Here is a 136300-nt window from a genome sequence, read left to right as displayed (position 1 = left end):
GCATGTGGGCGTCACGCAGCAGCGTCCACATCTTGCAGGGATCGTCCCTGTGCGAAGAAACATGGATCTTCTGACTGTCCTCCAGCATAAGCCAGATCCAGCCAGCAGCCTTGTCTGCCTTGGTCTCCCAGGCCTCTACCGCGTCTGGGGACGGTGTAATGTCCCCAACACGGGGCAGGGCGAAGGGAGGTGCCATTGACAATTCTCCAGAGCGCAAGGGCCCGGAACCAGGCCTCCATGTCACCAGCCCAGAGACTGTAGTTCGTTGGGCCGAGCTTGGCGAAGGTCGGAGTCGACGTTGACATCGTGAGCGATGGTGGACGGAGACGTAGGGGCGTGCGCGAAAAAACGAGGGAAACGGCGGTGAAACCGAGGGGGTAGAGTCGAAATGAGTCTGGATGCGTAGCTCACAGTGAGCGGACAGCGGATTCGAACGGTAGATAGCGGGTGAACGAACAGCGAGGGGCGTTCGTTGTTGAGGGAAGAGGTAGCGCGCACGTACGAGGGGACGTGGCAGAAAAACGAGGATGACGTGGCCTTTGGTTGCGCAGAAAATTGCGAAACAACTGCTGGGAGGGTCGAGTTGGCTGTTCAGGAGGTGGCTAGAGGGAGCCGGGGCTCATAACCTGTTAAAATAGCGAACTGGAGTCCAGCGACTTTCACGACAACACCGCGACAGCCCCGCGCAGCTTCCGTGCGCCATGGCCGCCCCCGTCCCACTGCTTCCGGGGGCGTAGCTCCGCAACCCGCGGGTCTCCAGGAGTTCCTCACCAAGGCTGGCAAGTTCATGACGTTTATTGGCGATTTTGCGGAGAGGGTCGACTCCCGCGATGCGGCGCTCTTGGAGGAGATGCGGGCAACGTGCGTCACTGGAGCGCCAACAACTTGCGCCGCCTGGTGGAGATGGAGGCGCAGCAGGTGCCTGGCCGCTACGACTGGGCCCTCCTGCTTCGGAGGCGAGCACTAGCGACTATTTCGGGAGAGGAAGGGGAAGGAAGAGCAGGAGCGGAGGTCGGAAGGGTTCGGAGGAATCATCAATCATCGGGTAGGGGGTTCTGAATGCGGGGGGGTTCACAATCTTCATCGTGTCGGCCCTTAGGGGCAATTTCTTTCTGCATGTACGATCCTGTGGCCCCTTGGGGCAAAAAGAATTATATATGTTTCTAAACTACTCCTGGAGTTTACCTTTTCCTTTGCAACGGCTAGCGAGATGCCCTGTCTTGTGGCAAAGGTTGCAAGTCGGAATTCCGATTTGTCGAAGGCGGGAGATGAAGTCGCGAACCCAAATTGGGTTTAGTTCGGAACCTAAAGGTTGGTTCCATGGCTGGGTGGGGTCGTTGACGTTGATGATCTCCTTTTGGGGAGCAGATGGGGGAGTTGGTGTCGGAGGGTATTGGAGAGGAGGGAGATCATTGGGGTCGAATGAGAATGAAGTATCCCGTAGAGTCGCCCGATATATGATATTGGAGGATGGTCCGGGAGTTGGCATACAAGGTTGAGGTGGTTGTTGCATAATAGGCGAGGGAATATTGTCAGGAATGGGCATAGGAGGTGGGGGAGATTGTTGGGGAATGTGGTGATAGAGTTGGGGGCCTGGAGCTTCAGGTTGGGGGTTTCGAAGCTCCAGTACGAGATCGGTGATTTCAGGACGGTGTACAAGATGCTCGTGAATCCCAAAGACGAACTGGTGGAGGGTGTTGACTATGCCCATAAGTTGGGCAATGATGAGGGCAATCATATGCCCGATAGAGACGATGCAAGCGACGGGCTCCGCACGAGGGGTCTCGAGAAGTCTATTCTCGAGTCGGATGGCATACTGGGCGTTGGTGACCATGAAAAGGGATTCCTCCTCGTTGAGAGGGGGAAACGGGCATGGCAGGGGCAAAGTAGTTGTATTGGGGAGCAGACTAGTATACGGGCCAATGCATATGCATGGCAGTGACTCGGCTTAAATAAGGCTCCTCTGGAAACACCTTCACTCAAACGTTTCAGAGAATGTCAGACTTTGCATAGATACATACAATCAATGATTTTCTTCCAGCTTTTTGAAGTACTTTGAGATTAAAGTCAGTCGTTATGTCACCTTCATAGTAGCCTTCTTCTTCCTCCCAAAACAGAAAACCCGCCAGTGGATATCTCCCAAACGACAGCGACGTACATTGTTGTTTTGGGCACGTCAATACTCTCAGACGTCAGCTTTAAAACGCGCCCAAGATTGCAAAAGATGCACCAGATCTCGCCCAGGTAGCCATGACCTCCTCCTCCCTCTTCCAAACCCTGGGGATTGATCGTCCGGATTGAGCAAACGAAAGCCACAGCCCTTTGGAGGGATACATACTCATGGCAATGCTGGTAGATGATTGATTTGTCGGTCCTCGCGTAGTATTTGTTCAGCATCTTGAGGCCCCGCAAGGCAGCATGGCGGACAGGGAGCATGAGCGACTCATCACCAATGTACTCGTCGAACAACGATGTCAACGAGTCGATGAGAGGAATGACATCCTGTACCAAAGGTACACGGCTCTGAGAGACAACCTTCGTAACGTATAGCATGCCCTAAGAACCGATGATAAGTGAGTGGCCAAGAGTTAGGAAAGTAAGGTACACATACATCTAGGAGAGGTGCTAACTCATTCACCACCTTCCACTCATCACTCGACAACCTAAAGCGCTGCAAGCGTGCACCACGGGCTCGGTTGTGCTCTGGCATGTTGGTGAGACGGTCAAGGGCAGCGCAGAGCTCCAAGGCACGCTGGAGCAACTCGGCGGTGCTGTTCCAACGGGTGGCTACGTCCTTGATCATCTTTTTTGCGGGGAGGTTGGTTTGTTCGCAGCATGACTTGAGGTCTTTGGATATTGTAGGACTATTACATATTCTAATAGCAAGCTTGCGCAACTATCACTACCTCATCAGATAAATTGAAAGGATGGTAACACGACAATATCCGAACCTTTGTGATAGAGTCACGCGCCAGTCGAGAGTCGGCAGAGCTCATGCGAGCCAACCTCTCATCTAAGTCGGCTTCGTCAGCAATCTCTTGAACCTGGGTCGCATCACTCTCCTCCAGCCCAGGAGGGACCTCATAGTCATCAGCCACAGCGTTGTCGCCGTCGTCGTTGTCACTGACTGACTCAACGTCTGAGTCGTCGTCGTCATCGAGGTCGTCGTTGAGGTCGCCGAGGGAGGTGGCTTCCGTGGTCTTGAGTGTCTTGGCAAAGGCAGAAAGGACAGCCTACAACGCCAACAGTGAGTAAGCAGTGCTAATGATAATAAAAATCCGAACGCACCTTGACAATGAGATTGAGGACATGTGCAAAGCACCGCACCTGAACCTTCTCACCACGGAACCCAGGGATGAGGAGCTTGAGTTCCTCCAACATCGTGTCGTTGTTCGACACATTGTCGCCTGTGAAAGCCAAGATCTAGACATACGGTCAAAATAATGTTCATATCAAAGAGAGCCTTACTTACCTTGTCTGTGATTCCGTATTCGTTGAGGCAGCTCGCTAGCTTGGATGCAAGGTATTGCCCAGTGTGAGCTTCCTTCAATCTGGAAAGGGTAAAGTCATCAATAAAGCGAGGCGAAAGTAAACACAGAACATACTTGATGAAGTCGAGGATGTTTGATACGATTGAGGAGTCATCGCCGAGGTAGTGAATGGTAGCACCAATGAACGAGATGACATTCGGGGAAGTCCAGCCATCCGCAGCAATGTGGAGCATGCCTGGATAGGCCTAACAACAACAAGTATACTGAGGGCTAGTCTATGAGGAATTATGAAGTGGATTTACCTGCAGCTTCGCCTTGACAGAGTCCCGTGTGATCTTGAAGATCTGTTGGATGTCGCGGGATACCATCCTGCGAGTTGGGTTCTCAACAGCCGAGTTCAGGTCTTTCATGATTTGATTCAGGTCGGGGTCTTCAATGATGGAGAAGGGGCGGCGGGACTTGGCAATCCAAATGGCAATCTGGACGCGATGCCGAAGCTTGTTGTATACAGAGCCATGGGCGAAGGCAGAGATGGCCCGGGACTCGGCGTTGTCAACAGGGGTGCAACCTTTGACGTGGCAAACGAGGTTACCCGTGCTCTCATCCGTCCGACAGCGCCGAACGACGATGCTAGGATGGCTTGGTCCAGGGTAAGTCTAAGTAAATACCATAGGGATAAAGGGACAAACCTCTTGCAGGCGAATTGATACCACACGACACCTCCCTCCTCCTTGATAGTGGGTGCCTTGAAATGGTCGTAACACGACGACGTCCAGGTAGCCCTCTGCGCCGCTGAAGATAAGGCTCATTTCAGAACAGAGTGTGACAAATCCAAGGGGAGATGCGTACCTAGAACTTCCTCATTGGTCTTGTTGTAGATATCAAAACGAGTAGCAAAGTGAGAGCACTGAACAGTTGCGTTGGCGTCCTCTTCAGTGGCGGGCGGTGTCGAGGAGACTGGCTGGGAGCTGTTGGCCACCTCTTGAATAGAGGCGTCGGAGTCTTCGGCGTTAGATGGATGGTGGTGGTGGTCGTCGCTGTAGTCACCCCGAGCCTCTTGAAGGCGCTTACTCGGGACATGGGCACGGCCGGAGCGGCGAAGGTTGCTGTTCGGCGTCGAAGTTGACGACGCAGTGGTCATTGTGTTCTCGAAGTCGCCACACAGTCGACAGTTGGAGAGGCGTGGTGGAAGAGCCAATGTTTAAATAGGGCGGGTTCGGCCGTCGTTGCACCTGAAAAAACATGTGAGTGCATGGCCAAGGGTACTAGCCAGCCAACCACGGACCTTGGATAATGAATGAGGCCTCTCGAGCTACTCCTAACCCGCCCATACCGGCTACAAGTCCCCAATTTCCCCTCCAAATCGTCAGCAAAAACACGTTGCACGATCTCGACAATGTCTGGGCATCGTCAGTGGCGGCGACCCATCGGAGAGAGAGGAGGGAGCGAGAATGAGGGAAGGAAGGGATCTGGGAAAGGCAAAGTCGAGTGTGGGGGGTTTAAAAGTGAAGGAGAAAGAATGACATGTCACAAAAGTCAAACCAGACTTTTGTGGGCGTGTCCTGAGACTTTCCGTTACGTTTGGGCGCTGTTTTACGACACAGCGCTCAAACGAAATGAAACTCTTGGCGTTCCCAAAATAGACGCATCTGCGGGTGGCAGACGGCAAGCACGGCCAACCGTCTCTGGGGTAAACCATACAACTTAGGGGGTTCAACAAGGTATATCTCTCAATTTAAGCGCTCTTTGTACACTGAAAGACTGATCTTCACCAGGGATCCCCATCAACGAGCCCATGAAAGCCATGCCATCAACATCAAGAAGCGCTTCCAACCTGCCGACCAGGAGAAGGCAGCTGAAGCCCAAGATCTTTCCCCGCACCGGTCTATCCCAGAAGGATGGTATGGCACGTTTTTGTCGCAAACTCAGTTCCAACGATCACCTCATGCTGGATCTCATCGCAATCACCAAACCCGGACAATGCCAAGCCCAAGATCCCTCCAGGACTACTGTGATATTGTCAATCAGAACGACTTCACGTTCCACGGAAGCAGCACCTCTTTCTTGAACCCGACCACCTCGTCTCACTCTACCCCAGCCCGTGACCCCTACGCTATGGACATTGACGCAACCCGTGTCAGACCCAGTGGCCGCTCCCGCGAGGACTTCCTCCAAGCGATGCGTGGACGATAAGGCTGAGCACAAGTACGAGTATACCTGTCGCACTCGCAGGTTTATCCGTGGGAAAACCTGCGAAAACCCGTATCCGTGAGTACAGGTACCCGTGGGAAATTAAACCCGCGGATACAGGTATGGATTTTCTCATATTTTTCTGCAGGTACTCATGATTTTTCGCACAAAACCCGCAGGTTACCTGCAAAAAACCCGTACCCGCAGGTACAGGTACCCGTGGGAAAGTAAAACCCGTGGATACGGGTTTGCCTTTTTGAGTAGCAGGTACCCGCAGTCACGAGTATGGGTATATCCGCGGATGGACTCGTGCTCAGCCTGCGTGGACGATGCTTTGGTTGCGGATCACCTCCACCCACATCAAGAAGGACGGCAATCACAGCTCGCTTTGTTGCAACCACTGCCAACGCCTCGGCCACTCCGCTAACGTCTGCCAAGACAAGTTCATGCGCTACCCACCCGGTCGAGGACTCACCCAACGTCGTCATGTTGCTGCCACCCAGGAAGCTCCCTTTTCTCTCTTCAACGATTCGTCCACTACCACCATCGCTTCCACGTCCGCTGCCCCCGCTCTGCCCAACTTCTCCATTGCCGACCTCCTGGCCGTCCAGCAGAAGCAACAGGAGACTTTGGCTCGCCTCAAACAATTCCAGAAGCAGGATTTCGGCGAAGGGTGTCTGTAAAAGCTGCGACACATTCACCCTTCAACCCATACCCGATTTCCGAATACGACTCTATGCGATCATGTACTATTAGCGCCATCCGCAAAATATACCCTGGTTCATCACATTTTCGCGTGAACGTGAGGCTTAGAGGCAGAAATCGGAGTACGGAATCCGGAGCAATGGTCAACAGTGGTGAAACTGGTTGATTCCTGGACAAACCTTTTGTGGAGAAACATTCGGATCACAGCTTTTCCCCTTCGACACCCCATTCAGCTTCTCAACATTGACGGATCACCCAATCAGGCTGGCAGTGTGACACACTTCGCCCGACAGGAACTCACGGTTGATGGACACACGGAATGGACCGACTTCCTTATCGCCGATCTCGGGGGAGAGGACATCATCCTGAGGACTTCCCTGGCTTCGCAAGCTCAATCCCACCATCAACTGGCGCAAAGGCACCCTACACATTCCCAAACCCAAGGTCGCCAGCGTTACCATTGAGGAGGTGCCAGACGATGATGCCCGACCCCCGTTCCGCGGCGCTCCTTCCGGCGATGCCATATTGGAGCAGATCGACACCATACCTGAACCACCAGCTCCTGATCCCCTCCCCAAACTGGTCCCCTCCCCAGCCCCCAAACCCAAACCCGAAGATGACAAACCAGCCCTCTGTCGCATCCGAGCCAATCGGACCACTCGTTGGAAGTGGCTTCGTGCAGGATTGATCAAGGAAACAGGAGATGAACTCTGGTGCGCCACCGGCTTCACTTATTCCCAACGGATAGCCGAAGAACCCAGAAGGCCAAACCACAGAAGTCATTCGAAGAGATGGTCCCCGCTCCACGCCTCCGTCTTTTCTGAATCCGAATCCCATCGCCTCCCTGAGCATAAACCCTGGGAACATGCCATCGACCTCACCCCTGGAGCACTGGCCACCATGCGGACCAAGGTCTACCCCATGTCCAAAAACGAACAAGAGGAACTCAACGATTCCTCGACGAAAATCTCAAGAAGGGGTACATCCAGCCATCAAAATTGCCCCTCTCGTCCCCCGTCTTCTTCGTTAAGAAGAAGGACGGCAGACTCCGTTTCATTTAGGACTACTGGAAACTCAACGAGATCACCGTGAAGAATCGCTATCCCCTCCCCCTAGTCTCCGATATCATCAACCGCCTTCTTAAGCGCCGCCCCCAAGTTTGCGGTGTTGGGCAATGAAAGTGAAAGCATTTATTAAGAATGACTTGATCCGTCGTGCCGTTAAGAATACCGCATTTGTGCACAACAACGGTACTTGAGAGTGGACGTGCTTTGAAGGGTGTTCTCTATCCTAGAATGGTTTTTCCTCTTGTGTATTTCAAGTACATACGACCGCAAGAAACAGCAATGAATTTGAAAAGTCATCTCGAAGCCAAGCATATGGACAACATATTTGGACCTTAAAGTCATAGTCCATTTGGTTGGGTGGCATCAATTAGAGATCAATGCCCAAATCCTGCCCTTCAGGAAGCTGCTGCAACATTGTATCCTGCAGAAATAGGTGAGCGGAAATGCATCCTGTCGTTGGCTAAGTAACAGGCAGCATTATTTTTGGGTGAGCGGACCACACTGCTATAGAACTAGCAGTCGCAAACACTGGCAAGGATAGAGAATATCAAGAGATGTTGATTGAGGTGCGGGTCTGGTTTCAACGATGGCCAACAATTTACAGGGTAATAAGGCACGAATGGGATTTACACCGCGGAATGAATCAAGGACCACATCCATCATATCGGTACCTTGTTGGATGAGGTCAAAAGTGTAAGACGAGTAGCCGACGCACATAGCCGAAGTTAGCCGCTACACCAAAAGGCAGTGTGACTGAAGAGCTTATCTCTTCAGCCACCGCTGGGTATATGAGCGTTATGGGAACCGCTGTAAGCCACCGGTCTTACACCCTTCCACCCCCCGAAAAACTTCCCCTCCCGGCCTCGTCCCAATCCGTCAATCCCGGGAGGTAAATCGTCAGACAGTCATCGTCATTGTCAAGGGGAGCCATGAGGTGGAGGGCCATACATGGCCACCTGAAAGGTGCGACCCTTTCCAACTGGTACATCACCGGTGGACGACACTCCAACTCCCGCCAAGCCACTTTTGTCAGGAACCTTTCAAATATCCTGTTGACTTGGGGGATTGAACTCCCAGCCGAAGCTCTTCAGTCAATGTACTTTTTCAAGGGCTTCGGGACACTGTGTTAGGGTCTCAAAACATCCCAACCCACATCTACCCACAACCCACCAGCCTTGACCCATGCTCCCCGCACAGTCTCACATGATCCCGCATGATCCCGCACATTCCCACACTTGCCATCACCTCTCCGCATCCCACATCCCCATATCTCCGCAACCCTTCCCTCCGCACTCCCACATGCTCCGCAGTCAATCCGCATGCGGAGTTTACAGGCGCTAGACACTCCGCTCCGCATTTATGCAGAGCGCCGCCCATACGACACCGCCCGCAACTGAGGGCCGGTGCGGACCGTGCGGAGAAACTTTGTAACTGCCCTCTAGGCGCTCAGACTCTGCATGTGACCCCTTATGCTTCCTTATGACTTCATCCTTGCTTTGCTATTGTTCTTTAGAATCGACTTACTCATCCTTTTCGTATTCCGCAGTATTCCGCATTTCTTATGACTCAGTTTTATCTCTTGTCCCAGACTTGTCCCAGAGTATATCCAGAGTATCTACAGATATATAAGCTGGCTAGATTTCTGTAGTAGATACTCATCCGGAATCTCGAATCAGACTTATACAGAACTTCTCCTCTGTTCAGTCTTGAGCCTTTAGGCTTACTAGATCTTTCCGCATACTCCGCATATCTGCACAGTGCTCCTGATTCCCGCTCCGCAAAGGCTCTCTCCTCTCTCTCCTCGTCTTCCGCTGCAAGGCGCGTCTCTCTCTTCCTCACCTCCCCTCTCCTTTCGGGTTGGACCATATACCACCAGCGTGGGCACAACGCAATACGTTGAGGCCAAGGTCCCTTCGACTCCGCAGACTCCGCAGTTCTGTAGAGTCTAACAGTAGATTCCGTATCCGCACTCTGTGGTTCGACTCCTCACGGGCCTCACGCGGACCAATCGCCGCCTCGCGCGGACCATGGAGGCCGCACTGACAAGGCTGCACGAGGGCCCCAAGGCACGACCCCTGAGCCCTTCGATGGGGAGGACCCAGACAAACTCGACAACTTCATCACCCAGCTCACCCTCTACTTCAGGAGGTACCAGGACAGTTTCCGCGACAATGCGGACCACGTCGCATTGAATATTTGCCTCGATACTTTGGTAGATAATCAACCTGTAGTCATCGGTATGCTTGGCTTTCGGGCACGGACATTTTCTCTTCAATTTACTAAGTATTTCTCTTACTTGTTTTCTTACTCATTCACTCGGTCAGAAGTCTTGAGTATTACTCAGTATTTATTTCGTTGAGTAGTATATAAGTTGTACTGAATGCTACTACGAATATCATCACTCCATTCCAACATTGAGACCTCCGCAACTTCCAGCATCCCTCCGCCTCTCTCCACACTGGAGCCTAGTGCTCCGCCCATTTCCCCTTCTTGCGCGTTCACCGGCAATCCAGTTCCGATTTCCTTTGTCAATACAGCCGCGCATCCGTGATGCGTGGCTCACACAGCTTTTCCCTTTCCCTTTCCCAGAGCGACAATGTGGTGCGGGCATGCGCCGCAGCAGTTGATCGGAACCCGTCGACCTCTCCTCTGTTCCAGAGGAATACCACAAGTTTGCCGACATGTTCAGCAATGCTAAGGCCTACACCTTGCCTCCGCATCAATCTTACGATCTCAAGATCGAGCTTGACGCTGCCGCTCCGCTTCCACCCAGTCGTCTCTACTCCCTGTCTCCTGCGGAGACCTCCGCACTCCGAGAGTTCCTCGAAGAGAACTTGCGGGCTGGTTTCAAACTCAGCTCCAAGTGCTGTTACCCGGCGTCTCGACGGGCGCTTAATCATAGACGAAGGATGACTGGGGAAGATTCTCATTCCTTCGCCGCTAAGCTCGCTTAGGAATTCAATGTGAGGTAGAGTAACGTCAAATGTTACAATTACATGTGGTAACAGTCAATACACTGGAGGAGAAAAGGACAGAATAAAGCCTATGTACAACATAACACTAGACCGGACTCTGTGCGTTCGTTGCATCATAGTCACCGGTGGCCACTACGGGCCCAGCGCTACATTTACTGAACGGTGACGATCAAGTGGCCGTTGCCATACGCAGCTTCAGTGCCTGAAAAAGAAACGTCACGACGTGCACTCTCAGTACATTGAGAACAAGCGGTGGAGAGGTTCTAAATACGTACCACCGAATTGGATTCTGTAAGGGAATGCAACATGTTCGCAACGTGTTACGAATTCCACCCCTATCTTTTCTCTTCGCGTCCTTTCTCTATCACATGACTCATTTTCTTGTTCACATGATCTCTTTCTTTATCTCGTGACTGTTTTATCAGTTAATTCTTCTTACTGCTGCGGCGCAGCCTTCTTTGACTCTTTATGACTTCTTCTTGCTGCGGCGCAGCCACTCTCTATTGTTCTCTAATTTATCTCTGCTGCGCTCCGCAGTAACCTGTGCTCGCGCAGCCTTCTTCTCTGACTTCTTTTGACTCATATTCACGTAGCTAGACAGGTATATAAGCTCTGTAGATACTCTCTCTTGTTCCTTAGCTAGTTCTCATGAATCATACCCTCTTCTACTCTTCCCTCGAACTCGCTCTAGTCGTCTTAAGACAATACCTCTTGTGAGGCACTCTTAGACGCCTATCTCCTCGAACTCGCCTCAGAACCACAACTCTACGGTCGACGTGCATGCTCACTTGAGTTCGCGTCCCTTGACCGTAACAGAAGAACTAGCTCCAACACATCGTCACTCGTACTTACGGGTGACGACCCCATCGACCACACAGAATTCCCACATACTCGGCATCTGATCCCCCGGAACGACTCCCTACACCACCGCCATTTGTCGACCCAGTAGCCACCCTAATTGCCTCAACACCCGGATCCCAGTCAACCACACCCAGAGGACGTCTCCGAGGGCTTACCCCAAGCTCAACCAGACCATCAACACCATCTTTACTAGCGGTTAACCAATCGCTCCCTGAAGAAGAAACCGAAGAAGAACAAGAGAGACTCGGAAGACAAGACCGACAACACCGACTGCAGCAACTTCGTACACCAGTTTAACTGTGAACACTACGACACCAACGAAGAAGACTGGTTTAACTGCGCCCAACAACCTTGCCCCAACTACCCGGAAGACCCAAGACATCGACCAAGCAAACAAGAACCCTCAGAAGTTTCTTTTGAAGAAGAGCCTTCTGCAGAATTCCAAGACGCCCAAGAAGAACCCAGCACTGAGCCACAGCATCAAGAGGAAGGACCCTTGATTCCAGAACGTGAAGGAGGAAGAACCCTTTACGCCAATCACCCTAGAACAACCAGTCACCATGGTCAGCCCAGCCAACCCAGACAACGGAACCCGAGACGTCGTAATGAGCGACGAAACCAACCAGAAGATCCCCGAAAGGCGAATCAATCCGCCATCCCCTTTCACCGGCAAAAAGGAAGACCTCAACACCTTCCTCAAAGATGTGAAACTTTACTTGAAGGTCAACAAGCACATCTACACCGATGACGACAGCAAAATCACCTATCTCCTTTCATTCCTCAAAGGAGACGAAGCCTCCGCTTGGAAAGAAGCATGGCTACGATCCAAAGAGACCGAGTCCGATATGTGAATTGGGCACCTGGAAGGACTTTGTCGCCATCTTCAAACAGGCATTCACCCCAATCAACGAAAAAGAAGACGCCTTACAGCGCTTGAAGACGATGACCCAAGGAAAGAAGACGGCTGAAGAACATGTAGCCGACTTTCAAGATTGTCTCTATCGAAAACCAACCTTCTCTCCAAAGATCACGCCAACAAAACCGATCAAAGAGTTGCAGACGCTGGAGACACTGTAGCCCGAGACTACTTCCAAGCCAGTCTGAACGATCCGCTTCGAAATAAGCTCTTCGACCTTGAGAAACCACCTCGGACCTTCAAGGAGTGGACAGAGAAGGCCATCGAAAAGGACAACAACTACCGTCGCTACTTTGCCCTCACCAACAAGGCTCCTGCCAAAACCTCGACCTCTACCCGACAGTGGAACTTCAGTCGCCCCACTCCCGCCAAAGACCCTATGGCTATGGATATCGATGCCATCATCTCCAAAGTCAAGGGCTTAGACCAGTCTGCAGGGACCGCTTTAGAGCAACACATCAGGGCAATCGGTCTTGGGAAGCTCTCTCCCCAAGAAATGGCTGACCTGATCAAGAGAGGAGGATGCTTCCGTTGCCGAAAAGACGGACATCGCTCCTGGGAATGCCCCAATAACTCCACCAACAATCGCTCTGCAGGGACCAGCAACCAGAACACCAGTAACCGTCAAAACTGGTCTTTCCGCCCAAAGAATGGCAAGGATCTTTACACCAACATCCGAGCCGCGATCCAAGAAGCAGGAGAGGAAGTCGTTGAAGAATTTTACAAGGAACTCGAAACCAACCAGGGTTTTTAGAATGGAGACCTGCATCGACGTCAGTGTCTCCCTATTTATCGATTCATTCTGCCTTAGTAGCCCGAAAAGAACAATAAATGCTTATTTATTCCAATGCATCTTGAGGGCGAAACGGAGAGTGGAAAGATAATCGTCGACACCGAAGGAATGATAGATTCTGGAGCTGGAGGGAAATTCATCGACCAAAACTTTGCCCGAAACAAGAAACTCCCACTCCAACTCCTTCCAACCCCTCTGAAAGTCTACAACGTAGATGGAACCCTGAACAAACAAGGAACCATCCGATACTCAACCACCATAAACGTCACTATCCACGGACACACACGACCCATTACCTTCTACATCACCGGCCTTGGAAAACAGAAAGTCATCATGGGTTTTCCCTGGCTTGAGGAAGCCAACCCCATCATCGACTGGAGGAAGGGTACCTGGAGGAAGGGTACCCTTGAGTGGCGACAGAACCCTTCGTCAACACCACCGATCAGACCCACCAAGCCTTACACCCAGATCTTCAAGACCACCATCGAAGAAATCCCGGATACTGAACCTCAGAACCTCGACCCACTACCTGATTGGTACCCGACCACCTCTCCTATGATACCCAAGGATCACTTCAACACCTTCGAAACCTACGTCAACAAGCTTATGGAAGGGAACTTCCATTGGGATAATGACGAGGGATCTCTCTTGACTGACGACCTGGTGATCTCATTCATCAATGGAGAACTTTCCGACGAAACGGAGGACATCTGGATCAACACCACCCTCACTCACTCACAGGCCTTCGAGCTCAAGTACAACCAGCGAGAAGAAATCAAGGACATCAGGCAACATGTACCGCCGGAATATCACGAATACCTCTCTGTCTTCGATGAGAAAGCGGCCTCCTGATTCCCCGAGTCTCGACCTTGGGACCACAGGATAGATCTGAAACCAGGATTCGAACCGAGGTCGTCCAAGGTTTACCCGCTCACACCAGAAGAAGAGAAACTCGTCAAGGAATTCATCGATGACAATCTGGCCAAAGGATACATTCGACCGTCAGACTCCCCACAAGCATCCGGATTCTTCTTCGTCCCCAAGAAAGACGGAAAGAAACGCCCATGTCAAGACTATCGCTACCTGAACGAATGGACCGTCAAGAATGCTTATCCCCTTCCCCTGGTTACGGACCTCATGGACAAACTGAAAGGAGCCAAATACTTCACCAAGCTCGATGTCTTGAAGGGTTACAACAATATCCGTATACGCGACGGAGACCAGTGGAAAGCGGCATTCAAAACAAAATTCGGCTTACCACGAACCTACGGTCATGTTCTTCGGCATGTGCAACTCCCCAGCAACCTTTCAAGCAATGATGGACCACATATTCTCCTTGCAGATCGAAGGGAACTTTGTCATCATCTACATGGATGACATCCTCATCTCTCTCCAAGACTAAGGAAGAACACGAGCGACACACCAAGGAAGTCCTTCGGATCCTTCGCGATAACGATCTCTACGTCAAACCCGAGAAGTGCGAATTCACCAAGGAAAAGATTGCTTACCTCGGGTTCATCATTGAACAAGACCGAATCTCCATGGACCCAGCAAAGGTTAAAGGGCTCCAAGACTGGCCCGCACTCACAAACCATCAAACAAGTCAGATCTTTCCTTGGCTTTGGAAACTTCTACAGGAAGTTCATATGGAAATACTCCGACATTGCTCGACCCCTCAACGAACTCCTCAAGAAGAACCAAGCATTCAAATGGACCGAGGAATGTCAAGAGGCCTTTGACACCCTGAAGAAACGCTTCTGTGAAGAACCTGTTCTCATGATGCCCGACATGTCCAGACCATTCCAGATCGAATCCGACGCCTCCAAATACGCCTCCGGAGCAGTCTTGACACAGATGGACTCCAATGGTAACCGCCACCCAGTCGCCTTCTTGTCTAAGTCCTTCTCCCCCGCTGAACGGAATTACGAGATCTACGACAGAGAACTCCTTGGAATTATTCGAGCACTTGACGAGTGGCGCCACTACATCCAAGGAAGCCCCCACGAAACTCTGGTCTATTCCGATCACCCTCAACCTCACATACTTCCGATCTCCACAAAAGCTCAAACCCCGACAAGCACGTTGGCAATTGAAACTGACAGAGAGCGCCATCAAGTTGTCGCATTTACCTGGACACAAGATGATCCTATCGGATGCCTGTCCCGAAGATGCCTTGTCCCGACGCCCCGACCTGTGCCCGGAAGAAGACCACGATAATTCAGATATCACTCTACTACCGGAAGAACTGTTTGTCAACCTCTTCGACTTGAAAACCCTCACTGTAGGACTCATCGACATTGCTCTACAAGAAGAGATCGCCAAATGCCAGGATTTCGACACGGAAGCCACCGAAGCCCTGAAGATCATTCTAGCCGATGGACCAAAAACCATGAAGGACGACTTACAAGATGTGGACAGTAGAAGAACGAGACGGATTCCGACTCCTATTCTACAAAGGGAGAAACTATATTCCTCAGGACCTAGACCTTCGACGCAAGATCCTACTTCGATACCACGATTCCCTAACGGCAGGACACCCCGGAGAACTGGAAACCTTCAACAACGTCAGCCAACACTATTGGTGGCCAGGAATCAGAACATTCGTTAAGAACTACGTCAAAGGATGTGGTGTATGTCAGCAATTCAAGATCAACCGTAACCCATCAAAACCCGCTCTCATGCCCATCCCACCGGCCAAATCACTCCGACCATTCTCCCAGATCTCAGCCGACTTCATTACCGACCTCCCTGAATCTAACGGATACAACTCTATCTTGTCCGTGGTGGACCACGGGTTTACAAAGGGGGTAATTTTGATCCCATGCACCAAAGAGATCACGGCAGAGCAGACCGCACAACTCCTTGTCGACAACCTCTTCAAACGCTTTGGTCTCCCCAGAGAAGATGATCTCCGACCGCGGCCCCCAGTTTGCTGCTCAGGTTTTCCGACACTTCCTCCCAACTTCTCGAGATCGAATCCGCACTGTCCACCGCTCACCATCCCCAAACTGATGGCACCACGGAACGTTTCAATCAAGAAATCGAGACCTGGTTGTACAATCTATTGTCTCGCCTTCCCACAAGACTGGTCCGAACGACCTTGGCATCCTAGAATTTACCCACAACAATCGAAGACACTCCGATCGGCCATATACCCCATTTGAACTCATGATGGGAATAGCACCCAAAGCGATCCCAACCTCCTTCGAATACACTCAATTCCCATCGGCAGAACAACGCATCAAAGCTCTCGACCGAATCAGACATGAAGCCCTTGCCGCACACACATTGGCCCAGCAAAGGATGGCTCAAAGGATCAAGTCCACCTTCAAACCCTTCAAGAAAGGCGAAAAGGTGTGGTTAGAATCCAAAAACCTCAACCTGGGATACCACAAGAAGATCAAAGCCAAACGAGAAGGACCCTTCGAGATCTTAGATGTGTTAGGACCGACCACCTATCGGCTCAATATCCCCGATCACTGGAAACGAGTCCGAGTTCACGACGTGTTCCACGCCACCCTCCTCACGCCATACGTCGAGAACGAAGTCCACGGCCCTAACTTTCCCAGACCACCTCCGGAAGTGGACGACATTTACGAAATCGAGCGCATTCTGAAACACCGCAAAACCCGAAGCGGACTAGAATACCTTGTGCTTTGGAAAGGTTACTCCGAAGAAGAAGCAACGTGGGAAGATGAAGACAACCTCTTGACCGGAGCAAGCAAGATCCTGACACAATACAAGACGACTCATCTGAAAGAAAAACCAAAGAACCGCAAACAACTTCGGAAATAAAAGGACGAACCAGTCAGACTCACTCCCCCAGCAAACCACCCATCTGCTACTTCACCTCACAAATCCACTTGCCCCTCTTCGCTACTCTCACACCTTCTCCCCTTCCGAAATGACCAACATGATCATCGACTCCGGTGCCGCCTTCACCTTCGAATTCCCCGTCCCCTCCACCGAATCCGTCACTGAAACCACCGCCGTCGAAACATCAACCACTGAAAACCCCCCTGCCAACGAACCCACTGACCCCTACAAAGGGGGTAACTCCACTTTCATGACCTGCGCGCCTGCCGAACTCATCCACCTGCTCGCCGACCCCCGCGATTGGACTAACCTCAAGAGATGTGCAGGATATGCGCATCACATTGTCCTAGACCGCCTCCGAGATCTCGACCGCCACATGGTCGAGATTCACAGAGCCATTCTTCGCATTCCCCCTCAAGACCGGCGCGTAGGTTCCCAAACCCGAGTCACCCTCATCAACCTCCGCCTTTTCCTTTGGGAAGAGTTCCAAGAGAAATGCGAGGGATTTGTCTACAAAGCCCTTCACAAAGCCATCGTCCCCGCCCTCATCGACCTTCGTGATCTCTCGGCGCGCAACGACTGGACAGGCAGAGAAGAATACGCCTGGATCACCTACACTCCCCCTTACGAGAATTCCCCCTACCACTCGCCCTGCCAGCCGCCTCAAGACCTGTTACAACTGCAAGCGTGACGGGCACGTCATCCGCGAGTGCGGGTTTGAGAAGGAACGACGAAGGGCCCATCATCGCAACCGCTACCAACGATCGAAAGCCGCCCACGATTATGCAAGGACGACTCAAGAAGCCATCTCTAGGAGGTCCGCCGGGATCAAGATCCCCCTCAAGTTCCGACAAGCCGATCGAGGAAAGAAGGTCCGCTTTGACGAAACCCCCGCTGGAAACAACAGTTGGGACGACAGTCTGATCCCAGATTGGTCCACCCCTGGCCCCGACGCTAGTAGTTGGGATTGAAGGGACTTCAATCATACAAAGGGGGTAATGTTACGAATTCCACCCCTATCTTTTCTCTTCGCGTCTTTTCTCTATCACATGACTCACTTCTTCTTGTGCACATGATCTCTTTCTTTATCTCGTGACTGTTTTATCAGTTAATTCTTCTTACTGCTGCGGCGCAGCCTTCTTTGACTCTTTGTGACTCCTTCTTGCTGCGGCGCAGCCACTCTCTATTGTTCTCTAATTTATCTCTGCTGCGCTCCGCAGTAACCTGTGCTCGCGCAGCCTTCTTCTCTGACTTCTTTTGACTCATATTCACGTAGCTAGACAGGTATATAAGCTCTGTAGATACCTCTCTTGTTCCTTAGCTAGTTCTCATGAATCATACCCTCTTCTACTCTTCCCTCGAACTCGCTCTAGTCGTCTTAAGACAATACCTCTTGTGAGGCACTCTTAGACGCCTATCTCCTCGAACTCGCCTCAGAACCACGACTCTACGGTCGACGTGCATGCTCACTTGAGTTCGCGTCCCTTGACTGTAACACCTGCAAGTAGGGAAGAGTTGGATGGGGGAACTCTCACTTGCAGTCACTACCTATATACGTCTGGAGACAAAGGGATGTCTATATACGGTAGAACAATAAGATGTCCGAATTGGGAACAAGGGATACAAGAGAACAATAGAACTACTTAATATATCCGAGATCAGAGAACAATAGAATGTCCGTATAAGGATACATGAAACGCTCGTACATAATTGGGTATCCTTGTACCCGTAAATGGAATAGATGTGACATGTGCATTGTATTCCAACACACCCCCTCAATGTAATGTCACTAGAGAACTACATGAGTCCCAGTGCAGTTCGATGACATTCAACATCTTCTCGGTGGAGTGGTCTTTTGTTGGGCAGAAGTGGATCTCGATTTCCTTGCGCTTGATCTCTTGCCTAATCCAGTGCATCTTGATGTCAATGTGCTTCATTTTGCTATGATGCTCTGGGTTTCGAAGGACTTTAATTGCTGACTGGTTGTCTACCATCATTGGTGAAGGTTTATCGAGTGAGAACCCAATTTCCCTCAGCAAGTTCCGTAGCCATATAATTTCTCATCCCGCTGATGATGCAGAAACATATTCCGCTTCAGTTGAAGAGTTGGCCACAGTTGCTTGCTTTTTGGCAGACCAGCTGATGGCTCCTGTTCCCATCTTGATGACGAATCCACTTGTTGATCGTCTCGTGTTGAGGCATCCTGCATAGTCGGCATCACTGAATGTGTGGAAGAGTTCAGAGGCGAGTTGGGGGTTGTTGTCCATGCGATATGTGAGTTTGAGATCCATGGTGCCCTTGAGGTAGCGGAAGACGTGTTTGACGGCTGTCCAATGTGTCATTCCGGGATTTGAATTGAATTGTGCCAGCTTTGCCACAGCGAAAGCAATGTCAGGTCGAGTGCCGATTGCGAGATACATGAGTGCTCCCACAGTGTTCATGTAGGGAATGTTCCACATCTCTTCTTGTTCCTCTTCTGTCTTGGGACACTGATCTTTGCTTAGGCGGACGCTTGGGTTCATGGGTGTTTTGACCGTGTTCGCCGCATCGAGGCGGAAACGGACGAGCATGTCCTGGATGTACTGCTTCTGTGATAGTTGCAGTGTCCGCTTCTCTCGATTGTAATCAACCTTAATTCCCAGAAGGTAGGATGTTGGTCCAAGGTCTTTCAGTTTGAACACCTTTGCCAAGGCGTCCTTGACCCATTGTATCTTCTTCTGGTCTTTCGAGATGATTGTGATATCGTCGACGAAGACGGGCAGGGTGACTCGGATGCCATCTAATTCCCAAATGTAGACACTGGGATCAGACTTCAGTTGTTTGAATCCGAGCCGTTTGAGTTCCTCTGCCAGTTTCTCGTACCAGAGTCGACCACTCTGCTTCAGTCCATACAGTCCCTTCTTGAGGCGGCAAACCCATCCTCCCCCATTTTGGTTGGGACTTTGAATCCCTCTGGCTGGACCATGTATACTTCGTATTCATCTTCAATTTCTCCATTGAGGTATGCATTGGAGATATCGATGGATTCGATGAATTCACCGTTCATGGCAGCTTGTGCGAGGATTGCTCTGATGGTGGCAAGGCGGGAGGTTGGGGCGAAGACTTGGTCATAGTCGATTCCTGGTACTTGGGCAAATCCTTTAGCAACGAGGTGTGCTTTGTACCGGTCAATGGTGCCATCAGACTTTCGCTTGATCAGGAAGACCCAGCGTGATCCAATTGCTTTGCGTCCTTGTGGGAGTTGGACGAGTTCCCAGGTGCTGTTGGCAATGAGGGCATCAATTTCCGCTCTAGCAGCACTGATCCACTTGTCTCTGTCTGGTCGGGCCATTGCTTCCTTCCAGTTGCGTGGCGAGTCCTCTGGTCGTGTGGCTGCTCCGAGTGCTTTTTCCTTCACCTTGTCAAGAACCATTTCGAGTGCCATTTCACATGCTTCAGCCATCGTGAGGTACTCTCCACTCATCCCGTAGACGTGCAGGATGGAGTCGAGGACTGGTGTTGCTTTGAAAGCTGAGTGGAAGTCGGGTTCGTCCTCCTCATTAATGTTGTCGGCTGTGATAGGTGGTAGATTATCCCCTCTTGCACCCCCTTGATCTACTACCTGATCACCCCCTCGGTCCTGGTTCGGTGGATGACCATTTTCCTCTGCTGTTCGTCTTGGGGCAGGTGCAGTGCCCCTGCGTGAGTGTCCAGCTAAGGTGTAGTAATCCATGACTCTTGCCGTGGAACGTATCAGACGAGGGTTTTGGGATGGCTGTGGAGGTGGTTTTGGCTTGGTTGCTCTTCCCTGTCCAAAGTTTGGTGCAGGGAGTGGAGCGGGATTCTCTACCAGTGGTTCTGGTGACGATGGTGGGACAGGTGGTTGCAATCGGCCTTGTGGCGTGGGTGAGGCTTCCTCTTCTCGATGGTAAGGTGCGTGGCGTGTGACTGGAGGTTTTGCCATTGGGGTAGAAGGAGTTACTAATTCCTCTTTCACTTGTGGAGTGTCTGTTCCAGAGTGTTCCTTCCTGACCCGAGGTTTTGGCATGTATGGAGGAGTGTCGCCATCATCGGAATCAGAGTCTGACTTGTGTGTGGTTGTGCTCAGAGTGTCCCCCGTACTCCTAAAGCCTGCTGGGGGAGCTGGAGGATCAGGTGGTGCTCCCAGACCATGCAGTGCTGTATCCCATTCATCGTCATCATCATATGGCCAGATGTCTCGGATGCCGACTGGTTTGACCGTAACCGTGGTTGATTTTGTGGATAGGCCAGGGAAAGGATCTCATCGAAGACAATATCTCGAGAGATGATAAATTTCTTTGATTGTGGGTCAAAGCATTTCCATCCTTTGTATCCTGGTTCAAAACCGACAAAGATGCAACGGGTTGTATGGGAGTCAAGGTTCTGTCTATCCTTTTGCTGGATATTGACATATGCTCTACATCCGTTGGAGACCGATGCCGATGGAGTCATATTGAGGATGTCGACATAGTAGAGAAGGGCGAGTGACCAGAATGATGATGGGAGATTTGCCTGGCAAAGCATGGCTACCACTCCTTCAGCTGCGGTTCGGTTGAATCGTTCACTGACACCGTTCTGTTGTGGTGTGCCTTTTACAGTGTGTTGGCAAGTGATTCCAAGTTTTTCGCACCATGCATTGAATTCCTTTCCAATGTATTCACCCCCTTGTTGTCTCGGAGTTCCTTGACCTTTCGTCTCGTGTTTCCTCTCAACTTCAGCCACAAATATCTTGAACTTCTCGAAGGCTTCGTCTTTGCTCTTCAAGAGGTACACTCGTTTATAGTCATCAATAAATGTAATCCAGTACTTGTGTCCAGCAGTTGTGCGGGTGAGAGGGCCATGGAGGTCACTGTGGATGTGTCCGAGTAGTTCAGGGGAACAGTTATTGGAGTGAGTTGGGAAGGGATCCCGATGTTGTTTCCCGTCCTGACAGTGCTCGCACACGTTATGGACTTCGATGTTTGGTTTGACGAGAATGCCTGTAGCCAGCTCTTTGTTGATGAGAGTGTCAAGTCTCCCTTTGTCTATGTGTCCAAGTCGACAGTGCAGGGTGTGCTTATCGACTCGTGTGATGTATGCCTGCTCGTTATATGCCAAAGTTGTGCCATTTAATGTGCCAATAGTGCCCTTGATGCTCGCTGTGAATAAGACCTTGTTGTCTCTTGAAAACTCGAGACTGTTTCCCTCAATAACCACTCGCATTCGACTCTTTGTGACAACGGTTAGGATAGAGAAGAGGTTATTTTGCAATGCTGGTACATAAAGGACATTTTGGAATATAGCAGACTCAGCAGGTTTGCCATCTACAACCGGGGAGAATACAACACTTCCCTTCCCGACTGCCCACACTACGTGTTTGATTGGCAAGCTCGACAGGAATTCTGCATGGGACCATATTTTGGATCCACCTGTGGTGTGGTGTCATATGAGAGGTAGCTCCTGAGTCTGTGTTCCAAGATTCATCAGTATTGGTGTTAAGCGAGCGGATACAAGGGGGACTTGCGAGGTGTGTGACTTGGGCCATCTGGGCCTTGACAATAGCGGGAGGTGTTTCGTCATCCTCTCCTGCAATTTGAGCCTTCTGCTGCTGAGCCCTGCAGTCCTTGTCGTTATGGGACTTGTTGGGGCCATGGACCGAGCAGTTGAACTTGGCCTTTGGTTTCTTGGCCGCCTTCTTAGAAGCCGCGAGGGCAGATGCAGCTGAAGCTTCTGCAAGGGCTGCATTCTTGTTGAGAGTGTCTGCTCGGCAAAGGTGCTCGAGGATGTCGTTGGCCGTAGTGCTCTTGAGGTGGGCAAGTGTGTGACGAAGAACCTTGTCCTCTTCAGCTATGAGGCCAATCATCATCATGGCAGCAGCAAAGTTGTTAACAAGGTCAACGGCACTGTATCCCTTGTCGAAGGTGGAACCGGTGACCACGGTCTCCGCTGTCACTGGTGTTGCGCCGGTTGCTTGTGACGTGAAGAAGGAGCCGGATGCTGTGGTTTCCTTGACGTAATTGGGACCAGAAGGGAGGCGATTGATGAGCTGTTGTCCAGCAGAGACACTGCACCATAATCTGCGTACGTCTCGTCTTCCTGCTTTCAGAGCGTCATGACTCATGAGTTCTTGGATCGCGGAAGTCCTTGATCCAGAATCCTTGGGCTCGTATGCAGCAAGGAGAGTGGTCCAAATTGTTGGTACATCTAGGATGTCGACATCACCAAGGAGGGTCTCCGTCTGCGCATGATCGAGGGTGGAGCGGAGGTAGCCGGCCATCTTGGAACGTCGCTCCTGATAGTGCTGGCGGGCCTTCATCTGCCCGCTGCCAGTTGGCGCTGTTTCTTCACCTGTGAGGATATCATAGGCGGCAAACTCGAGGGCTTTGTTGATGCAGACCCGCTTCCATTATGAAATGGTCGCGGACGACAGTGGGTTGTTGGTAGTGACAGTGGTGGATGACATAGCAGAGTGTGGAGGTACGGGTATGCGTCAATTGGTTGAACTGGGAGCTCCCAAGTCAGCAACGACGACTCACGAGGCACGAGGGTGGCGAGTGGGCTTAACGAGTCCTGGGAGCTCCCAAGACTGGTTGTAGGCACAGGGAAGGGGGAAGACATGAGGCAGGGGTTGGTCTCAAGGTCAAGTGGTACACTTGGACGATGAGAGAGCAAAGGGGGAGCCGTAGGCGAGGTGATCGAACAGATCGTCGTGAGTTGTCAGGCGGCGCGAGCAGTAATACTGATAAATCAGTTATGCCTAGGGCTCATAACCTATTAAACACGTAAGACAATGTACCACCGCAAGTGGGGAAGAGTTCAATGATATTAGTACAGATATAAATAAGTACGATGAGGACATACCTGCAAGTGGGGAAGAGTTGGATGGGGGAACTCTCACTTGCAGTCACTACCTATATACATCTGGAGACAAAGCGGATGTCTATATACGGTAGAACAATAAGATGTCCGAATTGGGAACAAGGGATACAAGAGAATGTTGTGGAATATCGTTCGGACCCATACCTTTACGATCACATGACTACACACACATATTAATTACTCGATAGACACGCTCATTACAGAATAAGACCTCTACCACTATCTGACCCTGTCCCTGTCTGGTTCACTCTAGCCTGCACCGCAACAGGTTATGAGCCCCGGTTTGCTCCAAACCGGCTGAAATCTTACCCGCCTTGTCGAATCTCGTTCTCGCCCTGAGCTTCTATCCCCAAAATGAACATGTCTGAGCCTCCTGGTGACCAGGGAGGTAATCCCAATCAAAACGCCCAAAGCGTTCACGAGCATCAGGCTTCTGCCAACAATGATGCCACCAACCCCGCCACGACGTCTGTGCCTGGACAACCATCTCAACAAACTGTCAACAGCGGGAACGCGCAATGCCAACAACCACTCCCTAACCATGGGTCAAGCCGGACTCAACTCCATCTCTCACGTCCCAAATCGCCGAAAGGACCTCGCCCTGCACCAACAGCTCTTCGCTGGCAGTCTCACAGGAATTGCCTGCTCAGTGTCACTTGAGACATCGTTATTTCCAACCTCGCCAGATCTGGGGGTGCTGGAAACTCGGGTCACTTGTCGGGTGGTGAAGACGTGGGGGTGAACGCATGGGTGGCAGAGAATGCGAAGAAGCGGGACAACGAAGGGAAGATCAGATACACCACGACACGGAGCGATATGACTGCATTGGACGAAGTCTTCGACAGTATCCACCTCGACATTACAAATAATACAACCATCATTCGCGTTTACTCTGGAGTTACTGGTGCTGCTATCACGATTCCGGTCGAATTGGGCGACAATGGTCCGCCGCCTGGACCATCTAAATCTCCGCCAACGCCAAACACTCTCAAAGATATCGACGCGACAGTTAAAAACCTCATTCGTTCGGCCACTGGATTCTCGGATGCTGATTGGGCTTCCGACAAGGAGACCAGGGCCTATGGATGTGCCTCTTCCTCATCATTAACAATTTCCCTGTCCCTCAACCATTTCTCTTCATCTGCGACGACAAATTGACCCTTCACCAAGTCAATTCCCCGGCCATCACTTCTAAATCCAAGCATATTCACATCGGCGAGCTCTTTGCCAAACAATACTTCAGCGACGGTACTCAGCAAGGGCGGCGGAACCAGCAATAATGGCGTTGTATTGCTTCATAGCGTCACGGAAGGCCTGGGGATCAAGTCCAAAACTGGACAGAAGCTTGCAGAAACGATGAAGAATCTCATCAGAGGCAAGATTTCCTACGCACGCTTTGACAGTTTGGAGGTCTTGTGCGTTAAGCTCAGTTAGAATTTCATACTGCAGTTCCATGGGAAGTGAAGGAAAAGGGACTGTTATTTATGTTAGTGTTATTTAGGGAAAGCCATCATGCGCATACTTACAGTGTGAGGGCATGTTTGTTACGTTGTCGTTGCGGAAGAACAAGGAGAGACAGGTTGAGAGCACCTTTAAAGTGAAAGGAAGTGATCATAAAGTAAGAAATAAAGTGGTAAAGGCAGGGTGCTATCAACATCGTCATGATCGTCAATAAATTCATGAAAAGAAGAAGCATTGCCATTACAGCGGAACACTTCGTTGGAGTACAATTTCGATTTTTCATTGATTGGAGCGTCACTGCTCACAGGTTCATGGATTCAGCGGCATGTAGAAGTAGAAAAATTGACGATAGTGGTTGAGGGATGTTTTTTTCATGATGTGATGAACATGGTTATCTGATAAACCGGACGGGTGATGATGGTATTGATTCCCTACTACGAGCGGCAATCATGTTGAAATAACTATAAAGGGACAAGGACTGTCAGACAGTGAAGGCACGTAACAGTAAGCTCGAGGACGGCACAATCACGACCAGATGGCGTTAACGCAACACAATACAAAGAAGAACATGATGTGTCAGTATCCCATTTCTGTTGATCAGGTGTGATTTTCTTGTCTAACAGGAATAGATCAGCTCCGTGGAGGCAACTTCCCTATGATTTGAAAATGGAAACTACACGGCATATGAACATTGTCCAGCTGCAGTCTTTCGCCAGTTGCAATGCTAAGGTGGAAGAACCTTTGCAGGAAATGAAACGAAGAGTATTTGTGTTACTGCAGCAGTTTGGGTTGTACCCGGAAGAAGTCCTCACTGCAATGAAGGATAGGTGTGCCATCATTTCGGGATCAGCAGCACTTTCCGTCGTCACCCCGGTCAGTTCGTTCCTCAAGACACAGACATTTATGATGGACATTTATGTCCATATGAGGGATCGCGAAGCACTCATCCAGGATCTCACAACAAGATGTGGTGATTATATTCAGGATGAGCAAGATGAACAACCGACTGATCAAGAGGGATGAAAGGACGACTCCTAACAGACTCGTAAATCCTTTGTCTGAATTCCTAAGTCTAACTTAACTCTCTCAACGTCTTCGACCATCGAGCCTTTAGCTCCAGTCGTCTCTCCACGTTGCGCTCTCGCCGCAAGGTGTCCGTCCAGTCCGTCGGCCTAGCCAGCCATAGGAACCTTGACGAAGGGTACACATTCTTATAACGTGAGACCAAGGCTAACCTCCGACCCCGAAGTCTCCCCTCCATCTCAGACTTTGCCTCACTTCACTTCACACGCCCACCCTGACATATACCTATTCTACAATCTACATGGCCACAATGAGTTGAGATGACGAATAGATGGTACAATGGCGAAGAACAATAGGAAAGGTCACGAGGCTGCGCAAAGGACAAGGATGAAACAATAATGAGGTGTCACGAGGCAGTGCGAGGAAGAAAGAACAATAAGGAATAGGGCAAAGGGCATAATGAGGCAGTGTTCCATGAGAGAAAGAGTCCCTGTTGAGAATATCAATAAAGACAGAAACCAGAATGGAGAAAAGGCAATAGGAAAGATAAAAGCAATAAGATAAGATAAGAAAAAATAGGGGCTCATACCTGCTATTCATGACAGAGGGGTCCTCCTACCTCTCTAATTAGAGGGGTTACTTGGGATTGATAGGTGATAAAAGTTGTAACTTGATTTCTATCATATTGTTAAATAATTTATGAGAAAATTCAACATTTCTGGGTGTGAGCATGAGTTCAATCATTACACCTTCCATAGATGGACTTGTAACCTGCCAGGAGTGCGCTAATTGGCCCACAGGTTACTACAATTCTTGGTGTACATCGTTGGTGGTATAAGGCCTGGTCAAGTCCTGCTCTAGGCTCGAAACCAGCCGTTACAGAATTTTCGCAAATGGAATTTGCTACTGTAACGGCTGGACAAACTGTGAGAGACGCGAGTACACTGCCAGAGGTTGAGTTTGATCGGGGGACGTCCAGAAGTGGGATGTCCCCAGGACGCGGTCACGATCATCCTGCCGGTGCACTACAATCGTCTTGATCGCGCATCGAGTCACTTCAATGTATATATGTCTTCAAAGTTCAACCTGAGTGTATATATCTTGAAAATGACCTGAGTGCATCCATGAAAGCATCCTAAACTCATACCACATCCCATCTTCAGACTGCGAGGGACTCGGGCCTTGTGAACTCGTGAACGTGACGTAATGGCACCGGCGACTGTTGACGAGCAAGGTGTGTTTGTTCTTTTCTCACTCGACATCGCTCACATTCAGCGCCAGTTTGGACCTCCATCATCGGCAAGGGGGGGAAAGCCAGAGCGCGATGTGTTATTTGCAACGACAGCACCAAAGAATATAAATTCGGAACGGAGCAAATCCGTCATCAAGAGACGACAATTCACAAAAACGCCCTTCGTGCACGGGCTCAAAATGCGCAGAAGCGATTGGAGGAAGAGGCGCAACGTCGTCTACCAGAAACCCGCCCACAAGGCGACCGTTTCGAGGCCGACATCTCCCGAAACGCGCTCAACCACCTTCTCTACGCAGTCTGACACCCAGGAGGCCTTGGACCGACTATCGAGGACCCACTCCCAGACCCTCCACCGCCCCCTCTTCCTGGTGACTACAATCTCTATCCCGAAGACCTCGACTATCCGATTCAGGCGACCGAAGAGCAACAAACAGCGGCGTTGATGGCGGAGGCGCTCATGGACTTCGTCAATGCGCCAGACCTCTGTGATTCGGACACCGAAGACGACGGAGACCGGTCGGAGGAGGACATTGAGGAAGAGAACCTGTTCGAGCCGGTTACTGGAGGTAAGTCGAGTTCTTGTCTTACCGTTTGCTGTTGACCAAGGTGTGATATGTGTATAGATGACCCCGAACCATCAGATACAGGATCCAAACGCGCTCGGACGCGCAATGTGCTAGGAGATTCTCCTGATTGGTATCCCTGGCCAGACAAAATTGTATGTGGTTCGGCATTATCTGTTCATGTCTCAATTCACGTAACTGACTTTACTCCAGGCTTGTACTTTAGATATTCTAATGCACCTACCTCGTTCTGTGTTTTCCCAGCGGCAAATGGACTTGATCTTGTGGTTGCTCAGGATCAACGGCGTCCCCAACGTTCCCTCGACATCGAGCATGGCGACGATCTTTGCAAAGCTGCAGGATTTAATGGGAGTGCAGTCCTTCCGATATGATGGGGCCCTTGGACATCGCTACTACGTCAACGACCTTTCCCAAATTATAGCACAGGTAGGGCAGGGCGCCTTCAATCAAGAGGCCCAGTTGGAATTGACATTCACTATAGGAATTTGCAAATCCACGGATCCGCCCAGACCTCCACTTCTACCCTCGTTCTACTGGGTCGCGACTCTCCGAGTCATTTGAAGCATCTCGATGGCTCGACGAGCTTGATCCCTCATTGGGAACTCCCATGGCAAGGATTGGTGGGGAGGATTATTTCGTCTTCGAACCAGCCATGCTCAAGGATGGCAGCGTGTGCGTTCCCGAACGCTGGTTCTTCCTTCGGTCGCAGCAGGAATACGAGCTTCATGCTCGCTGTTGGTCAGCCTGTCCTGACGGGAATGGCACGGGGTGGTTGGTTTCAAAGGCTAATACGTTCGTGGTGCCGATCTCAAAGTTCTTCAAAAGCTTTCCGGTATTGTGTCAAGACATCGCCAACGGGTATTACAATGCACCTCCACCCACATCCATAACTGGTACGCCCATTTGTTCAGTGATATCTAATGTTTATCGACCATTTGGAAACAGGCATTTTTAACCCGGTGTCACGCCAATGGGAGGCGTGGACCCTTACAGACCCCACGATTGGCAACCGATGGCGTCGTCTTGCAAAGGGGTACCGTGTAATGGCATTCCCCCTTTGGATGTATTGCGACGACACATCCGGAAACTCGTCGAAGAAATGGAATGCACACAACAGCTTCTTGTTCACACCAGCTGGTCTTCCTCGTTCGGAGTGCCAAAAAGAGTACAATATCCATTTCCTGTGCACATCTAACATTGCTCCGCCACTGGAAATGATGGACGGTGTTGTCTCACAACTTGAGTGAGTGGAGATTTCTATCAATCGACTTTAGTGGACTGACTTTAGTCTAGCATCTGTCAGGAGCACGGCATATGGGCTTGGGACTGTGTTTACCAGGAACCAGTTCTCACTTTCCCAATCATTCTTGCCCTTCTTGGTGATAACCCTATGCAAAGCGAGTTTGCGTGCCATATCGGCCTTCGCGGACGTCTATTCTGTCGTGCATGTTGGGTAGAGGGGTTCAAAGGGAACAAGAAAGACTCGGCGGGGGACATCAGTGATGATAGCGAGGGTGAGAGTGATGACGGAGATGATGACGATGCAAACTCAGATGCATCGTCTATCGCTTCTGGGATATCACGAGTTTCACAGGCTGCCTCCCAGGCTGGGGCTGCGGTTGTCGACGTTGTCACTCGTACGTTTGACCGATTGAAATCATTCATTAAGGTACGCCTACAGCTTTGATTTCTCGTTGATTCCTCTCATCAAGGATTGCAGCCCAACTGAGGTTGGCGACTATGTTTGGCTTAACGCGAAGGACATCCAGATCAAGGTTCCGTCCCGCAAACTCGGCGACCTCCAACTCGGCCCGTACAAGATTACCGAACGCATCGGCGACCTCGACTACCGCCTCGAACTTCCCCCGTCCCTCTCCCGCATTCATCCTGTGTTCCACGTCGACAAGCTCTCCCCCTGGAAAGGCAATGATGTCAATGGCATTTTGCCACCTCCGCCTGAGCCTGTCGAACTGGAGGGGGAGCTTGAATACGAGGTTCACGACATCTTGGACAGCCGTTGGAGAGGTCGAGGGAAGAATCGCAAACTGGAGTACTTGGTTAGTTGGAAAGGTTACGGGTCGACGGACGACAGTTGGGAACCGGAGGAGAACCTGGAGCATGCGCCGGAGATCGTAAAGGAGTTCCATCAACGACACCCTTCCGCACCACGCCGGATTTCCGCCGCCATCTTCAGCTCCCTGCCCTGGCGTCCACTCGAGAACTTCACCGACGCTCCGCCTACCGACTTCGATTGGGAACTTGGACGCCGCCTACCGTTGATCATCGAGGACGATGAGGCTTAGAAGGGGGGTAATGTCGTGAACAGCAAGTACGAGCCCCTATTTTCCCTTATCTTATCTTATCATTTTCATCGCCCTTATCACCTTTTCTCTTATTCTCATTTTTGCTCTTACTCCTCGACACGGACACTTTCTCCCATGGAACACTGCCTCGTTTATGCCCTTTGCCCTACGTCTTATTGTTCTCTCCATTCTTGCACTGCCTTGTTACTCTGTTATTGTCTTCTTTATTCTTCGCGCAGCCTTCGCGCAGCCTTTGCGCAGCCTTGTGACTCTCCTTATTGTTTCTTTGCATTTCACCATCTGTTCGTCATCTTGACTCATCGCGGCTATGTAGACTGTAGAATAGGTATATAAGCTAGGTAGATCCCTCTGTATTTCCTCAGCTTGACCTCTTCGTCAATACATCGCTTCAGCCTTCATCTGCATTCGTCGCTCATCGCTCTTATCTTACTCGCCGCTCTTATCTGCTCCGCATCACTGGTCTTTGGTTTGGTTTAGTGTTCGCTCTTCGCGACATTAGGTCAAGCTACCCCCGTGCACTGGCAACGCCGATCGTTGTCCCTGCATTCCGGATCCCCTGGCACTCTGGTTGACCTGCCGATCAGGTCTTACTCTGGCAACTCTGGTTTTCCGACACCGTCAAGATTAGCTGCGCAGGATACCCACACTTCTTCGCCTCTAGTAAAGACCTCAACCCTGACAAGTGGTTTGGCATCGACTGCCACCTCGATAGCAAGGAAGAGGTTGTAGAGTGTGACAGTTCCCCCTGCCCCTACCGCCTCAGTCTCCGGCCCACCTTTCACCAGTTACGACGCCTCCAGACAGCCAGCTTCTACGCTGCTGTTTGCACCTCCGACAACGCCGTAAAAGCCCGCGAATATTGCCGAATCCAGGAAAGAAGAATCGAAGAAGAAATCCCCACCAGTAACTCCGCCGCCAACTGTCACACAGCTCTTACCAGAAGATTCTCCCCAGTCTTTCCATTCCGCCGACTCTACCCCTGCCCCAGTAACAGCAACCACCAGTACCGCACCGAAGTCCTTTCGCCCTCCGTCAACATCATTTGAAGAAGACAGTGAGGAAGAGGACGACAACGACAAGGAAGACGAATCCGAAGAAGAAGACTCCGAAACACCCGTCCCCTTTCACGTTACCTACGCCGCGTTAGCAGAAGCCCTTCCCGCAGTAACAAGTCTCCGCCGCTCCGGACACTCCACCCCCACCACAGCCCTTACCCTCACTCCTCGCCGCGCCCTCACACCACTTCCCATCCCCAGGGAGTCGGAGGACACGTCTGTTGCCCAACGCTCAGATAACGAACCTCCCACTTCCACCTTATCACCATCTTTATTATCCCCACCCACTTCTCTGCCGCTCGTCCAACAAGACCCCGTTACCAAACCCGCAAAGCCTATCCCCGATCTCAGTATGTCCGACACCACTCTTCTCAAGTTGCTTGCCGAGCAACAAGAGACTACCAGGCGTATCCAGCAATCCCTGGATAAGCTCACGGCTGCTAAGACCGCTTCCACTAGAAGCCCCGTCAAAGCACCTGAGCCCTTCAAGGGTGACTCTGGTGATACCCAGCGATTCCTCCGCTATTTCACCAACTGGGCCTCCGCCGAGTCCGAACTCAAAGGAGATGACAAGAAGTGGATCTCAGCTGCCCTCTCGTACCTTCAGGGTGCTGCTGCCTCCTGGGCTGTCCAATACCTGGATCAGATTGCCGCCCACGAGGCTGCTGCCGACGCTGCTCAGAAGGCCGCCCACCCCTGGCCCTTCAGTGGCGATTGGTCCACTTTTGTGGCTGCCTTCAAGAAACGCTTCCAACCCGCCGACCAGGAGAAAGCAGCTGAAGCCCAGCTCGAGGCCCTTACCCAGGGTAAACAATCTGCTTCCCAGTTCGCAGCCAAGTTCATGGAGATATTTCCCCGCACCGGTCTATCCCAGAAGGATGGTATGGCACGTTTTCGTCGCAAACTCAGTTCCAACGATCACCTCATGCTGGATCTTATCGCCATCACCAAACCGGACGATGCCAAGCCCAAGACCCTTCAAGACTACTGCGACATCGTCAACCAGAACGATTTTACGTTTCACGGAAGCAGCGCCTCCTTCTTGACCCCGACTGCCTCGTCTCGCTCTGCCCCGGCCCGTGACCCCTATGCGATGGACATCGACGCGACCCGTGTTGGACCTAGCGGCCGTTCCCGTGAGGACTTCCTCCAAGCAATGCGTGGACGATGCTTTGGTTGCGGATCCTCCGCCCACATCAAGAAGGACGGCAACCACGGCTCACTTCGTTGCAACCACTGCCAGCGTCTCGGCCACTCCGCTAACGTCTGCCAAGACAAGTTCATGGGCTATCCGCCAGGCCCGAGGACTCGCCCCACGACGTCGCATTGCTGCTACCCAAGAAGCTCCCTTCTCGCTCTTTGACGACTCTCCCACGCCCACCGCTACCGTTGCTGCCACGCCTGCTCCACCTGCTGCCACCTCGTCTAACGTCTCCCTCGCCGATCTCCTGGTCGCTCAGAAGAACCAGCAGGACATCCTGGAGCGCCTCGAGAACATCCAACAGAAGGGTTTTTGAAACGGGTGCTTGTTCGTGCTGCAAAGCATGCACCCTTTTCACCGTCGTACGCCGTCTCTGAATATGACTCAATTTATTCGTGTACTATTAGCTCTGTTCGCGAAATACATCCCGGTTCTTCGCATTTTCGCATTCGCATCAGACTCAGAGGCAGAAACCGTACGGCGGACCCCGCAGCAATGATCGACTGTGGCGCTACCGGCAAATTCCTGGACAAACCTTTTGTGGAGAAACACCGGATCACCGCTTACCCCCTCCGACACCCCATTCGACTTCTTAACATCGATGGAACTCCGAATCAGGCTGGTCACATCACTCACTTCGCTCGCTTAGAACTCACAGTCGACGGTTACTCCGAATGGACAGACTTCCTCATCACCGATCTCGGAGGGGAGGATGTCATTCTAGGTCTCCCCTGGCTTCGCAAGATCAACCCTCAGATCGACTGGCGCAAGGGCACCTTGGAGATTCCCCCACCTCGTATCTCCAGCGTCACCATCGAAGAAGTCCCTGACGAGGATGCTCAACCCCCCCGGAAGGAACCACCATCGGGAGATGCCATCATCGAACAAATTGATCCCGCCCCGGATTCCCCTCCTCCCACTGTCTCTGACGACACTCCCCAGCCCACTCCTGGATCTCGATGCAAGCGAACCGCCCCTTTGCCGCATTCGCGCTAACCGAGTGACCCGGCGGAAGTGGGTTCGCAAGGGGTTGATCGAGGATACAGGAGACGAACTTTGGTGCGCTGCAGGTTTCACGTATTCCCAGCAGATTGCCGAGAAATCCCAGAAGGATAAACCCCAGAAAACGTTCGAAGAGATGGTTCCACCCCAGTATCGACAGTACGCTTCCGTCTTTTCCGAATCCGAGTCTCATCGTCTCCCTGAACATAAGCCTTGGGACCATGCCATCGATCTCGTTGCGGGAGCACCGGCCACCATGCGCACCAAGGTCTACCCCATGTCACAGAACGAGCAGGAGGAGTTGAACCGATTCCTTGAGGAGAACCTCAAGAAAGGCTACATCCGTCCGTCCAAATCACCCCTCGCTTCCCCGGTCTTCTTCGTCAAGAAGAAGGATGGTAAGCTCCGTTTTGTCCAGGACTATCGAAAGCTCAACAAGATCACGGTGAAGAATCGGTACCCCCTTCCCCTTGTCTCCGACATCGTCAACCGACTCCGCGGTGCCAAGTACTTCACCAAGTTCGACATCAGATGGGGCTACAACAACATCCGCATCAAAGAAGGAGATGAATGGAAGGCCGCCGTTCGCCACCAACCAAGGACTCTTTGAACCCCTGGTCATGTTTTTCGGCCTCACCAATTCCCCAGCAACGTTCCAGGCCCTCATGAACTCAATATTCTCGGACCTCATCGCTTCAGGAAAGGTCGCTGTTTACCTGGACGACATTCTCATCTTCACGGCCACCCTTGACGAACACCGCCAAGTCGTGCACGAGGTCCTCCATCGGCTCAAGAAACACGACCTTTACCTTCGTCCGGAGAAATGCGAGTTTGAGCGGGAGGAGATCGAGTACCTCGGTCTGGTCATTAGGGAGGGAGAAGTCCGTATGGACCCTGCCAAGGTAGAAGCTGTTCGCAACTGGCCTGTTCCCCGCAACCTTCGCGCCGTCCGTGGATTTTTGGGTTTCGCCAACTTCTACCGCCGTTTTATCAAGGACTTTGCTACCATCGCCCGGGCCTCTCAACGACCTCACCAAGAAGGACATCCCTTGGCAGTGGAACGAACCGCAACAACAAGCCTTCGACACCCTCCGAAACGCGTTCACCTCCGCTCCAATACTGACACTATGGGACCCTGACCGACCGACCCGCGTTGAAGTAGACGCCTCTGGCTTTGCTACTGGAGGAGCCCTCCTTCAAAAGCTCGACGATGGACTCTGGCATCCTGTCGCCTTCCGTTCCGCCTCCATGCAACCAGCCGAACGTAACTACGAAATCTACGACCGAGAAAATGCTGGCTATCATCGAAGCACTCAAGGACTGGCGACATTTCCTGGAAGGACTCCCCAAACCGTTCGAGATCGTCACCGATCATTCCAACCTGGAATACTGGCGCACAGCACAAGACCTCAGTCGACGACAGGCCCGGTGGTCCCTCTATCTTTCCCGTTTCAACTTTACGCTCACCCATCGTCCCGGAAAGGCCAACACCCAAGCCGACCCCCTGTCCCGCCTTGACATTCATCAGGTCGCAGACGCAGAGGATAACAGGCAACAAGTCGTTCTCAAACCAGAGTTGTTCGCCAAGCTCGCAGCCGTTCACACCACCCTTGCCAACCCCCTCGAAGACCGACTGCGTCGAGCCAGCGCCCGTGAATCTCAGGTCTTGGATGGACTCGCCCAGCTCCGCAAGTCAGGACCTCGCCGTCTCACATCTGGACTTCCCGAATGGGAAGGAGGACAACGGCCTTGTGTACTACAAGGGCCGTGTGTACGTACCCCCGGACGACGAACTTAGGCGCGATGTCCTCAAGCAGTGTCATGACGACCCCACGTCCGGACACCCTGGAGTGCACGGAACCCTCGAGCGAGTTGAACGACAGTACTGGTGGCCCACGATGCGGGCCTTCGTCAAGAAGTACGTCGACGGCTGCGATGTCTGTGCCCGGAGAAAGCATACCCAGCACCCGCGAGCCACCACCCAGCCTCTGGACGTTCCCGAAGGGCCTTGGGAGACAGTAGGAGTCGATCTCATCACCCAGTTACCGGAAGCCCATGGACACGACGCGATCATCGTCTTCACCGATCACTACAGCAAGGTTCTTCATGCTCTCCCCTGTACATCCGACATCACCACCGAAGGCGTTGCAGACATCTATTACCGTGAAGTATTCCGTCTCCATGGTCTCCCACTTCGGTTCATCAGTGATCGAGGCCCTCAGTTCGCTTCTAAGGTCATGCGCACCCTCCTCAAGCGCCTCGGAATCGAGTCCAACCTCACCACCGCCTATCACCCTCAAGCCAATGGACAAACCGAACGGGCCAACCAGGAAATCGAGAAGTATCTTCGCCTTTACGTCTCTCGCCGACAGGATGACTGGGACAAGCACCTACCGATGGCTGAATTCGTGATCAACTCCCGCGTCCACTCCGCCCATGATTCGTTCACCCTTCGAAGTTCTCTATGGATATATTCCCCACTTCAACATCCCCATTGGCAAACGTACCGACCTTCGCCCCGTTGATGAACGTATTCAGCAGCTACAAGAAGCCCGCAAGGACGTGGAAGCTGCCCTACGTCTTGAAAAGGCCCAGCAGAAGGATGCGTACGAGTCCGGCAAGCGAGCGGCTCATCAATTCAAGGTTGGCGACTATGTTTGGCTTAACGCGAAGGACATCCAGATCAAGGTTCCGTCCCGCAAACTCGGCGACCTCCAACTCGGCCCGTACAAGATTACCGAACGCATCGGCGACCTCGACTACCGCCTCGAACTTCCCCCGTCCCTCTCCCGCATTCATCCTGTGTTCCACGTCGACAAGCTCTCCCCCTGGAAAGGCAATGATGTCAATGGCATTTTGCCACCTCCGCCTGAGCCTGTCGAACTGGAGGGGGAGCTTGAATACGAGGTTCACGACATCTTGGACAGCCGTTGGAGAGGTCGAGGGAAGAATCGCAAACTGGAGTACTTGGTTAGTTGGAAAGGTTACGGGTCGACGGACGACAGTTGGGAACCGGAGGAGAACCTGGAGCATGCGCCGGAGATCGTAAAGGAGTTCCATCAACGACACCTCTTCCGCACCACGCCGGATTTCCGCCGCCATCTTCAGCTCCCTGCCCTGGCGTCCACTCGAGAACTTCACCGACGCTCCGCCTACCGACTTCGATTGGGAACTTGGACGCCGCCTACCGTTGATCATCGAGGACGATGAGGCTTAGAAGGGGGGTAATGTCGTGAACAGCAAGTACGAGCCCCTATTTTCCCTTATCTTATCTTATCATTTTCATCGCCCTTATCACCTTTTCTTTATTCTCATTTTTGCTCTTACTCTCGACACGGACACTTTCTCCCATGGAACACTGCCTCGTTATGCCCTTTGCCCTACGTCTTATTGTTCTCTCCATTCTTGCACTGCCTTGTTACTCTGTTATTGTCTTCTTTATTCTTCGCGCAGCCTTTGCGCAGCCTTGTGACTCTCCTTATTGTTTCTTTGCATTTCACCATCTGTTCGTCATCTTGACTCATCGCGGCTATGTAGACTGTAGAATAGGTATATAAGCTAGGTAGATCCCTCTGTATTTCCTCAGCTTGACCTCTTCGTCAATACATCGCTTCAGCCTTCATCTGCATTCGTCGCTCATCGCTCTTATCTTACTCGCCGCTCTTATCTGCTCCGCATCACTGGTCTTTGGTTTGGTTTAGTGTTCGCTCTTCGCGACACCAACCGTGCCAGAAACCGTTCGGAAACGATCGCCCCAACTCAAGTCGTTCTACACGGATGCATGCATCGTCGGCAACAATACCAACCTTAAGAAGAAGCGCACGAAAACCGGGATCAAAGACACCTTCCAGTTACATTTCCTTGAACAGATGTTCCAGTCCCTACAAGGCCAAACGAAGCGCTCACACAAAGCAAGAAACTCTGGACGCGTTTGTTGCTACTCTGCCCGGTGACATCAGACATCTATAAAATGATTAGCCCTGTTTGGCGAATCAAAGGTGAGCTCTAGACGGTTTCCAAGCTTGATTTGCCCTTACCGCAAAAACCTAGGACTGGACCCTCATTGCGATACCCCTGTTGAGATCCTTCATGTGGTGCTCCTGGGATTCGTCAAATATTTTTGGAAGGATGTCATTCAGAATCAACTCAAGAACAAGAAGGCCAAGAAAGATATACTGGCAGCCCGCCTCTCGTCACTCGATGTCTCTGGACTAGGCCTTTCACGCCTGGCAGGCCATACACTTGTCCAGTACGCCGGTTCTTTGGTGGGCCGAGATTTTCGAGCGATCGCACAGGTGGCACCGTTTGTGTTGCACCTGGTGTCCCCGGAGTGCTACAACACCTGGGTGAGCCTATCAAAGCCGGTTCCTCTTGTCTGGCAGCCAGAGATAGAGGACATTGATGCGCATGTGGTATGTGCTCTCCTACCTTCACGGCCAGCTACATCTGATCTCATGTTTGATAGAAACTACTCGAGAGGGAGATTGAGACGTTTCTCCTGACCACGGCCAAGTGGACGCACCGGTGGTTCAATAAACCGAAGTTCCATATTCTGGTCCATCTCCCTGAACACATTCGATGCTTTGGCCCAGCTATACTGTTCGCCACCGAGGGCTTCGAATCATTCAACGCCATCATCCGAGCAAAAAGCATACACTCAAACCGTCAAGCCCCATCTCGTGATATCGCCCGAGCATTTGCGCAAGGGAATCGGATCAGACACCTTGTCAGTGGAGGGTGGTTTCAACGCTCTCGGACAACACCAGTCGACACTGATCTGGCGAAGCGCGAGTTCTCGTTCGATCGTCAACAGTGGGTCACGGCTGGGCACGAACCTCGGGATATGGTCGGGACGGAAACCACGGTTTCTAGCTACCTTGGATTAAACAGCAAGCTCTCTGTTTACAATGGTGAGCCAGGTCTTTCTCGTGTTGTCCACAGGTTGAATATTGAATTCTATTGTGTAGCCAAATGTCACTTTGCGAAGAAGGGCCCCTGCAAATTCTCCGACCTGATCACGGCCTCACGCCTGCCATCAGTGCACCCAAAAAATGATTCACAGCTGTTCAAGACCTGCACCCATTTTGATCTCAAGAACGGTGACCATTGTGAGATTGGATCATGTGTCGTTGTTGACGCCCTCAACTCTGTTCGCTCACTGGCTGTTGTGGAAGAGATCATCGCTGCACAGGATGCTATGTCTCATATGCCACCTCGCCATGTCCTTGTCCGACTGGCTTCTGCTGAGCGCGTGGCCGAGCCTTATGGCATGCCGTACATGGACCTTCAAGCTGAATGGCAGCTGCTCAAAGCTTCGGTAAGCTGCACTGAAGTTGTCGTAGACATTAGTGCTAATCCCTTCCTTCGGTTTTCCAGTCCATTCTCTGTACAGTCAACACCCAGCATCCATGTGCACAGGCCAACTGCAAGCCGTCAGGTCAGGTATCAGTTTACGAAGAACGCGAGAAGACACATCGCACAAAGGCTGTCATTGAACACAGAAACCACCCCGACGAACGAGTGGTCAATACCGCCCAGATGCGCGATGCCATGCACCTCCAACGTTTCCGTATTCCCTCCCAGCCTCTCCCTGTCGACTCGACCCTTCGCTCAAGTGCCGAGGCCACCATTGCTGCAAAGAAAGCTTTGCGAAAAGCAGCCTCAACCTCAAACGTTGCATCTGCCCCGACTGTCACTTCACGTCCCACGAATTATCGTCTTGCGGCACTTCGAAACTCTGAAGTGATTTAGAATATTGTGTTCGTGTCTGTTTACTATACATCCTCTGCTTTTACTTTATACAGTTACGCCGTGGTTTTCACATGCCATTTCCAACTCCATAACCCTCAAATACAAGATTTCTCGATCACTTTCAATGCGTTGTAAGTTTTGCTCGAGTTCCGTTACCCGATTCATCCAAGCCTTTTCGTCAGCCTCGCGTTGGCGGCGCCAGAGCCGTATGACATGTTCTTCGTGCGCCGAAAGTTGAAGAGTGCGGGCGTGCACTGGGTTGGGTGGTTCCTGTGGAGCAGTCGATGGTCCTGCTTCACGAAGCCGGTTTTCAAGTTCTGAAACCTCTTGCTTTGCTTCATGCAGCTTGTCCTCGAGTCTTTCTGATATGAAGGTAAGTAATTTGGATTCAGACAATTCTGGATTGAGCACTTAACCGATGTCTTTTTGTGATTCAAACCCAGGTGATGATGGTATCTCCAAGGGCTGAGACTGCGAGTCTCCAGAGTTGTCCGAGTTGGAAGGGCTCCCGGCATAGACCAGAGCATTGACGTATTGTGAATCGGTAACTTGGCTATCGATAGCACCACTTGCAAGAATCCTATAAAAAGACGAGTCAAAAATCTCAGTATGGGTTCCTTGGCCATAGACTTACCTCTGTGTGCGTTGTTGCTGATCAACAGCAGCCCGGCGACGAGGGTTATAGCTTGAGGGCGGTACGTCTAGTACTTCCTGCTTCACGGCCTCGCGTTTAACTGGAAAATCCATGGCAGAAGAACCAGAAGGGAACGAGAAGGCGGCACAGAGAGGGAGAGGGATGAAAAAGAGTGCTGGGCACGTGACACTGAGGAATGGTAATTAAAAACCCTGTCGCGCTCAGGTCGCGTCTTTTTTTCTTCCTCACTCTTCAGCAGCATGAGTTTTGGGGACAGAGGTGTCCCTGAGTACGACACAGGCTTTGATCACAGCCCTGGACACGACAATAGGGCAATGAATGTCTTCAACCCCGACGGCCAGACCAACAGTTTCACACAGATAAACCAGCACCCTCCGCGTGAGCTCCCAAGTCAGCAAAGTCTCCTGCACCATGGGCACCAGCCTCAACACACTCCGTCTCTGGGTCAGCACCCTCACCGTATCCAAGAGCATGGCCTTCAGACTCCGGTTCGACCTCTGGGAGCCCCCACTCCCAGCAATCAGGTCCGCGGCCATTTTGAAACATCACACGGGGGCGGGACATCCAGCGGGTATCGTGACTGTACGTGAATAGTGGACACTCCAAAATTGTTGTAACCAATCTCCTAATCGACTTACACAGATTCTGGCAGTGGTCTAGCGATGGCCACCCCAATGTCCAGCTCTCCGTTGTCGCCTGAAGGCCCACCGGACCTGTTTCATAAACCAAGCATCCTGACCACCAAAGAAGACTCGCTTCACTTTGCGGACAGAGTGAGCCGGGAATATAAACTTCCCAACAGTCTCCGGTCCCGTCTTGTCAACTATATCTCGGTGAGGAATGCCTGGTTTAGTCGAGAATGGGGGACGGGAATGTGAGCTGGGATGGGTGGTGTGCTGCCAGGCCCACAATAGACAGGTTATCATGTATTCAACCTTTGCTTTATGTATTGATATTAGACATGAATACATTTCATTTTTGATCATCTAGATGGTTTTCGTGTCGGGTGCTACAGGAAGTGGTAGGGCAGGAGCGGCATCAAGGGAGGGAATCCGAACATCACCCAAATCCTGAGTACCATGGACGGCTGCCACCAAAATCCTGGGGATATGCCCAGGGCATACTGAGGACAGACTAATGGGACATGCTTCATGCAAAGTGGTGATATACGTCCTGAGGAACTGCGGTGCACAGATTGCCATCAGGACGCGGGTGGGTTCGAACTCAGGACAGATGGCCTCAGGGCATCACGGGGACGTTCTGAGGGCCCGGCAGTGTAGATGAGAATTCAAACTCAGCAACTTGCCCAAAAGAAGTAACCGTGCCCCCTATCCCAAAACGGAAGTCGCGCTCCATCGCGTCGCGTCACAGCGGTCTCGATAATTTAGGAACCTTTGAAACAGTGTTTTAGACAGCCCTGGATGTTGAAGCGGTCGAGTTTGAAAGAAAAGTTGTTAATCCATCGTTGCATGCGGTATGACGAGCACACAAGTCCCCTCTACTATCCAATCTACACTTCCAAAGCCAAGTGCTGCCCGGAGGTACAAGAAAGATGAAGTGAATCTTCAACAGCTCTCAGCATTGGCGGAACGAAAACTCGAAAGGAAGCCATTTGAATGACAACTACAGGCGGCTAGAGAGATACTGTGTGGAGAAGATGTTATTCTGGATGTTGGAACTGGGTGTGGAAAGACTTTAGTCTTCCAACTACCCCGAGCTTCGTGCGCGATCCTTTGATGAGAAAACGCCTTTTATAAATGAATAGAACAAGTTAAATCCTAGAGGTTACGGGTGAGTAGGAAGGAACCATGATGCGAGTTACAAGGATTAACTCACCAGCTTCCTTCAACCTTTCCATGCCTTCCTCCACCTGATCCTGCAGCCTCTTCTCCCCAGCATTCTTCATTTCCTCCTGTAGACGTATATATTCCGCCTTCGCCGCCTCCTTTGCTTGTGGTGTGATCTCCTGGAGAGGAACCCGCGGTTTCTTGAAGCTGGTAGAGGCAGGAGTGTAGTTTTGGAATTGGAACTCGATGGGACCTTCGTTTTCTTTGTTCCTTTTGCGCTTTCGGGCAGGCGTAACATACTGAAATGTCATAGTGAAGCCAGGCTATAGGGCGGGGAGAGTGAATGCTCGAAAACGCAGGTAAAACAGAGCTTCGTCAAAGCTTCGTAGCCTTCGTTGAGTGTCGGCGCGACGCGGTGATGGCTTCCCCGTGACTTTGGCTAGGGGCTGCCTTACCGGTTTGGGGCAACCAGCTGAGTTTGAATTCTCATGTGCTCGCGTCTCTTACAGTTCTTCCAGTCTCCCTTGGTAGTATTAGTTTCTTCCCTTCCCTATTTTTTCCTCTTCCTCGTTTTTTCACTTGTTTTACCTATCTACTACACACTCGGAGTTACTACCAAGGAGACTGGCATCGAGTCTAGTCCTGCTCTGGGTGGCCTACTCCGGAACCGACCTGTGGAGGTTGGTCCGGCTGCTGGCCCCGGCGCCGGAAAATATTTTGATGGGGAATGATCCGGCAAGTAAGCGGGGCCTGTCATTGGCCGCGGCGAAATTGAAGCCAAGTGTTTGTGCGTGACCTGCTTATTCAAAACTTGCAAATGCGATTTGGAGTGCATATCTTGCGTTCGTTCTCTCACTACAGACAAAGATCGAATCCGCTTTTTCGACGATACTATTCGGAAATGGCTTCGACCGTCAACAAAACCGCACATTCCTTCGATAAAACGAGGTTTGAAGCGTTACTCAACCGTCGCTTTTTCTACGCACCAGCATTCGAAATCTATGGAGGTGAGTCATATTCTAATCTCTCCCTTGAATCGCGCTTGCTGAACGTAGCCTTTGATTAGGTGTTGCTGGTCTCTACGACTACGGTCCACCAGGCTCAGCATTGCAGGCCAACATCATCTCAGAATGGAGAAAACACTTCATCATCGAGGAGGGAATGCTCGAAGTCGATACCACGATCATGACTCCCTCTGCCGTCTTCGAGACTTCTGGTCACGTCGCTCGATTTGCCGACTGGATGGTGAAGGATGTCAAGACTGGAGACGTCCTCCGTGGCGACCACCTCGTAAAAAACGTCCTTGAAGCCCGCCTCGCTGGCGATAGAGAAGCTCGCGGTCTAGAAGCTGCTCCAGTCGCTGAGGACCCCAAGAAGAAGAAGAAAAAGGCTGCAAAGGCAACTGCAGTGAAGCTGGATGACGCTGTCGTGCAGGAATACGAAACCATCCTCGCCCAAGTACGTCAAACGCTGTCATATTGTTTCCTTCGCTAACACTGGTCCAAGCTCGACAACTACGGCGGCCCCGAACTCGGTGAACTGTGCAGGAAACACGATATCCGCAACCCCGATACCGACAACGAAGTCGGCGAACCTCAGCAGTTCAACCTCATGTTCCAAAGCAGCATCGGTCCCACCGGCCAGCACAAGGGCTACCTCCGCCCCGAAACCGCTCAAGGTCACTTCCTCAACTTCAACCGTCTCCTCGAATACAACAACGGTCGCGTCCCCTTCGCTTCTGCTCAAGTCGGCCGCTCCTTCCGCAATGAAATCTCTCCTCGAGCCGGCCTCCTCCGCGTCCGCGAGTTCACCATGGCCGAAGTCGAGCACTACGTCGACCCAGACGATAAGAGCCACCCTTCCTTCAAGGACGTCCGACACGTCGAAATCGTGGCCCTTGACAAGCACACCCAAGAAGCAGGCAGCTCCGAAACCAAAAAGATCACCGTCGGCGAAGCCGTCGACAAGGGTATCATCGCCAACGAGACCCTCGGCTACTTCATCGCACGGATATACCAATACCTCATCAACATCGGTATCGACCCTGCCCGCCTGCGATTCCGCCAGCACATGGGCAACGAGATGGCTCACTACGCAACGGACTGCTGGGACGCCGAAATCCAGAACAGCTATGGTTGGACCGAGTGTGTTGGGTGTGCTGATCGTGCTGCATACGACTTGTCCGTCCACAGCAACAAGACTGGCACTCCTTTGATTGTCAGACAGGCTTTGAAGGAGCCTATCGTTACCGAGAAGGAGGTTCCCGAGTGGAACAAGAAGGTCATGGGCAAGACCTTCAAGGGCGACGCCGGTATCCTCCAAAAGCACATCGACTCGTTGGATGAAGCTGCATTGATCAAACTGAAGGGTGAACTCGCTCAAGGGTACGCCGCCAACCCGCGCTCCTAGTATCCATACTCACCTCATAATCAGCTCTGCCGTTGTTAAGACCGAGGAGGGCAAAGAATTCACCCTGACCCCCGAAGTCCTCACCATCGAGCGCAAGACCTTTAAGCAATCTAGTGCGCCAAGACTCCACATTTATCCAATTACCACCTAACCTCTCCCGCAGTCCGTGAATTCGTCCCCAACGTCATTGAGCCCTCGTTCGGCTTGGGCCGCATCCTCTATTGCTTGCTCGAGCACAGCTTCTGGGCCCGTGAGCAAGACATTGAGCGCGGTGTACGTGACATCACCTCCTTTACCATCCGCAATACCTTACACCTATCTATCTAGGTTCTCTCCCTCCCACCACTCGTTGCACCAACCAAGGTGCTCATCGTCCCTCTGAGCGCACGCGAAGAGTTCGATCCTCTAGTCCAGGAAATCAGTACGTCATTCGTCGTCCCGCCCTCTTCCCTCTACAGTTCCATTGACAACTCCATCCTCCCTTCCAACAGCCGCTAAACTGCGCAAAGCCGGTGTCTTCTCCCGCGTCGACGACTCCAACACCTCCATCGGCAAGCGATACGCACGAAACGACGAGTTGGGCACACCATACGGTCTTACGATCGACTTTGCTTGTACGTCCCCTCTTTCAAAGCTCCATCCCCTTCATCTCTGACGCCGTCATTCCCACTACCAGCCGTCCAAAACCGCACCGTCACCATTCGGTAAGCATCTCACTATCCTTTGCATCCACTTGTCTAACTCTACCATTTCCTTCTTTCAGTGAACGAGATACCATGGACCAACGCATCGGCAAGATCGATGAGGTCGTCGCAACCGTTACGGACCTCGTCAACGGCAACATCGACTGGGCACAGGCTTGCGAACGTCTGCCCAAGTACGATGGTGTGCAAGCTGTTGAGTAGACATTGGACGCGAGATAGAAAGATAAAAGAAGGAAAAGGCAGGCAGAATCGTAGTATACACTTGGAGTATGGCAGATATCTTATACCGTGGTACATTAGAATTGGATTTTTGGATTCCTGCATACACATTCGACTCTGAGGATGCTAACGGAAAGCTGGACCGACATGTAGTTCGTGTTCGTGGGGCAATTGCATCAGCAGCCAGTTCGCGCTTACCCTGAATGGTTCGACCCTGGTACGGAATGCACAATGCACTAGTGTACACCTGCCATCCTACCCGAGGGTTCCGCTGTTCCGCGATGTCAAGATGCCTTTTCACCCACGATCGGAGCAATCGAGAGTCCATTTGTTGCATATTACTACAGATAATCAATTCCACTTTGCTTAATCCTTGGTCGTGAATTACTTGGAAAGCATCATCTAATCGAGTCATTAACCCAGACCGCTCATCCCAGAACCCATCGAAGCATACCTTGACGAACTCTGAAAGCACGAACCACGTGAATCCAATGTCCGCGCCAATAACACAATTATGAACGCACCCTCGTAGTTGATTTGGCCGTCTCCATCAACATCAGCCTCCCTGATCATCTCATCGACTTCAGAGTCGGACAACTTCTCGCCTACAAACCCCAATTGAGCTCCTACCATCCCAAATCCCAATTTAATCACGAAATCATACCAAGGTTGGTCATAACATGGCGCAACTCAGCCGCGCTGATATAACCGTTCCCATCCTTGTCGAAGACCTTGAACGCCTCCTTGATCTCCTCCTCACTATCGGTGTCGCGCATCTTGCGGGCCATCATGGTAAGGAACTCGGGGAAGTCAATCGTGCCGTTTCCATCCGCATCGACCTCGTTGATCATGTCCTGCAATTCAGCCTCGGTGGGGTTCTGGCCCAACGAGCGCATAACGGTTCCGAGCTCCTTGGTGGTAATCGTGCCATCGCCATCTGAATAAACCAGCATCATTCATTAGAAAACACCGTCGGCGGTAGCAAGGATAAAACACGCACCCTTGTCGAAAAGGGAGAACGCCTCCTTGAACTCTGCATGCAACCCGTTAGCACGATCCCAACCCCCCTGAACGCGCTCCAACGAGGAGATCGCGTCCGATAAACCAAGCACATACCAGAAATTTGCTCTAAAATCCATCACGAGAAAAATAACAACGACATTAGCCTCTCACATCCCCGTCCACATCTTCATTCAAACAACCGTACCTTCAGACTGCGGAACAGCGATGAAAGAAGATAGGATTAGATTAAAGTCCACGATGCTGAATCAGAAACCCAAAATGACTTACCAGTTGGTCGGCCATTATGCTATACGGGAGGTACTAGCTTTGGTTGTTAAAAGACAAAGAAGACAAAGGAAAGATGGGCTTGGAAGTTGGAAAGAAAGCGATTGGGGCGACACAGGAGGCAGTAGCCGGTGCCGACTCGGCAAGTTTGGAGGTATTTGGCCGTTGATTCGCACGCTTCCTTAGTGCACAAGCGATGTTTTGTTTCATTTCCATGAACTACGCTTGGCTCAACCGAGATATTATTAGTCTCTATACATACTTCCAAAGGGCTGTGGTCCCAATTTAAAAATGTGCTAAGATGGGAAGTGTCTACCGCGTACTGAGCACACTGCGTATACTCGAGGTCCGCCACGAGCCATGATGTTTCGAACGCTTTTTGCACGAATATAACGGGATAATTCAATGATGGACAAGTATTTCCTCTCCTTGAAGGCTTCAGTTCATATTTCCTCAGGGAGGCCTAGAGTATGTAGGTCGAACTGATTGGTTCAATGAGGAATAGACGGTGCGAATGGTCGACCCTCGTCGTCCGTTGTCTTCTTAGTAAAGGATTTACTAGATGCGTCGGTTGTGGACAAGTGAGAAACATCAAGGCTGAACAGACGAGAACGAGAGATATTGTCTTTGCCCGGACTGCAGTCTATACTTAGAGAAGGTGGAGTGTAATAAGTGGGAAAGAAGCTCGCCGAAGAGTGGAGAATCTAAGAATATAACACTTACATGAGTTGTCGGATAATGGACAGGACACATCGAAGGCATGGGAAAGCAGGGGGTTTGTGAAGCAGAAGCTAGATAGTCTTTTCCTCGCCTGCAAAGTACACTCAACTCCTACATAGCCTTCAGGGGTGACCAGTGACGATGAGGACAGGGCCGAGTCGGAACCCAGTTTGTCGGTATTTGGCTCCATTCTCACGCGTCGCGCGATGATGGCCGTCAGAACTTGGGAATGGTTTCGTTGATTCAGTTTCGTTTTCTTTCTTAACGCTGCACATGTGGTTATGCCATCGTATCACGGTCACAGATACTCAGAATCCGTCAACCAAAACCGAAAAGCGCAACTAGCCAATGCCTACAATGAGCTGGGGAAGGAGTTGGCTTCGTCAAAGATTCGAGTTGTAGGAAACTATACTCTGGGCAAAGTTATAGGGGAAGGTGCGTTGTCGACCTGACCCAGCCGAGTTCTTCTTTGACAGTCGACAGGCGCTTATGGCAAGGTTCGCTTGGGGACACACCGTCTCACTTCCACCCGAGTGGCAATCAAGCAAATCCCGAAAGCAATGTCAGCGACATTGACAAGGGAAATCCACCACCACCGGCAACTGCATCACCCCCATATCACCCAGATGTACGAAGTTATTGCCACAGAGTCCCACATTTGGATAGTCACAGAGCTCTGCTGTGGTGGAGAGCTGTTTGACTACCTCGTCGAGAAGGGCCGTCTTTCGGAGGAGGAAACCAAGATCATTTTCGGTCAACTGTGCCTGGCAGTTGCCTACCTTCACGAAACGGGAATTGTCCACCGCGATCTCAAGCTGGAGAACGTCCTGCTGGACGAACGATGTCGGGTTAAACTGGGCGACTTTGGTTTCACCCGAGAGTACGAAAGAGGCTCACTCATGGAGACTTTCTGCGGTACGACGGGGTATGCAGCTCCTGAGATGTTGCAGGGAAAGAAGTATCAAGGGCCAGGTGAGTTACCATCCTGCTAGGGCTCATATTAACCTAATTCTGCCTCCAGAGGTTGACGTTTGGTCACTCGGCGTAATTCTATACTGTCTCTTGACGGGGACACTACCTTTCGACGATGATAACGAAGATGTAATGAGACAAATGATTATTAAAGGGGAATTCGAGGATCCAGCGTGGCTATCATTAGGTATGTTCCCTCTTATTGCGCTCTGCGCTCTCTGACGCCTTCCAGAATCCCGGGACCTCATCAAGAACATCCTGGTAAAGGACCCAATGAAGCGCTTTACAATCCCACAAATCCTCGCCCACCCGTGGTTCACCACCAAAGACCTCACATACGAACCCGAATCTCCCCTCTCAGTTGACACCAGCCTCCTAACCATCCCACAACCTGACGAAGAAAACCCTGACGAACTCACGATCGACACGAACTTTATCAACGGTGCATCTACATCACCTCCACGTACACCCGACAACGACCCAGACGGGGACCCATTTAACAGCACCCCCAATTCTATCACTCATAGAGCAAGTAGCTCAACCCTTCGAAGAGAAGACGATGCAGTCGAGTCCAAATCTCTCAAACTCCGACCCATCTCATGGTCCAACTCCTCTGGGTCCAAGATTCCCCCACCATCCAAGATTCGTACGCCTGCGCGTACCAAACGACGCTCGGTGTCGTCTGTGCTCTCCCTCTCCGTCGACAACGCCAAATCGGGCGAAGGTGACGCAGAACCAACCCCCCTCACCCCACTCCCACCACCGACTTCGCACAGCCTAGACTTTGCTTCCTTGCTTACCACACCAACACCAATCATCTTCTCCACTCCCCTCGAACGAGAGCTACTCAACTCTCTTAGCGCCCTGGGAATGGACACTGCCCAGATCGTCCATTCCGTCCTCTCTGACGCATGCGATTCGGCTGGTGCAATCTGGTGGATGCTCAAGAAGAAGGCAGAGAAGCGAGCCCTGGAGGAACCCACCGACGTTGTGTCGCCCACAACAGCCACAGAGCCTCATGGTCGGACTAACGGCGCGGAATCCGAGCTCAAATCGTCAAGGAAGGTGCGCAAAGTGCAAGCTGGAGTACAAACCGAATCGTTGGTGCCTTCCCCGACGTACCTCTCCAAACCAGCCCCGCAGCTGGCTTTCGTTCCCCCAACGCCAACATTCGCGAAACCGAGCACCCCTCCTAGGGCTGTATCACCCACGCGCTCACCGATGCTTTCTCCTTCGTCATCGACAACCCATGAGCTCCCCCGATCGCATCCTTCAACACCAGGAAGCAGCATGAAAGAAAGCAAAGGTAGAAAGAACCGATCCGGTAGTGTCAGCATCATGCAGCGTGCGACAACCGCACTGGAAGCTGCCGGACTTGTGCGAAAGAAGTCGACCGAAGGTGTACGCGAGCAGCGGGAAAAATCCAAGGACAAGGACAACGATAACGAGAAGCGCAACACGAGTGGGGAAGAGTCTCGCTCATCCCATTCTCATGACCCACGAGGATCGAAGCTTACCAAGTCGCCTCCATTGAAGGCTCAGAGGGATTACAACGTCCCTGCCACACCACCCCCAAGTGAAACCCATGATTCGACTCAGATCGGGTCTCCCTGGGTTCTGGCAGATGCGAAGAATGGTGCAGGGCCATCACATGCCCCTTTGCGTGGGGAGATGCCCCATTCACACAGTGCACCCAATCTCGACACGGCAACGATCAAGGCGCCTACCCAACATCGAAACAAGGCGAACATCCTGACTTCGTTGCGTCTCTGGTTCAACGAGGACAGGAAGGGCAAGCGTAAAGATTCCACTGATAGTAATCCCCGCGTGCCATCTACACCGCAGCAAACCTATACGCGGACAGCAGGAGGTGGAGGAACGGCCAAGCGTCGAGGTAGCAATGCGAGCGCTAAGGTCATGCGTAACAGCACCGGACACCGCGCTAAACGTCCCTCGATGTCGTCTCGTCGGTCCAGCAGCGTCAACTCGCGACGATCCTCCATCACCTCAATGCAAATCCCAGTCCTCGACTCTCCTCAGCAACTCAGCAACATCCGTGCCATGGGCAGCCACACCCCCAACTCTGAGCGAGGTGATCACTCTTCCCGGCCTTCATCCATCCACAGCATTTCCTCCCGCCAAAAGCCGCGCCACCGCAAATCTCCCTCCGCCAGTTCCTCAGGCTCTCTCCATCTCCGAACTGCTTCTCCAATGCAGAAGTATCACCGCCGCGCAGGTTCAGGCTCATCTACGCGCGTCATCCGCCAAAGCCTCGCACGTCCCCCACACGCACGGTCCAATTCCGCCACCTCCTCGCTCTATTCACCTCCTTCATCTCGACCCACCTCATTCTACGAACAGTCAGAAACCGAAACCGGCAACGTCATCGGAAATACATCGTCATCCTCCTCCGCACCTCGCAACTCCTCACCCTATCGCAGCCGGAAGTATTCCGATTCAGATAGTATCGGCGGCTCACGCCCACCCACGTCCTTCCTCGCTTCCAAACGCTCCAACCCCTTCTCGAGCCCAGCCCTAGGCGGGGGTACCCTCTCCAAATCCAGCTGGAAGAAATCCTGGGGGATCGAGCCACCGGGATGGCAAAACCGGACAACACACCTCCCGGTCGAAGTCCTCGTCATCTCCTCTTCCAACGAACCCGCGACACTTCGTGACGTCTTTAGCGGGCGTCATTCGTTCAGTACCACTACCGGCGCGGGTGATGACAGCGATTGGGTCGATGAGGATGACGATATCCCGGCGTTTGCTGGTGGGCTGGGTCAGATGGGTGCTTCGATTTCTTCGTCCTCGTCTTCGAGTGCGCCCATCAACCCTGAGCCTATTGTGACATTGTCACCAGCGCCGAGGCACAGGAACACCAAGAGGAACGGTGGTGGGAAGCAATCGATGGTCAGTTCCGTGGGTGGGCGCGGGAGGGCTGGGCATTCCCCCGCGGAGAGGTTATCTCCTCTGCCAAGCTCGGACTCGTCCAGCGTCACTGGAGAAAGTACTGCTCGAGGAGGAAGACGACAACTTCCTGGTGGGCGAGCCGGACCGGCATTCAAACATGCGATCCAGGAAGAGGATGAAGACGAAGAAGAGGATTAAGAATCTGACTTCTTTTCCCCTCATTTATCCATTCATTATATGGCCAATTGCCTACTTTTTTTCTTCAAAACCGATCCCTTGAAGGGAACACTGCTCATCTAACTACGCTGGTTTTTTGAATCGATTTACGGGATAATTCTACTTGACTGCACAGATGCATAGTCTCTGTTCTTTTTCTTTCTTTCTTTGGGCTTCGTAAAGGAAAAATAAACGAACACTTACATACACCCCGCTCCTTACAACAAATGTAATACGTACCTCTGCTATCTAGTTCTATACCCGATACCCCTTTGAATACGACGAAGTTCTGACAAGAGGATGCTTAGTCATGGGGTTGAATGGCGGTGCAAGGTTGTTGTTGTTTCCACGGCGTCGAACCAAACATGGACAGTGACGACGACGGCCATCGCCATCGCCACTAAACCTCTCAACTGCGCCTTGCTCCCACACAACCTTCACTCGGTACGCTCTCTCCTCCCTCTCCTCCTCGTACCTCTCCATCTAATACAACCCCTAGAACCTTTCCATTAATTCCACAATGTCAGTCATCCACCCCCAATTCACATTATTGTTCCATATAATTAACCGAACGCTGAATTGGATGCAGGTCCGAGCCATACGACCCCTACCTCCCCCGCGCCGGGTCCTCCAGCGGTAACCCAGGGTCCACAGGCGGTGGCGCAGGAAACGCAAAGACAGCCGCCATCCAAGCCCAGATAGATGATACAGTCGGAATCATGAGGGAGAATATCACCAAAGTCGCAGAACGTGGAGAGAGATTGGATTCGTTACAGGACAAGACTGGTGCGTTCATCTCTCCATCATGTCTTCTCGTTCATCCTGCGGTTTTGGTGTCGAGATGAAGAGGATAATCCTTTGGCTGTATTGCAACTCGGGCTGTGGACTTGGATACTGATACTGCGATACGATTTCGTTCTCTGTGTATGCAGATAACCTGGCAGTTTCTGCACAAGGATTCCGAAGGGGTGCAAACAGAGTGCGAAAGGTGTGTAATCTCTCAAATCTTTTATCTATCCATTCGCTGACCCTCTGGCTTCTTCTCTAGAACATGTGGTAAGCCCGCCTCCTTCCCCAATGCCAGCATCATTCGCTCAGTACATATCGTTCTTCCCTGCGCCCGCTTGTCTGGTCTGGTTCCAAATCGTGATTATCAAGGTGGAAAGACATGAAGGTGCGCGCATCAATGTCACTCACTGCCCCGTACACACTGCTAACCAATCGTCCTTACTGCGCATTCCTGGGATCTCGGTCTTTCTCCCCCGTTCAATTCACCACAATCGCCACGACAATCGTCTCACCCATCACACGATACAACCATTCTACTCTCATGGCACCATACAACTGGTATAACAGATGCGAATCATCATCGGTGTAGCCATCGCAGTCATCATCGTCATCATTGTCGTTTCAATCGTCAAAACTGTCGGTAATGACAAGAAGTAAACTGTGGTCTCTACTACACCGAAGTATACTCTACGGCTACCCCACTTCATGCACTTTCTTTCGACCCCGGTCTACCCTTAACCCGACCCCGACCCAACCTCGCCTTCAACACGAAACACCATCCCACCTCGGCCTAATCCACCAAGCCCGACACCGCCCTCACGCACCCGGCTCGCATGCTACGTACGGTTACGTTTACGTGTTACGCGTATGAAACTCTTGTTGTATCTATGTCTTAATAATTTCTACTCTTTACTTTTTCTCCCTTTCATGTTCTCCCTTCTACGTTTCTACGTTCTGAGTACTACTTTCGAAGTACGTCTTACGTTTCATCTTCTATGAGCCCCCTTCTTGATCGTTTCTACCCCACCTTTGTTGGAACGACCCTTGGACGAACTCTTTTTTTGGAATGACTTGGTTTTTTCACGTTCTTGGACGAGTTACGACACGGTCCCGAATTGGATTGCTTTTTTCTTTGATGCGCAGCGAGGGCGAGAAGATGAATACTGTTTTGTTTGACGCCCTAAACAAGGCCGGTGCTACATTGCATTCCATGCATTCCTCACTATGGCTACGATCTCCCTGGAATACCATGCATTCCGTCCAAACACCTACTCCCCGACAAGATGAGGGACATCGACGTCCTCAGAACCGCGATTCAAGGCAGAAGCATCCATCTCTTCAATGGAGGCTTAAAATTTAACGAAGGATGTACAGCGCTGATGTTCGCATCGCTACCTCGACGTGGTCTCTCAATTTCTGACAATCCCCGGAATTGGGGTCAATGCGGCGGATAACCAAGGTGGGACGGCGCTGATAAGGGGAGCGCAACAAAGCCACGCCATCGTCGTCTCTCAACTACTCGGATTCCCCGGAATCGAGGTCAATGTAGCGGACGACCAAGGCCGGGCGGCACTACTGCAACGACTTCTACTCCACCCTGACGCCGATCCTAACTTCCGGGCCCAGCGTCGGATTATGGTCGCTGCAATATTGTTCCCCTGTTGCTTCAGTCCGACGGTATCGACGTAAACGCAGCGGACGTGTGTATTAGTAGTATACCGACGACCATAGGAGTTTCCAACTTGCATCTTGATCTCTCCAGGCGTCAATGGAAACAACAGTGGCCAATCTGCGATCAGAGGAATATGTAGGCGCATGGAATCAGATATGGACTCGGCAAACAAGGACTAGGGGGTGACCAGCCTGGATGCAGATCCACGCCTTGCCAAACTCCCTGTGTCTGGTCGTTGGCGAAGTTTTGCAGGATAGGCCGGTTTCTCGAATACCCCAGTTAACTTCTTCTCGTTCTTGAATTTCTAGTATACCATCGTTCCTCGAACACCTCGAGCTCAGCGTCGTCTGCCTCATCGTCGTCGTCTTTATTTCAGTCGACATCGAGATCGCTGCGCTGGACCTTGAATTGGTATCGACTACGACGACGTCGTTATCATAGTCCTCCATACCTTGCGCTGACCGTTTGCGAGACGAAGGGTTATGTTCCCCTTCCCCTTCCTCGACCAAGATCGATCCTCCTCAAACGCCAGTTCTCCAATCCACTTAACCTCGCCACGTCAGATCAGACGGAACCCCAAGGAAGCGAACGCTCAGCAAGATAGCAGAAACAAGATCTGATAGGCAGCGAAGTGAAGCGGTTAAGCGCTGGGCTGTCTGTGCTCCCAATCCCATCAGGCTTCCAAGCGAGTGATACTCGCTCACAACACCACAACTCGATGAAAAGAGTCAATCAGGGTCAAAAGAAGTAGTCGCATCCCAACCTTCAAAGTAAAGAACGCCGCAACACCTTTTACGTCCACACGGATAGCACTCTTTCCATGAACCAAGAAAGAAGAAAAGCGAATATGTTGCGTCGTGCGATGTTGCTGTTGCATAGAAGGGGGCATGCGTGCATAGAAACATAGTGGAAATCATCGTACAACAAAAAATGGAGGGATAGAACGACTCGCGACAAAATTCCTGTTGTTCGTAATTATCGCTTATCGGCCAGCCTTGCCACCCTTCATCTGCTGCTTGGACACCTTGGGTCCAGAGGGGATCGATTGACGAACAGCGGGCTACAAGCGCATCCTTCAATAATTGGTCCGGGATACACAAACAAAGTTGGAACGCACCTTGGCCTTCTTGCTCTCCCTCTCCTTCTTCTCGCTCTTAGCCTTGGCGATAGCAGCCAACCTCTGCTGCTCCCTAACAGCAGCGGTCTGGTTCCGCTTGGCGGCGATGGCAGCCAAGTCAGCACCGACGATACCCCTCTGGTGCTTCACAGTCTTCCTCGACTTCCTCTTGGTGACCTCCTCAGTGAGGCCCTTCTTGTGCATGCGGCGGTAGACTTGTGTCCAGGCGATTTTGCGGGGGTTTTTGCGTTGGAGGAAGAGGGAAGCGGATTTGGAGCCGGAGAAGCGGAAGACCTGGCATATTCAAGGCGGTGGTGAGGTTGGGATAACTCGCTGAGATGGAGAGATTCGCACTTTGGAGTCACCCCGGACAAAGAGCTTGCCCTTGCTGGGGTAGATTCGGTAGCCCGAGAAAGAGTCAATTTCGACCTTCTATAAACGCCAAATCGTCCATCGTCAGAAATCATCCCAATTCCATAGAATCCAGAGATAACGCACCATCTATAAAACAACCCAAGCGACAGTCAGTCAGCGTCATCCAAGTCCCCTCGATCCGCATCCAGCGCCTAAATTCCATTCAAAACGCCTCTCCAGCCACTCATTCTCTTCCCAACGACCATCCAGAGCATGCAACAGCAAAGATTCAGCACTCACTTTGAGAGAGTTTTGTCGAGGGCGTCGTTCGTCGTCGTTCGAGTTGTGTTGATTTCGCCAGTGGCGGCGGTGCCTCGGATGATGCCGAGAGCGTTGATGGGATCAGCGGTGCCAAGCAGGAGGGAGGGGCATGTGACGCGAGACGCGACTTGGTTTGGAGAGAGCGCGTGGTGTGTTTGACGCGACGACGATGGAGGGACTCGATGCTCTGGTGGAAGGCCTCGACGACTCCTTCTGGGACGCTGTCCCCAGCCCCGCTGCCTCTCCAGTTAAACCCAAACCTCCTCCTCGTTCAGTCTCAGACGCAGACTCCGCCACTCGCTGCACCGTCGACTCTGTCTCCGATTCCCACTTGAATGGTCGCTGGTGCAAAGTCCTCCACGCCCATGTATCCAAGGACCATTCTTCTCCACGAACCATATATTTATTTGACGACTGGTACGAGACACCAGTCCACCCCGGCGACACCATCAACGTTCTCGGGGCATTCTCGAGCACCTCCCCGCCCAGTATAGAAATCACCTCCCAATCAAACCTGGTAATCCTGCACCCTGACATCCTCCTAACCGCCACCTCTCTTTCCAACGCACCACAATGTCCGCGGAAACCTCTCCTCTCCTCACTCGTCCGTGCATCAAACGACACCTCACCGGCTCTTGTCTGGGGAAACATGCTGCACGAACTAATCCAGCGATGTCTCCTCCACCCTGATCCCCAACTCGCCTTTTCCCCATCCTTTATCAACGGCCAAATTGACTCTATCATCGTCTCAAGTCTAGGTAGTCTCGTAGTCCTAGATATAAGCGAGGAAACAGCCCGCGCAACACTCCGAGACCGTGCACGCGCCCTTTCCTCATTCGCTTCTCGCTACATCGGTTCCACTCCCAAACCGGAGGCCACTCTCTCCGATACCCGCTCCACCTCCTCTTCTAAAACAAATCTACTCGCCATCTCACGTATACATGAAGTGGAAGAAGATATCTGGTCACCAAAGTATGGGCTAAAAGGAAAGTTGGACGTAACCGTCGAAGCAGTGATAACCGAGTCTAGCTCACCACCTGGCCGACCGGGCATGGCTGGTAAACCCGGATTCTTTGGAAAAGGCACTCTGCCCAGCATGCTAGGAAACGGCATAGGTCCCACAACCTCTGGTCCTCGCCCATTCGAAATCAAAACAGGCCGCTCGATGGGTGGAATGGAGCACCGTGCTCAAACGATGCTCTACACCCTCCTCGCCAGCGAACGCTACGGCGTCGAAGTTGACAAAGGGCTCCTCTTCTACACTCAAAAGGATACAGGCGAAATCGTCCAGGTACATTTCTCCCTCTCGCCGTATTCGAGTCGCTAACACCCGCGCCGGCAGGTTCCAAGAGGCCGCAACGAAATCCGTGGGCTCCTCATCATGCGAAACGAACTCGCAAACTGGATGATGGTCCGTATGCGCGACAGCGCAACCGATCCCGCCCAACTCCCTGCTCCAGATGACAGCATGCAAGTGGACACAGACATCGCCTGTGGCACAGCAGAACCAGACCTCGAAGAAGCATTCCTCCCTCCTCCAATCGATTCCGATCATACCTGTAAACGATGCTACGTCCTTGACGCATGTACATTATACCGATTCGCCCTTTCTACTCCATCCCCATCTTCCACGTCTTCCAAATCTCTGATCCCAACACCCACTTTCAAAGCACTCGAATCCCCACCGCCCTCCTCCACACATTCCACCCTCTCCACTACTTACGCCATGAAGACCTCCCACCTCAACCCCTCTCATGCCCTGTTCTTCAGGACCTGGGAACGTCTCCTCTCGCTCGAAGAGAAAGATCTCGTCCGGTACAAGAGCGAGCTATGGCGTGTCGGTGCAGTAGAGCGGGAGAAACGAGGGCGGTGTCTGAGCGGCATGGTCATGAAGCAAGATCTGAAGCACCCAAATTCTGGGGCGACCTCGACCTCTCAGAGCGCAACAGTCGGCGAGTTGGACCTCCACTCGGAGAACGACGCGAACCAAGTAACAGGTAGTCGGATCCACAAATTCACGTACACCTTTACCCGAGCCAAGTCGTTCGTCTTTCCCTCCTCCCAGCCTTCCTCGCAGTTCTTCCCTTTCTCCACCTCCCAACCTTCTTCCCAACCTGCGTCGCAACACCCATCGCAAACGCCACCCCCGACCCTCCTTCATACCCACCTGTCCCCCGGCGACGCAATCACGATCTCAATCGAGCCCTACCTCCTCGCTCTCGTCCAAGGGTACATCCTCTCTCTCACCGCGGATGAGATAACCGTCGGCGTGGACCACGTACTCGATTTGGACGCTTTAAAGGAGAGGGTGAACGTGTTGAAAGCCCGACGCGGTGGCAGCCCGTCTACCAGATCCACCCCTGCATCCTGGAACCTCGACCCCTTTTCTTCTCAAGTGCGTCTGAACACGAATGGTGAAACCAACGGGGACGAAGAAGAACTAATCTTCCGAATCGACAAAGACGAGTTGTTCGGTGGTATGTCACGTATGCGTAACAACCTCGCGCAGTTGTTCTACGTTGAGGGGGATCATAAACGGAGGTCCCTAATCGTAGATCTGCGAGAGCCGGTGTTTGGCCCTGTACCTGTAATTCCGGGACTGCCTTTCCCTTCTACCTCGTCTACATCCAGTTCCCCGCCCCCGCCCTCACCGCCATCCCCGCCTTCACCTCCAACTCCACCCTCCACTGCCGCCTCCATCCAACAAGCCACCTCCACACTCAACCCCACCCAACTCTCCGCCCTGCACAAAGTGCTTTCCGCCCAAGACTACGCTCTCATCCTCGGTATGCCAGGGACGGGCAAGACGACCGTCATCGCTGCCCTCATCCGTGTATTGGTAGCGTTGGGTAAGACCGTCTTGCTGGCTAGCTACACGCATTCGGCAGTCGACAGTATTTTGCGGAAGTTGAGTGAGAGTGAAGAGGACGAGGAGAAAGGCCAGGTGACTGAGGAGGGGAAAGGTCGGGCGAATGAGAAGAGGAAGAACTCTGGGTTCTGGGACGTGAAAGTGTTACGCCTAGGTAACATCGATAAAGTCCACCCGGATGCACGCCGGTACACACTCGAAGCACGGCCTAAAGCTCAGACAGTGGCTGGACTGGAGAAGCAGTGGTTGTCACCCCCCGTGGTTGCTTCGACGTGCTTAGGCGTCGATCAGTGAGTTCCTTGTTTTCTTCGAGGCTGAAAACCTATAACTAACCGATCTTCCTTCGCAGCCCTATATTCACTAAACGCAAATTCGACTACTGTATAGTAGACGAAGCGTCACAAATTACACTTCCAACATGTCTCGGTCCCCTCCGCCACGCGGATAAATTCGTCCTCGTCGGAGACCACTTCCAACTCCCTCCTCTCGTACGTTTCCATTCACCCCTTCTCCTCCTACACCCTCCTCTGATCTCTACACCCATAGGTCAAAAACCCCCAAGCCCGTACGGGTGGCCTCGACGTCTCCCTCTTCCGCCTCCTCTCCTCCGCACACCCTCAAAGCGTAACAGACCTGACGCACCAATACCGCATGAACGCCTCCATCATGCTGCTCTCCAACAAACTCATCTATGACGACCGCCTAAAATGTGGGAGTGAGAGTGTGGCGGGGAGGAGGTTGGAGTTGCCCGATGGTGGGATGGCTGTGAGGAGGATGCATAGGCGGTTGGGTAGGATGCGAAGGGTACAGGGGCTGGGAGAGCCAGGCGATGACAGACTCTGTAATGGAAAGAATGAGAACGGATGTTGGTTGAGTAAACTACTCGATCCATCGTACGTCCCTTATCGTCACCAGAACCAAGAACACTAACACATCCCCATCCTATAGCACCAAAGCAATCTTCGTCGACACCTCGACCCTCGGTTCCGTCGCGTACGACTCCCGCGTAGGCGACCTGGTCCAAAACACGACTGAAGCTTCGCTCGTAGTCCAATTCGTCGAGGCCCTGGTCAAAAGTGGTGTACGGCAGGACCAAGTCGGAGTGATCTCGCTGTATAGGCAACAGGTGAAGCTGTTGGGTGAGAAGTTGAAGAATGTCAGGGGTAGTGGGCACGAGGGTGGCGTGGGTACTGGAGGAGGGTTGGATGGAGTGGAAGTCCTGACAGCGGATAAGAGTCAAGGACGAGACAAAGATTGTATTGTCGTTTCACTCGTGAGGTCGAACCCCGAGAACCAGGTGCGCTATCCTCCTTCCTATCCATCCCAATATGTGACCTAACCCACGACTTTCCATTATCACAGATCGGTGAACTCGTCAGAGACTGGCGCAGAATGAACGTCTCCTTTACCCGCGCCCGGTCCAAACTTGTCATCTTCGGGTCTCGTTCTACCCTTCAAAGTGACGCGCTTCTATCTCAGTTCTTTGAGTTGATGGAGGGGCAGGGGTGGGTGTATGCGTTGCAGGAGGGGGCGGAGAGGTGCCATGGGGATTTGCCCTGGGATGGGAACGCACAGGACACAGAGGCCGAGGTGGAGGAAGAAGAGTTGGAGGATCCTGTTGACGAGGTTGTATCGACTGGAGAACCGGACGTTGGGGACCATACAGTCGTGGTCGACGACGAACTTGAACCGGCGAAGAAACCATCGCCTCGAAAACGACCTGCACAAGCTATGGAGGACGACGATAACGAGGTCGTTGTGGTCGATGCCAAGCCAAGGTCCAGTCCAACGATAATTGATGTCGACCTTGAAGACGACGTGGAGGTAGTCTTGTCTACCAAGATGGACGTGGACGACGATGATGAAATCGAGGTCTTCGACGGGCCAACTCATCGCCGCGCTGGTTCTTCCTCCCTTAGTCCGCGTAGCACCTCGAGAGTATCGTCGGGTACTTCGACTCCTTCGACACTCGTTGGCTCATCGGGGATCTCCACCCCTTGTACACTGGTCGCTTCATCTTCCGACCACACTCTATCATCCTCAGCTTCCGCGTCCTCTGCCGAATCTACCCCCTCAACCTCAAAAGGGTCACGGTCCACGAATGGTCTTCCTAGCGTGTTTAAGGGCGGGAAGAAGGGGAAGGAGAAAGAAAACCGTGTGGTTTCTATGCCGGTTTCTTCTGCCTCGTCAAAGGACGCTTCGACTAAGACAAAGTCAACGTCGACAGGTTCGAAGACTTCTTCCACCAAGAATACCCCGTCTAGCTCTTCTAGCAAGACAGCTTCAACAATCAACCCTTCCGCTCCTCGAACCACCCAATCCAAATTGGATGGATGGTTCAAGCGTGGAGCCGCTGGATCAACCTCATCATCCGCCAAACCCTCAACCTCTACTAACCAAGATGAATCTACGGAACGACCCAAGAAGATGCCCAGGATTCGAGGAGTCGCGAGTGACCCCTCCATCACGGAGACCTCCACCATGCCTAGTTCAAAGGCCAGATCCAGCAAGAAATCGACGAACGAGGAGAAGAAGTTGACTGGGCTGCTCAAGGGCCGGCCTATCCTACAGGATTTGGTCAAGAACGAGACGTGACGGGATTTGGTTTCAATGAGACGTCGATCTGCTTTCGACTGGCAAGACCTTCCACCCGTGCTCCTCATTGCACCATTCCATCGCCCATTTCATCGCGTTTGTACATTCTACGGACTGATTTTCATTTCCGCTTTACTGTTCATCCACTTTTATCCCCTGATCTTGTGGTTTTTAGTACACCATTTGCACTGAAGGTACATACTTACCATCCTAGCAGTTTCATTGGTCCACCGCTTCAACGTTCACGAGTAACAGGAGCATTCTAGATTTTCGCAAGTTCAAAGCATCGCATCACCCCGTTTTCGTGTATTTGAATTGTACATTAGGTATCGTGGTTCGAACTACTGTTCGCCTAAATTCAGTACTCGTACTCAAGTCCGAAAAAAAGAGTGAGACTTGGACTTCAACAAGTACGAATCGACAAGAAATATGATTCATGCAAACTAAGGACGCTACGAATGCCACTGCTACAGCCTACTCTGACTCCTCCACTGGTACACCGGTCTCGCCGGCCAGGGGAACCTCAGTATCTCCCCCTGACGTCTACTTTTGCTGGAACTCGATGAGCTTCGCCACGATCTCTTCATGCCCCATTTGCTGCGCCGCCTTGAGAGCCGACAGTCGTCTTTTGTTCTTGAGATTGAGGTCGATTCCCGGAGACTGGATAAGTAGCTCCACAACGAGTCGGTGACCAGACCATGAAGCCATGATCAAAGAGGTGTTGCCGATACTGTCAGCTGCGTTGACGTCGACGCCATCGCACTCGAGTAATAGACGAACAATATCGTGGTGACCACGCTGAGACGCTAAGGTGAGCGGCGTCCAGTGGTGATGATTTCGGGCGTCGGGATCGATGTCAGGGTGTAATAGCAGTCGAGAGAGGACATCGACGTGGCCCATATATGCTGACCACATGAGTGCTGTCCAACCGTTGCTATCCCTTGCATTGACCGCAATTCCAGGGATTTGGAGGAGTCGGAAGACTACATCGTCATGGCCTGGGTGTGCTGCTAACAGCAGCGCTGTCCAGCCGTTGTTATCCGTTGCATTGACTTCGATTCCAGGGAATTGGAGGAGTTGAGCGACCACGTTGGAATGGCCTTCGAGCGCCGCTATCGACAGTGCCGAACCTCCTTTGCTTTCCGTCGCATTGACATCGATTCCGGGGATCTGAAGTAGCCGCGAGACCGCATCGTTGTGACCTACCCGCGCTGCCACCATCAGCGCCGTCCATCCTTCGTTATTTGCTGCATTGATCTCCACCCCAGGCATTTGGGCGAGTCGCGACACAACATCGTTGTGTCCTCGGTATGCTGCCAACATCAGCGCTGTCCATCCTTGTTTATTTGATGCATTGGCCGCGATGCCAGGGATTTGAAGCAGTCGAGAGACCACATCGTCGCGGCCCCGGTCCACTGCCCACATAAGGGCCGTCCAGCCTTGGTTATTTGCTGTATTGATATCCGACAGTTCGGCGAGTCGAGAGACGACATCGCCGCGGCCTTGTTGTGCTGCCAACATCAGCGCGGTGCATCCGTCGATATCCACTGCATCGACCTCAATTCCAGGAATTTGGGCGAGTTGTGAGACGACATCGGCGTGACCACCGTGCGCCGCTGACATGAGCGCCGTCCATCCTTGTTTGCTTGTTGCATTGACCTCGATACCTGGGATCAGGAGGAGTTGGGAGACCACATCGCCATGTCCTTGCAGTGCTCCCTTCATCAGCGCCGTCGCGCCTGCATGGTCCACTGCATTGACCTCAATGTCCGGGATTTTGAGAAGTCGAGAGACGATATCGTCACGCGCATGGAACACCGCCAGCATCAGCGCGGTCCATCCTTGGTTATCTGATGCATTGAAGTCGATTCCAGGCATTTCTAGGAGTTGAAAGACGGCGTCGACATGCCCTTTGTGCGCTCCCTTCATCAGCGCTGTCCCTCCTGTGTGATCCGCTGCATTGACCTCGATGGCGGGGACTTGGAGGAGTCGAGAGACGACATCGCCATGACCATAGAACACTGCCAACATCAGCGCCGTCCATCCTTCGTTATCCGTCGCATTGACCTCGGTTCCGGGGATTTGGGCGAGTTGGGAGACGACGTTGGCGTGGCCATGGTACGCTGCCACCATTAGCGCTGTCCATCCTTGGTCATTGGCTGCGTTGACCTCGATTCCGGGAACCTGAAGGAGTTGAGAGGCAACATCGACGGAGCCTTGCTCCGCTGCCAACATGAGTGCAGTGCTTCCTGAGTAATCAGCGGTGTGAACATTGATTCCGGGGATTTGGAAGAATCGAGAGATGATATCGTGATGGCCTTGACGAGCTGCCCACATCAGCGCCGTCCGACCTTGGCTATCCGCAGCATCGACCTCGAGTCCGGGTATTTGGAGGATCTGGAACACAACAGCCCGGTGGCCATCGTATACTGCACGCATGAGCGGTGTCCACCCGCCAATTCCGGCGACATTGGGGTCAACGTTTAGCTGAATCAGCTGCTCTACAGCTTGTTCATTCCCGCTCTCTGCTACTAGATGCAGCGCAGTGTGGTCCAGGAATTGTGTCTGCGCATCCAAATTGCAGCCATTGTCAGCAAGAGACTTGAAGTAAGACCCAAGGCCGTAGTGAGCAGCGACGTGAGGGGGTTGACAAACATCAAATAGGCCCCCAATATCCATAGGGAATCCGCTGCATCGCAGTAGAAAGTCATCGACGACAGTGGTTATCTCGGCGGAGCATTCCTCGATATGGGCGCCTAGCTCTTCTTGGGCGTATCGAAGGAGCGGCTCATCTTCCCATGCATCATGAAGTTGACCGAGCTCTTGAAACCCTGCCTGGAGTATTCCACTGGAAAGAACTCGTTGAATCAAGGCTTTAGTGATTGGGATGTGCGGTTGGGGATGGTCTTCAAGTAGAAGGGGGATGAGGGCATCTTGGGCCGTATAATCTAGATAAGTTGGCGTTGAGAGCTCATCCATGAAGAGTAGAGAAAGACTTACGAATTAGGCGAACAATATTGCTTGTGTGGTGTTCAACCAGCCCACAGCACACCGAAAGTATCGATTCCTCGGGTGGCATCCGTTCAGGATGGAACTCGCCGGTTTCGGGGTCCGTTGCCAATGCGTATCTCAAATCCCGCATAATGAGCGGACCTCGGGCGAAGGTTAGCCAGAGTAAGATTCGCGTGGCCAGCTCGCGAGATTCCGGGTCTTGGTCCTGTATTCGCCGCAAACTGGCCGCATACATCCCTGTTATCCCCGTTGGAAATGCTGCTAGTTTCTGTCGTATGCTTTCATAGGAATGACAGTGCTGGATAGCATCAAGTTGAAGGGATGCGTGAAGGAACCTGAAGGGAGTCAGCTCGAGTACACTCCGTTTACGCGCTACTTTCGACACCTACATTCCTTCCGCTTTCTCAATGATGTCGTGTAATATCTCCTCCCTGCAGTCACTCTGGTCCAATACCCGACCCAACTGTTTGTACCGCTGGAGCTTCTCCTCCATGTGCAACTGGATGTCGCTGTCCTGTGCAGTCAACTCGCAAAAGACGGCGCATTCGAGGTCGGCGCCAAGCTCGTCGAGGGGTCGGGATGTCAGCATGATGTTTCCTTGCAGCTTGTTGATAACCTCGATGAGGTCGAAGCGGACATCAAGATGGGCCTCGTCTACACCATCAATGACATAGTAAACCCGATTAAAATAGCTCTCCAGCATCTGGAGCAAGTCGACTAGTTCATCGATCGAGGGTTCTGTTCCTTCCAGCTGGTGTTTCTCGTAGACCGGTTCGACGACCCTCGCAAGATCGTGGTTGCGTTCGATGCATTGCTTGATCAGCGATTTCACGATGTCGGTCACAGCCAGCGGTTCAGTGTAGCGGCTGTAAACAAACAGCACACAGGTCCGCTCAGAGTCGTCCTCGAGCGGGAGCAGATCATCGATGATCGTCGATCTAAAGAGAAGTTCGGTCGGTGCTGTACACCCAAAGACGCGCTGTACTCACGCAAGCACGGTCTTGCCAGCGCCCGCTAGACCAGAGTTGCATTAGCACGGCCTTGCTTCAACCACGGAAGGGAACACTCACGTTTGCCCATCCACCAGATAACCCCACTCCTACTTTTCTTCCATTCACGGTAAAGCCGGGTGTCAAGAAGCCACCTGCCTGTCCCAGCAGTCCTCCTCTTCCTGACATCGCTGTGAATTGTTCTGAAATTGACGCTGGAAGCCAGCCAGCGGCTCAACTTGGCCACAAGCGCCACTTCGCATAGTCAGGTATTCGATCAAGAGAGATATGGTATGATTAACACGCACGTCGACTTTCTGGTGAGTTTGTGGAGGTATAGTTGTTGATTTGCACATGTACGTCTCCTTGGTGGAAGACCCCACCGTGGATGTTGACATTCCGAGCATTCTCGAACATCGAGCGGCTTTCGTTCTCAAAGTCGTCTACATTTCGGTGTGTCAATTGGTGAGGTACCCTTGAGAAAAAACCCGATCGTACAGGTTCCTGGCATCTTCCCTCCATCTCCTCCAGCAGCGCGCTGTTTCGATCTATCAACATCATCGTCCAGAGATTATGGGCGAATAAATTCCTCACCGATGCTGACAGGAACTGCCCCATTCTTCCACCCTAGAAGAAACGAGGTCCCTTCACTGAGTTTGGGTTCGCCACAGGATGTGGATGAGGGGATAGCGTTGGTTTGGGAGCAACCTTGGATCAAGCTGAGAACAAGCGCCCACAGGGCTGTGAAGTGTGAACTGCTCGGCATCATTCCCACGATTTGGAGTTGCTTCGGCATGGCGGCATACCTCCTGCAAAGTTCCTACACTCAGCGACTTTTGCCCACCGGCAGAAGTGAGGAACGAGGAAATACTAGACATTCACTGATATTCATTACATTGTTGATAAACAGTCCAATACTAATCACCTAATCATAGAACTCATCTACTCGTCACCCTCGCCAACCCCAACCCAACCGCAACACCAACTCCAAACCCAAACACCAAATTTCCAAACGGCGAGGGTCCAACTCCTCCCCACCCACCTCGACCTCCATTACTCCCTCCTGATCTATCATTTCCCTCCTTACCCCCATCATCACCTTTTACATCCCTCTTAACACTCTCATCATCCACCAACCCACCCCACTTCGCCCCCTCCAACGTCCCATCGTTCTGCCAATCACCCATTCTTCCAGGGTGGACGGTAAACGCCACGTCCAACCCAGGCAACCCATCATGACTCGTCGCATTCCGCGTCTTCCAGTACGCCAATAGGCCTTTATCCGTCATCCCTATCTCGGTCCCATTCGTCGTCGTAGCACCTGCATCCGCATTTGGATTGATGGTATCTGGTCCACCACCAGGAGCCCCATCCTCCCCAGCATTGCCGTTCGTACACGCCCGAGCGTAATCAACATCCTCCTGCTCCTTCTTCAGCGCAAACTTGTGCAGCCTCACGCGCGGAGCTTTAAATTCGAAGAACGGGATCGAGTATCCGCAGCTCTGCATAAGCCAAATCAAATCAAGTCAGCCCTCGGGCTCCCCCTTCACTATGTCTGTACAAGTCGAAGAAGAAATCCAGGTTTCGCCATCAAAGCCTAAGCGCCCATCACCATCCCCAAAGAGGCCCGGCACTAAGCGCCTACCAGCCTGAGCCTTCATTTCAACCCCCGACACCACCCCCACACTCCCCCTGAAAACAAGCAACCCAACTCAAGAAACAAAGAAACGAGCACTCACAGTCCCCACCCGATGCACATCAATCCAAATCACAGCTCTCGACCCCGGCTGGCGCTTCTGAGGCGGTAAAAGTCGATCATACTCCGGTGTTCCGAATTCAAATACTTTGCCTGGAAAATAATATTAATCAATCGCCCATGGTTAGTCCCCATTCCGAGCCGTCCATTAGTCATTTCAGTGTTCCCTCGAAGCGCGGAAGGCAGGGGCTCGAGTTACTAAGCGCCCGTACTCTCGTCCGAGTCTCACAACGCATCGGGAACACAGGCAAAAAAAGAACAAAAGATTCAATAAGGCGAAATGTCACTCACCAACACCAAACAACCTACAAACCCTCGGCGGCCCCTCAAACGCAGTCAACATCAGCGTTATCCGTCCATTCTCTCTCAGATGCGCGATAGTCTCCACACCTACCGAACCAAATTCACGTTAGCCTTTGAAGCTCTCTCTACCTCCCCTCAGGAGAACACAAACCAAACAACACAAGAAATGAACGAACTCACCACTCCCAGTCAAATCCTCATACCACACAGCCCTCGAATGCCTCTTCGCACTCGTCTCACCAACAAACTTCCCACCCGACACACCCTCCAGTTTACTCCAATCCTCCTCTCCTTGCCCTCTATTCCCCCCACCACCCTCGTTATCGGACCCTTCCACAGCCAGCGGGTCATCCCCCTCCAAAACAACACCCAACGTCCGCCCAAAACAGCCCTTCGGACTCACGTTCACATGTCCCTCCTTATCCAGCGGCGCAGTCGCCACCCAGAATATCTTCTGGCTCTCTATCCAAGGGATAAGCCACGGCGGGATCGTTTCGAAGAACTGGCCCATCGTTGCTGTGACGTCGAGAGGAAGGTACGTTGGTGTAACGAGGAAGGTACGTTCGGAATCGGGTGATGTGAGGTTCTAGTAGACTGGGAGGTAAGTCGAAGCTACAAGTAGTATAGTATGTTCACAAATATACGCTTGAGTATACCAAAGAACCGTCAGCCACATCCACCAACACTTGATCTGTGGGCCAACTCGCAGGCTCCTGGCAGGTTACGAGTCCGTTTGTACCATGGTGGATTGTGGATGGCGCTCGCTGGCGCACACCTTCGGCACGCTCGCGCTCGCGCCCAGAAGAATGCCTATTGGAGGCTAGAGCCATTGATATATATTCTCTTGTAAATACACTAGCGGGATGCGGGCCGTTAAACGGCAATTTACCGAGGCCTGCCAGGACCCCAGGGTACAAAAATAAAACAAGAACCATAATCGACAAAAAGGAAAGGTGTTGAGGGGGATCGAACTTGGGACCTCGGCAAACATCACGTGGCTTGCGAGCGTCGCGTCTTGGCGCCTTCGAATCCCGCGCAAAAGAAACCGAGTCCTGACAGGCCTCGGAATTTAACAGTCTAATAGAGTCAAGCTACACTACCATAATGGATGTATCAAAATATTGTACATAACTTATAATTATAAGTGAAATGAATTGTGCCCTTAGGGATTGAACCGGCAGCCCCTATTGGCTAGTGAGGAAAAACCCGAGCATTTTGATGACATCAATGCCATCAACACTGCCACTTTGCCGTGCCCAGTCCAAAACGGAATTGGGACTCCTATCTATAATCATAGGATGATGTCATAGAATGTCCTGATAAAAAGCGACTGACCACAAATTATTGCATCATATGTCTAACTGCCCCTATAAACCGGACTATATGAACGAAAGTGTCGGAAGGTGTAAGGCCAACATAAGTGAAATAAAGGAGATGTTGAAATTAAAGGACCACCACCTGTCCATCAAACCGTCAAAATTGAAATGAAAAGTCGCACAGGCTTAAATGAAGTCTCACTACTTATCTCAAGTGCTGCAGTGACAGCTGTCAACGAACCCATTAATGTTAAATGTTAATGGCTGTCCATCAAATGGGCGAAATGAAGGCTTCTCATGAAAAGTCCCACGGGCCTAAATGAAGTCTCACAAAATCGAGCAGCATAGAAACGACTCCTTACGGACTCGTAAAAAACGATAATAACACCTCGAGCTCTACTCACCCTAAGCCTAAGCCTATGCCTATATCACCAGGAGCCTGAGCGTCACAGACACAGTCGTTCCCCACCCAAGGGTCCACACACCACCCCTTATATACATACCGAAAACTTCTTACTTACAATGCCGAAAACCCTCTCTAAATCTCCCAGACACACACCCCATTACATAACATCACCCATAAGTAATGGTGCCACGTCGCGGATCATTCCCATCACCCAATGGCTCAACGGCGAGAGCTCTGCCTATGCCGGACGGCCATCACCAATGGGTGAGCTCTCGGCTAGCACCTAACCATCACCCCTTGGCTGCGCTGTCTCGGCCCCCACCATAACCGAATGGCCAGAGCACCACGACCCAAACCGCCGCTTAGCGATCCCGCCTTCAAACCCGCCACCAAAACGATATACTCCGCCGGGACCAATATGGACCGCTCAGCAATCTTTTAGTAGGCAAAGATTCAATGCAATATGAACATTTCAAAGGAACAAAAAGGAACAAATGCGTCGTGACTCGTCTAAGTATCATACAGGTTGCATAAGCCTTGCAGAGAGTTGGAAAGAGCGGTGCTCTGTTCCCTGAGCACCAAGGCTGCTTTCACAGCCCTCAGGTGATCCTCCAGTCTCTCGTGAACCTCGCAGTTGTGCATGTAGTGGTTTACGAGAGTGCTCAACCACGATGACATGTAGTTCAGCTGAGCGTCAATGAGATCGGCTGACATGCCCGCGCTTTCGAGGCTCGGAATGTTCCAGATTAACTCGGAATCGTCAGAGAGGATCTCCTGTCGGATGTTCTCGGGCATCGAATCGACGACACCTTTGAGTATCTCCTCCATCTCCTTATTTGCGCTGGCACCCGCTTGCAGCGCCGATTCTTCCCGGGAGGACTTGAGCGCGGCGGCCAAAGGGAACTTGCTGTCTTTCGGAAATGCTTCCCGATGAGGCGGCCCCGACACCGCAACGTTGTTAGCGAGGTAGGCGCGCATGAGGGAAGCGGCGTTGTCCTCGGGTAGGCTAGAAAACCAAGCGATGGCGGCCGCCTCATCGGCGAATGGAGCCCACCCTTCTCTCTGCTTCCCCTTATCAGCCTTAACGGTTCCACTACCTAAGCAATAAATGTTAGATGAATCTATGTAGGCTTCCTCCCCACGGATGCTTACCTTCAGGTTGGGGGGTTCCGACCGATCCTTTGACATGCGGGGCGGGAACTGGAGTTGACGACTGAGAGGGAGGGGGACCCTCCGCTTCTTGGGTGCTGAATGTCCTCCAAACCTCCTCTACACCCTGCTCCTCTTGTTGGGCAGTTCCTTCGTCGATGTCATAATCGAATGGGACAAAGCGGAGGTCATCAGGGACCTCCACCTCCATCGCGCTGCTTCCGTCGGCGAGCATAGAAGAATCATCTGAGTAGGGTTATACCTGGTATTTAAGAGCAAGTGATAGGCTAATGATTTGACAAACTTACCCGCCGTTCGCCTAGGGCCGTCCATAATGCTAGATGTCGAGATCGATGAACAGGCGGGGACAAAACAATCAAGGCGGGGACAAAATGAGTCGGCTATATCCGACAGTCACGTGACCCATCGGTTGCGCGCACGCGACAACTTGTAGGAACAATTTGTCCGCAACCAGCAACGACACCACTCTTGACATAGTGCAATGGCAACTATCACCCCCTCCGTATCTGCGTTCACCAACGAAGAATTGCGTGAAATCTTCAGACCCGCCCTTCAACGACTTCGTACCCTGCTGAATAATTACCAGCATTGGCCTCAGGATGAAGACTGGCCGCAGAAGGTTCGACGGGCAGTTATGGGTCTTGTGGTGCGTAATGTCACAGCTAGTTCTAGGATCACATTGATTGACGCAAAGGAAAATGACGATAATAGAAAATATGTAATACGATCCCGTCGACGTGTCCCCTCTATGCCGGTCACCCCATCAAAGCCCTCTTTGACCAGATTCGTGCCAGTCCTGAACTGCGCCAGCCCGGAACCCCGATCGACCCGTCCTTCTTGAAAGACGTCAAACCCGACCCACCCACGTTTCTCGATCCGTTTGACAAGGACCACCCCCGCGCGTATATCGACCAAACCCTTGACTTTATCACAAGATGGCGGATGCCTCCGCGTTCTTCGGTTCCACCCGCCCACCAATCGGCCCTGCCCGTGGCATCGTCAAGTGGAAAGGACAACGAGAGAGGTATCTCCACAGGGAAAGGAAAGGAAAGAGAGAACGAGGGTGGTGGTACTGTCGACTACGACAGAAACAGCGGGGAGGGAGAACAGGAGGAGGAGGAGGAGGAGGAGGAGGAGGAGGAAGATGAGGAGGAGGAGGTCTTAGAAGATGGCAATGGATGTGGGGAGCATCAGGGCAACCAGGGAGTCGCGGCTATTAGACGGTCCCCGCGCAAACGAGGTATGTTTCGTTCAGATCTAATAGCGCTTTAACACTAACGAACTTCCTTCCTTTGCAGCCACAACTTCCGTTACTCCTGGTGGAGGCTCTTCCTCAGGCACTGGGTCCGCATTCGTTCTCTGCGACCGCTGTTTGAAAGCCAAGGCTCTCGCCCAACATTCGAAAGCGCTAGGCAAAAAATTCGAGAAAGGCAATCTGGACCCGCCCTGTACACCTCCCGGCAGTGGAAGCTGTCCTCGTTGTGCTAATGGCAAGAAGAAATGCGAAAGGTTTCTCAACGGTGACGCCGTCAAAGCCCTCGCCCTGGCTTTGAAGCGCGGTCGCCAGCGTAAGAGCGCCGTAGCCCCCGACGACCCCTCCGTCCACCTCCCGAAAAGCAACCAAGAAGCCTCGACGGCCAAGAAGTCCACCAAGCGCAAGAGCGCCGCTTACATCGAAGACTCCGACGTCGACAGCAGTGCCCCCACCGCCGCCGATTCAGAGAACACTCCCGCCGCAAAGAAACCGCGCATGGACAATGCAAAGTCCGCGCCCGCCTCCGAGGTCGACCGTTCAAAAGCGGGGGTGAAGGCCAAGCAGTCGACGAAACGAACAGGCAAGGGGTCTAAGCCCACCACACCTGTGGATCCTGTGGAGGTCACGGCAATGCCGTCTGGCCCGTCGAATATAGACGTTGTCTACGCCGGTACCAAACAACTGGGCCCCTTGTATCACCCACGAAGCGCCCAACCCATGGTTTTCAGCAACCCACCGTCGATGACACCCCCCGCCGACTCCACAGTAGTGCCCGCCTATCAGACAGAGTTACCCACCGGCAATCTCGTGGCCGACCTAGTGAGCTGTACTTCGAAGCAAGACGCCCTCGAAGGTCGAATGAACCAGGCGGACTCGAGCATTCGCGGTCTGACTGCTGCTGTGAATCGGTTGGAAGACACGGCTCGTATTCCCACCGTTCGTCGCGGTGAACTCGATGAGCTCCGCCGGAAGATCACCTTCCTGGAGAAGGACTTCAACGAACGCGAGGCCAGACTTGAGAAAACGACTGACAGCACGCTGGCGTTGGTTCGCAACTGGGAGGAGCGGATGAAGACGTATGAGGCGCGCATGGAAGGCATTGAGGAGAGGATGAACGAACTCACCAACAAGGTGGATGGTGTGGCCAACAATTCCGACCTTCAGGCCAAAGTGGAGGCCATGAATCGGACTTCCAACAATGCATTACGCCAGGCAGAAGAGCTCCAGCAAGAAGCCAAGAGGGACCTCAAAGGTCTTTACGTTGTGGAGGGCAGAGTTAGGGAGCTCATGGGTAGGGTGGCGGATGCGGAACGTGAGTTGCAAGCACTGGACCAGTGGTGCCATGGGTTACAGGGGGACAGTGACGAGATTTGGGATCACCTCACTACATCGGTCAACCAGAGCACGCTCGAGGCGGTACTCGACAGGGTCGGAGGGCTTCACGGCCGCGCATTGGTGGAAAGAGGGACGAGTCCAACTACAGGAAGTTCAGCCGCAGAGTCTCGGCCGGTAGTGAGTCGAGGCACGAGTCCCCTTCCCGCCCCCGCTGCACCAAATTTCACCCACCGCGCGACTAGTCCCATCCCTGACCGCCAGCCTCACCTGACCCGCCTCAATATAGTTGCCGCCTCTGTTCCACTCCGCCCTTTAACGGGTACCGCCTCGATTCATCACACCGCCGCGATAATGACCGCCCCGCCTTCCGCCTCAGTTGTCGGTTCCGCTCCATCAAAGTCTCCGCCTGTTCCGCCGCCATTTCTCCCCGCCGCTAGTGGCGAGTCGGGGGAAACCTCGCCGGATACTGATGACGTGGTTCCCGACTCACCGTTGTCCCCCCCTCCAGATGACCTAGAGGATATGCAGGCGGGTACTCGACGGAAGGCCACCCAGGTTCAGGCTAAGTCTTCAGGTGCGGCAGCCACTGGAGCCCGGCGGTCCAAGCGACAAAAAAAGAGCTAGATACTAGAACTAGATATATTTCATAGAATAATCCTATACTTCGTTGCAAGTTTTTTTGAATCTGAAATAATTGTACTTAAACGAAAACTATGCTGATGAGTATCTATTTCTTGCTCCTGGTTTTCCTCTGGGTAAGGGCACCTCGGGATCTCGTAGTTACACCGTCTGTCGGCAAAGGGAGCAGTTCGATGCCTTCCCTCGTGCGCTTCCTGGTAGACTTCTTTGAGGGCGGTTCAACCGCCTTTGTTGAAGATGGCCCTGGCTCAGCGGAGGGGATGGGAGGTTGGATCTTGAGCTTGGATGGTGATCCTCCAAGAGCTCTCACCAGCTCTGCAGCTGAACGTCTCGGTTGGTCTGGAGTCCACGGCTTACCTGAGGGACGGGGCCTTGGTTTCGGACGTGCAAGAGGTGCGGCTGGTTGAGGTGCGGCTGGTTCGGGTTCGAGCGTTTGGGTAACGGTAGGCAAGGTGTCATCTGCGACACCGGAGTCGGGCTTCTCCTCTATGTCCGGCAATGTTGCGGATGGGGTGACCGGCGTAAATGGGGCAGTGAACCTTTCACCAACGCTGGCGGGGCTGCTAATCGGGGCGGCAGTGGGTTTAGTGGCGGTGTTAATGGGGGCGGCAATGGGTTTAGTGGCGGTGTTAATGGGAGGTTTGGTAGCCACATTAATTGGAGGACGCGTTGGAGTGTTAACGACAGGCTTTGTGGCGATATTGACAATGGGTTTGGTGGCAGGATGAACCGGGGGCGGAGTGAAGGCTGGTTCCAAGGCGGGCTCGAAGGCTGCGTCGGGCACCGGGTCGGGGCTGGGCGCGGCTTTTATAACAGGGCGGGTGGCGGGAGCGTGAATCGGCCTTGGCCGGTCAAGGGTTTGCCCACTCAGCTGGTGGGACCTTACCATCTTGACGGTACGGCCCGACTTGTCGATATAATAGTCAAAGCGGAAGGGCGGTTTGGTGCCACGTTCTTGCCGCGTGTAGAGATAGCCCAGCACGGCCTTCAATTCAGCCACTGTCATCCTTGACGGCTCGCGAATCATCGCCTGATAGTTGGTGGGCAGTATTTCGCAGTCAAAGAAGCGGGATGGTCCCTTCTCAATATCCGCCCATGGACACTTGACCCTTTCTTTGGCATTGGAAGCTTCGACTAGGTCGGAATTTTAGTACGCCTTTCTTCTATAATTCAGGATTGAACGCACCATATTTATGAGTGAAGTACGACCTGATCAAATCCATCAACCACGGCTTGGTAACGGGAGGTATCGGAGGCTTGGTGGGGTCCACCAAGCGTACACCTTCCGATCCTGAGGGCAAGTTCATAAGAGTGTGAGCCCCCTGCCGCTTTGAGATGATTTTGATGGGGGCATTGTCCTGTCCGAATTCCCTCCGACCCCAAGCTCCAACGGCAGTGTTAACACCACTGTCTTCAAAAAGTCTTGGATGGATGTCGGTGAAATTGGTCCCTCCAAGGTTGCTGTTGTAATCGGAGGTCCAGATATTCATGACGCCGTTCTTATCCAGAAACACCACGGTGAACACCATGCGGACGTTGTATTTTTGTAGCCCCTGCGCAGCAACTCCCTCTAACCAAGAAGGAAGCTCCTTGTCAGCCATCCTGGTTAAGCATTAGCTACTGCCCCCGTGATACCAAACCGACAATGACTCACTCTGCCTGTTCCTCAACACTCGGACCCCGCTCTTTGTTGATAAACGCTCGAAGGCGGTACCGTCGCTTTTCCTCGGCGGGCAGCTTCTTCCAAAGTTGCGACACAGCATCTTGAAAGTACGAAAAGACTTCATTGCTAGTCTTCTGGAATGGTGTCGTCTCTGAGGCTTTGGCCCTCTTACCGCCACGTTTTCTGGTTGACGTTGCGCTGGTCTTGGTCTTCACGGGCTGCTGGCGGTCTTCGTCCCCGTCGCGGCTGATGTCTTCGTCACCACTGTCGTCATCGGATGAACCGATTTCCTCCTCACCCGTTCCGTCGTCGTCGTCGTCAAGACCGAATATAGCATCGAGTTCAGGATCGTCGGGGTTTATTTCATTCTCCTCCAGGAACGCCAGGTCCTTTTCGTCCAAGGCCGGCAAGGGTGTATCAACGAATGTAGCCACGGGGTATGGGAATATAGCGCCTGTACCCTGCTCATACAAAGCTTTCTGCGTTTCCTTAATAGAGCGGCGGTTGTGTCGAATGAACACGTTGCGCGCCTTCACGCCCTTCCAGGTAACGGCATCCGCCTTCCGCTTTGCTTTACACCGCGCCTTCAACCATCCACGGACAGCCTACAGTGTGGTGAGAAAGTCGGCTTTGGCGACGAAGGGTCGAGCACCTACAGTAAAGAGAGCCTGACTAGCCTTGCTATCCAACCGCTCACCTACCCCCTCCAATGCCGCTTGGATTTCCATTGCGGCGGCGTCGGCGACGGCCTGCCGCTTGACAGCGTCGGCGCTGTGAAATTCCCGCTTGGCGTCGTTAAGGACCTTGAGCTGGTCTTCAGTCCAGGTGCGTACGTGTTGCTTTCCAGGTGCCATGTCAATGAGAGTGAACAGTGGTGGGGTAGAACGCCACGTCAGGGGAGTCGGTAACTTATTCCACCAAGCTCCGCCATGCTTGGATACTGTTCGTCCCCCGCCGGCCAATCCATAAGGGGAAATCAATTTTCGGGCCGGGCCAACATGCATACCCTCATATCGATAATCTGGGGCGGTAATTGTTCCAACACTCGTCGTATATCGTCCCTCCAGCCTCCAGGATGACGAAGCGCACTAAGAAGTCTGTCATTAAGGATGGGCCGATTGGAGGAAGGCTCGTGGAGGTCTATACTAGCAGAGGAACCAAGCACCGACTGACTGCACTCCCACCCAAACCTATCATCGATATACCGACTCCTGTAGGCAAACGCCGCCGGGTTGAAAAGCTCTACTACGAGCAGGAACACCCCTCTGATCCAGCTAATTCCTTTGCCAGTGGCTGGGGCAATACGGAAGAACCTGTCGTTGAAAATGTATGTCTTTTCCTTGCAATCATTCAAATCAAGATAACCAACACCGTTTATGGGGGAAGAGCAACTATGATTATATGCTCCAGTGGGAGCCGCAGATAAACATCTACTTGAAGCACCTTTACAGCTCCACCGTTGCGGCCGACGATCGATGTTGCGCTGTTTGTGGTACACAGGACGCAATATGGAGGTGCACATCATGCTTCGGCAGTCCCGTTCTTTGCTCGGATTGTTGCCGGGAAATACATTCCGCCCACCACCTTTTCCATCGTGTGGAGTTATGGACAGGGGAATTCTATGAACCTTCCTGGCTGTGGAAACTAGGAGTGGCCATCTTCCTGGGGCATGGTGGCAAGCCTTGTCCTCTGGTCCCTTATCAGTCGCCAATCACCCACCCCAACGAACAGTATTTGGCGTCAGCCAAATCCGACTGGAATAACTACGCCGACTTCACGTTCGGGTCAAGTCCACAGCATGGAAAGCATGGCAGCGGCCAGGAGATCGTCATTGTTCACGTCAACGGTGTCCACCGCTTAGTGGCTTATCCTTGCGTATGTCCTGGCGCGGTTCCACTTGACGAACAATACCTGATCGCAGGGTTGTACCCGAGCACATATAAATCGGTGGAAACAGTATTCACTTTCCAACTGCTCCGCGACTACAACCTGGCGGTCTTGGAATGCTGCACTTCGGCGGGAGAATACTTCAGTAAGCTGAGACGACTAACGAACCCAGACTTTCCCGATGCTGTCCCTGTGAGTGGCTCCAATTTGGTCTTTCAATAGTACTAACAGTTCGGCAAGAATCGTCATCGTGAACTCTTACGAGCGGCAAGACAATTTCGTCACTTGCAAGAGCTGGTTCGTTTTGGATATACGACCAGGGAGGCCGCCTCAAAGCCTGGTAGCATGGCCCTGTTCTGCGCGGCGTGTCCGCAACCGGATGTCAATTTGGAGGAAAACTGGGAGCAAGACAAAAAGCAGTGAGTGGGACCGACTTCATCATCACGATTTTTTTCTGACATGCCAATGTGGCTGGAGATGGAAGTTCAGCATGTCATTCGTAGCCGACGGCAACTTTGTTTGTGTCAGGCAAAGTAAAAAGGGCGCAGGACAAGATTTGTTCCTCAAGCAAGGCGGAGGTTATTTTGTGGAGAGTAGAGCATATAAGCACCACCTCGCTTCCGCTACCGAGAACACTGAGGTAAGTATTCAAAGATTTGGAGCGTAGATGAGAGACATTCAAATGGTTTCGTCGGCTAGGCTTCTACCTGTAATGAGCACAGAGCCGTCGCCGACAAGAACAAAGCGCACAAGGGTTACGATGCCACCGGTATTGGCGCTCTGGCTTGCGCTAGGCATGGAGCCTTCGTACCTTCATCGGTGGTCGATTTCCAGAAAGGGGAACGACAGATGAATATGGATTACGCTCTCTGTGAAGGATTGAAGGCGGTCGTCTCTCCAAAGGTCCAACGCATTATCTTCATTTATGACATTTGCTGTCAGTATTGGAAAAACCTAGCCGCACGCGTCAAGGCATACAATGACACCATCAAGCTGCCATGGTATGACCGCATGATATTCTCTATCGGTCAATGCCATGTCCACGGACATCAAGAGAAATGCCTTCCGCGGTTCTCTCCCCTCTACATCGACGGTATCGGCTGGAATCACGGGGAGATTTTAGAGCCTAATTGGTCTCTGCTAAACTCCACAGGGACGATGACGAGTACAATGACCGAGGCGCACCGCATGGAGGTTCTAGACAGCAAGATGATGGACTTGAACTGGAAGAAAATGACGAATCTTTGTAAGTCTCTCGAGGCGGACCCGCCCGAATGATGGATCGGGGCGGCTTACACGTCGGCGCCGTTTCGGAGCGGCTATGTGGGCGGGACCGATCCGCGAAATAGGGCGGGTCCGCCTGCCGTGTTGTATCGCAAAGGGCACAAGTTGACGGACTTTCAGACAAAACCCTTCCTAAATCGCTCAAAAAGGCTTATGAAAATTTATCAGAGTTGTTAGATGCTGTGGAGATGCTGAAAAGCTCAGCTTCAGCGGCACAGCGGGAACAATGGGATCAGCAGTTGGCGGACGCTCAGAAGAAGCGGGAGAAGCACCATCCCGAAGCCATGGATATTCTAATGTCCACAATTGACAAAGGTATGTACTCAGTGTTCTTGCATTGAACGAAACTGATCGACCGTAGCACCATCCCGGAAGGCTATCGAGGCCAGTTTGATAACCAATGAGCTCAAGCAAAGTCGCCACGTAGGATTGACGTCCTGGGTGCATGACGGCATGATGATTCAGGAGTTACAGTGCGGGGGGTCCTTTCACATTATACATTTCCTCAACTGATATACGTACAGAATGGATGTCCTATCCGCCGCCAAGGAGTTGGGCTCAACTCCGACAGATGACCAAAGGCTTGAGTTAGAAAAGAAGCGGGCGGCCTTGAAAGCGAAGCACGACCAACATCTCGAGAAAGGACTGCAATTATTTCCACGTCTATCTCAGCGCAATGATGCAGATCCCCGCTCGGCATTTCTCCACGCTCCAATTAGAGAGCCATGCGACTGTGAACAAACACCATGCGGCCACTCGGGGATGGACTTCAATCCGTTCGAGGCGGTACCGAAAGGGCCGCTTGAGAGGTTGGCGGTGCTCATGCCTTCATCTGAGCCGGCGGGATCTCAGATCTTGCCTGAAGAAGCCAAGGTCGCCGAACTAGAGTTGCGGAAAGCTCAAGCTGATGAAGCACTCGCTAACCTAAGGACCCAGGTTGGCTACAAATCCTTCTTGTTCAAGGCTAACATCCAACTGGCCCAGAATAAAGCGCAGAAAACCCGGGGCTATGCTGCAGTGGCGTCTGCGGAGAAAGCAATCCAGAGAAGCACAAGGATCTACAATCAAGCTCAATGGGCGATCTGGCAGCTTACCGCTGACGCCTCCGTTCGGGAGACCTATCGAAAGCTCAATAAAGGGGATGCCAAGCCATTAGAGTCGGTTTATCAACCGAACGCACCGGGTCAAAGTCGCCAAGTGGTCAGTTGGATTTGGGGTTGGAAGCACCATGGACAGAGCACAAACCCTGAATTCCTGTTGGAAAGTGTGTACCTACATCTGTATCCTCCGGCGCCGTTTGACCCTTTTCTAGTATGCAGGTTGAATTGGCTTAGAACAACGTCTCGCTTAAAGAGGTGGCAAGAGGAGGTAGACTTGGTGAAAGCAGAGATGGGATGGACCGTTAATTTCATGGAAAATCGGGCCAAACATTGGGATTCCTTGGCCACGAGTGGTAATGACATGGGGCCGCGTTCAGCGGCGAGGTACCAAGCGGCGACCTGGCGGAAACTTGCTTATCAGGCGGCCGCCGCTTTTAGTCCATTTTGTGATCCGCCCCAAGACGAGGGACCGCCTCTTACATAATCGATCACGCTGGTAGTCAAATTTCCAGTTGGGTAATTACACGTTTGTTCAGAGCCATCATGGACTACAAGTACAGTCCCCCAGGAAACATGCCTGAGCTCGTGACTGATATGTTCGCCGACTTGGACCACTACGATAGCGCCACCATGCAGCAATTTCTATACTACCTATCCTCCCGACAACGCGCTGCAGGCACTGCTTATGCCCACATGTTTGCCGATTTAGACATGAACCAACGAGCGGAATTTCTTAAAATTTTCTATGAAGAGATTGTGAGTATAAACACGGATTTCCGCCGGGATATCACTAACGCGATGCAGGTTTGGCACACCACCCTTTTCGGGTTCGCTGCAACTCGTTTCCCCAAGATAAATCCAGGAGAGGCGCACCGGGAGCTGGTGACCCTCCTCACTGTCCTCAAGCAGGGTGACCCGATGCAAATACTTGCCGCCTGCAAGCCTTCGCATGGCCGAGTCCCCGACCGCATTCTAGCACACTACGAATGTAATTGGTGGAGACCCTTTGATCCATCCAAGAACTGGGACGCTAGCAACGTGTCGTTCATCGCCCGAACCTTTCGTCACCAGAGGCATTTCCTACTCCCACTCGATCCACTCCCTCTTCCCAGCAACCGTCTCTCCGATCTCAGCCACAAGCAACTGGTCGCATGCGCGGAATCAATCGAGCAATGTGCGATCTTGGTCAAGAAAGATACTCAAATCACCGCCCGCGAGATCGCCAAAGCTGTGAACATGTATTGTCGCTGGAAGGCGTTGCTGGTGAAATCCAGGATCGAGGAAGACCGCCGTCGCCAGAAGGCGCGATTGCAGGGCTTGGCCGAGCATGGCCTGAGCCCGGCGGTGCTGCAGGATATCTTGGCGTGGGCAAATCAACGGAAGCACGTGCCCGGCTCCTGACTTAATCCATAACCCACAACCACCGTGTTTTACGAACGCTACCCTGTACATTTCTTCTGTATCACATTATGCCAAAACCGTTATCCTATGCCACGTTGTCTCCCGATGAATGGGAATCTTTTCATGAATTTCTATCCGTCCGACTCCAGCTGGCATTCACCGTGTTTGCTCGGGATAAGACTGGCGGCATGTGGAAAGCGCGTCGGACTCAATTCACCGACGAGTTTGTAAGTCTGGCCCAGTTTTTAAGTCACAACACTGACGGTTTCCAAGCTCCAAGCCCTGCATTTTGTGGGGCTATCACGGATGTTCCATACTGGACTTTCCATCGGCGGGTTCACGGCGAAACTTATCGAAGATTGGGACGTGATGTTTGATGAAGTGGAACAAGGGCGGATGCCAGACTTTTCTCGGGCGGAAAGCTGGGTGATGGAGGCTCAAGCATTTCACGAGGCAATGCCGTTAGCATGGTGGAAGGTGCGCAGTTTGCATGGTCAAAGGCTGTCTCGGTTGCGCTCAACGAACCGCTAGGACGTGGTCGACAGCGACCCAGGTCTCTCGACGGGTTTGTCTGGCGACTCACCTACCACCCGTGCACCAGACGACCACTCGGCGGCAACCGCCCTTCTTGGATTCGACAAAACAATGTCAGCGTGGAAATCATACTGCGATTACCTTCAGTCACGTGTTTCGCCAGTCGGCTACGGAGAAGACTACGCCGACGCTCTCACCTTCTGTGTCCAGGACCTTGCCAGCTACCGCGATGGCGCCGCAGACATGTTGGATTATACCGCTCAGCATGTCATTCCGGGATTACAAGACGCAGTGAACCGCATTTCGGATATCTGTCTGTACCCTCTGTATTTGGACTGGTACAAAATCGGGAACAGAGAAGCTACGCTGACACGTCGAAGGGTTTTATCTACATAGTTACTGTCTCAAATTTGTTTCTCCTCCCGCAATTCTATTGTTTTTAATCCGGCGGTTCCCGCCGCAATTCTATTTTACCTGCGGGCGGGCGGTGGCCGCCTCGAAACCAACCCGCTGCAATTCTATCCGGCGGTTCCCGCCGCAATTCTATTTTACCTGTCGGCGGCGGCCGCCTCGAAACTCTAATATTCGCTTGGCTCGGTGGTCAATCCTCACGCCCAGCATCGGCGCAATTCTAATGGCTAATGTATCTGTAAATGTATCTGTATGTAAATGTATCTGCATTTATATCTGAGAAGAAGAGACTCCTCTGGTGGTAGTTGTAACTCTATGCTCAGCTGGGACCCCGAGACGTTCCTCCAAGGTGGCGATGGTTTCGGGGCGGGTGCTGTAAAACCGCTCCTTCAGGATGTACTTGACTACCTCTGGTCGCATGAAGCTCGCGAGGCAAACCCGTTCTCCATCAACCTCCCCCGTTCCGTGCTCCAACAATCGGCTAAGAAGGAAGGATACCGTGCCGCGTTCATATCTGAAGCGGCACCCGACCCCTTTCAGTTCAAACCTCCCTCCCTTGTACGGCCCAACGGTCAACAGGCAGTCATACCAATTCTGATCCCCGGAGGTATCAAGGTGGAAGGGAGTTTGACGATTGGAGATGACCTGGGTGACAGTAAAGGGAGAAGCCCAGATCTTCAAGACCCCCGCCATCAAATCGGCATATTTCGGAGCGGCCGCCTCGCAATTCGTTTCCAGCATTCTCCTCCACGCATCGACCCCCTGGTCATATTGGGCCGGGTTAAGAACATATAAAATTGCGCCGATAAGACTGAACGCATTGCGCATAGCCTTTAGGAACGGGATTGCCCCGTCCTTTCCGTCCCGACGGCGGATTGAGGCGGAGACCATAGGCTGGTGTTTCGGCGGCTGGGATGCTTTGGGTGAGTATGCTGCGGCTCTGAGTAACCTGCCATGAGAACACGTACCAGGTGGTTCTGCATGAACCAGCAAGGCGAGAGACTGAGAACGCCCGGGGTAAAGTCGCAAAGGTTGCCATCTTTAAAAAACTTTGGGTCGGTCCGCCAAGACTTTTTCTCGGGGGAAATCTCCAACTTGGCGTGCGGTGCATTGACCAGGTCGCGGCATGCCTCTTCGACGATAGTTAATTGCTCATTTGTAAGGAGCCTAGGTAGGTGAAAATAGAGGACACGGCCATTGCTGTCGCAGATGTGCACTGGTCCGCTAATCAACCTGCTAACACCGTCCTGCTTGGGTGGAAAGTGGGGATCGCCCGCCCGTGTACTTTTTTCTTGCGTAGCAAGGGTCTGCAACGTTACATCAATGACGACTGTTGTACAAGTTAGCAGCTGGGGACTCCGGGAGGGCAAATGCAAACAGTCACTTTGGTTTTTCAGAGCCCCCATTACGAGGTCAGAGGCCGCGTATAGTTGCAACCTTTCGGTCAGGTCCAGCCAATCTGGGTGCGACAGGGGTTCGGTGGGTGCGGTATATTTGGTCAAACAGAGTTGATAGAAATAGGTCGCCTTTTCTTGGAGGTAGTCGAGGGCGATCATGGGGTCAGCGATGGCCAGGAGGTCCACGTCCTCCTCGTTTGGAGGAACTGGTGACATATCAACGTAGAATCCTGCAGGTAATTCACAAGACGTTTATTTACAAAGCGTTAATGCGCCTCGTGGCACCCTCGTGTTCCAAAAGTGTTATGTGGTGGGGTTTGGGGCTGACGTGCTCAAGGCGGCGGGCAAAGAAATCTGTCGGGCCGCAGTCCGCAGGATTCCGTTGGAAGCGGAACACGCAGCAGTAAACCGGCGGTGTTGCGATTTTGATGGCGGCGGTGAACAACCGAAATCGGGAAGCCCATGCAGGCACCGCAGCGCTAGGGCCATCGGTTATGGTGTGAGGGTGACAGCGCAGCCAAGGGGTGATGGTTGGCTGCTAGCCGAGAGCTCACCCATTGGTGATGGCCGTCCGGCATAGGCAGAGCTCTCGCCGTTGAGCCATTGGGTGATGGGAATGATCCGCGACGTGGCACCATTACTTATGGGTGATGTTATGTAATGGGGTGAGACACACATGCTCCATCCGAAAACCGAAGATCGAGTCATGTTATACACCCTTACATACATGCACCAAGCTTGAGCCCGGCCGTGATGTAAGACGGTATGGTCCCTACCTACCCCTGCCGTTCGAAGAACCCATGTCCAATCACCCGACAGATCCTTACCACCACACCACCTACCCGCAACGACGAAACTCCTCGGATATATTCGGGCCACCTCTTCCCTCCCCTCCCTTCCCTCTTCTCTTCCCCACCCTCGTAAATGAAAACACTTTGGATATCAACAGCCCATACCTGCCAGGGCCGAGCCTGACTTTACCACCACACGGAACCACCACGGAAAACCCACAAATCAGAATCCGAACGCGCAGCGTACATACCGATAGGGGTAAGTAACTCCGAGGAAGATAGGGGGTGCATCACGTAGAAAACCTAGATTACGACTTGACTGGGACCGCAGACTACAGCGGTGTATGTATGTAGTGGCGACTTGTTTAAATAATTCCAGTCGGCGTTCTAGTACGTCAAACAAACAACTCACGACTTGAATTGGAAATTTCATGAGATTACAACCGATATTCAACGTCACGTCGATAACCAACCACTAATACCCTCCAAGACCCTGTTACAGCTCTTCTACACTGCCTCCCTCCCACCCCTCACCTCCAACTCACTCCCTCCTATACCCAACCCTCCCAACAGCAACCCAAAACTCCCTCCCGCCCTCCTCACACCACCCCACCGGCCCCAAATCACACTCCGCACACGTCAACAATTTAAGGCGTTTAGCTGGCGTCGATGTGCCCGATTCTGAGCCTGGGTTTGAGCCTGTATGAAGACGAAGAGGATGCAGTGCAGGAGTGTCCGGGTGCGTGAGTTATTTGAGTCGAGGTAGAGCCAGAAGAGCCCAATCACGTCGCGTCGCGTCGGATCGAGTCGAGGAAGGGTCGAGGAAACAATCAGCGCAGATAACCACAAAGAGACGGATAATACGTACCGCTAACAAAGACCCCCCTCGAGAAGCCCACATTCTCAAACACCATCGGGGAGCCGGTTACGAGCCACCAGTTCGTGGTGGTCGGCGGGGAGGGGAGAGGAGGGAGGAGGGGGTGGGGAGGTGTATTTGGTGGTTCCATCTGTCCCACACAACAGCATCGCGTCAGCTATCCCTTCACCACACAATCACGGGAAAACCGCACCTGAACACTACTCCTCTCAACCCACATCCCCACTCCCCTCTTCAGAATGACACTCCTACACCCACGGGGACACATCAAATCATACTTGTTCACCAGCACACCCTGGTCCGTCGGGTGCTGCACAACAAGATCCTCGAAAGCATCTTTAAATTCCGAGAGGAAATTGGGTGCTTTCTCTTGGGAGGTCCGCTCCTGGGAAGTACTCTGCTGGGCCGAAGAGGGAACCTGCGAAGACGACGACGAAACCAAATGCGGCGTCCTCAGTTCCTCCTTCTGCGTAGGCTTCAACAGCTCTTTCAACACATCCTGCGAAATCTGTGGTGCCCGGTCGAGCAAGATACGCATCTCGTACCACTTCCTCGCACCATGGACAACACTCGACTCTCCCACCCACTCAAACCCAGCCTTTTCGTAAAACCCTCTGAGCTCGTCATGGGTAATCAACAGAATCCTCTCGTACTTGTTGACGCCCGCTTCCCCAACCCGCTTAACATACTCCCCCAACAAGCGCCCTCCAACGCCTTTCCCCCACATCCCCCTATCCACACAAACACTATGGACGCAGACCGACTTTCCACCGGGTACATGCCTCTTCATCGACTCCTCGGTCAAGGTCTCGTCGTTTGAGAGGGTGGAGCAGACGTATCCTACGAGTTTGCCGTCGATGTAGGCGCCGAGGAAGAGATCGGGTGCTTGGGACTGGCGGAGGCGGAAGGCGGAGAGGGAGGCTGCTTCGTCTGCGGGGTAGCCTGTGGGTTGTCAGTTACTGTAGGCTAGAGATAATAGAAGAGGAGTACCATCCTGCTCGATGTTGATCGCGTCTTGGAGTTGGTCGGGCTCGACGTAGTCGAATGTGAGTGTCATGGTTAGAGATAAGATGCGTTGTGATAACGCGTCAAGTGGGGTAATTAACACGCCTGGCACCGCGTTCGATCCCCACAGGTGCGCATCTCCAACTCTTCACCAGGATACCCTACATTATCACTAGTAAATTACCACGAACAAAATCCAAAGGCATGTTCGAGATAAGATAACACGCGTAGGCCTCGTTGCGTGCTCTGCTCCTCTCCCTCCTCCATCACTCGCCCCAAACCCCCCAATGCCGACCAGCCCCTCGTCTTCCTCGTCCAGCTCCCGCCTCACAGTCCCCATCTCCCCAAGTTTCAGCACAGACTCGACCACCAACGCCCCCCACTCGGACCTCGAAACATCCGACGACGAGCCGGATCTAGGCGCCTTCCATGTCGTCCTGCGCGCACTCACCGATCTCCAACCCTACCACCACCACCGCATCCTCCTCGGTGCACACTCGAGTTCCAGCAGCAACATCAGCACCGCACCTGGCAGCGGCAGCGAGTCACGATCCTCCAGGTTCAGTTCAAACCACGACGTGGACAGCGACCGCTCCTCTCCTCAATCCCAATCTCCGTCCGAGTCGTCGAGTGTAGTCATCGTCCCCTCACACATCTCGTCCTACCGCCCCAGCTCGTCCATCTCGTCATTCACACACCCAGGTCTCAGCAGCGCCACAGTCGATTCATCTTCCCGACCCGACGGAGATAACCAAATTCCAGTTGGAGTCGATCCACGACCGTCCACAGTCTGGGAGAACCAGCCAATATGGCGCTACCTCGCTAACAACCCTTCCAACATATCCAATTCTCATTCTCGCCCCGGCAGTGACTCACCACTCTCAAACACGAGTCACTCGAGGCGATCAAACTCGCCCGACGACGACGCCTCCCGCACAGTCGAAATCTCCTCAGACCTCGAGCTCGACAACACAAACACCGACACTGACAACGATAACCCGAATCTAAATCTGCCCACCCGCGAAGGCAATATCTCCATCTCCATCGACACCGCCTCGCACTCTGGTTATCGCCAGTCACCAGGTGTCTATCCGTTGCAATCCTTGGATAGCCATCATCATCACCCCGCAGACGTTTCCTTCTCAGAAATAACTATACCGCTCTATTCACCTGCCTCTGCTCCCAACGACATATTAGTGCCCTCGAACGACCGAGACGACATCTCCACCTCCACAATCCGGCGCGCACAATCTCATTCACCTCGAGACCTACTTCCATCCAACCGGCCCTCCCCATCCTCCAAGTCCTCATCTTCCCTATTCCCAATCCACGAAATGTCATCCAGGTCCACCGCTATGAACAGTGAGGTTTACACCGGGAGGAGTAGTGCTGGTAGTGGTCATAGAATCACCAACGGCGGTGCGTCCTACCTACCTTTCCTATACAAATTTTAACCCTAACATATGATGTTTCATAGGAACAGCCGAGGACGCCCTCCGCTCCCTCCTCCAATCCGCCTCAGCCTCCCGATCTTCCTCTTCCTCCATCCCAGCCTCAGCTCCACCTCCACCAACCTCCCACCCACCTTCTTCCCTCTCCTCCCACTCATCTTCCTCATCCGAATCACACACCTCCGGTTCAGGCACCGGCTCAAGATCCTCCTCACCTTCACTAATAACCCAACCACCCGACACAACGCCTCTCTCCGCTACATCCGAAGTAATCCTACCGCTCGCGTTACCGGTGTACGGCCCGCATCCTGAACCGCGACTTGCGTATGGCACTGGTCATCCTCAGCATCTATCTAATCAACCTACGTACAGTCCACATCCACACCCCCAACCGCAATCTCAACCTCAGACCGTCTACGGCCCCACCCTCCACACATCCGTATACACTTCCCGTATCGGCTATACTCCTCCATCGTACGACCCTCCCTCGATCTATAATCCCCAGCCCAAAGGATACGGTCCTACATACGACTATGACCCCCCACCGCCCTCTTCGACATCATACCCAAATTATCCAACACAATCTTCAATCTACCCGCACAGCGACCGCGAGCTAACCAGAACCCCCGAATCACTTCGCAGACCCGAATCAGAGCCTCCCTCCCCATCCAACACCCCCACCTCAACGTCAGGCTCCGAGGCTTTCCCCTACGAGGGTGCGTTGGCCGGGAACACGCGAAACGGGTTGCGTTATGCGCGTTCAGGTGTAGCTGGAGCCAACAGTGTTGGTGTAGGAGGAAACGTCGGTGGAGGAGGAAATGTCGGTGCCCTAATAAGTGTCAGTGCAGGCAGGCACACCGATCGTCCTACCACAACAACAGGGTACAACCCCTCCTCCTACAACGACAACAACAACGAAGAGGAAGAGGAGGAGGAATGGGACGCGCGCACACCCACACGCCGTAAATCAGGCGACACACTCACCAACGCGCATACGCATACGTCTTCAGGGTACGCGATGGGTTCTCACCTTACTCCCAGCGGACACGTACACGTCCATACTCCGGGGGGTCTTACACCCAGCCGCGTTCACAACGGCGGCAAACAAGGTCCAGCTGCCAGTGGTGGTGGTACTGGCCGTCTGACCCCAACCCATACCTACTCCAGTCTTGCCTCCAGCACCGCAACCGCAACGTACACCAACATCAACCCCAACGGAAGCACCGCAGCCTACACCAATGCCAACGGAAGCACCATCTCCCCAGGCACCGGTACGTCAGGTACCTCACCATACGTCACCCGCCCAAGCCGTAGTACAACCGGGCGTAGTACATCGACGAGCCACCCGCACACCCTGCTCGGTCTGCACTCCCTACCTCCCACATTGTCCTATCGGAGCCCGTATCCCTTGGGTTCTTCTGGTCATGTTCATCCTCCTGGCGCTGGGTATGGGAACAAGGATTCCAATTCCTCTGGGTCGTATTACAAAGCGCCGTATACCGCTAACACCGACGGAGCGTCGTACAAGGACACCAATTCCACCTCGAGTTCATCGTACACCTATCCCAGGTCTAACGACCCACCATCCACATCCACATCCACATACGCCTACGCCTACCCTACCCACTCGAGCAACTTGACCAACCATCAAGAAGCAGCAGCAGAAGCAGAGCACCCAACACTCGGCCTCCTCGACGAAGCACTGAGCTTCATCGCAGCTGAACGCGCGCGGTTCGAGGCTGCCAAGAAGTGTGCTTCCACTACTAGTACTAGCAGTACTGCTGCTGCTACGACGACAACAACTACTCCGGATACATCGGATTCAGATATCACCGGTAAGTTTTATCCCTCCTTTCCTCCTTTTACCCCCAGCCCTCCTGCACTACGCGTTTCTGCACCTCTAATACCCCACTCCTTTTTTCCTTTTTTCCTTTGGACCGCACGTAATTTGGACCACGCATGCCCTACATCACATCTCCCTTTGGTCACCATATAAAACCCGGCCGGCCACACAGTTGAACACAGTGAATGACAATTGGTTGATCATGATTCGTATCTTCCAGACCGACGACACCGACACCGACAGCAGGCGCAGAAAATTCGAGGATCGCAGGGGGAGGGAAGTGAGGTAGGAGCGGACGGAGGAGTAGTAGGCGAGGTGAGAGGAGGAGCAGTAGAGGGAGGAGCACTAGGTGAAGGGGTAGGAGGAGGAGGAGGAGTGGAAGCGAAACCTCCCACGAAGAAACGTAGACGTAAACGCCCTACTGCTCCTACTGCTGCTGGTAAGGCCGATGGGGAAGGTCAACCTGCGGGCGACGTAGATCCCGAGGGAGCAGGACAAGACGTGGTAAAAGGAGTAGTAGCAGAACGAGGCCGTACACGACATCAACTAGAACGACAACAAGGCCCAACCCAACTCTCCAAATCCTCATCGACGAGTACGATCCGAGGCGTCTTCCTCGTTCCACCCTCTTCTGTTTCTTCTCAAGCGAAAGGAGAGTTGGGGCATGTCACTACAACTGACGACGACGATGACGCCGAGGGAGATGAGGTCGAAGAAGAAGACGAGGTGGATGAACAGGAGGAGGAGGATAGAAGTACCTCAACGAAGACTAGTACTCCCAAATCCAAATCATCGAAGAAGGTCAAATCCACAGGCAAGTCGAAGCCTGAAAAACCTCCCAAACCCACCAAGTTCAGCCCTGGTTCAATAACCATCCTCACCCGTCCAACTACCTCAACTTCGACGCTCTCAACCGGCCAGACCAAAGGCGTCCCAACGTCCGCCGTCTCGGATGTTAACGCTACATCTTCGGGTGTTGCGACGTCCAGCAGACTCGGGTCTGGGGCTGATTCGTTGGGTGTTTTGGCCACGTCGCTTTCGCTCGTCACTAGAGGTCTTTCCAGCACCGGTGGTGAAGGCTCCAAGGATGCCGACATCATCAGAAGCGAGGAGGGTGTGATCCCGTCATTCCACAACAACTACGACGACGACAACGTTCCAGGCAAGGAACACCAACTTGGAGAAGACGACCCCCTCCCGCCGATAAATCTCACGGGGAAGAAGGGTAAACGCGTGGGTAGACGGGAGAGGGAGAGGGAGAAAGCGAGGCGGGATGCTGAGCGATTGCTAGCCCTTTCTTCGGAGATTTCAGGAGAGGCTCCTGGCGGTGCAGACTCGCCGCACTACGACGATACGTCTCATAATGAGTACTCATCCCAATCACACGGAACGACGGAAGATTCGTCGCACGACGAGTCGTACGACTCGACCTCTTCTTCCTCTCTACCCGGGAACTCCCTGCTCCAACCTCCACCATCGCTACGGAGTGGGTCCAGAACGCCGCGGTTGAAGACGCAGGGGTCGGTGGGGACCATTCGGGGTGTGTATACCGGCGTTGAGGGGTTGTTCGTTAGCGAGGGCCAGTCCTTTGTGAATGAAGACGAGGATATTATCAAGGATGGCGACGAGGTGAAGAGCGCGAAGGCGAAGAAGAAAGCCAAGACGAAAGAGAAGGAGAAGGTTTCAAGCACCGCGGAAGCAGACAGCGCTGAAGTGCCCAAGGCCAAGAAAGACAAGAAAGATAAGAAAGTCAGAGTCTCCAAAGACAACAAGGATAAGGATAAAGAGAAGACCAAGGACGTTTCTGAACCCACCTCTTCCAAGAAACGCTCCAAACGGTCCAAATCCCTCATCCTGCACCACGCCAAATCCTACCCTAACATCCGACTCGAAGCCCAACTCGACGGAACATCGTACGGTTACCGTTCGGGATCCAAATACAACGCCATCGAACGCGGTAAATCCTTCGAATACGAAGACCTCACTCACTCGTCATACGAAGACGTCTTGGACCAATCCAAGCGCTCGCGTCTTCTTCGACTCGCACGACAACTCCTCCTCGCCTTTCCCGAGCAGAAGAGGGATCTGAATAAAGTGATTGGGAGGTTGGAGGCGGGTTATGCTGGGGAGGGTCAGGCTGCCGTTGGGGGAGGCGTGGTGAGGGGCGAGACTGCGCCGATCAAAGGGCCGTCCAAGAAGGGGCATGTTCGCTCGTCTTCTGCGTCTGCTACTACTTCAGGTGGTGGTGGTGTATCAGTGCCAGCCCTCGAATTTGAGGAAGAACCGCAGGACCCTGCCGAGTTTGATATACTTGGTGCGGCGCATACGCCTGGTGCGAGTATTGTGCATGTTTTCATTGACCAGTGCGTATTTCATTCATTCTACAACGACCTGATTATGATCATCAGCTGACCGCCTATCTTCTTTCCACAGCTCCAACATCCTAATCGGCCTACTCAACTTCCTCAAGCGCCATCCGCCTCCTCAGCATATCGTCGAGGAGTACCTTGCATCGCATACGAATTGGAATACGGCGAAGCAGTATGCTTCAGGCTTAGGTTCTGGGTCTATGGCACATGCCAATGCGGCCCTGTCGAGTAGCAGTTCCGCGGGATCGAGTAACGAAGCACCCGCGTCATCGTCCTCTAAATCCAAGTCGAAAGGAAAGTCAGCAAGTGCGACTGTGACTGCGTTAAAACCGAGTTCGAAGCCAATCTCCATCCCCTCAGCATCCGCCAAACACGACGAGGAAGGGGATGAACGAGAGGGCGGGATACCACTCGTCGTCGAGTCGCCGACTGACGCGTTTCCTATCGCGCTGCCCTCGTGGGTCACCGCTGCGTTCGGTCAGAGTACCGGTGGGACGAATGCGCCTGCTGCGACGTCCAAGAAGAAAAAGAAGAAATCCGACCCGAGAACCGGCACGACTTCGCTCTCAAAGTCACTACCCAATACTTCGTATATGGGTTTAGCACGGGGTGCACTCTCTGACTCTGATAACCAAGCGTCTTCCGATCCTTCCAAGGAACATAGTCACGGTGGAGCCGCGACAGTTGCGGCTATTCCACCGAGGAAACCAAAGTTTCCTCGACACCTCTGGCATGCAGCTTTAGCGCTCATCCTGGAGCGCGGCAGGCCTGTTTCTCGTCGCGTAGTCGTCACTTCGAGTCCTTTGTACCAACCGATGGACAAGATCCAAGCACTAGGGTATGAAGTGAGGGTGTACATCCGGGTTCCTGATCTAGGTGAGTCCTACTCCTCCTTTTTCTTTCTCTTCTTTCTCCTCTCCAATGACGCTGATAACGTCTACGCATACAGGCGACGGAATGGACAGAAGGGAAAAAGAATCCAAGTACGGTCACGGACACGGCTACACGGGTAAACCCAACGTCTCGTTCGGGCCTTCGAGTCCATCTAGCAGCACGACGACGACGGCGTCTGGTGCCAGTACAGCCGTGGCCACCACCCACCGGAACAGCCACACTCGGCGTATCTCTTCTTCGTCCCTATCCGATGCCGCCTCTGGATCCCCTAGCAAGAAAGACCTCACTTCATCATCATCAACTTCATCCGTCCCACACGCGAATGTCGATGGGGGTTCGGGAGGAGGCACACCTGCTGGTGGGGGCAGTACAGCGGCTACAACGACACCGGCGAGGATCAGGTACCGCGAGCAAGGCGTGGACGAGTTGCTCCAGCTCAAGTTGCACCAGGCGCTTGCGGATGTGGATAAAGTACCCAAGGGGTCGACGATTGTGCTGGCCACTGGGGATGGGAATGTGGGGCAGTTTAGTGAGGACGGGTTTATAGGTGGGTCTTCTATTCTAGTTCATGGATTGTGGAGAAGAGGCTAAGAAAATGATGTATCCAGGTCCGGTTAGAACGGCGCTTAAACGGGGCTGGAAAGTCGAGTTGTATGCTTGGGAGGATGGTTTGAGTGAGTCTACGCACTTCTTCTATAAGTTCGAATTGCTGATGTACGGATTTATTTGTACAGGTAAAGTATGGCGCCGCGAATTTGGGCCGAACAGTGAATGGGGCAAGAAAGGGCTTTTCAAAGTTCTCCCCCTGGAACCGTTCGCGACTAGTCTTGTCGAGGCTGCTGGGTGGTAGACGCCTTCAAGGGTTCCATTCTTTTAGACCGTGCATCAAACACATCGACGACCCACACGATTCAGTTATCCGTCTTCATCAGACGAAATTTCAGTCTATTCCATTCATTGCATATTCCAACTTCTACATCCAACTTGCGACGTTTACCACAATTCCAACCTGCCAGTTCAAAGGTCATTCAACTGGCCATTTTCTCTCTCTTAATTCTCTGAACGAATCAACGGGTACGGTTATTTTGCTGTGTAGATTACCTGTAGATTACCGCTTTCTACTTACTATGTCTCGGGGTCAAGGTTGTATTTTACTTCTTGGTAGACTTCGGTCGTTCAACTTTCTACTGTCTCTCTCTCCCTCCTTTAACCTCTCCTTGACGGCTTTCACGTCACTCGTATTACTGTATCCCACGGCTTACCCTTAGTTATTCGCGTTCACACCCATGCTCGCTTTACGTGTACGATTGCCACCCTCTTCATCCCAAGTTCTGTTGTTTGCTTGGACCTACCTATAATTCGTACACCATTGCAGCGGCGCATTTTAACTTCACAATACTACAGCTAATTTCTTTATAGCTGTGTTCATGTCGGCGGTGCAACGGAATTTCTTGTGTGACAGTGGCCTACACACAGTGACACAAAGTGACACACGCAGTAGTGAGAACTTGGGCCATAGCCGTGTTCTCTGGGAGAATGGGGGTTCCCCCTGCTCGTGAGAGACTGCTACTTACCTCTGGCCCACTCCCATCCACGACCGTTCAGGAAGCGAAGAGCTCTAACTGGGAGTGACCCTGCCTTGTTCTGAGGAAGAATGGGCCAGTTCGTATCAACGCCTGTGAGTATTTTGTTTGTGGACTTTGAAGACGATCCTGACGAACGAATCAGGGTGCCGTTGGACGACATGGAGGCAAGATACCAGGAGCCTGTAGGATTGCGATGTCCCGACAAAAAGCGACGTTGACTAAATGATTTATTGACATCTAGACGACTTTGAGAAGGAAGACCGCCGTGTGTTCGAGCATGCTCGCCATATCAACATCCAAGGCGGGGTCTTCAATAATAATCGATATCATGTCCATATCAACAGCCATACCTCAACAGTCTCCCCAGAAAGACGTCGTATGTATATTTCATACCAGATTTCTCGTATTGTAAGGCCTGACTACTTCAAAGTCGAACTGGTGAAGGAGCTGGGCCGTTGGCTGGCCTCCAGCGTGAATTTCAGGACAATTCATAATGATGTCCGGAAGCGAAGGACGGCTGGGACAGGCAGGTGGCTCCTTGACACTCGGCTGTACCGCGAATGGAAGAAAAGTAGAGGTGGAGTCATCTGGTGGATGGGTATACGTGTGTGGTTCCGTGCCGATTGCAGCAAATACTGTGCTAATCCAGCAATCATCTAGCGGGCGCTGGGAAGACTGTTCTTGCGTGAGTACAGCACATACCCATGGCGTTCACAACGGACCTCACCGAGCTTTAGATCGACGATCATCGATGACTTGCTCCCTCTCGAGGAGGATTATGAGCGGACCTGTGTGCTGTTTGTTTACAGCAGGTACACTGAACCGCTTTCTGTCACCGACATAATCAAGTCTTTGATCAAGCAGTGCATCGAGCGCAACCACGATCTCGCGGGTGTCGTCGCACCAACCTACAGCAAGCACAAGCTTGAAGGAACGGAGCCATCGGTCGACGAGCTTGTTCGCTTGCTCCGGACCTTGGAAAGCTACTTCGATCGAGTGTACTATGTCATCGACGGTGTGGACGAGGCGCATCTCGACGTCCGCTTCGACCTCATCCAAGTTATCAACAAACTGAAAGGCAACATCATGCTGACATCCCGACCGCTTGATGATCTGGGAGGTGACCTCAGTCACGCTGTCTTTTGCACGTTGACGGCCCAGGACAGTGATATCGAGTTGCATATGGAAGAGAAACTCGGACGGTTCAAGCAATTGGGTCGAGTATTGGACCAGAATGACTGTAGGAAGGAGATATTGGAGCAGATAATAGAGAAAGCCGAAGGAATGTGAGTGACAAAAGGAATGGAGTGTGTGTACTCGAACTAACATGGCTCAGGTTTCTCCACGCGGCCCTTCAGCTCGAGAGTATTCAACATTGCCGTACGCTCCAAAGCGTGAAGACCAAACTAGCCGAGTTCCCGATTGGTATCCAAGGGGTGTATGCGGCCAGTTTGCAGCGAATACAGGACCAAGACCCAGAATCTCGCGAGCTGGCTATGCAAATTCTCTTCTGGCTAGCCTTCGCTCGTGGTCCGCTCTCTATGCAGGATTTGAGATACGCACTGGCAACAGACCCTGAAACAGGGGCGTTTTCGCCTGAACGGATGCCAGACGAAGCATCTGTACTTTCGGTGTGCTGCGGGCTGGTCGAACACCACACAAGCAATATTGTCCGCCTAATTCGTAAGCCTTTCTCTAGTCCTCTCGACGAGTTCTCAACGCACTGCTTTGTAGATTATACCGCCAAAGATGCCCTCGTCCCCCTTCTTCTCGAAGATTATCCCCAACCACATATCCTAATCACCCAGGTCTTGATTCAACGTCTTGTTTCCGGTGGATTACTCCAGGCGGATCTTAAAGAGCTTGAAGAACTTCACGATGCATTGGAGGAGCAACCGCTTCTCCAATATGCTCACGAACAAATAGGCGCTCACATTGGGGAATGTCACTCTGACTCGGAGTTAACCGCCTTAGTCAAGGACTTTCTGTTGCGATGCAACAGATTCCCTGTCGATGTCTTGGACAGCCTTGATCTCCTCGACCCCCCTCATGTCGCTGCTCACTACGGCCTTTGGCCTTACTTCGAGTTTCTCGCGGACAACGGTTGGAACCTTAATTCAAAGACGAAGTATCTGGAACAGACCCCGCTGCATCTAGCGGCTCTCAGCGGAGACGAAATGGCTGTACAACACCTGCTTCAACTGAACATCGACCCTAACATTATAACGAAGCAGGGGCATAGTGCGCTATTTTGTGCAACCGCCTCAGGCCACCAGGGTGTTGCGCTCCAGCTTCTCCAAATCCCCGGAATCGAGGTCAATGCAGCGAGCTCCCCTCAAGGATTAACGGTGCTGATGTTGGCGGCGGCCCAAGGCCACGCCGATATCGTCTCTCTACTACTCCTAATCCCCGGAATCGAGGTCAATGCGGCGAGCTCCCCTGAAGGAATGACGGCGCTGATTTCGGCGGCAGTCCATGGCCACGTCGATGTCGTCTCTCTACTCCTCCAATTCCCCGGAATTGAGGTCAATGCAGTGAACGTTCACAATGGAGTGACGGCACTCATGCTGGCGGCTATGGAAGGCCATGCCGATATTGTCTCTCTACTCCTCCAATTCCCCGGAATTGAAGTCAATGCAGCGGACTCCCCCCACGGAGCAACGGCGCTCATTGCGGCGGTGAACAAAGGCCACACCGATATCGTCTCTCTACTCCTCCAATTCCCCGGAATAGAAGTTAATGCAGCGAGCTCCCGGGAAACCGAGGGAGTGACGGCGCTCATTCTGGCGGCAAGCAAAGGCCACGCCGATATCGTCTCTCTACTCCTCCAATTCCCCGGAATCGAGGTCAATACAGCGAGCTCTCCTCATGGAATAACAGCATTGATGGCGGCGGCGGTCCAAGGCTACGTCGATGTCGTCTCTCAACTCCTCCAATTTCCCGGAATCGAGGTCAATGCAGTGACCGTCGACGATGGAGTGACGGCGCTCATGCTGGCGGCGAGCGAAGGCTCCGTCGATGTCGTCTCTCTACTCCTCCAATTCCCCGGAATCGAGGTCAATGCAGTGAGCTCCGTCGAGTATGGAGTGACGGCGCTCATGGTAGCGGCTATGGAAGGCCACGCCGATGTCATCTCTCGACTCCTCCATTTTCCTGGAATCGATGTCAGTTCAGCGGGTTCCACTCTAGGCGCGACTGCGCTGCTGTGGGCGGCGAAGAACGGCCATGTCGATGCCGTCTCTCGACTCCTGCACCATCCTGGTATCGATCCCCACCACCGATGCAATCATCACTTGACCGCGCTCGCCCTAGCGTCGCGCTTCGGTCACTACGATGTTGTTCGCCTACTACTCGAGTGTGATGGTACCGACGTCAATTCGGCTGACCGAGACGGGAACAGTCCCTTAATTCTGGCTTCGGACGAGGGTAACCAACTGGTTGTGGAGCTCCTTCTCCAGTCCCAGGGAATCGACCTTGATCTCAAGAATAACAAAGGACAGACAGCCCTCTCAGCGGCGCAGGAAAAGGGCCATGAAGAAATTGTGGCGAAGCTTATCGAGTTTCAGCGAAAGTCGGGTTTTGGGAGAGAACCTGGAGCTGCAGCTGATGAGGCCGGTGTACAAACAGTAGAGGAGTGAGTAGGTCAAAGTAGATTGTCTGCATTCATTGATTCCTTAGTTCGCGTGCATCGTACTTGAGGTTTTGATCACAGTCGTACAAGTCAATAACATTCAGCGATGCATCTCTTCGAGGATGTTCTGCTGCGGTGTATTCCCGTGCATCTTGTGGACTACCGGCTCTCGCCAATTCAAATGGTTGATTTGTTGGCACAATTTTGTCCTGCCCTATCACCCGTACTGTTATCCACCCACAACGTTATTCGTTCATTTATTTCGACTACCTATTGTGCACGCTCTTCTCGCTCATAACCTAGTGGCCTTTTTATGTCGTAATTCAACATTCTCGTTGCGCCAGGTATTCCCTTCACTGAGTTACTTCCTGAACAAAGTGTGAGTCCCCAAGGGTACATGTAGGTTAGAATAAGTAATACATACCCAATCTACCCAATCCAAAACACAGGCTAGTCAACCTCATCAATCTCCAACGCCCGCCTCGTCAAAGGCTGGAACCAACTCCCCCTGGTATGCGCATCTAAAAGTTCACAAAGAAGGAAACGATGCCTTAGCCATCCACTCGATCAAAACCGAAAGAACGTTGACTCACTGATATCCTGCTTCAGCATGGCCAATTTATCGGCCCTCAAAGGCGGAGTCTCGCCGTACCCCCTCCTCTTCCAGATGTTGATCACTCTGCCTTCGACGAGACGCGGAATACCGAGTGAGATGGTGCCTCCGAGACCTTTAACGCTTGGGTCGAGGTACTTGGATATCTTCAAGGGACATGCAGTTAGAAAAACGTCCTTTCGTTACTCATAATGTGGGAGTTGAACCTTCTCTCGAGGATCATACCCCTTCAATTCAGGGTGGGGGTTGTTGGTGATAACAGAGATGCGGTACCAGTTGCGCGGGAGAGGGCCGGCGACGACAACCGCTGGGTGGATGGCGTTGAGGAAGGGCTGGAGTGAGTCGAGTAGATGGTGTAGGTGTGCGCAAATTACGGATGGTGAGTCGGAGTGGGCGACACGCGTAGATGAGAGTGGGTATAATGTAGGTCGAATGTGTGCAGAGGTTCGGCGAAAAGGCGGGTAGAGAGGTAGGGAATGGGAGGAACAGATGTAAGCCATCCACGAGCGCAGGCGAGCGTAGGGTGACCGTCAGAAAGATGTCAGGGGGAGGGAGCAAGCACACAAACATCAGCTCAAAATCCACCCAAATAAACCCAACGAAACAAACCCACCTTCGAAGGCTCATAATGCTTAATCCTAGCACCAACAATATCACCAGGCCTGAACCTCCCCGGGTCTCCTCCGCCACCCTCATCCCCGACTCCGAGGTAGCGCTCGAGGAGCTCGAAGGCGGGTTCACATCCATATGACCGTTCTTCTTGAGAGGTTTCCCTAGCACAGGAGCCTTGGGCTTCTGTACACTTGTTTTACCGCCGGAGCGTGCAGCAAGGCTCGGACCTCTGGCTGGCTGTGGACTCCCAGCTGCAGGGGACTTGGGTGCGAAGGCTGGTTCAGCTCGCTTGATGGGTCCTGCAGATACGATGCATCCACATATCTGCAGCAAGGCGAGGAGGATACAAGATAGTTTGGTGAAGGAGTGAAGCATCATCTTTCGAAAGGCTCGATTTTACTCGACGGTTGTAGTGATTGAAGTCGGCCAGAGGGTGTTGAAGCCAACAGAATATGACCAGGCAGCAGAGCGAGAGCAGAGCACAGACGAGGACGTCGCAGAAAGGTCCAGCCTATACACCAGATGAGAACCAGCTCGAGGGGCGCCTTCGAGGTAATTCCAAAGAGTCCAGCTCTAAGGAAAGAATCCAGGTGGGGGTGGATGATCAACCAGTGCCAAAACGACGCTCGTTATAAACCGCGACAATTACAAGCCATGATTTCAAGATTCTGATACAGAACCAAGCCGACCGCCCATGTTGATGCCACGACAATACCTTTACGCTTGAATCTTCTTGGGGCGATGCCATTGCCATCCACCGATCTCCATCTGCTCGGAGTCTGGCGACCTTGGACGACTCCAGTCGTGTCATGGTCCTCTCATCAAGAGTAGATTCGACGATCACAGTGGGCGGATAGTAGATCACCAGAAGTCCAAAGAACCTCTGATTTTCGTATACATGCAAACAGAAAACACAAACCTAGCGCCTACACCAAGAATAGGGGCGTGAGAACGAATATAACACTGTTATCTTATCTTATCACTTCTTGTCCCAAACATTCATCATCATCGCTCCAACCATCTCCTCCTCGTACCTTTACCACCACAACCACTCAATAACCAAGCACAATGGGCAGAAAACAACGCAACCAATCTCCTCCTCCCGCACCGGGCCCTGCAGCCGCCGCCGAATCGTCCGACGCCGCAGCTCCCGAACCACGACCGCCAGTCCAAGTCCTCTACTGCGCAGGTGGGCTCCTTCATTCCCCATCCCCGTCCAAAGAACTCTGCCAATTACATGCAGCATTTTTCTGAACAGTCTGCTCCTGGCCTCCTGAATATTGTGAATTCGGATCCCACTTTACAAAGTGCAAAGAATGGCTGAAGGATAACCATTCGGATTTGTTCGACAAGTACTACTCTGAGGGTGCGCCGTCTCTTCATCGAGGTCTTTGGGCGGGGGATTGAGGCTGATAGTACGTGGTGGTACTGGAATATAGATAATCTCGCTGCGAGATTGGGCACGATCAGCTTGGAAGCACAGGCCAAACTCGAGAAGGACACTGCAAAGAAGGAGGCTAAAGCTGAAGCAAAGGAGAAAGCCGAACTCCAGAAAAAGCTCGCTTCTCATGTACGTTCTGCCATATTCTCCCTCCATTCTCCTCCTCATCCCTCATAACTCCAATTCTCGCCCCAAATCCAGGTCATTATCAAACGAGTCGAGCGCACAAAACGCAAACACGTCACCGTCATCCACGGTCTCGACAAATTCTCCATCGACCTCAAAAAAGCAGCCAAACAGTTCGCTTCCAAGTTCGCCACCGGCGCTTCTGTCACTAAGAACGCAGCTGGCGAGGACGAGATCGTCGTTCAGGGAGACGTCTCTGATGAAGTGTACGATATGATCCAGGACGGAGTGGGTGTTTTGAAGGGTATCCCAGGCGATAACGTCGAGATCGTTGAGGATAAGAAGAAGAAAGGAGATTGAATTGTTGATTGAAAGAAGGAGGGATGGAGGGAATGCAATATCGGTGTGGAATCAAGTTCAAGGATGGAACGGCTGTGGTTACGACTTCCTTTGTGTGTAACTGTACCGCCTAAATGACACATATTGCTTGTATACTTTTCTCTAGGTTCAAAGCCAAAGGCTTCGCCGCCCGTTGTCAAGAACATGATGCTGTAGGCCCAGTATCGTAAACCATTGTCTACGCCCACTCGAACAAGATGCGAAGGCACCTGGTTGTGGACGTCGATGAAGCTCTGTGTAAGATTGCCTCTACACAGCCTGTCCACAGCCGAACATTCGGAATCAAACACCTCGTCCCAAAAGATGCCTTGTAAAACCCTGACACGGGAGATAGCGACAACACCCTTCGATGCACCCATCACCCGACTTGTCTATGGACAGTCAGATGGATCCAAGCACAAGGCATGAAGCCAGAGAGCGATGGGAAAGAATCCCCCTGGATGTCTTCACCCCATCCAAACCCTTCTAGAATCACAATGAGCTTCATCCTTCCCGACCCCTACCCAGTGGTTCCCCGTCAAACACAGCATTACGAATTGGTCGAAATGAATGGGTAAGATAATGTACAAGAACATGAGAAAAGATAACGAGATGGATGGGAAAAGAAATGGTTCAATCGGGTGGGTCTATGTGGTCGGAAGGGAATGCGATTGGAGAAAGCGTTAACCCCAGGCTTGCGTTGTACTGTGATAGAGATTGACGTCAGTACCAAGTTAAGAGCGAGAGGGAGTGTAGGGAGTGCAGAAAATGGACCGAGTCAGCTCAGCAAGGAGTAAGACGACCCCCCAGCACCCCAAGAACCAGAGCACCCAAAACAGATCTACGTACCTATAGTTAACAATCAAATGCCCATCGGTTCCACACGCCTATGCATTGCAACACAGACGGAATCGTCAGAACGGCCAAGGACTCATAGCGATAACAGGGTCACTCCCTCACCTTGAACAGATTCGCAACCGTATCGTCAGGTGCAGGGGAGAACGACAGGTTGATATACGTGAACTATATCCACGTTAAAGGAATCGAACAGGGTAAAACGGAACGCGTCCACGAGGTCGAATAAGTCGAGAAATCGGAATTGGGAGGTTGATAGACGCGTAGGTCCAGCCAACACAATCCAGACCGATAGGAGGGCCGGGAAGGAAAACGAGCAAGGGATTACACCGCCATAAGGATAACCATAACCAGAATAATCAGCGATAGCCCACACCGCCAGCAGAGACAGAACGCACCAAAGGCTCCCCCGCAGTCCAGCCCAACTCCTTCCTCAAGAAATGTATCACAGCTTGGAACCGATTCGACGAGGTAATCTTGTAAAAGTTCTGTTTCATAATCGGGGCATTGCCGACTGCTTTGAAGCGGACGACCACTGTTCATATACATAGACCAGTTTAATGGATGTGTTCCGGGTAGCGTGAGGGTCGTTCACCGGGGTGTTCGTTGGAGTATTCAGAACGTTCGTTCGAGTGTCCAGGCGTGCGTTGGAGCGTATAGGCAGTGTTCATTACAGTGTCCAGATATTCCGAACGTTCGAGGGTTCGTAGGGTCCATACAGTGTCCCCATCCAACATCCAAACAGGCAGAACCCCAGGGTACCAAGGCAGATATGACAAAAACACACAAACCCCATCAGCAATAATCCCAACTACAAGAACTACAGCACTCACCTTTCGACGGATCCTTCTTCTTATACACCTCCAACGCCTTCAACGCCTCCTCAAACTGCTCCGAACTCTCATGCCCATGGTTGCCCAACGAAACCCGTCCATCTCCCGGTAAACCAGACATCTCAACCAACTTCTAGCGTTCCTTCAACCCTGAATAGAGATATCGATATCGTTTCCCCAGCAGGCCCTGATTAATGAATACGGATAACTGGCGCCTCTTGAATCTTCAACACAACAACGTTTGCTTCGCGTTCTTCAGGCTTCAGGTTCCAACCGGCGAATGACCCCGCCAGATACGATATCGCTTCTTCGTCTTCAACGTTCAAACCTGACCCAAATAATCGTTTCAGCCCTAACTCAGCGAGCGTTTCAGGCCTGTCCCATGAGGTTCAGGGAAGGTCGTCAAGACAAGGTGGGTGTGGTAGGGACCAACAGGAGGAGCGAGACCAGAGCGAAATGAAATGACCAGTGTCCAGCGAGGTTCGATCTCGCGCGATTGATGGATTGATGGCAGCCTCGTGTCAAGGAGTTCGCACGCCCCTATCTTGGTTCTTTGAGCGCCTCCCCCGCGCCACGGCCAGCTTGCGAGAAGATACCACTCTCTGTTCGACCTAAGCAAATTTCAATTGAGTGCACTTTTTAAGCTTATTGAAATACCAACTTGTCCCGCTAAAGCATTTGGAATACATGGGGTTATGGCTCCCTCAAGAACAGGCAGGGTGCTACCAGACGATTTTCAAGGCCTCCCCGAGCAGGAATCCGGCCAATAAATTTAAAGATATCCGCTCGTCGACGCCCCTAAGTGGCCCGCCAATATCGAAGCACGGCGGTGATCCCTCCCACACGGAAATTAGGTTCGTCCCCAGGGTCTGATGGTATCCGACTCGGAGCGGGAACGAAAACACCTCATCTACACTTGCCTTTGAATCCAACTGCTTATTCTACTTCGGGCGGGGATTTTTTGGATAGCAGAGGCCACTGCTTAAACTAACAGAGTCCTATCAAACAAGCTGTAAGCCAATCATCCTACATCTTAAACCTTTACACTGGTTTCCGAATAAATTCTTAAAGCAAGCCACTCACAGGTGTCGCGCACGGGACCACCTAGACAGCAAAGGGGTGAGCACGGATTTTACCCTCATATGAAAACTCATAACTTCATATCCACCTAAATGACGTGAGCGTGACCCTCACCTCTGACTCGACAAATGAAATCAAAGAAGGCCGCGCACCGAAATGCCTTTCAACCCACTGGCCAATACCACAACCCTCCTTTCCAAAGATACTCTTTCCCCATCATTCACGGAGCTTGGTGCAGAAAGCCACCACACCGGTGACCATAAGCACCAGCCACCTGTCGTGACCTCCTCCCTCTCATAAACAAGGACGTACGCTCTTCTCTAAAGTATAAAGAAAAGAGTTTGATACACATCGCGATCCCCATTGTGCCAATCCCATTAGTGTACCTTCTCGTACCCCATCCAGAATCCACCAGGCAGTACACGATCTCAGCGCAAACCCTCAAAGGGCCCTCGACAAAGAACCCCTCCATTCTCCGATCACCAAAAGGACGAGTTCTAAACAGAGCCCACCGCATACACACGCGCTCTCAACGTGGTCGCACATCCTCATCCTCATTGAGGCAATTTCTTTCCCAGCGCTTCCGTTACCAACCTCACACTGCCCAACCTTCCCAGATCCACACGCTCCACCAATCCAAGCAATCCCACTTCCTTTTCATCTCACCCAACAAAGAAACTCAGAGCTCAATCCTTCATCTCTCCATCTCCGTATGCACCAACCCACTGGAACGCCTAAGCTTCTGGGGGTGGCACCCACCACCTTGGTAAATGAAAGAAATGCAAGACGTATCCTCCAAAGCACCGATTGATACATACAACGCAGATCATAACGGACGAGTTCGAATTACCGGGGCCAGGGGAATCCCCAACGGCGCTCCGTTCTATCCTTTCATAGTGAGTAATCTGATCGGATGGTAGAACGAAACAACGGAGAAGCAATGGTACGGGGTGTTCCAGGAACTTCGACTCTGATACCCTCCTCATCTCACATCTCCAACCACCAACCCGCAACCCAGCACTCTCCACATCCTCACCACCCCCAATTCATTCGCTGCTGACGAAAGCCCAGGAATAGAACTCGCCATCAAGTTCCAATCAATCGATTGATTCGTCGAAGCTCTCTACCATTGTCGCTGGCTCGCTCACATGCACAAAGGCCCAAAGGGAATCCAAAAGGTTAATTGGCAAGAGCCGCGCAAAAGAAAGACCAAAAATACTTCTCGCCTTTCAACCACCAACGCGTGACGTGAGACTAAGAATCCGGAAAAACTGTGCTTTCTGTCTTTCATGTAAATGAAAGACGAAGAAGAAGAAGCCTCAATGATCGACGGGGTCGTACCTTCCATAGCCCGATGGCCATTTTCGATTAGATCTATCGCCTCAATCAATTTCCAGATCACACCCAATGCACTCCGGTGTCCAGGTCTTGCCAATCGTCAATCAACAACAACCCTCGACTAAATCACAATAAGAATAGTCTTTACACGCTTCTCGACCCTTCTAGGACGCATTCAATAGAGATGGCCTCGACAAGTACTTTTACAATTATCAGATAACATAACCTTTGAAGAACGCAGCAAACGCCATGCCGAATTCCCAGCCCACCCTCGATTTAGCATCGGTTCTTCCTTGGTGAAACACGATAATATCCACTCACCCACAGAGACACTAAGCAGCTACTAACACCTGATACACCTCGCCACGCCTATCCCATGCGGCGATCACAAATCCGCAACCACTTCTGACATCCTCTTCTCATCCTCTTTCAAAATTAAGAGAGAGGGGCACTCGCGGAGTCGAAAAACAGGTCAGGTCCTCTTCCAACTCTAGGTCGCCGCCCGTCAGCAGGACACACCATCGAACACACGACACGGAGGAAACACACGGCACCTTGGTTCCTTTTCAATAAGAACGACATTTCGATCTTAATTCGAGGTCCATCGTCTAGATTGCGACATCCAAAGTCCCCGTTGGCCTCTTTTGGCGCTTACAATGCCGCGAAGCGAACACACGTCCAAGTTTCCGTCACGAAAGTACCGTATCCGCACATGCTTCCGTCTCCCATGGAAAGGGGTACTAGAAGATCGACTGACTTCGAGGGGTTCGGAGCTGGAGACAAAGAACGAGAAGAAAGAGCAGTGACGTGACCTTTGTATACTTAGACCCATTGACGTAGCCCTTTAGTTGCGCATAGGCTCTTCAAAGAAGTCTTCGAATCTGCAGCATGTCGCGGGCCCACCAAAGAAACCCAGGAAATGGTGCAATGAACGCGTCAGTCAGGCCATGATAATGCGAGACGTCAGATATCTGTTAAAGGGCATTACAACAAACGAGAAACACGCCATAGACAGCCCAAGTGACATGACAAAACAGCGCAGCGATGCAATGGAAATCCCCGAATCAGTGTGCCATTCGTACACAGCCTTCCGAGACTTGTTTCGAATTGCCAACACCAGCCAGCCCTATGATCGCCGACTTCGAGAAGGCCAGAAAAGAGCGCCCGTCGCAAGAAGCCCGCCAGAAAGGGTGTCACCGTCGAGTCAACACAGACACTGAATGAAGAGAAGCAAGCGAAATTAACCTTTGGCATGCAGTGCGACACGCCGACACCGCAAGGCAACTGAATGAGCTCACCCTGCCCTTACCATGATCGCCTCCATCAAGGGCGTGGAATCCTCTACCTTTAGAGGAAGAACCGGACACAAACAACGGTAACTGCGCGCTGTTGGCGCACCTAACTTCAAGATTAGGAAATCAGGGAATCAATATATTCACCCTTACCTGCCACTCGTCGGTGATGGAAGTTTCCCCCTAGGTCCTCGAGGCTCGTAAACAATGTTCCCTTCCTATTCGGTGATGAGCCCTCAATAATCGAGGGGCTGTATCAGATTGAGGGTTAATGAAGATAGATAGGCCTTGTGATGACAAAACGACGACTCACAGAAGGCGTGAGTCAAACCGCAAACTTCGCTCCATTACATCTATCAAGCACCTTGGGTAAAAACAAAGGAGAAGAAAGATCATGGGCACAGTTCCATTCCAATATATACTTAACTGCAATTGCGCACCTCATCAGCATCGAGGACAAAGACCAGGGTCATCCTCTTTGAGTCGGTCCTCGGTATGGTCTCGGCGGGGTCCTGGATAAATCTCGCCTTTCGCCACACAAGGCGCGTCTAGGCGGGATCATTCACAGCTAAAGCCGGTGAGCCGCTGGGATGCCAGCGCTCGGGAATCCACGAGGGTCGAGAAAGCGCCCGTGCAACTTCCCGAGCCCGTCTGGCGATTGCCGAAAAACAGAGAGCGACAAGTCCCGCATCTGAGAGGTCTGCATGGGCTAACGCCGACAACCGTCGCGATGACATCTGCGGGGAAACCTCCCCCCTTGAGAAAGAGTCCTAGAGATACTTACCAAACGAACTTTTACTCACCGAATCCTGGCAATCGACGACGGTACCGGCTACCAGGGGCCAATCACGGCATTGACTCGCGTCCAGGGTAATACGTAGTGAAAAATACCAAGGGAGAGCCATTGCAAAACCCGTGCGATACTATTGTGAGACTACGATCCAGCTGAACCACAGCGAGTAGGCCCTGCAGGCAACAGGACTACTTTAGAAACGGGAAATCTGATTAGACGGTTTTCACGACACGAGCGCTCCACACGCACCCTCTCCGCTTTGACAATAGTGCAGGCCTGTCAGCCATTGCAAGCGCTCATTGGTCTGAGACCTAAGGCTCGCACTCCTCGGATAAATCAACAAGTCGTTCAACTGGCTGGAGGCTTTAGACAATTACCCACGCGTTGTTAATGATCAACTGAGTGCCTACCTCTAAAGTGAGTGCCCAAGTCCTCACGTTCGTGAGCCAGCCGTCAAGCCTTCGGAGAAACCCATCCCACTTTCCCAAACCGAAATCTGAATTTTAGGATTGCCTCCGATATGTGCCGTACAACGTACAACGTTCGGCGAGAAGAATCCGTAAAACCAAGGAAAGCTTAGGAAGATTACCGGCCTGGTTTGGAGGGAAGTTGGAGCAGTATTGGGAGGGACCACGACAAGGAAACAGAGAACTTGAGAACTGGGGCGCGGTGGAGGAGACGTACGACAGGACTGCGGTAATTCGACCCAAGTAAGCCAACGGGAACCATGGAGCTGAATAAAACACGCAGATTCGGTGGCCAAGTTCCAGCAGTTTCCAGCGTGCCACCTCGAGTTCCCCGATGTCCCGAAGAGAATATTGCGACAGCGCGAATAGATGCTTGCGACACCAATCGATGTCAACCACAGAAAGCAAGAGGGTAACAGAACGGCAGCGTCTCTTCAGACAAGAACGATCCAGAAGGGCCCGAACGCGGAGATGAAGGCAGATGGCAGTGCCCTCAGCCCACTTCCAGTTTGTCCCGCAGTCTGACCTGCAGGCACTCATAGACCAACCAGAAGGCACGTTCGGAGGAGATGAGGGATGACACAGGCCGAGAGAAAAATCATTTAAAGTTTCAAGGTTGGGAATCGCCACCACGAGTCTTCTTGGTGGCGAACCGTGCGAAGGAGCAGGGGAGGATAGGGGGCCGATAGCGGACGTCGCCTTGACCAGTGAAGCGTGTACCGCGCTAACAATTGTGAGCCTGTCTTCAAGTACGCACCTGCTTAAAGGGTGAAGCTGGGGTATTCGCGGAACTTGAATAGAGAAACCGAAATACATACGAGTGGAAGCAAATTCGCCAATGGGCCTTTCGACCGAGCTCCGAGTCGGTCGCAATAGGCCACTTTCTGCGGCTTCATATGAGGTTTCCAGACACGTTGAAACTTTGAAGGTGCGTGCGATTACACCTTCTTGATGTGGAGCACAGGTGTGAAGACTGCAGGCTTGAAGAAGTCAAACGATTAGGAAATAGACATGGCTTTGCGTCATCTTGTCAGTCCTCCCGGAGATCACATAAATTAAACGATGATACAGTATGTACGTTACCTGTGAGCGCTTGTGACTGGATGGAAGGTGTCTGAGGTCGACGGAAACCAATGGATTCGAGCGAGCGGCGCGGACGGGAACAGCGACACAATAGAATCAGCGCAGGGTAGGCACCTCAGGAGTCAGCACCGAGGCTCCGAGCGAAGAGAAAAGAACATATGGCAAGTATGATGGTGAGATCAGGTAACGCATATAATTGTCAGCCCATAGAAGGCAATAGCGACGCGAAACACTGGATAGCCATCACGTACCTCTCGCGGTGTACCCATATCGCCATTGTGGGAGTAGATTCCACCGCGCAAGCAACGAGTGCTGGTATCAAGACCGCCGATTTGCGAGCAAATTCGCCATCTCCGAGCCTTATCGCACAGTCCGACGCTGCCTGTGCAACAGTCGCGTTATGAGCAAAAAAGGTAAATCAAACCCAAAACCGAGGAGCATCAATGCAAAAAGATTTTTGCTTCCGCCAAGGTTGCTCCTCGACTGTGTGATTGGCTTCAGAATAAATCTGCTTGCCTTGCTTTCCTCGTGAATGAGCGAGCAGGTACTCAAGCCTGTGTCAGCCAAAGGATTGAAGATACGTAAATCCACTCGATGCTCGCTGTTCAAATTGAATTCGAGAACCCGCAATGCAATTGTTTCGTTCCGATGAACAACTCCAGCGCGGTCCGGTCCACCCCTAGATTTTCCCGAGTTAGTTTAACAATACGCAGAATAGCAATAGCGACGCTAACCTATGGGTGGTTATATTCAACGCTAACCGGGTAGGGCCTGGTCGGAATCCTGACGGGACGCGGTATGACCTCATGAACGTGCCTCGAGACGCCAATTTCCGAGGAGCGGTGAAGATACCAACGTTGCTCAAAGCCGTTATAAGAGAACCGTTCCTACCGCGATAGGCCTCCTTGGTCGGTTAGATACGCACTGTAGTCGCAGCAGAGCGTAATGAATCATTTTAATGACTCCTTCATGCATGGCGCTGATAACCCTTTACCACATGCAGCTGGGACTCGCTCAGCTTCCGGATCCTCGAGGCGCCTTATCTCGTACCAAAGTAAGATCGGGGCTCACGGCTAGGAGTAGCTAGCGAAAGATAGCAAGTCTTTATCAGTGCTTTGTGTAAAATTGGCAGCTACGTACTTACTGAGGGCCCCTTTCACCACCAGATGCAGATGCTTAGCCTATCACAAGAGGCGCCTATGCCGTCAGCGGGCACTGACATTCATTGATAGAACATACCGTCGCTATCGTCAAAAGTCCACACCAATCTGGTAAGAGCTTCTTTTTCCTCCGGTCAACATGGACAAAGCCATTCTTGATTGACACACCTCAAAACCTGTGCAGAAGGTGCAAATGCGTGGTATTAACGTCCACCATACTTGAGAACATGAGAACCTCGTTATAACATAGGTGAGAGCGCATTTGTTTGCGATAGGTTGTGATAACGACTTACCACTTTCAGCAGGCTTCATCTTGCGTATCCACAACGGTTCTCGGGGATTCTGGGTCTCGATCGGACAACCGTTATGCCTCGCGGGAGAACGATGTACTCCTCCAAGGACCAAATATCCTCACAATCAAGTCACAGGCGCAATGGAAGATCGTCCGCATGGTGCAGTGGCAGTCACTGAGAAACAACGATTTTGGCAAGGTAGCTCCAGAGCACCAACTTGCTCTGCCGCGTTTCCCAAGTCACAGGCGTCTAGCTGTCGACCAGAGACAGCTGTTTCGAGAAAACTCAGGCCTTGACTCTGCCCTCCGCGAAAAAAGCGCCGTAGATGACGTTGTCTTGCTTGCCCCGAGCTTTCCCCACCTCCCTCGCGCGCTGAGCTACCATATAAGTCGCAGCAGTTCCCATTCCGCCCATCCTTCTTCCCGTGTCCTAACCTCGCAATAATCATGGAAAACCTAGAGGAAATTATTCCGACAAAACGCAACCATGGCAAGGCCACCGAAAATCTCGATATGATCTCAACGCACCGTTGTCTGCGTTGATCCACCCAACGATCTCAGTTGCTCCTCGTCGTTCAGGTTCGAGTCGACGACCTTGAGAAATCCAGAATAAGCGATCACCATACAGACCAGCGCAAGGTTTCCAGGCGCTCGTCGTTGGGTTTCACAAAACCGTCGAGACACGGTCGTCGCGGAGAAAAAGGGACGATCTTTCCATGGCGTCGCCACGTGGCAACGCGCTTTGATGCGAGCCTACCAAATCGAGATTTGGTTCCGCGGCATCCGTCGGCATCTCCCGTCGCGCATGGTGGTGCAACCCACACCGGTAGGGGACCACTCGCTGCTCGCAGAGCGCTGTGTGCTCGACTCGTGAGCGGATGGTGTGAATGGCGACAAGGTTCAGATAGCGCGCTACGGAGTACCTTTGAACCCGTTATCTCCCGCATTGCATGTCTCAGAATGCAATAGCCGGACGCGTCGCGTTTGCCGGTAATTGGACGCGCAATACAGCATGATTTCAAATTGTATATGACCTCCTGGCTCCCTCTCCTCCTCGTACCTTACCGCACGACATCATCAAATATCACGATCTCCCTTCCCAATGCTTTGTTCTACTTCGGGGAAAGCGACCACCAAGTCGCCAAAGCAATCGAGGGAGGCGAGTATACATATCTGGGAAGCGTCGGCGACCCTGGGACGGATCACTCAAAAAGGCTTAGAGCGCCCACAAGTGGGTGCCGACACTTCGCACACCTTTCCTCTCCAGGTTTAGTTCAATCCACAACATCACGGAATGAAATAAACTTGTAGTTGATCCCCGTCGCCTGCAGCTGAGCAACCGTCAACACCACCAACGAACGTGTGGTTTCCGACCCTGGATTTTCGGCGCCAAACTTCATTGAGGCGAAGAAGGAGGTCCGTATTGGAGGTCTAAATTCTGGGGTTGCATGAAAGTAACCTTGAGGAAAAGCAACTTGCAGTTCGAATAGAAAGCCCATTTATGCACACGACCAGCCTCGAATATATTCTCGACCCCGGCATATCCAGCCGCTGACCGCCCGCACGAGACTGTGAGGCCAAATGGCCAAGGAGCCCGCCCACTGAGAAAGCTCGGAAAAACTTTCCCCGGACGCACTTTAACTTCGTCCCTCGATCCCACTCTTCATGTGAGCCCAACAATCAACTCCAACAACTTCAGATCTCATCCACACAAATCCTGTAACACCTGACAGCCATCGATTCCACACTTCAGCCGCGACTCACAAGGTCAATCATGGAGGCAGTGAACTTTAGGTTTGTTTTCGTCGACCTCGCGAGACGATGGAATTACAGCGCGAGAAGTATTTTGAGACTCGAGAAAGCGAGGAGTTCCAAGTTGGACATACAGCATCAGGATGTCAATAGTCAAACTCTGTGAGTAGGATTAAGATCCACTCTACTTACAGAGGGATCTCGGAGTGACATGCGGGGCTGGGGCGTAGTAAACGCGGTTGAAAGCTCGACTTGTTTCAGGTCGACATGACTGGTAAATCCTGGCATGTAACTAGGTAAGAAATGACACTGGCATCTCGCTTCAAGCAGGCTCATACCACGAAAATGAACGTTGCTTGAAAAATGTGAGAGCAAGTCTATTTCGTTTGAATGGTATATACAGGCACATCATGACACCCGCAAGGCTGTATATCGTGTATGGGCCAATCATGAAGCTTGAATGAACGTTGCTCAACCAATAAGCGAACAACTTTTCCAGAGATGAATTTTATCTGCCCAATAACAGTCCAAGGTGGCGTTCTCCAGGTGACATTGACATTCGATCGCGTTGCCCCCCACATGACGAGTAAGATTTTAGTGGTGTCGCGTCCCCCGCTGGCATGAAGTCCGATCGCGTTGAATGGTGGTGGCCAGAAGCAAATTAATGAAACGAACGCGGTCTTCCGCAAACTTCGAAGTTGTTCTCTTCTTAATGAGTCACAGTTCTCCAGCGCGCACACAAAGAGATGCAGGGAAAGACGACGCGAGTCATATTGAACTCTGATAGATAGCGATACAATGAAGTGAATGAGTGTCTATGAGAGGAAACCCTAAGCTACGGCTATATACGATAATTAGACCACAGAAACCCAAAACGAAGTGCATGGAGGTGGAGGTGGATATATGTACGGAGTGACGGATGCGAGACGCTAAGGATATACAGATAGATGAGATGCTGAAAAATGCCAAAGATGCCCAAAATGAGGAGGAAAAAAGGAAGCTCTATGAGATGCAAGTTTCGAAAGCGAAGAGATAGCGACTACGAAGAAGATATGCCATAAAGAGGATGAAGCGAAGAAAATCGTTTCTTTTGAGTGATCAAAGAACCCGGAAATGAGAGTGCTGCGCACTAGGCCAGCGAGAAAAGCGCCAAATGGACCGGTAAACCCGAGAGAAAAATGCGAAATGCCCGTCGACAGTCGACCTTGAGCCCCGAGAAGGAAAGATGATGTGTAGTAGGTGGATTTTGAGGATGATGGTTTCGAATGAGGCGAATTGAGATGGATTTAAGTGGAGAATTTTTTCTGGAAAGGAGAGGTCAGCTCCTTTACTATGTGAGACAGAGCCCATTGAGACTTACTTTGCGCATCATCAATGGGGAGGATGGGTCGTATGCCTGTTGCTGCTGGCCCTGAAGAAAGGGTAAGGACGTGTCACAGCGAAACAGGAGTGGGTAGACTTACCGAGACGTTATAGCCAGGGATCATTGGAGGCTGTTGCGCCTGCTGGGGCATCGATGCCTGCTTGGACAAAGCGCGCTGCAACTGGAGAGGGGGTCAGACCTGTGGTGGAATACTGGGTAGAAACGTCGTACCTTGGCCTCGCTCTCTGCTGCCCGTTGTGCGTACATGCTTGGGTGGATTGGGAGGCTGGAGAGACTGGTGGCCTGAGGGAGGGAGTGCAGCGAAGAGGAAAGGCTGGGAAGAGAGACAATGTTTGCTTGGGAGGCCATTTGGATAGTCGGTTAGTTCCTGGCTGAGAGGACTTTGGATGGGAGGCGGTTGGCTGATTTCTCGGGGCGACGATGGCATGGATTTATAGGAAACGGATTGAGGACACACTGGTATCAACCATCTCAGATCTATCGGGGCCCAAATCGCGATCCAAGTTACCCGGCGGTTCTTTCCGGGTCTGCCTTCCTTTCCGGGATTACTGACTCCGCCCGTCTTTTTGGGGTTCTGCATCCCTGAAGGAATATTCATCGGAAGCTTTCATCACCTTGCTGCTTGTGGATTCGCCTCTATCTCATCGATGCCTGCAAGAACCTAATCCTTTGCTTGCTCAGATCAGCGTCCCAATTCGTTTTGATCTATACGTTTCCACTGCTCCACCTCCTCCTGCTGCCCACCTTCTGCATGTCTTATTACCCACCGAATATTTCCACAAATCACAAGTGTCACTTGGTCCCTGGACCGGCCAATAAACACAGCTTTGTCTTGCCCAGAGCCCTCTGAATCGCCCTGACTCCCCACCGGTAGCGCGAACGTGGACCCCGCACTGCATGTTTTACGCGGAATGGCACGACAAACGCGAAAAGCCTGTGTCCATTCCATCTGGCAGCTGGGCTTCCAGTTCCCACTTCTGCCGCCCTCGCTTTGGCCTCGCGTTGCTCACAACTCTTCGCAGAAGAGAAGCCCATGATATGGACGAGGTATACTCATTTCCCATTTGTACCAATCACCTCACTTTACAACTACCCTCGAGCCCAATCCATCCTTCAAGCCCCCGTTTCCGACACCTATTATTCGCGTGAAGAGTGGTAAAACTGTTTCAGCGATCCCACCTGCAGGTTCACGTTGAGGCCCCTTTACGGCTTCCACTTTGAACTCCGGCACAAGCTTCGTTTCTTCACGCCCTCCCTTTATTAGCCACAGAAACCCCTCCCGCACCTTTGCGGACGCTTCGACGCTCCAAGTACGTGATCGGCAAACTCGATTCGTAGGCTATTCCAACATCTATTCTGAGAAAAAACAATTTAGGTCGACCGACCGACACTCCTCGCTCTCACAACCGGTAGGCTGGTGCAATGGGCGGGAACTAGTGCCCACGCGCCTCGACTGCAATGGTTGCGACGTGATTCCAATGATTTACTTAAATAATACTTTCGAGCGGGTCGGCATCCTCAAATCACTTGACCTCACTTACGAGAAGTCATCTGACGTTTCCGACACACCGACTCGTTAGCCCCAACCAACAAACTCGGCGCTGTAACCGACTGAGCTATTGAGGCAAGGTGTATGAAGGCAGCCGTGCCTTTCCCCGGATCCTAACACGTGTGGCGTTCACCTTGCAGCGAGGCAACACGCCTTGCCCTCCTTCCCCACAGAAATTACTGCCGAATCCCTGCGTTCGATTCGCCGCCTCGTCTCACCTTTTCTTTCTCGAATTTACAAGACCATCGGATCAGCTGCCGTCGCAATGCGTCGTATAAACCTCGAAAATACGCCTTTATTCCTCGGAAATTATCTCGCAGTGATTTCTTCTGCCAAGATCCGTGGATTGTCCCTAACTACCGCTCAGACGATCCTCATCCGCGTTCAAGGAAGCCTTGCGCACTTTCTTTGGAGGAAACCGGAAGCAAGGAAACCTGAAGACTGCTGGAGAACAGCTCAGAACAACTTTATCCCGCATCATATCGAGCTTACAGCACATCGCCTGAACGCAGACTGTCGTCATATCTTCTAAGCTTGTTCTTGCCTCTTGCAGGTAACTTCTCAGAAAGCGGAATGCTCAACTTTCGGCCGGGATATAGTCATCGCTGTCAGTCGCTGCTTATTTCCTTGTTTGTCGATCTTCTTGCTTCCCAAAGACTTGCCGCGAATTGTGGGGAATAATCCTTCCGTTCCGGTGGCAGGAAAAGACCTGGAGAAATTCAAGGTACTTTGCCCCATACCTGCTGGAGAATCCCCGGACTCGGTAGATTACCTTGAGAGCTTGCCCTCTGTTGCGCGGAAAAGCTATTGGGTAGTCGATATCTCTGACGCAACTACCACGCTGCTAGTTGGATCCGAGAATTGCAAATGCAATGAAGAGTAGCTCATCGGTCTTCCAAATTGGTTCATTCCTCTTCGAAAAATCTATGCTCAGATTAGAATTGGCAACGTTAACTATTGCTATAGCTAACCTTTTCGGCGATCCACTCGTAGTCAGAATCAACCTTACCTACCTACCTACCAGAATGTTCCTTCCTCCATGGTCCTGAAGCTCATCCGACGAGTGCGAACCGGCTTGTAACCTCCGGGCTCTCGGACTTCACCTTACACGGGTCGTGTTTCGTGTTACCCCGCCGCCCAGTAGTGCCTTACCCCAGGTTGCCCCAGCCAACCGTTTTCCCGTACAGTCAACTCCGAGACGCCCATCTTTGACAACCACCTCCTCCGAGAACTCGTAGTAGTCAGGAATACGTATCACTGTATAGCCATCTCTGACTCTGAGAACTTTTCCATGATACAGTCGAGTACGCATCCCACAGCTCAAAAACGGACAATCGCACCGTGTTGTCGTTTCCGCCTTCCCGAGTATTCCACCCGTGCTCAGTCCTGGCAAGTGTGTGATGAAAGATCGTAAACTACTATCATGACAGACCAAGTGGCAAACCATTGAATACACACGTCTCTAGATATCAATTCAATTGTTCTTACTCGTCCGAAGGCTACCATGTCCGAACCTAAACCGCGCGGCTTTTGCAGGCTGACACGACAATCTTCCCAATCCGGGGAGGAGTGTGGGGTAAGGGACCACCACCCATCCCAATCAAGCGCCAAGCAACTTTATGAATTTTGGTTCCGACTGCGCAGAGGCAGGAATTTAGTTCCGTCGACGATCACATCCGTGCATGCTACTCACTAACTGCGTCTTCGAAGGACGATAAAGAGGCGAACAGCAGGTTCTGTCGAATGAATTCATCTCCCTGCCAGAATCCTGGCTCTTCGATAACCATCTATTCGTGCATACATGAAACTCTTCAAAAAGTCTATGTGGCACAATCATAAGCAAGTCGACAGTCCGTTCTCGAATACGTCGGCTCGCAGCTCATCTATTTAACCACGAAGTTGTCGAATTAGGGATTGGAATACAATGTGCGGCGTCAAATAAGACTTTCGAACTATTTCCCTTGGACACCTTCGAACCCGTTGTGCCTGCATCCATCATCCCGCCCAACTGTCGGTGCGGAACATGCGTCCAAGAAGGACGAGGCCTATCCGCCCTATCGTCCTCGGCGTGGCGGTCGGGGTAGACCTGGTCATACGAGCACAATTTGAAACCTTCATCATGTCCCGTATGTATCGCGGTCCGCTACTTCGCAAGTCACGAGCAAGAACAAACATACGTACGTGGGTACGATAGCACACCGTGCAGTCCGTAACGCTGGTTGCGGCGCATCCAGCACATGACACCGCGGGTGAGACTCAGTGCCACCGAGGGTAGGTAGCGCCCATGGTCCGTCCATCACGCCAGGCAGCAGTGGCGTGCCCAAAACCACATATCTCTGCCACAAAACACATATGCAGAAAGTACCAGCTCTAAATAAGCGTTATTACTACTCTTTTGTTGCAGAAAGATAGTGCCTTTGGTGGCGGAACAGAAAATCGTCGAGAAAATGACTCAGACATATTCGCGTTGATGAGATGGCCGAGTTTCCTCGTCGTGTGACCCCTACAGGCTGGATTGCACGAACACTGGTGGATGTCAAGGCTATCGTTGTAAAGGAGGCAGAGAAGGTCTCGTCATTAGATCTAACGACCAGGCTTCTTCGATGTCAGCAAGATTGTTAGTCTCACTGTCCTTGAACATCATATGACATCCCGTAGGCACAGCGTAAAGAGAACCCAACAATCCGGCGGCTTAACTGAATTACGCAGTAGCAACGAGAGAACGAGAAGGTCATCCAAAGGGACGTTATGGGATCACATTACCCCACCCAGACCCAGACCTCGGCGACGGTGGTCACTGGTCACGAAACATAAGTGACCCGTGGATGACAATTCCCAAAAACCCACCAAAATAACAGGTCAGACAAGATCGCGCTCGAGATTTCCTTCCCGTGTCTGACTTGTATCCTGTGGATACGGTTCAGCGTGGCCAATTGGGTAAAGATCCGTCCGTCTCTATTTGTCCTAGCAGAACCACAAGGCTGCAGGGTGTATGAAGGCGGTCACATCGAGGTTGAAGTTACCGCTCCGCCGTTCTGGGGGCGCGAAGTCCATAGTAAAGTCCGCTCATCGAGACGCTTCGAGAACGCAACGGAATAACCAATTCAGGGAACGTGTGCAGGGAAATGAGTTATGAAATTACAAGCGGAGGACAACGAGTTTAATGACGTACTCACTTCGCCGTCGCTTCAATGCAGAAAGGTAATCTTGGTACCATGTCCAAAGCTTGCTCTGAGGCAGGGAGGCAGCGTCTCTGTGAAAAATAAAAAGAGGGTCCTTCCAACGACAAGAGGAAACCTTCAAACCCGAGTAGTTCGCTAGGAAAGGTAATCACCAACTGGATGCATCCTCAACTGTGAAGGGTGAACGCTGCCTTTTCCAATTCTCAGACATAAGTACAAGACACGAGGGTTCCTGCTGATAAAAGGCATCATTATCGGAAGAGGGCGGAGAGGCGAATGTGATAGCTCACCGAATGTCTTGGTGAAGAACTCTAATTGAACAGCATCCCATGCAAATCCGGAAAGCCTATTACCTCCCCGGCGAAGACGCTCGGCGACATGCCGTGAATGCATATGTTTCATCATATACGGTCACTTGAAGCTCGCCCTTCCAGTTCCCATTGAATTGAATGCTGCCAGGAATCATGAATGTGACCAACTGTGACTGGTTGACGAGGCAGCAGTGTAACGATCATGATCATGCAACGAGGGATCCTCGGTCTCGAGTCAAACACGGCGAAGAAACTACCAAGAACAGGTTCGCCTCTCCGCAGTTGATTATATTCCATGATATTCCATGCTCATGCTCATCGCGGCGACTCACAGCATTGCAAGTCCACGAGGCTGATCGCGAAGAGTCAAGTCGGACGTGACATCCCAAAAGCACATCACGACCCCGACAAGGCAAAATTCAAATCCAGACAAACGACGGGGAACTTCCAGGAGGTGAAAACTCTATCACCGTGGGTCACAACCGGAGAATATCCCAGCAGTCGGAGAGGAGAAAAGCCATCAGGATCGTTGGAGCGTCTATGGGTGACGGTAAGTTTTCCGTCATCTCGAGTGGTTTGTCAGGGTATACTGCCGCCCTTCATAGAGAGTCCGAGGTTTCTTGAATCCTGGTGTCACGAGCAAGTCGCTCATGGTGATCGTCGTATCCAGATGCGTCGAGAACAGAGTCTTCAAACAAAGCTCCATTGGTGTCAAGGTGGAGCTCATCGCGAGAAAAAGAGGCGACAGATGGTGGTTTATGTTGCGAGAACCCTCCCAGGCAGCGCCCCAAATTTAACCTTCGTAAGACGACGGGTCGAGAGAAGCGATGAGTGTTCAATGTCCCGACCACCGGCGACTTAAATAACGCTCCCATGAACGAACTTCCTCGAGGACGCTTGAGACACTGCGCCAATAAAGTGGCAGGAGGAAAAGGATGAATCATGACGCTGAAGCAGTCTCGCAAGAAGTCGCTATCTTGGCTTTGATTGTGTCTGTTTTGACACAGGCGTTTATCTTATCTTGTCCAGATCTAGCGATGACCCAGTCTGAGGGTAGTATACACACACGATGCGCACAGGTCCCACTGCTGATAACTCCCTCTAGGTCGCCCGTCAAAAACACTCGCCTTCTCTCATCGACGCCAGGGCAAATCCAAGACAGAAGCCCCATCTCAATTGAAAGACACGTCAAAAACAGAAGGAACGTTCTCAGCTTCATAAAACCTCAGAGAACGCGTGGATGACGCACGGAGTGAGTTAGAGCAACTGGAATGACAAAGTTACCATTGACAGCATTCATTCAGTCACACCACGCATGGAACAGGAATAAATTCATTATCCTGTTTCCAAGATCTTGGGTCCGCGTCAAGCCGTTATCGGAAGATAAGCGCCTAAGAAGCAACTACCCATAGGTGGGGTTGGGCCGTCACGAATTTAGCAGACAACGTATCCATCCCCGGCTCAAGAGCGTCCGCAACGATGGACGTGTTGCACTTCGAAGAGGGTGCAAATCGAAGGGTATGAGAGGTCTTGTACAAGAAAAGATAAGCACCCATAAATCCCCGCCCCCCAAGCACAAAAGGCGCGTACAAGCAAGGAAAACTCGCTTCCTGGACGAAGTGACTGATTTAGTTGATCTTTCACTCTTTAATCACTACATATTCATGATTCCTGATGTTCATTAAACTAGGAACGAGCAGCCCGACGAAATCGCTCACCCGCCGAGCAAGGATTTACTCCACTGCCTGTACACCCTCATACTTGGGAAGGCGCCTGCAAGCTTCCTCCCAATCGACAGTGCCATTCGCCAGCTCCGCGACCATCGCTGCAACAAGATCAACGTTTCCAATTCTCTGACCCATAGTATCTCGCTCCCTGTGAGTGCAAAATCCGAAATCAGTGAATAGGTCAGGTGCTATAAACAGCACAGCGCCTCATGTCTCCCTTCTTTCCCAAAAGATGGACGGAGAGGTTGAAGACAGGCGGCACTTACCGAAGAGTTACGGTCCGGTTTTGAATAGCTGTTTGATGCCATAGTCAGATATAGCAACACCAAAGGAGGTAGAACCGGCGAATGAGTAATAGCGACGGACAGTTGAGAGTAAAGGTGGGCAAGTGATGCGTGATGAGTGATGGAGATAAAACGAGCCTGCTGCGACTCGTCCGAGAAGGAGAAAGCAAAGGGGTTTCAGCAAAAGCAGGGGAGAGCGTTAACGTACACGCGAAGTCAACCGTAATGCCAAAGGGTGTACCCAATTCGTCGTTCCGTGCATACCGCTTTCCAATGGATGCGCTGGAATCGTCAACGTATGGTACCACACCGGATTTACGCATCTTAGAAGCTAAGATACGGATTCAAAAGGAACGCGGAGATCAGCATTCAGCTCAATTAAGAAAGAATTTCGACTCACCGATCTCCTCCACGAGAGGATCGAAGTCCTCGCGTGCACTCAAAGGCACAATAAACACCTTGGTTGGAGCCACGATGGGCGGTAAAGAAAGAACCTAGGTATAGGTATTAATCATTCGCTTGCCGGACCTCCTGACAGATGGTTCACTCATACCCCCCGTTGTATGTCCTGTTTACGACACGAGAAACTGTGCTCCAGCAGACAGTATAAAATGCGACCGAAACCCAGAGCTGATTCGAGAACGTGGGGAGTGAATTGGCGGACTGTGAAGCATGAGTTAATCTTCAAAGCTCGCTGTAGGACCAACAGACATACTCGATTGCTTTCGCGTCCTCCGCACAATGCTTACGAGCTCGGATGTAAGGGTGAACTCCTTGCCATCCTCGGTCTTGACTGCAACAGATCTAAGCCGGCAGTAAATCGAAGCACTAATAGGTAATCGATTGTTGCCACGCACCCACGAGTGAGGTCGCCTTTCAGCTTAACCAACCGAGACTCATCCATTGCCTCCACCGACTTCTGGAGAATAATGGCGTCCTCTCTGTAGGTCTTCCCAAGCAGACGCCTGTTCCATGTCACCGTCTCCTTTTCTGTCACGATGGCATCCTTCAATGCCTGACGAGGAGTGCGTAAAAAGTTACTTAAAAGTAACTTAAAGTAACTTATGTCCCTGCCAAAATATGTGGTACGGGCGACCTTGAACTTATTCCCACGGTACGCGAATCTAACTTACGGTGAACTTGCCAACTTATAGTACTTAGCAACTTAGACTACGTAGGTAACTTGTTGAGAAATTGCCACTATGCCTACATAACTATTCATTGGTCCCTCCATGACCAGTATATGTCAAAGAAAGCATGTAAAGTGAAGTACACTGGTCCCAGGGGGAGACGATTTTGGGGCCTATCCATCATCGTAGAACAATACCAAAGGTTCAGTTAAAAGTAAGTATCTCAGAGGTATATACGTGATCTACATGAGAAGTTGGAAGCGATGTTGCTGGGACTACTCAGAACATACCGTAAGATTCAAACAAGGATGGAAATTTCCGGGGAGTCGAGACGGGCGCTTAGGTCTGCAGAGCGTCTGTGATTCCTAGCCCGTGGGCACGGAATTGGTGTGGGGATCCCCTCTTGCATCCTAGGGGATACTTGATGTATCCCGCATAAAGTGAGTTTCCGACTATGTACGTTTTGGCTGACGCTTTTCTATAGATTACGTCCAGGATTAAAGCGACGCTCTCCCATGGGTCTATTTTCGTTTGTGTCGGTACCTCGACGACACAACTTCGACCTCTCTAGCCTTCGTTTCCATTATCGACAACATCCCAAGGTACCGGCATCACGTCACGGACCTCGACCCGACTTCGACGATTCGCGCTCGCCAGGTTAGGGGCTCTCATGTAGTGTATCATTTTGTAGTTTAGCCCCTCTGACTCGCACGTGCCGACGCAATCTCGAACTTTGCGCTCGTCTACGGTTAATGTACGAACCTAGATAATCTCCAGGAGAGGAGGATCAGCTTAATTCCTTTCCCCCACTTTGTTGCACCCTCTTCTCCCTTCGGAGAAACATCCCTTCCACTAGTACTACTTGACCTGATCGTTCGCTGTTTTCCTTTTCTGAGTCTCCTAAATCAAACCTCTTTTTACATAATTTGGATGCTCGTGATGGCCTACGAGTTGTCAGTCTTACATGATTGTCTGCGTGGTTGCATGTATAGTCGAAAGAGACAACCTTAACTCGGAGTCAAAGGGATTCAGAAGAGGCTGCCCGTGACCCTTGGTAGCAGCACGGCTTGTTCCAACTTTCATGTAATAAAGACGGTGTACACCTCTTCCCATCGTACCAGTACTGATCCTCTGCCCACTCCCGGTTGTCCCAAACTTATGTCAATAAGTTCGTAAGTTTCTTTTCCGACTCACTCGAACTTATCACGAACTTGCCATCAACTTACGGCTTTTTTTGTATGGGCCAAGCACTTTAAGCACCTTAAGTTGCCTTAAAGGTCCGTAAGTTCTTTTAAAGTTCTTTTCGCAGGGTAACTTACGGAACTTAAGGGAGCGTAAAGTACTTTTCTAACCACCCCTGACGAGCAACCAACGGTGTACCAGTTTTGGCACTGTGAAGATCCAAGTCATACGCAGCACGGTCTGCACATCCGCCACAGAGAATCCAGCCCGTGACACTGTTGTGGATTTCAACGTCCCAGTTGTCGACCGCGTAATGAGCTGTGTTGCTCCCCATACGCTGGCGAAACCGCAGGCGATCACTGTCTATGCCAATGTTGACGAGAAATTGCCAGATCCGAGCCATGAAATACCCAAGAGCCTCGTTGGCGACGAGACCACTGCAAACGGCTTCACCAACACTCGGCCTTTTCGCTTCTTGGAGTCCCACTTCCTGCATATGTCGGTCCAGAACAGCAATCTGAACGTTTTTCACTTCCATAAATCCTGGATGACTCTTGTCGTCTGGGTCCATATAATGCTCGATCTCCGCCGCCGTGAATTCGCGAACCCGAAGCAACCCACCCCGAGGAGAGATTTCGTTATGAAAAACGCGGCCAACCAATGCGGATGCAAAGGGTAGTCGGCCATTGTTGAGCTCGAGGAGGCGGTTAAAATGGAGGAATTGGCCCTGGGCCGTCTCGGGGCGCAAATAAACCCTCTGTTGGCCAGTAGACCCGATACTGGTTTTGAACATCAAGTCAAATGGTTCGGGGGATCCGACTGCATTGTCAGTGTCAGGGTTGCGGATACGGTGCTTCTTGAGAATATCGGCAAGCTCTTGCTCCCCGTAGGAGTCAAGCTAAGAAAGCAGGGTATCAGAATGCGGATTGAAGGCCAAATGCTGCGATGAGCGCACCTCACGAAGAACACCTTCATACTCTTGGGCCATATTGTCATCCAACCCTCGTGCAGTATCCGCAGAGCCGTCTTTGCCCCCGAGTTTCAAGAATGCCTTATTGAAAGGGAAGCCTTCTCGGAAGTTCACCGGGTCGGCCAATCTGGTTTCGAGAACCTCTTTGATAAGATCTTTGGCACGGAGTACAGCTCCACTCTTCGCATCCTTCACAACCCAGTCTGTAAACTGCGCAACATGGCCAGACGTCTCCAACACCGCAGCCGGAGTCAAGATGGTCGTGTCCAACTCAAACATTCCATCATGAACAACGAAGTGCTTTCTCCATTCGGAGATGATGTTGGCCTGCAGAGCGGATCCTGAAGGCCCATAATCGTAAAGGCCAGCAACACCTGACATTGTCAAGCTTCAGAGAAAGGAATACTCCAGCCACCAATGACTCACCTCCATAGATCTCAAATGCGGGAGCGTAGAAGAACCGACGATTCAACAAAGTTTCGAACTTTGCTTTATCGAACGGGTGAGCAGACTTGTTCACCGCCGTCGACATGTTGTTGAGTATTGACGAGGAGATAGACCGACGTGTTGAGGCGGAGCATTATACGTTTTGCTTCTGGCCAATTTTGAGTCATGCACAGGTTTCCACACGTATGACTCGAGTACACTCCAGACCGGATACATAGAGCATGCGGTATTGACAACGATCCTGATGAGATCAGATTGGTTCAGCAATACATTCGCAAGCACTTCAAGTTCAACACTGACTGGGCGCTTAAATCCTGGATTTTGCTCCAGGGAAGATCTTCAGGTTCACGGCACCAACGACTAAGCTACCAAAACGAATCAGCGTTACCGAGTGGACCGTGTTTGTATCTTGAACCTGTTTCAAGAAGGGTCACTGGTCATCAATGTCCCCTTATGGATGCGCCCGCCAGCTTCTGACAAGTCGATGATACCGTTTCGCGAGGTATAAAGCAGTGGGTTATCATGAGCCTTCTGCGGATCTACGCCATCACGTCCTATGTCATAAATGTCAGTGGAACGCTGATAAAACCCCCAGGCACGCAAGCGCCGAGAAGGCGAGACGGGCGAACGAGTGATAACGGGACAGAGAGTTCACCTATAAGACGATGTCTACGGAACTTCAGGTCGGATGGACAAGTATCCAAAAGGAACCAAGTCAACAAGTTCGAAAGGGTCAAAACCGATGGCGAACTGTTCAAACAAGGTAACGTTTGAAATGGGAAGGCCAAACTCACAAGCAGAATTCCGCCCAGATCGCTCGCCGACAGAGGCGTGGGTGCCAACCAGAGACAAGGCCGCCACCTACCTACTTTGGTTAGCACCGACGCAGCAATAAGACCTGATGGGACACGTACGTCAGTATGCATGAAACAGTAAAGTGACGGGGCAGACCGAGACGCAACGCACTGGTATCTTGAACCAAGGGACTAAACTTCCCGTGTGCTCAAACAATGGGTGGCTTGGAGCAAGAGCGTGCAAAAGCAAAGACTACCGCAGGTGTGTGCTCCAGTTACGCAGCGTTGAGAGAACTCCTGACTCCATGCACGATGTCTGGCCTTCACAACGACCGATATGGCTCGATGATCCAATGACGTCTGGAGCTTGCTTGGAGGACGCCAATTGCATGGGGTGGAACCAACCAGCGATAAGATAACAGGATGTCGTCATGGCCTGATGGTCTTTCACCCAATTCGCAGTGGAATAGCCCAGGCGTAAGTTGGGCATAAGACTAGGTTCCTTATCGTGCTCATCTGCGCAGCGGCCTATCTACATCGCGAGTCAGTTATGGGATAGAGAGCGAGTCCGACACAACGCACCGATAAGCTCGCCCGTGCTCTCTCCAGTTTTAGTGACACAACTTCATCCAGAAATCAGAGCTACATCCGTGCGGTACCGCTGTCTTGCTTGGAGCCCCTACAAAGGGGATTCTTGCTCCATGATAGCACCTCGATTATTTTAGAGCCTGCTTGAGATTGGCCGCGGATAGCCTGTCCTCAATGCAACATTTGGCAGAAGTAGTGTCCATGAAAAACCTAGCAGCCCCCGACGTTCTGAGTCCAGTGTGACAGTAGCCAGCGGTGTCGAGATTTCGTTCTTGTTTTACGTCAGGGCACGCAGGCAGCCAGACAGTCCAACAGGTTTGCAGCAATGATTAATGATCCTTGACTGACAGTTCCTTCCTCGTTTGGGCATTCTACCTTGAAGAGACGAGCTCAGTGCGCGGCTGAAGTCGCCAGTAGAGCTTTGAGGAAGATGTGGTTCAGGTTTCAAAATGTCAGCGACGGGTCGCAAAGCGCGTCAACACAAAATTGATCCGACCCTTTTCAAGTCCGAGCCACCCCCGGAGCCCTAGTTCGAATCCCGCCTGGTGCAATATTTTACGGCTGCTCACTGCATTGACAGAAAAAAAGAGGTCCTATTGGATGAAGTAGAAGTGCAGACATAGTAAGAGAGGTTACAGCATAAATAAATAAACCCAAGCCCAAATAAGCAAAATCGAAGCCCCGTAACAAACAAAATCCAAGCCCATACGATAAGTCCAAACCGATCAATTACCCAAAAAATAAAAGCAGAAACCAAGCCCTCAGAAAACCCCAAAAGTCGCGCTGATAGCGGGAACACCTCTCGCAACCCAGTCCTCGGGATCAATGCGATCCTGGTGCGAAGAAGAGAACAATAAGTTATTCTCAGGATGGAAAGCCCATTTCCTTGGATCTGGGGGAGGTGCGGACGTGATAGCCTTCAGTTCATTGCCTGGTACAGTACCATCAGAGAGATAGTTAGATGATTAAATAACGATTTAGCTCGCTTACGGATGATGTTCGAAGTGAAGTGATCCAGATTCTACCCAGGGACGTCAGTGAACGCTGTCAGAGCACTCGACGGGCACTGACCAAGTCATTCTTGTCGTAACCAAAGGGATCTGGAATCTCGTGTCAACTGTTGCACTTTAGGCAAAGAGGGGAGGGTCCTTACTCTCGATCTCCTCTCCAGCCACAAGAAAACCAAAGAAGATAAAGCTCTGGGAATGTGTTAGTTGCATTCAAGGAACTACATATCCTTCTTTCTTACCGCAATCGTTGTAGCTGGAATGGTGATCCATTGGAGAGGCTTCCAGATCTGAAAGGGCTGCAAAGGTTGTGATATCAATCCACGACCTAGGTCAAGCGAGGCTACTACACACCAGTGTGAGGCAGTAAATGATTGTGGTAACCCACAAATGGATAGAGTAGCTGAAAATAAATTGTCAGTAGCGATCCGGGCAGCCGACAGTCTGCATCGATCGGGACTCACGAGAAAGGAACAGGCGTTGTAAGGATACGCTCTAGCCCGGTCAAGCTGTCGACCAGCAGAGTCAAGTTGGAATGGAAATTGGCTGGTGAGAAATGAACGTCTGAGCGACTCCTCTAAGCATGTCAGGGATACGTACTATACGTAGGAACGTCACAGATCTTGCGCCTCTGAATAGCCGCGATATAAGAACTCTGCGAGAGAATTCAAGAATGAGCAAGAAGAGAGGGGAACACTCATAAAATGAACGCACCAAATACAAGGAAATCTCCAACGGCAAGTTCTGCGAAATAAGCTTATTGCGCATCTTTGCCCTAATCCTGGCCGCCTTCTTGCCTTTGACCTCCCGCCCACGTCTATTGCATAATTCGATCAACAGCGAGAAAGGGAACAGATCGAAGATGGTGTATCTTGGAGGCATCGAAGACGGAAATAGATAAGCCTCTTCATCTGCAGGCAGTACAGTCCTCAACTTGTCGGGCACCCGGAAACTGACATGGGAATTCGGAGATTTGACCGAGGTGCTCAGCAACGACCTGCGATTTCGTGCCTTGGAAGATGGCGAGACCGGACTTGGGGCATGAGCAGGGAGAGGTAACGTCGTAGCATGCCTGTCAACGCCAGTACTGGAAGGGCCACCGGCAGTACCGTTGCCTTTCTCATTGCTGAGGTCGTCCTCATCACTATCGTTGCGAGGCGAAGCCGGGTCCAAGTCGATTTGCGTGAGATCGACTTGCGACTCTGACGGGCGACCAGCGGGAAGGGCGTAGGCTGGAAGGAACTTGACAAGGTGGTACAGGTCTCTACGGGGACACATCAGTTGAATCACTTGTAGGTCATCAATGTGGACATGGCGAACGTACTGGTAGTAGATGCCATCTTCAGCTCTCAGGTAATGTTTGGTGGCAACAGCGAATGCCTCCAACAAATTGATGACAGTTTTCTTCTCTACTAGGGCCCTTGCCCTCAGTTCTTCAGTCTCTTCCGGGGTGGCGCCAACCTCATCTACAGTACGATGCCAACGGACATCAGTGCTGCTCGCAACGTAGGCGTCGTGTCCAGATTTACCAGGAACATGGAACCAAGTCAACCTCGCAAAGTTCCTACAGGCCAGAATAATGCTCGACCATAGTCGCCTTCCCTCGTTGTAGCGCTCGAATGAGGCAGTTGTCCTATACGAGATGACGAAACCAAGAACTGTACCAAGCCTAGGAAACAGGGGGTCGATCAATCGCTTCAACCTCGGAATGAATATTTGCTTCCGTTAGACTTACACAGTGAGCAAGGTGGTTTCAATGAAGAGCGCGTGGCCTTGATGGTTGAGAACGGTGATTAGAGTGGACCAAGCGCCGAAAAACAGGAGGATGTGCCAGCATCTGAAGAGCGCCGTCGCGAGCACAGCGTGGACGAACGACGAGCCGGGTCTCTCCCTTGGCGCAAACCTAGTGGGGATGCCAGGCCGTTAGCCGAGACGCGCCCAGAGAAATGAGGGAAGACGCACGGGTCAGGGACGCGGAAGCCTCTATGGGAAAACGTATCGCTCCTCTGCCCAGCAGAACACATCCGAGTCGAAGGTCAGCCAAACCTCGATTTTTGCCCACTAATAATGCACGTACCGATAAAGGAGACAAGGGCGGCGCCTCACGATTCGGACCGCTCATGAATAGACTATGTGGAAGAGAATTCGAAGTCGCGGGTGTCCAGTGAATACGCAGCGGACAAGGAGCGCAGGGACCCGCCCAAGATGAATTCAGCGCTGGAATTTGAGGCTGTGGGGGCTGCAAACGCCGTACTCCCCGTTAATAGCACTAGCCATCAAGACCATCATCCTTATCGCCGTTTCGAAGCTCCAAGTGTGCTTCTCGAGAAAGTGATCCGTCGTCCAACGCCCCGTCGCCCGCCCCGCCCCGAAGCGCTCAGCCAGCAATCAAAGTTAAGAGTGGTGCCCATTTAGACAGCTCTGTCCAAATGCATTCCTCCTCAACATTGTTTGAAGACGATCATGATAACCATCTGAACCTATGCCAATCGCGGTCAATGGAAATCTTTCCATTCTGCCAGGTTTAAATTTTGTCCCAATTAAAGATGTTTTCAAGCACTGTAGGCTTACTTTACAGAACGTAAGGTACGAGCAATATAAGTAGCTAGATGACCAAAAGGTATAAAAACTCAATAAAGTTTAAAGGAAGGTCGTTCAGTGTAACATGGGTGAAGTAAATGGTCGAAGAGAGCGCGATTGAGGTACGAAATACATCCAATGTCCTAGAAATGCGGAAGATGCGAAAAAGAGAGCGTGCGGTAGCTTTGTGTCGTTGTTGAGGCCGGGTGGAAATGTGATGACGGGTTGTGTTTGCGGTATTGGAGTTGAGGGAAAAGGATGGGACGGAGAGAGGGGTGTGATGGTGGTGACGGGAGGGGAAGGTTGGCGGTCGAAGGCGATCACCAGGAGGGAGGCCTCATCTGGGGTTCGGGTTCGCGCCTCCAAGAAGGGGCCTTGTACTGAGGTTCCGGATCGCGTCGCCAGGAAGGAGCTTTGTACTGGGGTTCGGGCTCAGGTTCGCGGCGCCAGGAAGGAGCCTTGTATTGCGGTTCGGGCTCAGGTTCGCGGCGCCAGGAAGGAGCCTTGTATTGCGGTTCGGGCTCAGGCTCGCGGCGCCAGGCAGGAGGCCTGCTTTGAGGCTCGGGTTCGCGTCTCCATGAGGGTGCTTTGTATTGAGGTTCGGGCTCGGGTTCGGGCTCCCGTCGCCAGGAAGGGGGCCTGCTTTGAGGTTCCGGGTCTCTTCTCCAGGAAGGGGGCCTCATTTGAGGTTCACGTGCAACGACTCCTGCCACAGGGGCGACCTGCAGGGAAACAGTCAGTAATGGGCAAGTCAGAATCGGTGAAGCAATTTTGCGTACGGGATCGACCTCAGGCTAAGGGGTAGGAAAACCAAAGTTAGGAAACCGTGTTAGCTGTCAAATTAGAGAGAGCTACTCACTGTAGGCAAGGCGCTAACGACACTCAGTACCGAAACGAAGAATAGGGCTGCACTTGCAATCCGCATCGTGAGGACAACAGTGAGGGGGAGGTATCAGCAGGGGGGAGGGGAATGATGGTAACTTGAACGACACAAGTGGGAACTTTATATAGTCGTTTTTCACGGGCAAGGGAGGCGTTACCTCATTGGTCTCTTTTGCATATTCCGTGTCTTGGCGGTACCTGAGATTACCAAACGCCGGTGGTCCCCTGTTGACCACAATACACTTTGTTACTGGGTCGCTACCAGGGCGACACCTTCTCCAATACCTGGTCATAAAAGCTCTCCGTAGGTTCCCCCCTCGATTGTTTGCGACTACTGGGGTAGATACGGGAACGAGGTGACAAAAGGGCAAGTGGAGCGGACGGTGGGAAACTTTTAACATTGGAGATACGCCCTGCCAAGACTTACCATGAATGATCTGAGGATCCCAGCCTATCCAGCCCAGCCTTTTGCATTTCTTCACCTTTCCTCTGCTTTTCGTGTAATTTATTATCGGTAAACAAGAAGCAGAAGCCTTGGAAGGGAGCCCCTGGCGAAGGGGTGAATAAACATGCATACATGACATAAAATGGACCAACAATCTGTAAGTACATGCCGCATCGATACGTCTATTCAGAACAGACAGCACGATGCCGCGCCCTGGACAATTACATAGATGAAGACGTTCTATTCAATCCATTTAAAGCCTATGTAAACGGCCCAGGCACGAAACCGACAATAAATGTTGCCACCAACGCACTCGTCATGGCCGGCAAGTAACTTGGTAAGCGACAGATTTTGGTCGGACCTTGACAAGCACGAACGATTTATGTGTATCGACTTCGTCATTCGCGAACGGTCAACTGTTTCTTGTCCGAGCACCTTCACCTTGGATACGGTGGAGTAGACCTTTTCTACCCGGAGGAATTGAATAGCCGCTCGAGGATGGCGGATCCAGCCACCACTCGACTCTGACAGCGTTTTCAGCCGAGCGGCGGTATTCCCAGTCCTCTCCGAGCCAAAGATAGCAAAAGATGAAAATTCCAACCTTCACTCAATTTTACCGGACACCAATGTCTCTTGACCCCCTGCCTACATGGAAAGCGAGACAGATGTCCGTACTCGTTGTCAGTGGCGGTCTGTCGTCCAAGACGCCGATTGCGGACGCCGACCGGGACCAAGGAAACGAAGCATTTCACCTATGGCCATCGAATTGGGTCGCAATGGCTACCATGCTTCAGTCCACGAAAACGTTGTGAAAACGTGCCTCGTATTGTGTGCTGGTGAGCATCATGTGCGAGACAATAATCAGGTTACCCCTGCCCACTGGACCATCGAGTTCCAGAGGTCGCAAAGGGGGACGCGAGCCTAAACTTGAAGAGGGAGACTTGGAGCAGATATGTAACATTTCGTCTAAGTCCGAGTCAGTGTCGGGCTCAAGCTATCACCTGAATCAGCTGCTCGGCCTGGTGTGTGCGAGCAGAGCAGATAGCGGGTAGTGGCATATTAGCCATACCTGCAACTTAAACAATTGTAAGCGACCTGAAGTCCCTGGCTTTTAAACTTTCGTCTCCGGTCAAAATTCGATTTTGGATCGACGGAAAGTGTCAATCAGGCTTGGGAGCAAAGTAGGGAGAGCTCCGCTTTAATGGCGAAAAGTCCCATGTCGACGCCCTGCTATATAACGCGGGCTGTCATCTGGCAAATCCGTTGCCCGAGGAATTGACTGGAATTGAAGACATTTGATCCAACTTGATAAGAAACTATACCCAAGGGGAGATGTTTTAGCGCAAGACGCTGTTGGCATCCTTTCTTTAACGGTCAACCAAGCGATGGAATAACGAAAATAAATATGCCCTCCTGTGGTGCTAGACAGGCCTTGAAGGCGTACCAGTGAGAACAAGGCTAAATCCTGAGGTAATTACACTTACCAATATCCTACTCACGGTTGACTGGCTCTGAGAACCAGTGTTGAACAGCGTTGAGAAATAATTCCTCACTGGGGATCCCAGTAGATTCCAGGGTGTTTGGAAGAGGACCTAGTACTTGGTGCACAGTGAAAGCATATGCGCTCCGAATGCGCGCTGTCCAACTGTATCCAGATAAGCTGCCAGTAAGGATGTGCCTGTCATAAGCTGCTCAGGTGAGCGATCTCGTGGAGGCTGCGGAAATATGCCAAGGTCCGGTGAAGAAAACATTGTCTATCTATAGCGACTGACGCGAAGAATTGTCCTACATAGCAGCATTTAGTCATTGGTCGAGGTTATCGGGGTTCCATGGTCAAATTAGTAGGTTTCAGCTTTGCGGCCGCTTCAAGTTCGCGGTGCACGACCGCGATCTCCTATGTAGGCGGTCCCAGAGCACTCGATATCGCTGGCGTCGAAAATGCCAGGATATATCATGAATTAAGGGTCGATCTTGGGTCGATCGTTCAGATTTTGTGGTCGTTTGATGCAATGGTCGCCTGGATTCAGAGTCAGGGTCGCTGATTAGTCGTATCAGAAGTCCCGCTGAGCTAAAGTATCTGCTCCCTTCGGTGGTGGTTTTGCATAGCTTTAGTATAGGAAAGGTGACGAAGGCGGAAGCAAGTGAGAGCATTTTGTTCGGCCTGGTGCCGACGGAAAGTCACACAAGTGTGATTTACTGATCGCCGATCGGCATCAGTGAAATGACACCAGCGAGAAACCACCCAACTTCATCAAATGCGACGACTTCAAGCCAATGGGCGGAAGGTACCATAGAACTCCAAGGGAAAGAACAGCATCTGTATCGCGCAGGGGGCAGTGGACGGCCCTCTCAGTAGGGGGCTTGGCTTTCCGCGACCTCCCGTTGAAGGGGCATCCAGGTTTGATCCAGAATATTTGTTATTACGCTGAGCTTTCAAAGAGTGGCCTCGTTCCAGCACCATTGGTAAAGCGACGGAATCGGAGTTCCTGGCTGTCCAACCCCAGACTGGGGCGATGGAAGGATAACAGCATGACGATGGTCAGAAGGGGAATCCGTGTGTCACGATGCATGCTTGCCGCCGGCCTACTCTAAATTAGCACTGTATGCGGTCCTTCTTTTTTCTCCATGTAGGCCCTCTTCTTACGAAACGACGCAGGCGTGTGACTTGGCCAGGGCTATGCCCATGTATCATGAATTGGAGACTCCCAGCCCAGCAAACTGGCGATTGTCACTGATTCTCCCTCTGACGCTCCTCCCCCTAACCTCAGACCGCTATCAAAACGCCAGATAGCCCAGGTGAACCACCAGGTCCTCTGCTCTTCGAGAATGCAGCCCACGTTTGAAATACCACTCGAACCACCGGTACTCCACATTGACATTTCAGAAGATCTGTCACGGACTCAAATCCATGTGCCATTAACCTTTCTACTTCATAGATCGCCATCGTGTAAACACATAGGCTTCCGTCGACCTCTGTCAAACTGTTATCTCTGCGCAATCGATAATGGCTCCAAGATCGACCGCTCTTTCGGCCACCCCCACTCTCTACATTCGTCATGGAACGTCCACAATACCAACACGTTCTTTCGGGGTAGCAATTCATTCCCATCCTCAGGTGCTCTCTTGTTTCCATCAAGCGGACCAACTTGGGATAAATTCTGTGCATATATTAACCCTTCTGGTATACTGATCCTCCTCTCAGCACCTTGTCTCCCCATCCCCCAACCAAGCCTTCGCTCAACATGGGACAAACCTACGCTGAAATCCCAGAATATCTCACCGAATGGATCCTGAAACAACATATGTTCTGGGTCGCATCTGCACCTCTTTCTACAGATGGGCATATCAACATTTCCCCTAAAGGCGTTGCCAACACCTTCCATGTCATCAGTCCGACCAAAGTCTGGTACGAAGACCTAAGTGGATCGGGTGCGTCTTACGCGCTTTGCGCCCACAACTAATTTTCACCGCCGCCCAGGTGCAGAGACGATCGCCCACATTCGCGAAAACGGCCGGATTACAGTCTTGTTCAACGCATTCGAGGGTCCTCCTCGAATTGCTAGACTGTATGGAAGGGGTACGTGCTCATGACCTGCGCTCGTTCGATGTGTTGTTCACTTGGTGGTTCTCTACAGGTTCGTACCATGAATTTGGAACGGCTGAATACAACAAGCTTCTTCCGCCTGGAACACGACAACCCGGATCTCGTGCCGCTATTATTGTCGACGTGTGGAAAGTTTCCACAGTGAGTCTTCTTTTCACGGATCCATATCAAGCTGGCGCTAACTACTTTCAATCTAACTTTCCTCCTTAGACCTGTGGTTATTCGGTACCCTACTACTCTTTCGTCGGCCATCGAGTCCGCCTACTTGATTGGGCTGCCAAAAGGGAGAAACTGGACCACGAAAAGACCACTCACTCTGTGGTGAAGGAGGCAACAGCGCCCAACCCACTCGAGCCTTCCGAAGTCAGGGGCGCGAGTCCCTTACCTCCAGTGCCCATCGAGGCCCACCCCAACGGGATGGTTTCATGGTGGAGAAACCGAAACGTCTATAGCCTTGACGGTTTACCGGCACTATCCCTCGCTTTTCGATCCACACACGGTGTAGGTTCCCATAAACCTGTACCCAAGGGTACATCCCGCTCGGGGCAGGGCCATGGCTCATCTTCGAAGGCCAATCCTGGGAATACCTCCCGAACGACCTCGGACATTGGCACATCTGCGAGTCACCAGACCACCCTCGACAACTCGGGCATTACATGGAGGTGGATCATTTGGCTCTCGATAACGGTGCTCCTCGATGCACCGTCGCTACTGGCCCGTTATGTGCCCCTTTGCATCGCTCCTTTCCGTCGACCTTCCCTGCCTGACAGCTCCCGCCAAGATAGCGAACTTAGCCTCGCTGCAAAGAAATCCAGATGGGATAAGAATTCCACCGAAGAAAAAGAGAGAGGACCGTCGGGCTGGAACGAAGGCATTCTTGGAGTGAACCTGTCACTCCTCGGACATCTATTCTCCTTCCTTCTTGGAGCGATGCTCATGGCTTTCTTCAATTATTTTTCGCGTGTTGAATTCCGTGCCCTGGCCTCAGAGTAACTCTGAGTACAGTGCTTTGTCGTAGCCAACTAAGTTTCCATCTTCTTGTATAACAGTAGCATCCCATTTAACTATCTGGTCCTTTCGCATATCTGAGGGATGTCACCAGAGGTTGGCCTTGCTCGTCGCGTCGAAATAATGAATAGCCTCTTGAGCGGTCATCTGCACATATTCACCGTCGGACGGATAAAATCATGCGAAGTGCGAGGTAGCCCCGCCTCGATCGCTGGTATCTACTCCGAAGCCACTTCTCCCTCATAGATGGAAGTCGCATTGCTGTCCTTTCCCTCACTCATCTGTTGCTCACCAATGGACGATCAGTGATGATCACAACTCGTGGCTTGGCTACTTGCATCTCCGTCTGGTTCGGCCTTTCGAGGGATGTAAGCATCCACAGACAGCTCCTTATTATTGGACAGCGATCATCTGCATGAACATCAGCTTTCTTTGAGATCTACTCCAACTTCAGTCCCCCGCCAACCGATTTCGTCAGTGCTTATTTTTTCCGTCAATGTGTCTTGGCAGCCTTGAACCGGCGCATTGCCTACACAATCGACTTGGCCTCTTGATTTTAGGTATTAAGCCATGCCTTGGTTAAAGACGCCTGCTACAGTCCCTACAGACGCACTCCAGATGCTTGAAATTAAGATTCTCTCCTGATAAAGTTGGCACTCCGGCTACAACTGCCTGTTGTGCCCCTCTTTCATCCCCCTCCCAGGTCCCTGTTCACTCATCGGCGAGAACGGACTCGCGGTGCCTTCCAGTGGGGTTAGTCAATCCGGTTCCTGGCTAACTTTGGCGCCATAGATCAGTGGCACTGTTGAGTCTTATTTTGCGATCCACGACGATAATGTCTCGCTATACGTGTCAAATTCTCATGTCTTTTTTTCAGTGTCGACGCGTTCGGCGCCTAGAGCTATTCACGGGCGCTCCGCGATGACATTGGACCCACGTTCCAGCGCGACTTCATGTTAGTCGGTTCCTGGATGCTCTCAGATGGCGTGACTTGATTGGGGCTACTCTTCACTCATTTAACCCAGGCACGTCTCTTTTGAGGCATGGAAGGCAGGGCGCCTACTAGAATAACCATTGGTTCTGCGGTTCAATGTCGGGCATAAAGTAAATGAACACCTGGCGGGGATTCACAGAAAGAGATTAGGAAACTCCGCACTTAAGGCTCAGACGTCCTAGTCTGAATTGACACCCGTCGATAAGCGGTCCGACACACGGTATATTGAAGAGGGCCACCTCTAGTACTAAGTCCGAGTCGGTAAGGTCTGTCTGTGGCACCGGCCGCTGCTGTGACAGACTTGACAGTCACCTGGGGCCTACGGTTCCTACGCACGCCAACACCACGGGTCGAGCGCAAACCGATGGCGAACAAGGGCAACTCCCTAGAGGCTTGAAAGATCCGCAGAACTTGACGAACCCAATTGGAATGCCGGAATGCGCCTAAGGCTGCAATCGATGAAGACCGACGCGAAAGAGGTAGTCAAGTTTCCTCTGTTCCTGAAGTACCCATACACGCCCTTTATAGCTCCCAGAGTGACGGTCCAGGGTAACTCGACCAGTAAGCTTTCCAGCAGTTCAGGGCTGCATTTTCCGAGAAAGGCATTTCGTCAACGTTTAAACTCCGCCGGGAAGGATGACAATTCCGTTTTCAGTCTTTCTTTCCGCCACTTGTTTTCGACATTCTCATCCCATTGATCTCACTTCGTTACCCACAAGGGATGATAAGGATCCAGACGCCAGCTTTTGGGACGATGGGGAGCGATATGGTCGGCCGAGTCTATCTTCCTGCTGGAGAATCCTGCTCAATTACTCTCATCCTTCACAGTCTTGACTCGTGTCGGCAATTCTCTAAGTCTTTCAGCGGATCTGGATTGCAGCGTGTCGCGAT

At 52.0% G+C, this 136300-nt stretch overlaps 34 protein-coding genes across 34 annotated transcripts; 17 read left to right on the top strand and 17 right to left on the bottom strand.

The window, feature by feature from the left end:
• Window positions 1-2198: 2198 nt before the first annotated feature.
• On the bottom strand, window positions 2199-4632 carry CC1G_13353 (hypothetical protein; the record flags this gene model as incomplete). Its single annotated transcript, XM_001834937.2, has 10 exons — window positions 2199-2277; window positions 2339-2556; window positions 2612-2896; window positions 2952-3233; window positions 3289-3423; window positions 3473-3551; window positions 3606-3736; window positions 3794-4130; window positions 4181-4283; window positions 4341-4632. 10 exons carry the CDS (start codon window positions 4630-4632, stop codon window positions 2199-2201), a joined length of 1941 nt encoding a protein of 646 aa, XP_001834989.2.
• Window positions 4633-24032: 19400 nt separating this feature from the next.
• On the top strand, window positions 24033-24830 carry CC1G_11489 (hypothetical protein; the record flags this gene model as incomplete). Its single annotated transcript, XM_001834923.2, has 2 exons — window positions 24033-24298; window positions 24359-24830. 2 exons carry the CDS (start codon window positions 24033-24035, stop codon window positions 24828-24830), a joined length of 738 nt encoding a protein of 245 aa, XP_001834975.2.
• An 81-nt stretch (window positions 24831-24911) lies between these two features.
• Window positions 24912-25211, bottom strand: CC1G_11488 (hypothetical protein; the record flags this gene model as incomplete). The annotated part of the gene is made up of 3 exons (XM_001834922.1): window positions 24912-25005; window positions 25066-25147; window positions 25199-25211. 3 exons carry the CDS (start codon window positions 25209-25211, stop codon window positions 24912-24914), a joined length of 189 nt encoding a protein of 62 aa, XP_001834974.1.
• A 457-nt stretch (window positions 25212-25668) lies between these two features.
• On the top strand, window positions 25669-26156 carry CC1G_15426 (hypothetical protein; the record flags this gene model as incomplete). The annotated part of the gene is made up of 3 exons (XM_002910103.1): window positions 25669-25708; window positions 25768-26006; window positions 26118-26156. 3 exons carry the CDS (start codon window positions 25669-25671, stop codon window positions 26154-26156), a joined length of 318 nt encoding a protein of 105 aa, XP_002910149.1.
• Window positions 26157-37544: 11388 nt separating this feature from the next.
• CC1G_11482 (hypothetical protein) lies at window positions 37545-39325 on the top strand (the record flags this gene model as incomplete). The annotated part of the gene is made up of 5 exons (XM_001834916.2): window positions 37545-37572; window positions 37625-37986; window positions 38040-38484; window positions 38542-38891; window positions 38951-39325. 5 exons carry the CDS (start codon window positions 37545-37547, stop codon window positions 39323-39325), a joined length of 1560 nt encoding a protein of 519 aa, XP_001834968.2.
• Window positions 39326-39370: 45 nt separating this feature from the next.
• Window positions 39371-40516, bottom strand: CC1G_15425 (hypothetical protein; the record flags this gene model as incomplete). The annotated part of the gene is made up of 4 exons (XM_002910102.1): window positions 39371-39687; window positions 39742-39905; window positions 39960-40148; window positions 40209-40516. The coding sequence occupies 4 exons, from the start codon at window positions 40514-40516 to the stop codon at window positions 39371-39373; spliced, it is 978 nt and encodes a 325-aa protein (XP_002910148.1).
• Window positions 40517-41687: 1171 nt separating this feature from the next.
• Window positions 41688-42078, bottom strand: CC1G_11479 (hypothetical protein; the record flags this gene model as incomplete). Its single annotated transcript, XM_001834913.1, has 2 exons — window positions 41688-41758; window positions 41817-42078. The coding sequence occupies 2 exons, from the start codon at window positions 42076-42078 to the stop codon at window positions 41688-41690; spliced, it is 333 nt and encodes a 110-aa protein (XP_001834965.1).
• A 540-nt stretch (window positions 42079-42618) lies between these two features.
• Window positions 42619-45207, top strand: CC1G_11478 (glycine-tRNA ligase). Its single transcript, XM_001834912.2, has 9 exons — window positions 42619-42774; window positions 42834-43225; window positions 43274-44151; window positions 44201-44289; window positions 44340-44449; window positions 44504-44597; window positions 44668-44790; window positions 44853-44880; window positions 44940-45207. The coding sequence occupies exons 1-9, from the start codon at window positions 42669-42671 to the stop codon at window positions 45079-45081; spliced, it is 1962 nt and encodes a 653-aa protein (XP_001834964.1). The 5' UTR covers window positions 42619-42668; the 3' UTR covers window positions 45082-45207.
• Window positions 45208-45483: 276 nt separating this feature from the next.
• On the bottom strand, window positions 45484-46404 carry CC1G_11477 (calmodulin; the record flags this gene model as incomplete). Its single annotated transcript, XM_001834911.2, has 8 exons — window positions 45484-45501; window positions 45554-45564; window positions 45624-45704; window positions 45764-46036; window positions 46100-46132; window positions 46216-46227; window positions 46307-46313; window positions 46390-46404. The coding sequence occupies 8 exons, from the start codon at window positions 46402-46404 to the stop codon at window positions 45484-45486; spliced, it is 450 nt and encodes a 149-aa protein (XP_001834963.2).
• Window positions 46405-47732: 1328 nt separating this feature from the next.
• On the top strand, window positions 47733-51186 carry CC1G_15424 (CAMK/CAMKL/MARK protein kinase; the record flags this gene model as incomplete). The annotated part of the gene is made up of 3 exons (XM_002910101.1): window positions 47733-48078; window positions 48128-48265; window positions 48311-51186. The coding sequence occupies 3 exons, from the start codon at window positions 47733-47735 to the stop codon at window positions 51184-51186; spliced, it is 3360 nt and encodes a 1119-aa protein (XP_002910147.1).
• A 318-nt stretch (window positions 51187-51504) lies between these two features.
• Window positions 51505-52264, top strand: CC1G_15423 (hypothetical protein; the record flags this gene model as incomplete). The annotated part of the gene is made up of 5 exons (XM_002910100.1): window positions 51505-51648; window positions 51704-51726; window positions 51794-51990; window positions 52137-52192; window positions 52253-52264. The coding sequence occupies 5 exons, from the start codon at window positions 51505-51507 to the stop codon at window positions 52262-52264; spliced, it is 432 nt and encodes a 143-aa protein (XP_002910146.1).
• A 296-nt stretch (window positions 52265-52560) lies between these two features.
• CC1G_15422 (hypothetical protein) lies at window positions 52561-52650 on the top strand (the record flags this gene model as incomplete). Its single annotated transcript, XM_002910099.1, has 1 exon — window positions 52561-52650. The coding sequence occupies one exon, from the start codon at window positions 52561-52563 to the stop codon at window positions 52648-52650; it is 90 nt and encodes a 29-aa protein (XP_002910145.1).
• Window positions 52651-54498: 1848 nt separating this feature from the next.
• Window positions 54499-55452, bottom strand: CC1G_11475 (60S ribosomal protein L24). Its single transcript, XM_001834909.2, has 4 exons — window positions 55281-55452; window positions 55137-55214; window positions 54783-55076; window positions 54499-54725 (listed from the first exon to the last, which is right to left on the bottom strand). The coding sequence occupies exons 1-4, from the start codon at window positions 55281-55283 to the stop codon at window positions 54648-54650; spliced, it is 453 nt and encodes a 150-aa protein (XP_001834961.1). The 5' UTR covers window positions 55284-55452; the 3' UTR covers window positions 54499-54647.
• Window positions 55453-56030: 578 nt separating this feature from the next.
• Window positions 56031-60921, top strand: CC1G_11474 (DNA replication helicase dna2; the record flags this gene model as incomplete). The annotated part of the gene is made up of 7 exons (XM_001834908.2): window positions 56031-56061; window positions 56216-56748; window positions 56800-58616; window positions 58676-58814; window positions 58873-59219; window positions 59275-59623; window positions 59689-60921. The coding sequence occupies 7 exons, from the start codon at window positions 56031-56033 to the stop codon at window positions 60919-60921; spliced, it is 4449 nt and encodes a 1482-aa protein (XP_001834960.2).
• A 543-nt stretch (window positions 60922-61464) lies between these two features.
• Window positions 61465-67492, bottom strand: CC1G_11473 (ankyrin repeat domain-containing protein 50; the record flags this gene model as incomplete). Its single annotated transcript, XM_001834907.2, has 11 exons — window positions 61465-63869; window positions 63922-64268; window positions 64323-64799; window positions 64923-64947; window positions 65231-65365; window positions 65421-65460; window positions 65660-65742; window positions 65965-66424; window positions 66662-66771; window positions 66970-67068; window positions 67162-67492. The coding sequence occupies 11 exons, from the start codon at window positions 67490-67492 to the stop codon at window positions 61465-61467; spliced, it is 4512 nt and encodes a 1503-aa protein (XP_001834959.2).
• Window positions 67493-69213: 1721 nt separating this feature from the next.
• CC1G_11472 (hypothetical protein) lies at window positions 69214-70087 on the bottom strand (the record flags this gene model as incomplete). The annotated part of the gene is made up of 2 exons (XM_001834906.2): window positions 69214-69800; window positions 69856-70087. The coding sequence occupies 2 exons, from the start codon at window positions 70085-70087 to the stop codon at window positions 69214-69216; spliced, it is 819 nt and encodes a 272-aa protein (XP_001834958.2).
• Window positions 70088-70354: 267 nt separating this feature from the next.
• CC1G_11471 (hypothetical protein) lies at window positions 70355-73087 on the top strand (the record flags this gene model as incomplete). The annotated part of the gene is made up of 3 exons (XM_001834905.1): window positions 70355-70519; window positions 70585-71113; window positions 71172-73087. 3 exons carry the CDS (start codon window positions 70355-70357, stop codon window positions 73085-73087), a joined length of 2610 nt encoding a protein of 869 aa, XP_001834957.1.
• Window positions 73088-73190: 103 nt separating this feature from the next.
• CC1G_11470 (hypothetical protein) lies at window positions 73191-75619 on the bottom strand (the record flags this gene model as incomplete). Its single annotated transcript, XM_001834904.1, has 4 exons — window positions 73191-74236; window positions 74289-74704; window positions 74757-75370; window positions 75422-75619. 4 exons carry the CDS (start codon window positions 75617-75619, stop codon window positions 73191-73193), a joined length of 2274 nt encoding a protein of 757 aa, XP_001834956.1.
• A 221-nt stretch (window positions 75620-75840) lies between these two features.
• On the top strand, window positions 75841-79520 carry CC1G_15421 (hypothetical protein; the record flags this gene model as incomplete). Its single annotated transcript, XM_002910098.1, has 9 exons — window positions 75841-76092; window positions 76470-76844; window positions 76893-77071; window positions 77142-77292; window positions 77352-77898; window positions 78057-78251; window positions 78298-78409; window positions 78461-79200; window positions 79249-79520. The coding sequence occupies 9 exons, from the start codon at window positions 75841-75843 to the stop codon at window positions 79518-79520; spliced, it is 2823 nt and encodes a 940-aa protein (XP_002910144.1).
• Window positions 79521-79579: 59 nt separating this feature from the next.
• Window positions 79580-80437, top strand: CC1G_15420 (hypothetical protein; the record flags this gene model as incomplete). The annotated part of the gene is made up of 2 exons (XM_002910097.1): window positions 79580-79792; window positions 79841-80437. The coding sequence occupies 2 exons, from the start codon at window positions 79580-79582 to the stop codon at window positions 80435-80437; spliced, it is 810 nt and encodes a 269-aa protein (XP_002910143.1).
• A 68-nt stretch (window positions 80438-80505) lies between these two features.
• On the top strand, window positions 80506-81367 carry CC1G_15419 (hypothetical protein; the record flags this gene model as incomplete). Its single annotated transcript, XM_002910096.1, has 3 exons — window positions 80506-80664; window positions 80711-80914; window positions 80969-81367. The coding sequence occupies 3 exons, from the start codon at window positions 80506-80508 to the stop codon at window positions 81365-81367; spliced, it is 762 nt and encodes a 253-aa protein (XP_002910142.1).
• Window positions 81368-81652: 285 nt separating this feature from the next.
• CC1G_11467 (hypothetical protein) lies at window positions 81653-82995 on the bottom strand (the record flags this gene model as incomplete). Its single annotated transcript, XM_001834901.2, has 3 exons — window positions 81653-82291; window positions 82351-82712; window positions 82767-82995. The coding sequence occupies 3 exons, from the start codon at window positions 82993-82995 to the stop codon at window positions 81653-81655; spliced, it is 1230 nt and encodes a 409-aa protein (XP_001834953.2).
• Window positions 82996-84495: 1500 nt separating this feature from the next.
• On the bottom strand, window positions 84496-85504 carry CC1G_11601 (serotonin N-acetyltransferase; the record flags this gene model as incomplete). Its single annotated transcript, XM_001834900.2, has 3 exons — window positions 84496-84577; window positions 84666-85389; window positions 85438-85504. The coding sequence occupies 3 exons, from the start codon at window positions 85502-85504 to the stop codon at window positions 84496-84498; spliced, it is 873 nt and encodes a 290-aa protein (XP_001834952.2).
• Window positions 85505-85739: 235 nt separating this feature from the next.
• Window positions 85740-92859, top strand: CC1G_11600 (hypothetical protein; the record flags this gene model as incomplete). The annotated part of the gene is made up of 7 exons (XM_001834899.2): window positions 85740-86871; window positions 86930-88738; window positions 88967-91109; window positions 91180-91991; window positions 92065-92556; window positions 92618-92683; window positions 92744-92859. 7 exons carry the CDS (start codon window positions 85740-85742, stop codon window positions 92857-92859), a joined length of 6570 nt encoding a protein of 2189 aa, XP_001834951.2.
• Window positions 92860-93663: 804 nt separating this feature from the next.
• On the top strand, window positions 93664-97301 carry CC1G_11599 (ankyrin repeat domain-containing protein 50; the record flags this gene model as incomplete). Its single annotated transcript, XM_001834898.2, has 8 exons — window positions 93664-93687; window positions 93738-93777; window positions 93837-93971; window positions 94256-94280; window positions 94333-94881; window positions 94932-95278; window positions 95330-97229; window positions 97274-97301. The coding sequence occupies 8 exons, from the start codon at window positions 93664-93666 to the stop codon at window positions 97299-97301; spliced, it is 3048 nt and encodes a 1015-aa protein (XP_001834950.2).
• A 375-nt stretch (window positions 97302-97676) lies between these two features.
• On the bottom strand, window positions 97677-98829 carry CC1G_11598 (hypothetical protein; the record flags this gene model as incomplete). The annotated part of the gene is made up of 4 exons (XM_001834897.2): window positions 97677-97747; window positions 97820-97985; window positions 98046-98146; window positions 98214-98829. The coding sequence occupies 4 exons, from the start codon at window positions 98827-98829 to the stop codon at window positions 97677-97679; spliced, it is 954 nt and encodes a 317-aa protein (XP_001834949.2).
• A 690-nt stretch (window positions 98830-99519) lies between these two features.
• CC1G_11597 (hypothetical protein) lies at window positions 99520-100378 on the top strand (the record flags this gene model as incomplete). The annotated part of the gene is made up of 4 exons (XM_001834896.1): window positions 99520-99640; window positions 99710-99817; window positions 99891-100021; window positions 100094-100378. The coding sequence occupies 4 exons, from the start codon at window positions 99520-99522 to the stop codon at window positions 100376-100378; spliced, it is 645 nt and encodes a 214-aa protein (XP_001834948.1).
• A 575-nt stretch (window positions 100379-100953) lies between these two features.
• CC1G_11596 (hypothetical protein) lies at window positions 100954-102205 on the bottom strand (the record flags this gene model as incomplete). Its single annotated transcript, XM_001834895.2, has 5 exons — window positions 100954-101101; window positions 101246-101283; window positions 101357-101419; window positions 101650-101786; window positions 102085-102205. The coding sequence occupies 5 exons, from the start codon at window positions 102203-102205 to the stop codon at window positions 101080-101082; spliced, it is 381 nt and encodes a 126-aa protein (XP_001834947.2). The 3' UTR covers window positions 100954-101079.
• Window positions 102206-112627: 10422 nt separating this feature from the next.
• On the bottom strand, window positions 112628-113073 carry CC1G_11595 (hypothetical protein; the record flags this gene model as incomplete). The annotated part of the gene is made up of 4 exons (XM_001834894.1): window positions 112628-112645; window positions 112702-112752; window positions 112805-112885; window positions 112936-113073. 4 exons carry the CDS (start codon window positions 113071-113073, stop codon window positions 112628-112630), a joined length of 288 nt encoding a protein of 95 aa, XP_001834946.1.
• Window positions 113074-116749: 3676 nt separating this feature from the next.
• CC1G_15418 (hypothetical protein) lies at window positions 116750-117129 on the top strand (the record flags this gene model as incomplete). Its single annotated transcript, XM_002910095.1, has 2 exons — window positions 116750-116891; window positions 116984-117129. 2 exons carry the CDS (start codon window positions 116750-116752, stop codon window positions 117127-117129), a joined length of 288 nt encoding a protein of 95 aa, XP_002910141.1.
• Window positions 117130-119500: 2371 nt separating this feature from the next.
• Window positions 119501-123592, bottom strand: CC1G_15417 (glycyl-tRNA synthetase; the record flags this gene model as incomplete). Its single annotated transcript, XM_002910094.1, has 14 exons — window positions 119501-119642; window positions 119761-119788; window positions 119987-120109; window positions 120179-120272; window positions 120332-120441; window positions 120494-120582; window positions 120636-120793; window positions 121533-121670; window positions 121729-121852; window positions 122027-122063; window positions 122135-122178; window positions 122261-122988; window positions 123046-123434; window positions 123487-123592. The coding sequence occupies 14 exons, from the start codon at window positions 123590-123592 to the stop codon at window positions 119501-119503; spliced, it is 2310 nt and encodes a 769-aa protein (XP_002910140.1).
• A 2058-nt stretch (window positions 123593-125650) lies between these two features.
• CC1G_11592 (hypothetical protein) lies at window positions 125651-128018 on the bottom strand (the record flags this gene model as incomplete). The annotated part of the gene is made up of 13 exons (XM_001834891.1): window positions 125651-125820; window positions 125880-125910; window positions 125961-125989; window positions 126043-126088; window positions 126139-126195; window positions 126251-126299; window positions 126361-126442; window positions 126497-126551; window positions 126611-127160; window positions 127221-127565; window positions 127632-127799; window positions 127859-127902; window positions 127974-128018. The coding sequence occupies 13 exons, from the start codon at window positions 128016-128018 to the stop codon at window positions 125651-125653; spliced, it is 1671 nt and encodes a 556-aa protein (XP_001834943.1).
• A 778-nt stretch (window positions 128019-128796) lies between these two features.
• On the bottom strand, window positions 128797-129401 carry CC1G_11591 (hypothetical protein; the record flags this gene model as incomplete). Its single annotated transcript, XM_001834890.1, has 3 exons — window positions 128797-129198; window positions 129256-129270; window positions 129336-129401. 3 exons carry the CDS (start codon window positions 129399-129401, stop codon window positions 128797-128799), a joined length of 483 nt encoding a protein of 160 aa, XP_001834942.1.
• A 3644-nt stretch (window positions 129402-133045) lies between these two features.
• Window positions 133046-134400, top strand: CC1G_11590 (pyridoxamine phosphate oxidase; the record flags this gene model as incomplete). Its single annotated transcript, XM_001834889.2, has 5 exons — window positions 133046-133232; window positions 133282-133380; window positions 133439-133548; window positions 133618-134069; window positions 134202-134400. 5 exons carry the CDS (start codon window positions 133046-133048, stop codon window positions 134398-134400), a joined length of 1047 nt encoding a protein of 348 aa, XP_001834941.2.
• Window positions 134401-136300: the final 1900 nt, after the last annotated feature.

The sequence above is a fragment of the Coprinopsis cinerea genome (genome assembly GCF_000182895.1).
Source record: "Coprinopsis cinerea okayama7#130 chromosome 12 map unlocalized cont3.12, whole genome shotgun sequence".
Lineage (NCBI taxonomy): Eukaryota > Fungi > Basidiomycota > Agaricomycetes > Agaricales > Psathyrellaceae > Coprinopsis > Coprinopsis cinerea.
This window is presented reverse-complemented; position numbering and strand designations above follow the sequence as displayed.

Excerpts from the sequence above, each read along its gene's own strand:
- CC1G_11478 (XM_001834912.2), top strand. The coding sequence starts at position 42,669 with ATGGCTTCGACCGTCAACAAAACCGCACATTCCTTCGATAAAACGAGG. Across the intron at positions 42,775-42,833 it reads AGCATTCGAAATCTATGGAG|GTGTTGCTGGTCTCTACGAC; the intron begins GTGAGTCATATT and ends GCCTTTGATTAG. Across the intron at positions 44,152-44,200 it reads AAGGGTGAACTCGCTCAAGG|CTCTGCCGTTGTTAAGACCG; the intron begins GTACGCCGCCAA and ends CCTCATAATCAG.
- CC1G_11475 (XM_001834909.2), bottom strand. Across the intron at positions 55,077-55,136 it reads TTGTCCGGGGTGACTCCAAA|GTCTTCCGCTTCTCCGGCTC; the intron begins GTGCGAATCTCT and ends TGAATATGCCAG. Across the intron at positions 54,726-54,782 it reads GGGAGAGCAAGAAGGCCAAG|CCCGCTGTTCGTCAATCGAT; the intron begins GTGCGTTCCAAC and ends ATGCGCTTGTAG.